We start from the raw sequence: 144,179 nt of genomic DNA on the forward strand, positions 1-144,179 counted from the left end.
TAGCTTGAATGGCCAAAGTTTGGGTTAATATTATTTTTTTATCTTTGAAACAGTACGCTGCACTTATAACTACACCATCCAGAAATCTTCTCCATTTGGGTACAAACTGCTCTGGCAAGTAGTGCCAACTCCTACTCTGCATCAGACAGAAAAAATCAGGGTTGATTTAAAATCATCACTGTAATTTTGTACCTCAGCCGCTCTCACTCAAAACCTGGTTGTGTCTCTCCATGAAAGAATATCAGCATTTTGCTGATATTTTATTATTACAAAACTGTGACTAGGAGCTCAGCTGGACAATGTTGATACAGTGGTCTCTCAGCCTCAGCAGCCTTTGGTTCTTGAGCATATTCTTCAGATTGTCTTTCCTATTTTCATCTCCAGGGTAGCTGATTTGCCTTTTGCTTGGAAGGTTTTTTCTTTTCCTGGTTCTGTTTCTGCACTGATTTGCCTCATTTTTCAGCAGTACAAACCCACTGATGTCAACTAAGTTGTGTTGGGGAAGAGACTGGAAGTATGTCATGGCATTTTAATCCCTGCTAGATACCTCTTTAAGGGCAGATACGAGGTCTCAGATAAATTCAAGGTTCATGTAAATAAGCCACTTTAAGGAATAAACAAGGAACAGTGATGCTGTACAAAGGGGATGAAGTACCCTGATGTCCACAAGACGTTCTGTCTGGGTGAGCTGAACTGACATTTCTTCCATTTCCATGGCCTTCTTGTGCACTCCAGAATTAAAAAGCTGAAAAAAGAAACAGTTCCAAAAAAGAAATGTGCATAAAAATGTAAAATCAAAATTATTTTAGGACTACAAGAAAATCAAAACTTGAACATTTCCTTCACTGATTTTTGTGTTGACCAGCTGTGTTTTGATTTCTTGGTTTTGAATATTCCTGTACCCATCAGAAAGATTGTCTGTGGGATTTTAGTCATCAGTAAAGCCTACCCAGATTATTTATACAAGAATATTCCATTGGAAAATGTTGATTTTCAGAGATGAAGGTCTGCAAATGCACCCGTTTTGAGGAAATTTTTGACCCTCAGCAACCACAGAAACTAGCCTGGATTTAGTTTTCTGGGGCAACCCTAGTGTATAGTTAAGAAATATTGGACTTTAGTAGTGTCTACAGCTCTCCACTGAATTGTAATTTTGGATCCTTGAGTCTTATGAATGCAGAGTTTTTATGAGATACATGACTTTTTAATGGAGAACCTTAAAGTTCTGCCTTATAGTCAAAGACTCCTCTACCACTTGTCTCTGGTTCATGAAACTGATTCAGGAAAACTGTTGTAAAGCAGTTTAGGGGACCAGCTAGAGTTAGGCACTGCTGTAGCCCTCAGACATCAGGTCAGTCTTCAAGCAGTGCCACCCTAGAGCTGTGGATCCGATAAGCCCTTGCAGCTACCCCACTGAGAGACAAGATTCTCCAAGAGCAGGGAAAATACTTGTTTAGAAACATAGCCCAGTGGAATTTGTGAAAAGAAACTTTGGAATTTCCTTTTCTGCCAAGGCAGAGATTTTTAAAATGTTGCTTTTGTGGTTTTTTTTTTTTTCTTTTCTTTTTGATGACATACACTCTGTCAAATCAGCTTCATAGCAGAGGCTCAGCAACCAAAGCAACACACAACTTGGTGCAAACTGATTTACTAATTTGCTAGATTTCTCTGCACTGTACTACATCACACAAAATTGATGCTCTCAAAGAGCAGCATTTTTTTATTTGTCACAGCAAAAAATGTAATGTAAAATATTCTAGCATGAGATCCCATTGAGCAAAATCAGGTGAGAGGAAGACAGAAAGTTAATGAAGATGCTACGTTAAAAACAGAGCAAAGCAGAAAGCGTGCACTGATGTTTCCTTTTCATGAGGCTGAGAGAGCCTGTGGCAGTGCAATAAGCAAGAGAGGCTTTCTATCAGTTCACAGACACACAGTGAAGAAATTAATTTCCTTTGCAGTTTATTAGGGCTCAGGCTGTGTGAGACTGGAAGTGTGGAAGATTTCCTGTGCATTATTTGTATATAAATTCAGAATTCTAGTGGCTGCTTCCCAAATGGCATGTTAGCTTCATGTTACCAGCCTAAAAGACATATCAAGACTTACCCTCTGTACCCATTAGTCATGCATAAATTGACAGTAGCTGCAAATGTTTCTCTGTGAAGTGAATTTTCATAGGCTAGCTTTGTCATGTTTACCTGACTATTATGAATTCTAATAATAATAGAATAATTACTTATAATTTAGAATATTTAACTTCATTGGCTCTTTTCAGTCCTTTAATATTAGGTTGTTTCTGCTTAAACTAGTCTGTGTGCTTGTGTGTACTAGATATTGTTTATTGGCAGCTATATCTAATTCTAGTCTTTTATTGACTTTATGCAAACATCCTTCTATTAAACTAGCCTGAGGCCAGAATCGGGCCCTTTCTCTCTTTGCTCAGCAAGTTTTTTGAGCGATAATTCATTTAAACCTGTCAGACAAAGCACTTGTGACAAGGAACTTCTGAACCTACAACCTGTCTGCAAACGCCCTGGAAATGGTTATGCAGGAGTAAATGCAGGTCTGATTCATTTTCATGCTAATACACTAATTAGAAGCATTTTCAGGCCAAGGAGCTTTAGTTCAGGCCTCAGAGTGGAGATGACTTCAGTAGAGAAGGTGGGTGTAATGACCTGATGCTGCAAGGTGGGTTACTTCAGTCACATCATCACTTTTAATTCTTGATCGTTATTGCAGCTTTTTGATGCTGTGAAGCATGGGGCTCTCCTGAAACCCTGGTAGTGTGCTGTGTGCCTGCTCCTGACGTGGCTCTCATTGCCACTTGCCTCTGCAATATCGCTTTTGTAAATATAAAACAGGTGTTTCCCAGAATGTTTTCGGTGTGCACTGGGGACGCTCCTGGCATTTTCCCTTGTCTGTAGGTATCTGCACGCAGGGTTGTGCCTATGGACCCTTAGCTTTACATCTTATATATTTCAGTACACTCGGTCCATTTCTGAGCTATTTAGTCTTAATTCAATGCTAAGGCTCTGTGTGCAATGCAGAGGAGGGGGAGCACTGTGATGCAGCTGCTTCCTGGTAAACGTGGGGTCCGTAACTCAGAGGCGATAAAGCCTGAAGCAGTTATAATGCCCTGAAGCATCATGAATGAACTGTGAAGATAAATGTATTCCACACTGTCATTTTCCATATTAGTAGGTAACCTTTCTGTCAGACATCATTAGCAGTACTAAGTTAGTGCTGTCTAGAGGCTTCCTTTAAAATAAATACAGTAATTATACTGAGCCCCCAGCTAATGTCACATCCACCCCTAGGTTTAAGGAACTTAACCTACTTTTACAGGTGCTCTTCTCTAATTTGCAAGTACTCAGGGGTCTTTAGAAATATGAAAGCAAAAATAATATTTTGTGGGAACAAATAATCCGTAAGTGTCACAAGTGTAATTATTTTGCATAATCATGACACCAATCATATAAAAATAGTTACACAAATAAAGAAAGTCCACATAATACATGAAGAGCATGGCCAGCTCCACATCACAGTTGTTAATCAGGTAGCTGGACTTTAAAGTCTTGAAATTAAATGCATGCTATTTAGGCTTTGGCCAGGACTCAGATCCCTACATCTGACCTTCCATAAATTAAACATCTTGTGCAAGCGACGTGCCCTCAGTGGTGTGGGAGAGACATCTCCAGACTGTGGTTCCTCTCATCTCCAGTTAGATATCCAAAAAGCACTCAGAAATAGTTGTCCTCCCTTGTTGTGAGGGTGAGCTCGAATGACCAGCACAAATTGGATATCTGACTTTAAGATGGTACAGGCTAGGAACTGGCTAGGACTGGTTCATCTATAGTCACACAATCCACAAAAGCTGGAAGGATCCTTTGGATGTTACCTGTTCCAACCCTCATGCAAGGCAGGGCCAGCTTAGGTCTGCCCTGAGTTGGTTTTTAAATATCTCTGCATCCTGACTATGGCCTCCTGTTGTATGATTTCAGGCTGTTTGAGGAGAGAGTTCAGAGGTGCTGACTTTCCTCCCCATCTCTAACAGTTAAACTTTGAATTATTTATTTTCAGGTAACAGGTAAGATTACTTAGTCTCTGAAAATGCAACAGTTAATATAAAATTGGATAAGCCTTGTGATAAAATAGCAAGATTCAACAACTCTTCCGCAAGTGACGTTAGGTTGTTCCAGTGCAACAGTCATCACTTCACTCTGCAGCAGGAGGAAGATCTCAGTTGGTTTTGCTAGTCTGAGCTGCAAGAAGGCTCCTTCCTGACCTGGCATAACCCTGAGCCCACGAGCAAAGCGTGCCAGTCCTGAGCTGAGCTTATCTGTTCAAAGACAGCAGGGAGCTGGAGCAGCTGCCCAGCTCCTGTGGCGATGGCATAGGATCGGAGGTTGCACTGCCAAAGAGCCTGGTCCCAGGTCCCTGGGTGCCTCTCTGCCTGCCAAAATCTGCATCAGTACCTGTCGTGAGATGCCTTCCTGGACCTGGGCTGGCTGTGTTGATCCGCTCGAGGTGTGAGCACAGCGAGATCCCATATGCCTGCGAAAAGATGGCTCAGGCACTCGCTGTGTTCCCTTTCCACAGCCTCCTTGGTCACTGTTCGTGACTCTCTGCTGACCTCTCTTCAGGTTTTCTCATCCTTTTGATAAAGTGAGGATGGGGCAGAGGATTGCAGTGCCAGTCTTACCAGTGCACGCACACAGCAAGGCCAGTCTGGCATTTAACTTTTATTGTATGTCAAGGATTGTGTTAGTTTCTCTGCCACTATATTTACCCCCAAATTTACATAAAGGGTGCTACCTTTGAAAACCTTAGTTTGTCCCCCTGTCCTCAGAGGGATTTTGTAGGAATTTTTCTTGGTTGCATTTGGTTTTATTAAAACACATTCTCTTAATTGTGACCTTGTAACATCATTATTCAAGCCATAGCTATTCTATAATTCATTGCCATAGCTGCGTACTGCTCTGTGAGTCTGTGTAGCACCAGCAGTCTACAGTGTCTGGTGTTAATAAAAATAGTGAATAGTTTTGGAACAAGAACTAGTCCATGGGGGATCTCATTAGGAAGGTCCATCTTTGATGTCTCCTTAACGATTGATCTCAAAATATGGAAGATGAGTTAGATTTTAATCTAAACAGGGTGAGCGGTGAGCTCCCTCAGTTTCAGTTAGTGCCCGTTTAAAAAATCCCCAAACATCATGCAACACAAAGTCTGGCATAAACTCTTGCATATTATAGGTTATACTATAGCAAAACTCTTTTATTGACTAGATATGTGATCATGCAAAAAATAAATCAAGAATTTTGTAACTTCCACCTGTCATGAAAGCATTCTTATGATTGTATTGTCTCTAATTCTAGACTTTAATTCTCTGGTTGATTCCTAGATTAGCTGTTTTCTTCAATGCAACTTCTGTGCAGCTCTACTTAATTACTCTAACCGATCTATAACTTTCTAGTTCAATCCAAGTTGAGTTTTACACCCTGTGTTGTAGACCTCCTTTGGAAATCCTCTGCCATTCATTAAAATCAGTGATTTATGATTCAGAGATATCCTTGCATAGTTCAGCTAGGATTCTAGGATTTTAGTTTATCGAGGCCTACTTATTGGAAATACTTAGGTTTAGCTGCTGTTGCCTTTCAGGTTTCTTTCTTTCTCTCTCTTTTTTTTACAAATTATAGACTTTCTATTGTCGCTTGTTCTTGGCTCTGTTCTAGGTGTAGAAATAAATTTCCACTGACAAATTTCTCCCTTTTTGACACTTTCATTTAAAATTATGACATCTCTAATATTCTATAATAACAGTAGAATTAAACCTCTGATCAATACAGAGCAAAGCACTGCACACAGCATCACTAGGCAGAAATACTTTTTTTAGAAATAAAGACTGCTAGAGCTATCAGACATCTTATTTTTCCTGTCTCTTCATCCTCTGGCTTTGCAACTTTTAAGTAATGTGAGATTTTAGAAGAATTTAGAAGGGGTTACAGATATATTCTAAATGCCCTGATTTTTATTTAACCTCACTTTCTAATCATCAAGATCGATTATGTCATGAAATAGGTATCTAGTTTGGAGATCCTGAACTCTTGCTTTGAAGTCATCAGAACGAGTTCACATCAGGGAAGGGGGAAGGAGGAGTATGTCCACACCATACAAATTTTGTAACTGGCAGCCTCTTGAAAAAGTAAACATAAACAAGGGCTCAGGCTCTGACCACAGTGGGTGCCTACCCCAGCATAAGAGCAGATATAAATGCAAGAAATTGAAACTGAGCTAAGGAAAATAACTTAGGTTACTCCTTTTTAGCTGTATTGGTCATTCAGGATTAAACGGATTAAATAAACTAAAATGTGTTAATCATTAAGACTGGCAGATAAGAGTGCTGAGTAGAATTGTAGTATTTTCATAATTTTTTTTGAAGCCTGAATGCACATAGTAAAGAAGATCACTTTATCAAAATAATCATGTAAATACATTCTGTGAGAACTGGAAGGAATATCTTTCATGACATAACTGCTAAGAAGGCAGTATGCTGCTCTGCATATTTACTATTTCGCCATGAGGCGTTTCCAGGTCTTTTGTTGTTTGTGTAGATGACATGTAAATTAGACACATGCTCATAATTTCACTTGTGCTTGTAGTTGCACAACTATTCTTTTAACTACCGTTATTGAGCTCTTTCAGCAATAATGTACAGTTTGTACAGGTCATTATTACTCTGTAAATTATGCACAAATTGCATGTAAAGTAGGTAACAGATATGGTAGTATGTAGTAGAGAAGTATAGAGAGCAGGAAGGATCAGCCTTACCCTGAGCTGATAAAACTTTGAGGAACCTTAAGGTGGAAGTGTCCAAACTGCAAGGCACCAGTCCACATGTACGCAGAACTCACATTAATCCAATAAATAACAAGTTTTACTTAAAAAAGCCTGCTAGAAATGAAGTAATCATGTGCTATTAACAGTAAGCATTTTAAGGGATTCAGCTCTGCTGTGCTGTGGCTAGTGCAAGAGCCTTATAACACAGCTGTGCTTTGAGAGAGGAATCAATGTTGGAAAATAAGCCAGTGCAGCTTGCTGTATCTGCAGCCCTCTGACCCTGGCATGAGGAAACTCACAAACGGCAAGAGTGCAAGCCCTTTCTTCAGGAATCACAGAGACACCTGTTTGATTTTTAGGATTTTTTTTCCTTTGATACCTGAAATATTTCAGACAGCTGAAGGCAAAACCCCCAAATCCTGCACTGCTTGTTATCATTTCCCAAAAGAAGTGCTATCAGAAAACCAACGTACCAAAACATATCTTTGGTACATTGATTCAATGTACAAAACATCGGCCTCACAAAGTCTGACACAAATACTTTAGAAAAGTGTTTGTTGGGATCACAATAACATTAAAAGTTCTTCAAATTACGATTTTCTTGTCATTTTCTAAAACCACTTTTTTGCCTTAAATAGATCAGGAATGATAAAAAAGACATATAAATGTCAAAAAGTCATCAGGCCATACTTTGAACTTTGTGCTGTTTCAAACATATGCCTTTGTCCATTTCTGTTGCCACTCTTTGATATTAAAATTGTTTTCTTGTTCTTATGGACATCCTTTAGCCAAATCCCTCTTTGCAGTGCACATTGTTAGTCATGTACTTCCCAGATACTCTACAAAGACAGATATTTACATATCTTAAAACTGAGGTGTTAAAAAGAAGAAAAGGATAGTGCAATCAAGTATTTCTTAAACCAGTTTCCAAAGAAAAAATCATTTTGACAGGCTCTGAAAAGTATGTCACTGGGTTTCCTCTGCCCAACTTTCTGATAATGTTATACAGTCAGCAGGAAGCTCATTTGATGAAGATAAGTAATCTGTCCTGGATTAGTTTTTCTCTTTCAAGTTTCAAGACATCCTTCTCATGATAACAACTTCTTGAATATGGGGGGGAAAAAAAAAGGTTAGTGAAATAAATATAAAAACTCCATCTGAAATGACAATCTGCTCTCATCCCAAATGAAATTAAACATGTTTTGAATTGGGGCTGGACCAGCTGCAGAGCAAATAAAGTCCCTTTGCCATGTTTTGAATCAATTAATATATTCAGATAAGAGCTAGTGAGTTGTGTTTGGCGAAATTTTCTCCTACAGGAGTGCTTGTTTAAACACACATAATTTAAAACACGGTAGAGTACTGAAGATGTAAGATTTTACATGCTATTTTGTTGTATGTGCCACAGTGCAATGACCCATGTAGAAAATGAGGCAATTACTGACTATTACTACTGTTAAATGATTTCTCTTTTTTTAATGAAGGGGTGAGCAAAGGCATGTGCAAACACTGTGAACACCATGGTTCCCCTAATGTGGAATTTTATGGTCTCCAATGGCCAGGAGGACCAGACCACTGATCTGTCCCACAGGCAGCTTCCCCACAAACATAACTTACGTAAATAAACACAGCTCACAGAATCACAGAATCACACAGAATTGTCTAGGTTGGAAAAGACCTTGAAGATCATCCAGTCCAACCATTAACCTAACATTGACAGTTCCCAACTACACCAAATCCCTCAGTGCTAAGTCAACCCTACTCTTAAACCCCTCCAGGGATGGGGACTCCACCACCCCCCTGGGCAGCCCATTCCAATGCCTGACTACCCATTCTGTGAAGAAATACTTCCTAATATCTAACCTAAACCTTCCCTGCTGCAACTTGAGGCCATTACCTCTTGTCCTATTGCTTGTTACTTGATTAAAGACACTCATCCCCAGCTCTCTGCAACCTCCTTTCAGGTAGTTGTAGAGGGCGATGAGGTCTCCCCTCAGCCTCCCCTTCTCCAGACTAAACCCCCCAGTTTCCTCAGCCTCTCCTCATACGACATGTGCTCCAGACCCTTCACCAGCTTCGTTGCCCTTCTCTGGACACGCTCGAGTAATTCAATGTCCTTTTTGTAGTGAGGGGCCCAAAACTGAACACAGTCATTGAGGTGCGGCCTCACCAGTGCCGAGTATAGGGGTAAGATCACTTCCCTGTCCCTGCTGGTCATGCTACTGCTGATACAAGCCAGGATGCCATTGGCCTTCTTGGCCACCTGGGCACAACGCTGGCTCATTATCAATCCCCATCCCCCCCCCCCCCCTCCCCCCGGTCCCTCTCTGACTGGCAGCTCTCCAGCCACTCCTCCCCAAGCCTGTAGCGCTGCTGGGGGTTGTTGTGGCCCAAGTGCAGCACCTGGCATTTGGCCTTATTGAAGCTCCTACAGTTGGCCTCAGCCCATCGCTCCAGCCTGTCCAGGTCTCTCTGCAGAGCCTCCCTACCCTCCAGCAGATCAACACTCCCACCCAACTTGGTGTCATCTGCAAACTTACTGAGGGTGCACTCGATCCCCTCGTCTAGATCATCAATAAAGGTGTTAAACAGGAGTGGCCCCAAAACTGAGCCCTGGGGGACACCACTCGTGACTGGCCGCCAACTGGATTTAACTCCATTCACCACAACTCTTTGGGCCCGGCCATCCAGCCAGTTTTTTACCCAGCAAAGCGTGTGCCCATCCAAGCTGCAAGCAGTCAGTTTCGCCAGGAGAATGCTGTGGGAAACGGTGTCAAAGGTCTTACTGAAGTCAAGGTAGACAACATCCACAGCCTTTCCCTCATCTACTAAGCGGGTCGCCCTGTCGTAGAAGGAGATCAGGTTTGTCAGGCAGGACCTGCCTTTCATAAACCCATGCTGACTGGGCCTGATCCCCTGGTTGTCCATTATATGACTTTTAATGGCACCTGAGATGACCTGCTCCATGACCTTCCCTGGCACCGAGGTCAGACTGACAGGTCTATAGTTTCCTGAATCATCCTTTCTGCCTTTCTTGTAGATGGGTGTCACATTTGCCACCCTACAGTCCAGTGGGACCTCCCCAGTAAGCCATGATTTCAGGTAAATCATGGAAAGCGGCTTGGCGAGCACATCTGCCAACTCTCTCAGCACCCTTGGGTGTAACCTGTCCGGTCCCACAGACTTGTGTGCATCCAAGTGGTGTAGTAGGTCTCTGACCACCTCCTCTTCAACTGTGCTGACCTCAGTCTGCTTCCCCTCCCCATCTCCCAGCTCATGAGGCTGGGTGTCCAGGGAACAGCCAGTTCCACTGCTAAAGACTGAGGCAAAGTAGGCGTTGAGCACCTCAGACTTTTCCTCATCCATGTTTCCCTCTGCACCCAGTAAAGGAGGGAGATTTTCCCTAATCCTCCTTTTGCTGTTAATGAATTTATAGAAACATTTTCTATTATCCTTAATAGCTATAGCCAAGTTGAGCTCTAGCTGTGCTTTGGCTCTCCTAATGTTCTCCCTGCATAACTTCACTAGATCTTTATAGTCTTCATGAGAGGCCTGGCCCCTCTTCCAAAGGCGATAGATTCTCCTTTTGTTCTTGAGATCCAGCCAAAGGTCCCTGCTTAACCATGCTGGTCTCCTTCCCCGCCTGCTTATTTTTTGGCACACGGGAACAGCCTCCTCCTGTGCCTTTAAGACTTCGCCTGCTCCTGTGCCTTTAAGCTCATTTGGGGAGGGTGGGACAAGAGGAGGTAAGAAAAAGAAAACTTACGCACAGTTTCTTCTTTCTGCTGCAGGGCTTCTTCCATCACACTGAAAACTCCTGGCAGTCAGAAAGCATTCCTACTCAAAACAGTAACCAGTCTACATCATTAGGGAGATATTTAACAAGTCTGCTGTGTTTTGATAGCGCTTAGGGATATAGTGTAGTTGGGGACTGTCAATGTTAGGTTAATGGTTGGACTAGATGATCTTCAAGGTCTTTTCCAACCTTGACAATTCTGTGATTCTGTGATAGATAAAGATAGCCTGGTGAAGGAAAAAGAATACTTATTTATCAGGGCAGCTAAGGCTGCCCAAGACTACAGTTGAAAGGTTTTAGGATCACCCCTCAACCATCAGTACTCTGATGAATTACAGATAAACTTAGGTCTGTTTGGACAAGGTTGACTTTACTTGCTCTTCCATTTGTTGCAAAGCAGTGGTGATTTTGCAGGACACCATGGGTGAAAGCTCATTTAAGGACGATAAGCATGAACCAGGAGTAGCAGTCATCCCATTATCGACATTAGTTGCTTTGGTACCACAGCAGCAGAGGGACCTTCCAGAGAAACAAGGAACCCACCAGGCTTCACTGCTCACAGTCATGCAGCTTAGTTTGGCCAAAGCTGCACAGAAAGGAGGAGGCTGTATGGTGACTCAACCACCCAACAGTTTGACTTGAAATCCTTAATTTTGCCTGGAGAACCTAAATACAGAAAAGGGGACCATTGTTAACAAGATTTTCTAAGGCAGACATACTTTGGAAAGTATAGGTGTGCCATGGATATACCACACATTAAATTACCATTTTGTAAATTTTCCCTTTTTACTAGTAGAGTTTAGCATTGTTTTTATTTGACTTTGCATGCAAAAAGGAGAAAGAAAGTAAAAACACATCAATTTTTTCTTTATATTGCAATATAATTCTTGTCTAAGTTACAAATAAGTTATACCATAGAAAATTATGCTTTGGAAAGGAGTGGTTTGAGGTTGTTTTGATGAGACAAGCAACATCAGTACGGAGATAATTATAGTCATTCTTTCATTTGATCTGTCTAGAAAACACCATAGTTTTATCAGACTTCATTCTGTCTTTTCTCCCATGGTAGTAAATGTAAATCTTTCTATTCAGCTATGTCAGACTGTTGGAATTTTTCTATTTTCTTACTGTTGTGACTGACAGGCCTATTTTTAGGCCATTCTGAAGATGCTTAGAGTGAGTGACAGTGATATCACAAGGAGATACACGTCAAGTGTGAACATTTCAGTACAAAGATCTGAAAGGTGTTTGCATCCAGGAAAACCAAGTGCCAAGCAAAAACTGAGTTCCCTGGGATCTCTGGGCAACTTCCTGTGCTGAGCAGGCTCTGAAGCTGTTTTCAACCCAGCTCCGATCTTTGTCCTTCGTCCTAGTGGCGCAGTCCCCCTTGATTCACTTGGCAGCTCACACCATGTCAAAGGCCACTGATCTTTCCACTTTGATGACAAAAAGACTGGAAACAGATTGTGCTTGGAGAATTGGTTCCTGGGATAACAAGAGTGATAAACTGGAAGACTAAACTCCCAGTATTGTCTAGGGCGTATTTTTAACCAACTCTCTTCTAAAGCATAATGAAGACACTCCCATGTACTCTAAAGTCCCTGGAATACAATCAGCTTTTAACAGATATTGATTTTTTTTTTCCTTTAAATTAAAATGAAATCCATAACTCTTGCAGACTGCTCCCTATATTGTGGAGTTTCTTGTAAGGCACGATTCACTAACAAGCTAAAATCCATATAGGCTGGTGTTCTGGGAAAATTACTTTAAGAATGCCAGAAATCACCCCACACCCAAAACAAAAACCCCAAGTGATGAGGAATGCATCAAATGGAAATGCATTTTCAAGTATCACACAGAAGCAGGAAAACAGATTGCTTGAGAGGGTGTTAAAAGTATTAACCAATACTTCTAGGGTGTGATTAGGTCACCTGCCTCTCTTATGCAGCTATGCAGCTTCAGCAACACCTACAGTTTCCCAATGGGAATGGCAAGCATCAGATCTTTGATTGCAAATCTGATTGCAAGTCAAGTGGCAGTTTAATATTTGCTGAAATATTAGAACACCCAGTGAGTGTAAAAACTTCCCAGATCCTCAATATTAGGTTAAAAATGAACTTAACCTGTCTGATACCTCATATATTACCTTAAATGGAAGTAGTCAGCTGTCATGGAATCATTAGCTATCAGAAGAAAGCTCTGTTTTGGCAGCGGTGTCTCTGACATGATATTCCTGTGCTTTTCTTTGTGGGTTTTTTGTTTGTTTTCTGTTTGTTTTTTGTTTTGTTTTGTTTTGTTTGTTTTTGTTTTTTGTTCCCCCGCCCCTCCCCAGAATATATGTAACTGATTACTTCCTTTTTTGAGTTCTGGAATAAAAAGCCATGGGCATTTTGCTAAAAGACTTCCTAGAAAAAAAGACAACATTTTGGCTTCCATTTTTTTAGAGGTTCTCTCTTCTGTACATCAGAAATTCACACTCTGTACCTGAAGATATGCTATGACAGTATCTATCCAAATCACCCGTTAAATCCATAGGAACTTCTTCCTTTGACCTCACAGCTGGAATGAAGGCATAAAACTCTGCCTTTGTTCCAGTCACTGGGTGACAAATTTAAGTGAGGCTCCAAATTCCTAACGGAAAAAACGTTATGCAGCAGAACTGTTACATGATGGCAATGGTAGTCCGCATGAAGAAACAGAAGTTAATACCCTATTCACCTGCTTGTCTCTCTTAATTTTAGATACTGATGCTGCCGCTGCAAAACCTCCAAGTCTATAAGTGTACTTATGCTTAGAGTACTGTCATGATATAGGGAAGTGTTGCTGCCCCTCTTGCACAGCCTAACAAATGAAACACTGTGTTTTCAGATGTTGTCTACAGGAAAAAAATTGAGCAGCATCTCTTTTGCAGAACAACAATTTAATAGTCATTACAGGGGAACTATCTATTTGGGATTAAACCTTGTTTTGGGGTAATTGTTTCATTCAAAAACCACAATAATTATTCCAGAATATGATAATTTTATTCAAAAATATTATCTATAAAAACGTTTATTCCCAAGCAATCAAAATATTCTGCACTAGAGATACCACACAGATTCAACTACTTGGGCAAAATCTAGGGACTTGCTCGTAGTCACATGAAATATCTCCTCAGCAAGGGATAGATTAATTTTGAAAAAAGAATTTATCTCTATTTCAAGTATTTTCCCTTGACTGAGCCAAAGAGAATGACTAAGATTATTTTGCAGAGAGTCAAGAGGCTAGTCATATTTTACAACAAAGATTTCAAGTATGTGTTTCATTTTGTTCTACACATACTCTCTCCATTCAGAAAAGGAGGTGCATATCTGCTGGTCAGCAGCTATGATGAGGAGAACATTTCTGGGTCTGCAATAAGGTGATCTGTGTATGTGGTTTTCAACTATGGATGTTATTTACATTAACATATTAAATTTTGAAAGTTTTGTACTCTTCTAAGCTTTTTGCCAATTTAATTGGGTAGCTCCCCCCAGCATGCACCTTGTTTGGAGAAGGAATCATAAAGTTAAGAGACTTCACTTTTCCTGCTTTGGACATGTCCTGGATTCATGGATCATCTCTGTGCCACTTCTACAATTTATGTAATTTGCTGACTTGCAGCCAAAGATTCAATGAGTATTCTATAGTCAAGAAGAAAATCTACACACAGTTCTGCCTCGGTAGATTGAAATTATTGAGTTTTTCTACTGACCTCATCTGATGACAGTTCTTACTCCTTATTTATGAAGGTCATGTGATAATTACATATTTTAGACTGACTGCATTAAAATCAATGCCTGTGTACTGAATTGTTAACATCCCGCTTCCATTTATTATCTCCATTTCGTCCACACATCATTCCCAACTCCTGAAGAAATGTTGTTAAGAAATAAAAGGGAAGCATCCTCTCCACAAATAACTCAGCAAAAACATGTTAGAAATAAATTAACAGTGTTTGCATTAGTGATGAACTAATGAAATATTTTACTCCTTGAAGTAAACAAAAATGCCATCCCTGTCCTAGAGTATAAATTCCTTACGTGTAAAACAAAACCATGAGTTAGAACCTGACCTGGATGGAAATTAATGAGACAATATTGATCCTATCACCACTACAAGCTTAGAACTATTTTAGTCTTTCTACACCTTTTTTGAGACTTCAAAACGTTAAACCAGCCAAGTTTTCCACTGACTCACACAAAAAAATACTTCACCATGGTTTGCCAACAAACTGATGAAATAATGAAATGTAAACCAGAAGTGTTACTTTTGGAGAAAAAATTTAAAATATATTAATTCTCTTCTCAAGATTCTACATTCATTTCCCTTTTAGACAACATGTAATATGCAGGGCCAGTGTACATGCAGACAAAACATGATCAATTGTGGTTATAACTCTTGTGTTAACAACTCTTGCAAATTCATCAAAACTGTGAGCAGAGAAAAGCTATTAATTAATGGACAGTATTACCATACATTAAAAGTTGTGAGAGTTTTCAAGGAGCTGTCAAAACAGAAGGGAAATACTAAAGAAATGTACTTAAATTTCTGACAAAAACATTTGTAAAAAATTCTTCAACAGATTTTCTTTCCACTTCTCATACTTCCACAGTTAAGTATAGCTGTTTATGGTAAATAAATGGAAATTATTTTCATGCTGAATAAAATGAAGGTTACATGAAACAAGATTTTAAAAGAATTATCATTTTCTTTGGAAAATTCATAGAAAGATTAGATTAATTTCAGTGAGAAGAAAGAAGTTTCCTCACTGAGTAGTTTATTAACTACAGGGTTTAGAAGAAGCCTGAAAAGAGAGTGTATGAGAACAGAAATGATTCATGACAAATATGAACCAAAGTCACACATGATATAAAGAAAACAGTTTTTATTAGGCTGGTAGACTTTCCTGCTTTCCTTTAAAATTACATAGAAATTGCTCTTCAGAGTTCGACCATCTTCTTTTATACTTCTGCAGGAGTCCTTTAGTGATATTTTAGCTTAAGCCAAAAAAAGAAAGAAATTTTAGTCCATCTGTGACTTCTAACAAGATCACAGATACTCCATCATTTAGCTACCAAGTTATAGAGATTATTTTGTGAGAATGTTCCACAGGGCATTGTGAGACAATATCAAATATCAAATAAAAGAAGAAAGACAGCAGGAATGACTTGGTTTTTCCAAACCTGTTATCTCAAGAATGAAGCCTATTAGGTACTAAATCTGCAGATCTGGAGTCTGAAGCTTTCTGTGCTGGAGGAAATCTGTAGTAATACATTTCTTTTCAATGAAATTATAGCAGTTCAAGGCTAACATGTGGGAGGAAAGAATTAGATCTGCTGTATGAAAGTGACATATCACATTTGCATTTGTATATATATATATTTATAAACTTCAGTCTTGGATATCAGGCACACTTTTGCATATGTTGGTATTGTTTTCTCTGTGCAAAGTACACAAATGTAGCATTATAAATCCATAAGATTGATTTGTAAAATATAAATGTTTGTAAAATGTCTATAAATTTATAGAGACACATGTATGTATAGCTGATATTTAATGCATAGCTGTAGGCATATGTTTTTGTTTACTTATGTGATACATCTATTACATACGGTTGATAAGCAGTATTGAAATGACAGACATTTATGTTCATGGCAGATACACAGAAATTATATACAGACATTTGTGGACATATGTACATGATGGTATAGCTGCCTTCCCTTGCCTTCTGAGGCAGTTTGGTAACTGCTGGAGAGAACCACGCAGGTCTTAATAGCTGAGGTAGAGCTTCATAACCTATATTATTGTAAATAATATCTATACCTTACTATATGCTGTACTGAATGGAGGACTGCTGTCGGATTTCAAGCAGCTATCTCTATGTTTTGTCCTCAGCTTGTAGGCTTTGACTGATAAACTTAAGCATATAAAATAAACAGCAAATGAGATCAAATATGTCGTTCCAGTGCACTCACAGTCACTCAGCTGTGCATTTCTAATGGCTTTGCATGCTGGTAAACTGTCATTTAGTTGCAGTAGTTTACAAGTGACTCAGCCAAAGATGCTTACACCCTGAAGGCTGTCAGTTTCTACATCAGTGGGCTCTAAAAGTCTATAAAGTAATTCTACATTCTATTCTTCAGTCTATAAAGTAATTCTTCAGAGAGCAACAGAGGGTCAACTTCAGCTTTCACAAATAATGGTAGAAAAAACTGCCCAGGGCCCACGCTATACAACCGAGACAGACAAAAATGCAAAGACTATTCCTATTACTAAGATAATAATCTAAAATGAAAATTCAGCTCACTGTGGAACTACAAAGGATATAATTTTGCAGTCTCATTCTGATGCTTTCTGTTAAAAAGCGTGAACTTAACAGGCATTTGTGCTAACATTACTTTACACTTAATGGAGGGCGGAAGTCCTTAATCTGGGACTAAATGACATTTCCACACATTTTGAAGTCCATTTACAGGCCTTACAGATATGAGGAGTGGTTTAAGGAAGCCTTAATATAAATGATCATTTGTGTCAGTACATTTCCAGGAAAGACTGTCTCATGGCTGTATTGATCCGTAAAAAGAAAATCAGTTTGCAAGTGCATTGTATTAAATATACAAAATTAGCTACAGAGAAGAGTATAAACTTTCATTCTTCCTATTCAGCTTTTTTTAAAATAAAGTTTTTCCTTGTACAAAGTGCATTCTTATACAAATATTGATCCAGTTCAGAGCACAGAAAACTTGCGGAAAATGTGTGAGAGAGTAGGAGCATTTTTCCAAGAGTTATATGTTCTGCTGTAGATTATTTCAGTATTTTCTTATCAATTTTACATGCTATTGTTTAGCTGAACACACTAGACACCCATGGACTGGTGACTTGTTAATCCCCCTCTGAAAGCTAAATTACCCAGGAGGAGGAGAAGTAGTGCTGGGAGTACTTTGTTTAGAACATCAGGAACTATCAAGGGAAATCACAGAGGTGATTTAGCAAAGAAAAGAAAAAAAAGAATTTCCAATGTTGCTTTGCAAAACAAGGGCCTCTAACCCATTAAGAATTTTTCAATGAGTATTTGTTTACCCAGTGCATCCTCAAGTAGGTCACTGGAAAATTCTGGCTTTCATAGTTTTCAGCATATTCTTAAAGTGGTTTGTAGCCAAAAAAATGCTGAAGAAATTATTATTTCAGTAGCAGTATAGTACTAATGGGTGTCTTCAGCTGCAGCAGACCAATAGTCCTTGTCCATCACACTGCCTCTCATCAGGGGACCTGATGTTTGCATCCAGGGACAGTCAAGCTGGTGCCAGTTGAGCTAGGAGGGGATGCACTCCCACTGATATGCACCATTTCTCAGAGAAGATGCTTTACACCTCTACACTGAGATCTTCAATAGCCTCCAGAAGAAAAGGGATTTTTTTTCACACTGTGGAAAGTCCTCGCTTCGTATCAGCCCCCTTCAGCCATACACAGGTATAAACAGAAGTGTGATTCAGGATGTGAGCTTTCCCAGTAATGCTGTTCCCTAAATTCCTTTCTGTGCCTTGTGAAAACCTGCCGACACTCACCTATGTCTCCTCGAGGTTTATACAGCTTTCAGAGAAGTGTGCAGCTTAATGAATCACACACAGCTCCTTACACAGCCCGTCTCCAGATGAAACTGAGGGGTTTAGTTTAATCAACAAAAAGGCGTTGGCTCAGCACTAAGGGGACTAAGAGATTATCTCAGGGTGTGAGGGACCTGGAGAGTTTCCCAGCTGCTGGGGACAGCTGCATGCTCCACAGCATGCTGACTGATGGAGCTGTATAGAAGCTCCCCTTTTAGCAATTTTTGCTCTGTTTGGGTGGGATTGAGGGGTGGGTGTAGGCTGCTGGGCAGACCAGCACCCATGTATGACCTGGACCCCCAGCCTCGTGTAGGGAGCACGTCTGACACCATCTCCTTGTAGTGACAAGATGACAGGTTTTCTATTTTTGACTTGTCCTCCTTTTGGAGCAGCTGAGGTCCATTCTCTGATGCAGATACGAAGCAGGAGCATTTCTCTGAAGCAGTCCTTGAGCTTGATGTCCTTTTACAGAATGAAAATGTTTCGGCTTCTAGCTTCAGCTGCAAGCCCAACGTGGTGTCAGGAGCCATCACAGGGCTTTGGAGGGAGGAAGCAGATCTAACCTGCTGCCTTATGCCTGGACTGCCAGCAGTGATGCATAGGGTAGCTGGACTCTGAAGTTTGACTGAGAGAGTTTTTAAGAAAATTAAAAGTAAGATATATGACAGTGGAGATGACTCCCAAATCTCCCTGTAGTTAACAACTAGCCTGAAACAAATGATCTAAGACAAAAGACCTGTGCTTGGTCTTCCTGGGCAATATTGAGGAATTAACTTTGCAGTCCTTCACATTGCAGGGATGAACACATTTTTATAATCATTAAAAACAAATAAATAAATGAGATGACCCTACTACCTAATCTGGTGGCAAACATGCACACATGCTCTCCTACAAGCATATTTCTTGGTCTTTGTTTCTATATGAAAAAAAAAAAAAAGAGAGGAGAATCAGATAAATACAAAGTTTGAGAAAGGGAATCCTCAGGACAATCATCTTTTTGCTCTTAGTGTGTCTCTGAAATGAACAGAAGCTGTCATTTCTTGCTTTCTGTTCCTCTACTTATAACCCACATATGTTATGTCAACTTCCCTTCTTACTGCTCTACTGCATAAGGTATCACTTTCCAAACCAGCAGCAGCCACTTGTTCCTTCTAGTTGGTACAGATGAATCTCTTTCCTTTATACTTAAAGAAGCTAAAAATATTCTCTTCCATTTTCCCACAAAGTAGATTTACTTAAGGCCAAGATCAATGTAAGCAGAAAATAGTTTCAAAATAAAAAAAACTTTATATCAGATTGTTTTCCTAAGTGAGGTTTCAGCAGGTGTTGTGCCTCATCATGGGAAGAGTGAGCTTTCGTTCTCGCAGATCATTAAAGCAGTCAAAAGCAGAGAATTTTAATCTATATATGCACATACTGAATGAGATATCATCTTAAATATAGAGTAGAACAAAAATAAGAGTACTTCCTGGAGACAGTTCAATTGGGTCCTACATCTGATGGAGTTAGAAGTGTAAAGAAATACATTTTGGGTACATAAACCACTTTGTTTCTAATCAAATCTGTAAAATTACTCTAATGAATATGCACTTCTGAAACCCTAAAATGTAATGCTGTAATTCTCTTGTCCAGCATTTTCCTATTTGTTGTGAGGTCCACTGTGCAGCAGACTCTGCCTAAATTTTAGTGCACAGGCTCAGAGGTGATCCATTCCTCCAAATCAAATGCCAAGTTCCCGAGGTAGTGTGTGGAACAGGGTTAACTTCAATTAATTAACTCTAGATGGACTGCTGAGAGAAAGAAGGGGAAATACCAGTGACCTGGGATTTGGTCTCCTACCTTGTTAAAGATGGGAAACAGTAGAAGAAATAACAGAAACTGGTGGTTTAAACACATTTTTTTTTGGAAGCTGTCTCTAGCAGAGGGCTGGAAATACAAAATCCTGCGTGTTGATAAGAAAGGGGACAAGAGGATAAGTGAAAGTCAAGTGAGATGTATCAGGGCTCTGGCCCCAGGCCTCCTAGTAGGGCTGCATAGGACGTAGATCAGGAAAATAAGGAGCTGGATCCCAGGGCATTCTGCTTGTGAAGAAGTGCACTCCAAAACAGGTCCATAAAATCATTGAGCTGTCTCTACTCACTTGTTATTTCTAGAAATTAAATGACCTGGTTTGGAGGAAAAGGTGTTTCACCCAGCATGTCTGGTGATCAGGAACCTCCCTTTGGATGTAGGCTGAGACTGTCCCCAAACCAGACCTATACTCTCTCAGTGAAGAATCTAGCAGCTACTCTAGTGGAGTACAAACTAGTTAGATTAAACAGTTAACTGTTTAATCATATATTATAACTGATATCAAGAAGTATGTGCCTGTTTTTCCAGTACAGGTTCTTCTAAGCATGTTGCTGTATCCAAAGCTTGGGCAGTCTTGGAAAAGTAGGCAGTCTGCATTACTGACAGGGAAAGAAGCAGGTCCTAGGCACCTACAGATGCAGTGTAGGCTTAATTTAGGAGGACTCTATGTGTATTAACAGATATATTTTCTCCAGGTTTGATGTTACTCTCCATCTCTTCTCCACCAATAGAAAAGGCACAGTGTATTCTGTGTTTTGGGAGTATCTTTTAGCTTCACATTAACTCACTGTAGATGCCTCATCTTGCAGCTTTCCTTAGCTTTTATCCACTTTTCACAAGCATCAGCAGGAGATGTAACTGACCCTTTTAGGCAATCTCTTTCTGGAAATAATTATTCTCTGTGACTTAATATACTACTCTTTTTTTTTAAATTTATTGTTGTTACTACATCTTACAGACAGCAGACATAAATTTATGGCCTCACTGAAGTCAATGGCTGAACATCCAATATCAGTTTTTTCCTTTAGGTTATAGCATAGAGTTTGTTGGCCACAAGTGGAGATTTGAAGAAAAACACTGAGATGAGGAAGGGTAAGGTGGCAAGAAAGGTTTAACCTTCCTTCTCAGGCATTCTCCTTTTCATCTATACCCTTGTTCAAATACGTGGTAGACAACTCTTTGGGTTTGAAGGCTCCAAGAGGTGCTTAGCAACAGGTATTCCCCTGTGAGCTCCTCCAACATCACTGTGCTCCTTCATTTTTTGGTTTTCTACCCAGTGGTGTTTTCTGGTTTGCTGTAATTTGGATCCATGCATGGATGAACAGAAAGATGTAGTCTGTATTTCAAGCATCCCATGGTAAAATTTTGACATCTGCTGTCAGGCACAGTCTGTTTTAAGTTGTGCTTCGAATCACTGCCAGCACCAAAACCAGTGAGGCAAATGTAGACTTTATTTCATCATAAATCCTGTGTACCTGTATAGAAGTTTCCAAAAGTAAAACACAGAGAGACAAACTCTAAATCATAATCAAAACAGAGTATAAATATCAGTCAGAGGCAACTGGAAATGCAGGAGTTATGTGCTGAGTCACCCCTGTACTCTGAAATTAGAAACACATCGTAAAGCTCAAAGTTGAGAAACACAGCCCGACACAATTAAAATGAGAAAGAAGAGACTGAAATCAAACACATCATACTCATACTTTAAAGGATGATAGGACATATTTACCTGGAATGACATTTACTGCTGTTTCCATAAAGCGGGGAGGGGGAAGCAGCGCTGGACCTTCAGCAATTGCAAAAGCCCACACAATATAAAGGCCCTATTTTAGTTAACATGTTGTCAGTCTTTAACGACTAGTGGTGTAACAGCTGGTTTTGATGTAATTTCTTTTGAGACCACTAGATTACAAGCCATTTATTGCATTCTTCTCCCCAGACTGCTCCCTGGATACAGACAGGGAGTCAAGAGGTCAGAGGTCTAAAGCCAGTAGCTAAAGGATTTGTCATCATTTAACAGGTCATTTGTTGCTATGTACTGTGCAAACTGGACAGTGCAGCCTAGCAGGACAGTATAATATGTTTTATTTTTCACATCTCCACAAGGAGAATCAAGTTTGATCCCACAGCAGAAACAACTTTCTTACCTGGGACCATCAGTTTGTGCCTGGGGGTTTGTGGGAGGAAGGCACGCGCAGTCACACACCGCAGAAAAATATCCTCAATGAACACCATGATTATGGTTTTCCAGGCCTGCACTCAATATTTGGACATAAACCCCCAAAACAGAATGATGGCTATGACATAAGCAGGTAGTTCACTAGCTGCTGTGGGCCATTATAGCCGCATCTCAAATTCCACTTTCCATTACATGAGTGTAACTGGAAGAGCAGAATTGTTCTTAATTCCTGCACAATCTCTGTCCTTTTCTACTGCTCCTTTTTACATGGGAAGTGGTTGCATTATGGTCTCTTTCTATGAGTATGAAAAACGTTTGGCTTAAATTGTCTATAATTAGCAGCCAATGAGATATTGTCTGTGAGGAGGACGTGAACATGAGAAGACTGATTTAAAGGGTTTGCAAAAACACAGCTGACTTCAAAAATACGGGAACTGTATGACTTATCCCCAGAGGAATAATCGAAAAACTTTTCCTACCATTGCAGCAAAGAATTTGAAGGTCCAGCAGTGTGGTTAGTTGTGAAGCTGATTCTTACAAAGAAACTCTTTCCTTTGAGGAGAATTATATTCAGCAAATAAAGAAGCAGAAATGTTCATATTTTTCTGTTCTTTGTACAAATCACATCTTTTAGATATCAGAAGAACTATTTGAGATTGCCTCTAGCCCCAATAATTGTGATTCTTTATGTATATAAGCCTAAAGATGTTCATGTTTCTCCTTTATAATATGCCCAAAGAACAGGAAACCAGCATTCAGATACCTTCTAAAGACAGATGGCAAATCAACCAAAGTTTGCTGTTGCCTTTGTTCCTTCGCAGTGTTGGTATTGTGGGCCTTGCAAGGTGGCGAAGCATAAGGTCAGGCACTTTCTGCAAACTTATTTTCATGTGAGGACTTTAAGAAAGCAAGAAATTATTGAAACTTTCAGGAAGGGCAGTTAGAGGGTTCACTCTGTCTTGAGACAATTGTGTAATTGCTTTTTTGAAGACAAAATCTCTCAGTATCAGGTCACTTAGTCTTTTTGATGTAGGTAAGCTCTCTGCCCAAATTCAGGTGGTCAGTTCCAAGCTCTGTCTAGAACTCCATCCCAGGGTCCTGCCCTGTGTGCCAGCAGCTGCAGGGATGAGGAAGAGATGCTGCTTGATGAGGAGTTACTGTGGTTTCCTTCTCCTGTGGAAGAGAGGGAAGAGCTCATGGGGGTAAAACTGGACCAGGTGAGTGATGTTCAGTCGCTCGATCCCGGAGCAGCATGCACTTGATGCTTCTGCTTGGTTTTAAGGATGAAAAGTGTAGATAAGTCCTTTACAGTCCTTGGGAGAGGACATCCATGGTACTTCAGGTCTGTATACAGCCTAGTTCTGAGAGGGGCTCCTGGGTAAGACTGGATCACAAACAAGGATGTGTTGGCAGTCTTTGGGATCTCAGTCTTCAAAGAACTGACCACAGCTGCATGAATTGAAGAACAAACTCTGGCAGATACCTGTGACTGGTGTCCCCTGTTCCCAACCCTGGTGACGGGGTTAGCATAACTAACGCCATTTTATGAGGCAAGCAGACATTCTCTGTGACCGAGCAGGTCGTGTATTCATTCCTCTCCCCTCATTATCAGGCCCTGAAGGTCCTGTGCAACAAGTAGGCAGAACAAACATTTCTTCTTCCCCTCGCTCAAGTTTGCTGGGTGACAGTTGGTTACTCCCTTCTTCACCAGCCTTGAAGGTCCCAGGCACCCGCCTGGCCCTCGGTGGTGGTGATGGTCCCAGCACAGGGAGGGAAGCGTGACAGCACAGAGCGCCATCCATAAAATCAATTTTATTACAAACTCTGCATTACTCTACTTATAAATTGTGCTGTCTTGATTCTGTTTGTAGAAATCCTGTGCCATTCTAATAATAAATTCTGTGATATACTAATCATAATGTTCTGTTAAGAAAGTAAAGCTTTAATTGTAACTACAATTTTGTGCAGCCGTCATTCTGCCAAGGATCCCTGAAAGAACCCATCTGTCCCCTCAGTGGTGGGTGGCACTTGTGACCTCAGGCATCTTCTCTGTAGGTCGTCCAGAGAGAGAAAAGTCTAGTGGGATTTCACAAAGAAATAGTGATGAGGGTGTCTCCAAGTACCCTGCCATTTTGCTGTGCTTGGGAATATTTGAAGTTAGTAAAAAAAGAAAAGTGGAAAAATAATCAGCACTGACAACCCAGAATATGGAATCTCTTGGATTTAAGCATTTAGAGTTTGTACCATCTTTTTATTTGAACTGAAGTCAGCAACGACCACTTCTACCCTGATACACTAACGCTGCTGTTTGGAGTGCAATCAGATGTACTCCTGGAGTTTATAAATAGCTTGAACTATTATATATCTTATGTGCTACACAGCTTAGCAAGCAGGGGCGGAGCGGAGAGCAGCATTAAACACTTTTATTTGGAGTGTTTGTTACCAGCAGTGTTGCAGGGAGTGCTGATGGGCTGAGAGCAATCATGAAGCAGCTTTTCCCTCCCCCTTGCACACTCTCCCCTGATGAATCTAGGTCAAGGAAGAGCAAGATGACTCTTGTGCCAGTCACTGTCCTTCCCCAGTGATGGTGCCATAAATTTTCAAACCACAACAACCTTCAGAAAAAGAGGATAATCATAAAGTACATCTTATTTTGTTGTAGCGGTGATTTTAAATGCTTTCCATATGAAGATATGTCTGTATTTCCATTAGAAAGCCAGCTTTGGAGAGTTTTGCAGACCTCAGCTACAAAATACTTGCTTTGAAAAGAAACTTTCTTTAAATTAACCTATCCTTTCAAATATTACATATTTTATGGAATATAATAGCATACATGTTATAAACATGCTTCTGGGATGCTTTATTTTTGGGATACTGAATTTTGATTCTGTTGATCAAAATGCTAGTGGTTACTACTTTAGGAATTTTGAGGGGTTTGTATATCAGCATTATTTTCCTTAAATATGAAATCATCTAATGAAAGAAACTTCATTAATATATTTTTTCCTATAAGTTTGAAAATAGAACCATTCCCAATACTAACATCTAAAAGCACTCTCTTTTGTCTTTCCCCCCAAAAGTTCCATCATTCACTTAAACATAAAGTCAGACCCTGCAAAGAGAATTTCCTGTTGTAGTTAATGTTACACTATCTATGACCCAATCCACTATGGGATTTAAAAGCACAGTTGCTAACAGGAAATCTTTTCTACTTCTTTTATGCATAAAATTAAGTGGGTCTAAAAAATGTTATTTTGACATTCTTTTCTTTAAAGGCAGCAGGGACAGAAAAGGGACATATATTCAGTTATGTGCACTTTCTTACATGTATTTTTCATACAAAACTTTACTTTCTGAGAAATTAAAGTTCAGGTGAAGAGATGCCCTTTTGCTGGATGAAGTGAGCTCATCCACGGTGCCTTTGTCTGCTCTACATCTTGAAAAAATCACATCTTACTTTTATATAATGCTGTGGAAGTTGGATATATTACAGCTTCCTCCTTTGGTTTTGAAGGTACTAACCACTGATGATTTCTGATTCATCCTAGAAGGTTCCTGAATGGTAGTTTTCTAAACTCTAGTTCTCACTTACTGCTGAAAGGAGACAAGACAAACTTTCATTAAAGTTTGGGAGAATTCAGGCAAAAACTCCTACGGGCAAGAGTGTCCTTCCAGGACCACTTTGTTAAAATGAATGAACAGGTTTTGGGGAAAGGGAAAGAGAGAGAGAAAGGGAAAAGGGGAAGAGAAGGGGAAGACACGTTTACCTTTTCCAGTTCTTTGGCTATCAGAATGATTTCTGCATACTGAGACGAATATCCAAAAGCAACATACCATAAAATTAACATCGTAACTCCAAAACAACTAAATTCGTAAGCCAATTGTCTATGACTTAACTCTTTCAGTTCAGATTTGAAGTATACGTCAGAGAGACTGTTTTTTTTATATAGTAGGTCATACTTATCCATCAACTTCAGTCCACAGATTTCAAAGGGGCTGAAATAAACAGCAAGTTGTTAAGATAAGTCCCACAACCTACATTAAAAATATGCTGTGGATATGAGACAGTGAAACCCTCTAACAAATATGGGTTTGTATTTGATCTGTACTACAATCCCACCTTTGGGAAACTGTACTTAATGCTGCATCACAGTTTTGAAATATGTATAATTCTGATATTTTGAAATATGTTATTTATTACACTTGTTAAAAAAAAGATGGGGTTTTTTTGTAAAATGAAAGAAGAATCTGCCACTTCTGTCGGAAACAAATCAGAAAGGCACTGGTTATTGAAAAGAAGCTTGATTAAAAAGAAAAGATTAAATGGGATTCTTTCTACATTTGAAGACTGATCTGAGTTTTATTACTTAAGTTTAAATGTAATCACCATGTTTTGAAATGATGTCTTCAAACATACTTGCAAAATCGAGGAATTTCAAGGTTAAAGCTAGAAAGTTATATATTCTGCAGCACCTAGGCACATCTGAGTGAGCTCTTACCTGATTCAGAGACATGGCCTGTTTGTGCCTTGTACTAAGTTGCCCTGCTCGTGAGGCTTTAAACACACTGATTTTATTTTTTGTTTGTTTGCTAGCCTACCATTTGATGTTTGGATTTTACAGAAGTGCCTGTCGGTGTTTGAACTGGTGGTACGGATCTTCTTCTGCTTTTCTCCCCCAGGACAATTAGTGACAGCACCTGGGCCGGGACACCTAAAGGAGCCTCACTGAAGGAAGCTGGTCCTCCCATTACCTCTGTCACTTAAAGTCGATACAGACTGCATATCCACCTACCAACAGCTTTAATCAATGTCCATCATGTACAGAGAAAATAACCTCCAGGATGGAGCAAGAAACTCGCCTGCTGCCAGCACCCTTTGTCTCCTCCATATGGGCAGGACATGATTCCCCGCGATTAGCCAACAATTATGAGCTCTGAACTGATCAATTCAGCCAATTTACCGTGCAAAGTAAATTGATCCTCCGGAACAAAGAGATCTGCCAGCAGGGAGGTACCTGAGAAAGCAGCATGCCTGTGTAAACAGTGCTGTCCTTGCCCCAGTGTGGAGTGGCCCAGCGCCATATGGTGCCACTATGAACTTATTAACTGACGGATTAACTCATCTCAGCATTTGGGATCCCCAGTTTCCAGCTGTGAGGATGATTGATAGGCTAACTACTGCTTCAGTCTTGGAAGTTATTTCCTCCATTTAACAGAGTCAAGAAGACAGAAAATTGCCCCCTTTGTAAATGCTAATCTCACCACTCCTTCGAACACCCAACATAGCAATTTATTCCAGGCAAAGTCTTAAAATTGGTATAGTACACATCAAATGCATACTAATTAGCAATTTCTTTTGAAGGCTCCATCTCTTAATAAGGGTCTCCTTTTCCATATGTTCATCATGCCCCACTTCACCCTTTAATTACAAAACACCACTTTCTACTAATTGTGAGAAGGTACATTGTACCCAGTATCTGTATTAAATACTACACCTTCTGAGGACTAATTTAGGGTCAGATAGAAAGCAGGCAGATAGGCAGAAAGTCTTAGGGACACTGTCCTCATCTTAGGGATATTAATTTTTATTCCCCCTGGTGATGCTTCTTAAGGGAACGCTCCATGAAAAGGGCATTTCTTTAGAAATGGCAAACCTCATGTCCACACAGCATTGTGCCAGCACTGGTAATGAGACCATGGTTTTCGCACTGCTGCTGAATAGGGTCTGACTACCAGCAATTTGTTTCTTGGTGCCTTCAGGTGGGAGGGTGTTGATAAATCTTAAAATGGGCAATCTGTGGTGGGTCAGAGGATTTGGTCTGTCCAATTCAGTCTGTGTTGACCCAGGTCATGATTATTTTCTTTTTACCCTATATGATTCTTTACTGATTATATAATGAGCCTTCAGTTCTTAAAAGCCTAGCACTACCTTACTTGTTCTTACCATCACTCACACCAGAATTACAGCATGAAGATGTACAAGAAGCTGAGAAGAAAAAGTACCCAAACTAAATCAGAGGTGTACAAAAAATTGACACCTTTTTCCTGTTGAAAACATTAAAATGTGCTCCTTCTTTTGCTTTCCTTATGCCAGGCAACTGCAACCATAACCTTGATAAGTAATTTGTGTTTATGCCTAGCATGGCATAAATATAACTGGAGATGGATAAATAAACAACCAGGTTTCAAAGCAGGTTTCACTACTATGGTGTTTATTTTAACATGATCCTTGTAGGCAACTTCAAGCTGGTTTAGTTCATTATCTTTTGCAAAAAGCAAAAGCCCCATTCAAAGCGAATACATTGTTATGAAATGAGGGAAAGTATGTCATGGAGATTAGAACAAGTAAAAGCTCCAGATGCTTGCTGAAATTTATGTTTTAATGGTGTCTCTATCATTGCTTAAAAGACGAATATGCCTTTTTTGTGTTAAGTTAAAAGAAGACGATAATTTCAGAGCATATATAAGGAAGATACTTTGAGGGTAAAAGAAACTCAGGTTCTCTTAGTCACTCCTGTTCAATGAAAGCAGAGCTTGTCTGAAGCCAGAAGAAAAATATTCACTCAAAGCTTTAATATTTTTCCTTGGTTTTGTTGAAACTGCATTTCAATCAAGATTTTCCCACCAGTTCTAAGTGAAAAAAAAGAAACTTCCTTATCTTTTAAAAGGAACATTAAAAGAAGCACTGCCGCATTTGATTTCATATTGCAGTTTTTAAGTAGTTAGGTCAAATATTAAAACTGAGGTTAAAGCAGATGTTAGCACATATGATTGCTGGCTGCCAGCAAGTTCCACGTTTGGGTTTGCCACCAACAGAAATCCACCGAACAGACATACTAGCCAAATTTGTTGTTGCTCCGAAAGCCTTAACTCATCTGTACTTTAGAAATTCTGCCATTTAAGAGCACGGACCAGTGCAGGAGATCCAGACGATGACTTTTAAATTGGGGTAGCCTTTACCTTGAGGTGGACCAGCAGCACCATCAGAGGAGGCTTGCACTGAACTCCACTGGCCACAGTGAGATCGTTGTTGCCAGACAACTTAGTCTAACCTGCGCATCTGTCCACTACATGAAAGACCCAACATGCCTTTAGTTTACACAGCCCTTACAAAATGTTGCCTTAACAGTAAGATTTACCTATGGGTAAGAGGCAAGATTTGTACCAGATATGTGTGACCTGTGGAGAAGGTGAGACCATGGCCAGGCATAGAGCTGCCCCATCCCAGTGGCTGTCGCCATCCAGCCTTTGGTCTCAGTCTCTGAAGCAACAACTGTACCCGCCCTGTGACAGCTGCACACGATGGACCTGGTCACACAGACATCTTCTGGGCAATGGAGGTTTTCACTGGACACCTACTTTAGAAGGAAGCTGGAAAATTATTTTTTATTTTGTTGAAACATCCCTTGCTAGCATTTTCAGAATAAATTGTTCTGATTTTGGCTAATTTCTTTTAACTGTGCTTTAACACACAGTCTTGGAAATAATTCTGAAAGATAATGAAATTATCTCCCACTCCTTTGAATTAATTTTTTTTTTAACCAAACCCAATAATCTATTAAGCCTACATTGCACTGAACTTCATTTTCAGCACTCAAGTCCTTACGAATGTGATGTGATGTCTGGAACAGTAAGTTCTAAAATTTCAGACTGTGTTAAAAAACCCAAAACCACAACAACAAACAAACAAACAAACAAACAAAAAAACCCCAAACCAAAATTGAAAGATTGGAAAACAAAGAAGAAAAAGCAATTTAGCTGGACAAGTGACTGAAGAAAAGAAGTCCTTCACTTGAGAAGCAGGTACCTAATAATAGCTTACAAATGAAGGGAGAAATAAAGAACTTCTTTTATCTGTGTGTGTATATGTATATACACACACGTATTTATATGTGTGTATATGTGTATATATATGTGTATGTCTATAAGTGTGTATATATGTATGTGTGTATATATAAATAAAGTTATGACTTAACACCTTGAATTTGGGAGGGGACAGTATAACGCAGCGTTTTTTTGAGCACTGAAGACTGACAGCGTGGCATTTTGTTCGAAGCTCAATCATGTTTGAAATGATTAAAGTATTTTTTACTTGTTAAAAAAAAAAATACATGCATCTCTTGGCTGGCACTTTGTATGATATGTCATGTCTGTGCTTGCTGTGTTTTGGGATGGGCCAACATTTTCAACCTCAAAAATCATGATTTAAATTGGGAACTGACAGACCCCTACAGTCCTGCGAGTGGCAATGTGATCGTGAAGAAATGTAATTAAATTGTCTCTGTCAGGGAGAGATTTGACCAATCACACAGTGTTCATCTTATGTGCAAACACTTCTTTCACTAGCTATTAGCTTCATTGTCTTTAGGTGTTTTAGTTTCATCTGGAGCATCATGCTGATCAAACTACACCTCTTATTCCTTTTAATTAGGAATGCAGCATCCTTCTGTTCTCAATTTAGGCATCTCAAAAGCATTCCTAAAATATCAGATCCTCTGTCAACTGGGTTGAACAGCATGAAAATAATTATATTTTTCTTTCTAACACAAGATCAAAGCTCCAGAAGAGGTGACATACATGTTGGATATTCAGTCTCAAGCACGGAGGTCAACTGAACCCAGAAATACTTTGTTGCTGATTTTATAGCATAAAAGCTGTTTTTAAAAGAAATGTTGATACATGGTAGTACTTAACTGCTGCCCTAAGTTCATGTATATTGAATGCTTTGCTAAGGTGTGTGGGTTTTTTCCCCTCGTGCACTGCTATTTGTTCTAATATAGAAAATGAGCATGGAGCCAAGGCTCAGATCTACAGAGACATCAGGAGAACTGATTGCAAACCCAGCCCTTTTAAGCCCTGCTTTGAAAATTTACAGGGAGGTATTCATATTTGCTTTCTTACTCCTCCCTAAATTTTACCTCTCCTGCATACATCTAGGAGATGCTCTAACTTCAGGTTATTAGCAGTCACTGAGTGCTTTCCCCCTTTATTTCTCCTCTCCCCCCCTCCACAAACACATTTTTTTTTTCCTATTGTAGTGCAAAAATCCCAGATGCAGAGTAGCTTCCTTGAGTGCGTGGGAAGGCTCTCAGAGTGGATGTAGGCTTCGAAATGTCGTGGGGGTCTGTCCTGGAACAACATACCATGCCCTGATGGTCACTGTGAGAAGAGCTTCTGCTCCCAACCCAATATTGTCAATTTGCTGATCATTTGTCCTCCCGAGATGCAGGACCTGTGATCGTTGAATCGCTGCCTCCCAGAAGGGCTGCAGACAAATGTAAAACTGGATCCTTTTCCTTATCAAAGAATTTCTCATCTCTTTTCAATACAGGAACTGCCAGAAGTGGCAAAAGAATCACATGAACCCTCCCTCTGAGGATTTTATGAGTACGGGAGACAATCTCTGAGTGGCCTTTGGAAGTAAGAGCTGTTTTAAATCACCAAAGCATCAAGCAGAAGAAAAAAGGAATCATGACAGAAGAACTGGCCGTGTTTCTTATGGTAAAATTCCCAATTGATGGAATGTGTAACTTTTCACTTGAATTAGTGCAAGAGCATTTCGAGGGCAATGGTCCAAAGAAATAAAGCATTTTTAATTGGGCTAGCAGGAGGGAGAAGGGAGGGCTTCTCACCATGCTAATTGAAAAAACAAACTCACTGGTTTTATACACTGGGTTGGTCAAGAGCTTTCTTTTATGCTTTAGTTTATTTAAACATGGCACATCTGTGGCTTCAGTGCCTTGCACACAGATGGCATCCCTTTTTGTTAAAGCACTTGACAACAGCATTGCTTGCTTGTCAGTCTGGATAACCTCAGATAACATGAAGAAACTTCTTATGTTATGCTTAATGACAGTGTCATTCATTACACCGCTTCATCCTTTCCCTTTATCTGACTTCTGTTAGAGTCCTAAAACTCCTCTCATTTACGGGAATGCCCTGGTCATGAAAAAGCTGCCTCAGATAAACAGCGCATCACCTTTCCTTCCCTGGTGCACAGCTCCCTGTGAAAACTCCTGTCACATACCAGGGGCTGCTGCCTGAAAAATGGGAGAAAGAAGCAGGTGGGCAGGAGGGAGTGACAGAAGCCGGTGTACATATTAAGTGCTACTCATTAAAGTGGGTCCCTGGAGAATATGGCCACTACACAGGGGTGAAAGGACAGAGAATTAATGACGACCGCCTCAGCCATGACAGAGAAGCAACAAGTCACCTTCTCACACTGGCCTTGATCTTGCCTGCGAGGGTCATTGCATCATGCACGGTGCCGTGCACGAAGCAGCCTGGCCCCAGCCCCTGCGGTGGGTGGGTGTGGGCGTAGTCAGGTTAAACACCAGACATCCTCATCCATAGGGCACGGTGGCAAGAGTCAAGTCCCTGTATCAGTTTTCTTACTCACAAGAGGAGAGCGGCCAGACCAGGTGAGAAAGGAGGTTGGACTCTGGAAATGGTGACTTGACTCCTACCAGGGGCTGGAGGAGCTTGGACATCTTCCAGCTGGACATCAGTTAAATGATAGGGTGATACGCACAGCCCAGGCCATTTCACACGACCGGGTTGTAGGAGCAGGCTGCAAGTTGCTCTTACCACCACTGTCCAAATGGACAATTTTACACTTGGAGATTAACAAACAACCCCTGGATGTTTTGGTCATATTTTTTATACATGCCTGCTCATCAGCTACCTCACTGGACAGAGCTGTAATGAGGCATTGCCAGGACTGTCATGGCCTCAGACAAATGGGAATGGAAAAGTGCCTCAAACAAAGAGCACATGGCCTTTCTGTCTCAGGGTGTTCAGTTGTCTATGAAATGGCCATGATATACTGGGGGTTGATGTCCAAGGAATGGGAGAATGCCATTTTCATGCCAGTTCCTTTCTTAAATTTTTCTATTTTTCCCTTGAGCTTGATTCAGCTGCTGTCACCACCAAGGTTCGGTACAGTGCCATGGTTTTTCAGCTCATCTTCCTGGGCGGCAGCAGGCACAAAAACAACCTGAACATGCAAACTCCTGTCTCCTGTTACTTCCAATCTGACAGCCAAGTAGCAGAGAGTAGTTACCTGCATGTGGGAAATGAAAGGGTGTTGCCATATTGCCCATCCCTTGAGCTGGCAATACATGGAAACATGACCTGACTTAAGCTCTGAGTTTACATCATCAGAGCAGTGTTTCAGGACTGATGTGCAAACAATTTAGATTAGAAAAGCAATCAGTATGGTCTGGTATGTAACTTCTGGATATGTTTGCCATGGAAAGAGATTGGCAATTTATTCTATTTTTGTGCTTTCTTGCATTTTGATCCCATCATAAAATGCTTTACGGACCATTTCACCTCACAGAGTAGATGGACATTCCCAGCCTCCTGTGACCCATCTCTTCTCTCCTTACTATACCAATGAATGCCCATCTTCTGATTAGGTATTCCACTCCCAGCCTATGCCACCAGAAGTAGTGATATTGGTAGTAACTGGGGACTTTGAGGCAAAAGATTTGTGGAAGTAAACCTTAATTAAATTTATCAACAGAATTTTGAACATAAATTGTATTTGGTATTTAGGAATGGGAAAACACTTTAAAATTACTCCTGAAATGAAGATGCCTGGGATGGAAAAAGTGCTTTGATGGAGGAAAGCACTTCTGGATAGTCAAAACGTAACAATCCTGCCCAACGTACCAGAGCAATGTGGTCTTCACTACCATTGCGTCGAGTTACTGACCAGCTCTTTAGGCTTGAAGACAGAACAAAGCCAGTTTTCAGAAGTCACAGTGGAAATGCGGACAAGATTTCCTTTTCTCTCTAAGCTCTAAGTCTATGAGAAGATGATACTACTTTAATTTCATTCTGAAACTTCAGAAACTGGATTATTCTGGCTCTGCACCCAGAACACGTGTCTCTGATGAAGAGGAGATTTCTGCTTCCCCAGCACAGGGATGTGTGGGGAAAGCAGGAGGATGGGAGGACTGTTTTGTAGCTGGTCCTTGTGGACTTCCAAGGGTGAATCCAGGCAGAGGAGAGTATTAATTCTAAAGAAAAGTAATAGAAAAGTAAATAAAAAATTGAGCATAGAATTGCCTCTGAATCCTAATGTCTTTATCCTTGGGGATTTTGATTCCATTACAAATATTAGCAAAGATCAAGGGCGTTTTATTTTAAGGGCAAGTCTAATTGGAAAGAAGTTAATTCTACCAAAGTGGAAGTCAGCTAAAGAAATTAAAATTGATGTGAGTTCTGCAGTGGAAGTGTCAGATCCTTCAGGATTCTTCCCACATGTGAGTCAAACTTCTCTTCAAGGGACCTCTTGTATTTTCCAAATCCCAGCCCACTCTTCCCTCTTGTCCTCCAGTCATCCCAGCCCTTCCCATGCACATTTTGCTTTGATGTTCTTGCAGATCTTTCTCTCCCCTTCCCAGCATGCTCTTTTGGAGGCACAAAATGCTCTCTGTCACCTATCTAGACCACCAAGAAAAGCAGGGGGGTGTCTTCCCCATTGGTTATTTTAGCTGACCCCCTCTGAACTCCATTTTGTCTAGTTTCACTGCCTCTGACAGTATGAAAACACACTGAGACAGATGGAAAATACCAGCTTTTTAATAAACAGTGAGTGTACATGGCAAACCAAATCTCACCTCAGAGTCACAGAGAGGCATCCAAGCAGATTTCCTTAAGAAAAGCCTTATCAGAGAGAAAAAAATGAGGAGGCTTGACTCATTTTTAAAGATTATTTTTACTCCTGCTCCTCTTCATCAGTTGAACTGATACATCTCAGGTGGGCAAAGGAACAAGAAAGGCAAGTTGGCCATGTAGATGAAGTAGAAAACAGACAAGAGAGAGACACAAGGAGATGAGATTAGCTTCAAATTTTTTTCTTGCCTGGTTCTCTAAAGAGACAAAGCTGACATTCTCACAGGGTGTGAGCATTCACTCTTATCTGCATCTGTGCATGTGTGTGTCTTCCTTCCTAACACCCTGTGGGCCAATTTCAGTGAAACTGCAAAGAGTGCATGGTCTGAAGCCATTATATTCCTACAAGTTTTATGAGAAAAACCAGGTATCGCCATCTGCTTGCCTTGATGTGACTCTGCTCCCTATCAGCCTCTGCTGAATTCCGCTGGCCACTTAGTGTAACTGTGCACAGCTGTGTTTACATTCATGATAAACAGCTGGGCGGATGAGCAAGGTCCTGCCAGTGTCTTTACCGAAGTACAGTCTGCACACAGTATGGGTATCAGATCTGCCTCTCAGTGCTGGGAGAAAATAGCTGCATGCACTGTAATTAAAATCAATAACAAAGGCAATTCCATGTTGTTGCCCTCAATAAAAAGCTCCATAATACTAAAACCATTTAGAGGTTATTTTGGGTATACAGAGATTTTACCATTATGTTAACAGTTCCTGTAATTGTGCTAGCAGGAACACAAAACTACAAGATATCATGGGATGGTATCTGCTGCATAAAAATTGAAAGGAATTACATCATAACGAATCAGTTGGAAAAGCAGCTAGTTGCAGAAATACACGAAATCTAAAGGTACAGCATAAGCAAAATCAAGGATCCACATCAATTGCATTTCAAAACATATGGCCTGGGTAAATGCAGGTTTATCAAAAAAATTAATGCAAAATAAAGACACTTTCAACAAAAAACATGCAGTAAGTTACAAAACCAAAGATAGCAAATTGCAAATTCAACTTGATCATCATTTGAATGTAAGACTGAAATGTTTCAAAATCATCTCTATAATGAGAAATAACTAAGAGTAGCAAAGAACTCAAGTCTTATTCACAGGCCACAATTACAATGATTTTATTGAACCTGGAGCAAACTGGTGGCTTGTGAACATGTAAGAGTCCTTCATTTTTAAGTCCACTCTTAAGACTTTGAATTGCAGAAAAAAGCAAAAAAACACAATTGGAAAATTGAAATAATAATTTCTAAAAACAAAGCATCTACATGGTAAGCCAAAATGTTGATATTAGTAGGATATGAATTTCTGGCAGAGTTAATGGTATAGAAGTTCATGGTCAAAATACATTTTTTTAACTGATGAAAAAGTCTTGGTCTTTCAAAAAGGATGACTTGATCTTTTGAATGGACTGAAGAAAAGGGGACACAGCTCTGAAATTTCACTTCGTAGATGTAACATTTATTCTGACTCAACAAAGGATTTCCAAGGCATAAACACATACTTACAGACGTGCTTATGTCACACAATAAACAGATTTTTTAAGAATGTGCTTAACTTTCATCATCAAAATCAAAATCAATGGCACTCTTTATATCCTTGAGATTTGTATTTGTTCAGGTACCTTATCACAAGACTGAACTCAAGAGATACATTAAACACACAGATCTATTACCCATTAAATGCTACTGCCACCACAGCATGGCCATTCTCCACCACCGGCATGCTGAGGGCCAGACATAACCAGGATGTTAGAGAAAGACCAAAGGATGGAAATAAAGCAGGAAGAGGAGGAGAGATCTCAGGCAGAATGGAAAGGTAAAAATAGTTACTGCTTTGGATGAGCAAACAGCCTGTGGGAACCGAAATTTTGTTGTGATGACTCTACCCATGGCTGGGTTAAACTTGATAGAAAAAGGACGGACTTTCAGAAGAATAAACATGATGAAAAGTACTCAGGTCTTGCTGGGAATAGAATATTTTAATTGTTGCTGTCATTTGTTAAAACTCTAGCATCTCCACTTAATTCCTTGAGCACACCTGAGGGTTTGAGGTATTACAGGCAGCTCTAAAACATGCAATGCTGCCGTTGTGAGCGTGTGCACTGGGGAGAGAAATATTGGGAGTGAATGTGTCCCCAGTGAAGGGGCAACTTCTGTAAGTTTGTTCTTACAGGTGTCTCCTAGAGGAAAAAACATTACAGCCAGCGTTTTCTATTTTAAAAGTATCTGTTCCGCAGTTTTTCATTTCAAGTAACACATTTCTAAGGAAGACAGCAAGGGAATGGTCTACCAGTTCAAAGGTAGAATTAGCACTGAGTGAAGTAGTTAAAATTTTGGTGCCACCAAAATAAGTAGGCTAGACCTCCACTCTCCATGACCACTAGACTTGAACCAGTCCTGTAGAAAACATGTCCAAAGTAAACTCCAGAGAAAAGGTAGTGGTCAGAAAGATTACCTGGGGAATTTTGCCAGGTCATATGGACTAACCTACATGCAAAATATCACAGGATACTTTAAATGTCTGTGAGGGTGGAGGATCTTAATTTTACTTTTTAAATGAATGCACTTTCAGCCCCGTGGCAGTCTCTACCAACTATTCACAACTGACTCAGCTGGAGGTTGTGCTAATTCTTGGCACACCATTTTTTTTTGGTCCTAATAGACTCTTTAAGACATTACTCTCTGTGTTGCAACCATGTTTATGGCATCTGACAGGACCACAGTCAACTGTGTTATATCTGTATAAAGAATCATACAGTTAAAACATATTTTTTATTACAATTTAGGAGTATGATTCAAACTTGGGAGTAAATTATTAATGTATCATTATTAATTAATCCGCCAGATGTTACAGTTTTTCATTGTGTATCTCAGGAGACTTAAGCCAAAAAGCAGAGTGCAATGGTAGCTTTAATAAGGAGTTTTTCCCATTGATACAGGGCATGAAAGCAGGAGGAGCATATGGAATTAAAAAAGCAGCAAAGTAAGGATTGAGGCTAGCAAGGTTAAAGGGGGATCAGGACTTTGACATGATAATGTGAAAGACAACTAGGGTAAGAGATCAGTTATGGTCTTTAGGGCAGGGCATTCCTGTTCATGGTGCTCTGGCAATACATCTTCAAATAACATTTCTCATCAGGATTGCTTTCATATTGAAGGAAATGCTAAAAAGGAGCCATTGTGCTCACACAAACGCATCTCAAGCATGTTCTTCTACATAATCTGTACCACTCCATACAGAACAAACTTTTATGTAGGTATGAAAAAAATGTTGACCTGGACCTATACTGGGTACCATAGCTGACTATGATTATAAAGGAGAAAGAAATCTGTGAGCTAGAAATGATCAAAACTAAGATAAGTGGTTATGATGGCACCTTCTGAAATTAAAGACCCAAGTGTTACAGGCACAGTAGCATTGTACATATGCTGTAAGACTGTACCATGATAAAATCCTTTGGGAAAATTTAAGTAATGGAACAAATTACTCTTAAGTTAAATGATACACTTTATAACCCACTTCTTATTTTAGAAACATTTAATAATATTAAATTACCTAAATGGCTAGGGAGGGCTATGCTTAGCGATTTACTAATTGCTGGCAGAGTCATTCCAAAAATGGAAACCCCAAATGAGCCCACCCCAGTTCTGGCCCACTCACTAATAGATTGTGACTACTCTGAAAAAGTTCACTTTCAAATATGTGAGAACTGATTGCATTTGACATTGCTTCTAGTTTGAATACATGAGGTGACCTCCAAGCCTCTCTCAAATTAATGTAAAAAATTTATTGTAACTTTAGTGAGATGAGGAAGCCACACACTTGGGCCTTCCCTGCTGCTGCTCATTCCAGTTTGTTCAGAAGGAACTCTAGTAGACCATTACAAAAAAATAAAATCAGTTTTGGTGGAAGGCTGCTTTTTTGAATTTGTATAGGATGCAAACCAGCAATGGGATTAACAACACATTCAGTCTGGTGAACTCTCTGTTATTCATCCTTTTTAGGCAGTTCATATGCTTCATCTGCGAATTCAGGTATATATCAACTTCTTCCTAATTTTTCTGAGATGTACCTCAAGTTTTTGAATTACTTCTAATGGAAGTATTGTAACATAGGCAGTGACTCTACTTCACTAGTAAGGCATAAAGCATATAGCTAATTAGCCATTTAAGTCATATAGAGCTCTTTATGGTATAATGCTAATTTTAAAACTTTCTCTGTGACTTATGTGTAATACATTTATTCTTCGTCTGACTTTTTAAAGAAAAATGGCAGAAAAGAGTGTATAATTGGAAAGAGCTCACAGGGATATTCTCACACTTTATACATTGTTTAAAACAAGTAACTCCCCTGGGAAGTTCCCTGAGATTCTTTTATTTTTCTTTTTTTTTCTTTTTTCTTTTTTTTTTTTTTTTAAACTGGGTTAGGACAGTTCTTGTAAAGTGCCTTTGAAAATATAAGTAGTGCTTAAATGGCAGAGCTGGGCCTGCAGAAGGGGAAGAGGGAACCTCTAGTGTGTCTGGGAGGGCTGATACACTTGTGGCAGTGAATTAAAATCAGGATGCTAAAGCTGTTACTGCCTTCAGCTGTTTGACCCATCTTTCAAACAGATGGATGGCCAACTCAGAATGAACTGATCTACTCACAAAACAGTTCCCAACTTGCCGGTTTTCAGCCTGTCACACTAATGTGAACTAATTCAGATTTTGTTTTTTCTTAATAAACCATGCTGAAACCAGTGTCAGTTCAGGAGCTGATTCATGAATGTACTGGATGGTTTTGCCTCAGGGTTAAAAATGTCATGGGAGAGACAGGGCAAATACCTGAGGGATGTAACTAATCCACTGCCCAATTTTCATTGGTTTCATCGACTCCTACATCCACTTTTGTAAGCAGTCTGTCTGCCTATGAATCTCAGCCTGAATTTTATTATGCCTTTTATATCATGTTTTCCACAGTGCTGCCCTGCAACGGATACCTGAAAGGTGTCATTCAGAGAAACACTTTGAAACATACTTTATGGCTTTTAACATTCATTTTGATAATTTGCCATATTCCCACCTATTTATCCAAGGTTTATCTAATTCATTCAACACCACAACATTTAACAGATTCACCATATGTAAAGCCAGACCCCTAGCTGATGCAGAAGCCAAAAGGATTTTTAAGAAGCTTTTGCTGTGCCATACTTTAAAACATACCTTGGCATTGAAAACCAACAAATTAAGAGAGGATTGAACCTCACTTGCATGGATGCCTTTGGCTCCTCTTCTCCCACTCACACACTGACACTGGGTCAAAGCAATCGCTCCATGTGTAGCTGCCAGCAGCATAAAAGGAAACAGTGGGACATATATCACCCACTTTGGGTTTCTTTATCATTATCATATGACAATAATAAGCAAATACTTTTCTTAACGCTTGCTTTCCTGAGTGCCTCCTCTCCTTTCTCCTCATCTTTCCCTGACTTCATGTCCATTTTGTCTGCTGCTGCAGAACTGCAGGAGTTGCTCTTTGTGCCTCAAGGAATGCAAAGATCATCTCATGTTCAACCTGGGAAGATGCCGTAAATGCGAAATCTGAAGCAGTCACAAAACCCTTCAGATATTTTTTATGGAAACAGACAGGTGGATATGATTGTTCCTCAAAGCCAGGAAAATATGAAGCACCATTTTTCTATCTGGCTGGATTAAGCGATGTTCTGCTCCAGCATTATTTTTAGTGGTGATGTAAAAGGAGCAGGGGCAAACTTTGTGTTGAGATCTCCCACTGCCGTTGGGTTGTGCATGTTCTTCAGAAAAAATTTCTATCACCATATTATGAAATATCAGGTACCTAAGGTGACAAGCTGTTTTCTCCACAAACCTGTGACATCATTTAGCATTAAAAAAATGTGGAAGGGATGATCAGATTAGTGCCCAGGAAGGGGGGAAAAAACCCCTCTAAAATCCAGAGTAGATTTTAATAAATTCAAAGGGAGACAATTTTCAACATTTCAGCTAAGATTTGTGAGGAATCCTGTGACAATCCACATTTGCACTTCAGCTGGCAGAATGGCAGAGCTGACACCTCCTGTCAGGACCAGTCAATGGAGCAGGTAGACCTTGGTGAGGAGTCATTGGCATAACAATGAAAACTGGTACTGCATGCCCTAAAAAAGATGTCAAAGAAATCTCAAAGATAGTGAAGTGCACAAACCCTGAGTCACAACCTTTTAAATCCATTTCCTTAGCCTGCTGACTTCTAGTATTTCCCTCCTATTGTATCTGTGTTTCTTAAACCTGCCTATAAGGCACATAACACCACCAAGTGAAAGAACTCTATTGGTGTAAAAGAATGAGGTTGCAGCTGGCATGTATCTCCATCACCTGATCAGACCCCTAGAAACTTACCACTGCCAGGGTAGCTCCCATCCCTCTTTCCCTGCCTCTTGTCTTACTGCCAGTACTTGGCAAGTAAGTGTCGAGGAGCTGAAGAGTATCTGTTAAAGTATTGACAGCCTTTAAAAAGGTCAGGCTGCCTCTTCTTCTTTTTATTTTTTTTTTTTTCTGATTTTCAGCTGTTCCTTGATAAAACTAGCAACACTTTATTTGCACAGAGTTGAAGCATCACGTATATTGGATGAAGGAGCCTAAGTAAACTGCAAAATAACAATTAAATTCCTGGAAGAGATAATGGAAAAATATTTGCTTTGTCACCGCTTAATGAGAAGAAGGGCCCGTCTCTTAATTTTGTCATAAAGTGTTTTGATGACTTGTTACTAGTTAACTGTGAATCTTTTGATCTCCTGATTTTGATAGACAATGACCCTGTCATCATATCAAAGCGCTTCCTATTACAGTAAATGGAGAAGCACAGCTCTCTAGAGATATCCTTAGGGCAAAGTGTGTATGCATACACAAGGAAGATGGAGAAAAAGGGAGAGATCTATAGCATCTAGCCTATTTAGGGGTTTTCTATACTAGAAATACAATTGTGTCATGGGACCCACTTACCACACAGTTTCATTGTAGAGTGCAGCTGGTAACCTTAACCTTTAAGCCTTGCTGTGGAACATAGTTATGGACCCATCAACACTACAAAATAGGATCATATTGTATTTGGGTCAGGGGATAACTATGTTGTAACTTCGTCCCTTGTCACGGCTGTGATTTTACCACAGACAAGGCCTTCTAAAGCCCAGTATTGTATTATATGTCTTGTTCACTACTAATAATTGCTGCAGCTACTGCTGTTGTAGGGGAACCACCTGCTGTGTCCCTTTCTTTTGTGTAGCAGCCCCTTTAACAGCAATAGTAGTAATTCTAGGAAACCCTAATGCAGACTATTAGTGTCATTTTATTAGGTACAGTAACTGACAATTTTTTGCATAGCAAATTTTTAACTTTGTACAGGAGGGTAAAGACCAAATCTGAAAGGAGAGTGGTTGCTCTCAGAAAATGTCTAATTCTGGGCTTTTCTGATGCCAGTAAAAGTCAAGGCTGTTAAAGAGCCTCCTTTCAGCTTTTGCTACTGACATAAACTTAATGGTGGCATGTGAAGGTGTGCACCATCCAGATTGCTACCTTAACATCATTGCCAGTGTTAGGTGATAAACCCAGCAAGAAACATGAAGTCTTTTCATATTCCTTGTAAAATCTATTAGTCCAATATTGGGGGTGGGGGTGTGGGGGGCAGGAAGGGGTTGTGTGTTTGTATTTTGGAGGGGAGCAGGTGGTGGACTCACCTAAATTCCCACCTTCATTTCCAAAGCTTGGGAGGGACATGGGAAAATGCCCTAAGAGCTGCAGTGTGTTCAGGTTTCCACTGAGATCCTACAAACAGGAGGCTCGGTGAAGGCAACGGGGAGGACAGCATGCCTTAGCACGATGTCCTCTCCATGGATGCTTAATGTTGCCCACTTTTGCTGCTGTAGTGATGCAGTGCAGGGCTCCTATAAGGGGCTAGTCCATCCTAGGCCCACTGGATACTCTCCAAGTAATGAGGCAGCCTGGGAGGAGCAGAGGGATCTGCAAGGTCATGGTTACAACAGGTCCCTTGTGCTTCCAGCTACCATACACCACCTACCCTATAGCTTATAGGGTGATCAGAGGTTGACTTATAGCTCTGCTGTCCAGTAGCCCTTTAGAGATTCGAACAGGTCTTGAGGCAGGGGTGATAATTTCCTGTTGCTAATCTCCTCATTGAAGTATCTTCTCAAAGGGCAAGCTGTTAGCTACCCCATCCCCCTGTGCCCTGTACCCAAACACGGCAAGGAGGGATGCATTAACTGCGCTCAGGGCAAAGCAGTCTGGGCTAGCTGAAGCTTTGAAATCTTTGCAGGAGAAAACTGAGAGGAGAACACATCTTTAGAGCACAGCACAACTGTCTGGAACAGCCCTTTCTTCAAGAAAGGCATCAGGCAGAGCGGCAGGACCTCCTTTCCCAAAGGACAGAGGAATGCAGCTGCCCTGATGGGGGAACTGTGAAGCCTTCAAAATTGTGTAGGGTTGCCCAAGCACCAGGGTGACTGGCATGCTAAACACAGAGAGGGATGTAAGCACCTGAAAGGGGAGAGCAGGGACACAGCAGCCCCTCTCAGCAGGGCTCCAACGCAGCTTCCCTGGAGGTACCTCACGGACAGAAAACAGACATTGCTGGGAATAAAGAAAGGAAGGACAGGTTGAATATCACAATAAACTTTATTACTGCAATGCTTTTATTTGCAGTTATTTCATAGTTTACAGGTGTCCTTATGTCACCTTCCACCGTTGTATCTCTGTGCCTCTCCAAGGCTGACAAAAAACCTGCAGTGTTCAATACCTCCTTAGTCTTGCCTTTTCATTGAAGAGCACAAGCAGCCACTTGGAAGTGTACCCCAAAACCCATGAATGTTGCCTGACATGGAAGAAAAGGTCTGTGGGGAGCAGGAGGACAGGGGAAGCACTGCACAGTGTTAGGCCCACATTCAGGTGGAAACACAGTCACCCTTCTACTGCTCTGCTTTCCCAAGGGCGGCAGAGCCAGGGCTGGGTGGGAAGCTGCACTGATTGTAGAGTGTCTGCCTGTAGCTGCCTTCCCTGCTTTCATCTGCAGGAAGGTGATACAGAGCCTGGGGCTGGAACCACGTCCTGCCCATCTCCCCCCTCCTCCAAATTTATGCACGAAGTATGGGTCTGCAGCATTATCCTAGTAAAGTCAGTCACAGTGATGGTAGAGCCTGAGGGGATACATAGCTCTGCCTGTAGCTACAGTCGTGCAGTTTTCAGGGAATTACTGCTGTCAGACGTGGTGCATACTCCTGCTGCCGACTGCCTTCTCACAGCTCCTTCTGCTAGAGAGCCAGGTGAGGAGGGAAGGGCTCACTGCAGAACGTAGTTACATTGGCCAGTTCATCCCAGTTCTTATAAGATTGCTTTCCCTTTTCCTTTCCTCACCTTTTACACCTTCTTACTAAAGTTTAAAGGCTCTCCCTGAAAGATAGTGAAATTCCATCTCCAAATGTTAAAACTTCCACTTGTGAAAAAGCCAAGTCTGTCCTGGTATGATTTATAAATTTCTTTTGTTCAGGAAAATAAATTTACCTTTTGCTAAAGGCAGAAAGTAGAGTGAATAGTTCTAAAATATTCAACATGTAGCCAGCTTGGCTTCTCAGCTAAAATTTCTGTTCTTGTGCAATTTTTCTTGCAAAAAGCAATACATAGTTTCCTTTTATATAGGTTCTCTCCTGACAGAAGTTTTCTCTTCTCAAACACTGCTAAAGAGCAACCTGCAAAGAAGTGTCATGGGAACTGGGGTTGGCTCTCTGAACTTCAGCTGTCTTTAGCCAACATAATGTGTAAATTTTGTTTTTACTGAGTACAAACCAGCTTCGCTGCTGAAAAATTGTCTTCACTCACGGTGAAAAAACCCCAGACATTCACATACATTTCATTTTGCTTTTTTCTGTTCAACCAACACAAAAAATTAAATTTGTCATTCTGCAATAAGTATTGTCAGGGAACTGTAATTAATACCTTCTGGAGATAGCCATTGCCCTCCATGAATGCCCATTGAATTTGTCTGTACAGGAACTACAGATTTCCACTATGCATCTCAAGCAGGACCAATTTTGAAAGGAAGTAACAAAGATTGGAGTTTTTTTCTGGGCAGAAAGTGCACTGGGCAGTTTCTGGGTTTTTTCTGGGGTTTTGGGGGTTTTTTGGGGTTTTTTGTTTGGTTGTGGTTTTTTTTTGTTTTGGTTTGTTTTTTTGGGGGGGGTTTTGTTTGTTTGTTTTTTTTTCTCTTTGGTTGTTATTCCTAACATAAGGTTGATGTTTAACATCCTCCTTTTGTCCCAATACCAGGGCTTCCTTCTGGTTGGCTGCTGAAAAAATTGCAGATGCTGAAGCAGGTAGTTGTGTGTCTGTATGGAGAGTACAGAAAGGAACTACCACCTCCTAAGGGTGCCCCCAGTGAGCATGGGGGAGAAGGGAGGAGGCAGAGGGACAACTCAAGGGCAGAAGGGGCATCATCTGCCTCTCCCTGTGATGGTCAAGAAAATGCCTCTGTTTGTTCATGTTCTCTCAATCCTGCTCTAAGCGGGTCCCTGGTTGAATCAGGAGCCTCAGGGTTTGGTAATGTCACTTATTAAAGCACTCAACCCCCTGAGCTTCTCCTAAAAGCTAGGTTTTGGCAAGCTGCTCCTGTGAGCAGGAGGTGCTGAAATGGGTTTCTAGTCTGAAATCTGCCTTATGTCTCCAATAAGCAGCTCTTGGGTCTGTTTTCACTCAGCGCTTGTCCATACTTACATATCAGTCAACAACACATGACATCTCTTTTATCTTGGCAATATCCAAGGAGTACTCACGGAGAAAATCCAATACAACAAAGAGAAAAGCACTGCTCTGAGTGTCTGAAGATGAACACTGAGAAAGCTCAAACATACTCGACATGCCCTAAATCACCAGCTGTGGGTGATGTTAAAATTTTCCATTCTGATTTTTTGCTTCCCTGACAAAGGCATCCATCGACCGAAAACTCTTTTATTGCGTTAGGGCACACTGCAGATGTCCTACAACGTGGGTGCTCCTGAAGGCATATTGATAAAAACCCTGTACGTCCCGACAGCCTGCAATTTCACCAAAGGCATCGCATGGAAGGGGCTCCACAAAGACAAAATTCAGCCTCCAGCAATTTCAGTGGAGGAGGTTGCAAATGCTGAAAACTGCTTCTTATGCACAGAGTTGTTGGAATCAGATTAATGCTACAGCATGAGCTACTATTGGGAAGTCAAAACACATAGTGTGCATGAAATAGCTTAAAATAAACAAATACACAATAAGCAATATAAAGACAATTATTTTTTTTCCAGGAAGCAGTCAAAAAACAATATCTTATAATACCTACATTTGGCAATGGTGTGTCCAGGAAGAACTCTGGTCTCTCAGCAAAAGAAAATTGTTTCAGAGATGAATCTCTCTCAGTCTCTTTTTTTTACAGAAAAAAAAGATGGACATTGTTAGGCAGTTGTAAATTCATTATTCAGGTTCATCCTTATAACTAAATACCTGGACTGCAATTCTCTACCCACCGAGTTATGTTTCATTACTTCTAGGTAAAACTGTCGCAATTATTTCTGCCTATGGATAACCATGGTAGCTACCCAGAAACTACTGCTTGTCCAACATATGGATAAGATGTCACCTTTAATAAAAAAAATAACCAAAAATATATCTCACTGGGGCTTTGTGCGTTATATTGTTTCCTCATGAAATACCATTTTAATTTCCTTCATAAGCCCTGCTCTTCCTCTTCAGAGCTCGGTTATGACTCTCCATCCTTCCCTGCATTGAAGGATGATGCAGTTGATAATAGTTAGAAAAAAGCTTCTCTTGTTAAGCCACGCTCTCAGCCTCTCTCTGTGTTGTATGTGTTAAAATGGAATATGTTCTTTGTGGCAAAGAAAAGGAGAATGAGAATATTTCTGTCTCCTTTGGCTACAAAACTTACTGGTGTTTTGTCTGTGTATTAATGATGTAGTGCTTGCAATACCTTGACTTTTTATGACCTGCAAAGCCCAAAGATTTCACAGTCCTTTTCACGCACTATGACTCCTTCCTGCCTCTCTCTGAGGAGGTTTGATGATATTTCTCCATTTTGGATGAGGAGACTGAGGCAGGAGTTACTAAGAGCCACACAGCATGATGGCAGAGAGAAAGAGACAAGACCCAGGGCTCTTGGTCTACATGCAGGTCACATCTGCCTTTGAATGAAGACAAAGCAGGAACTTATGTGTCAGCTTTATGGCTCATTTTTTTACCAGTTTTACCTATTTTGGGGGGACCAAAAAGTCACAGGTCAGATTCTCAATGGAAACAATGTCACCGCTTCTGCACCTACCTGTTAGCTGCAGTGAAAAGCTGGTACGCATGGCTGGTATGAAATTGCATCTACCAAAGAGATGTTATTGCTGGAAATCAGGCTCTGTTTCAGCTGAAGAAAGAGCAGGTAAGGACATTACTTTGCCAGACATTACAGATTAAGTAGTGTTGCTTCGGCAGTGGAAATATCTTTAGACTACTGAAAACTACCTTAAAGCCCAGAGGCACTGCCAAGGAAAAAAGAATGATTTTTTCAGTGGCCTTCATCCTGTTCCTACTTTCTCCAGTAGTATGCTCCTCTTGCAGAACTATATATTAAGGTGAAGGATCCTTTCTTGATACTCAGTGGAGCTCATTCCCCAAAACCCATAAAAATAGATTGCTCATATGATTCTATTAACTGCTATATTTCTAAAAGCCATTTTAATTCACCTCTGGCCCTCTGTAGCACTTCTTACTCAGGCCCAGAGGCAGGCTTGGTTGGGTTTTTTTCAAGAATAGGGGACACCTAACGATGACAAGGCAGGACCTGGATATGTTGACAGCATTTTCACACAGAGATCAGTTGTGTTTGTTAGCCAAAACAACAAAATAATGAATGGGAAAGAAATTTCTGCAGACAAAACCAGGCTTATCGCTGCTGTAAAATCTGTGTCACTGATGCTGCTGGGAGGAGAGGGGGAAGATGGAGAGTGGAGATAGCTGCAATAGCACAAACCCTCCCCACCACTGGTGCTGTGAACAGCTTGCCAGAATAACAAAAGGTTGAAAATTGCTATTGTCTCTGAGTTGTACGGCGTGCCTCCCCGCTCATCCCGGAGGAGAGTGACCTCCTGGTCTGGAAGCAGCAGAAGAAATACAGGCAACAACTGTACGTACAAGGATGGCCCTGCAACCCTTGTCAGGCTGTGATATACAGCTCAGCAGGAATTTATTTCAAACTGGTGGAGATTGGGGGCCCCATAAAACTGTACAGCCTCAACCCAGTGAAATAAGGTTAGTAAAATACATAAAGTCTGATACCGTGCAGTGAAGTATGCCTCCAGTCAACTGCAATTCACCAGTGGCATCATGATGGATACTCCAGCAGCTTGGTTTGTTTGCGGATGGATCTGACCAGTTCATGCCTTCAGCTCCTTTCCTCTCCCTCCTTTTTGCCTGCCCACTGCTGTGCTGTCCGTTAGGATGCAGGACTGAGGCTTTCTGCCTGCAGAGTCAATGTTAAGCAGTGACACTTCAGCAAAACCTGCTGCAGACCTCCTGGGTGATAACTCATCTCATCCAAGCTCCAGTGCAGGATAAAAGACCACGCTTGCAAAACAAAAAATACAACTGGAGACAAAGAGAAAAAAAGAGGCAATTTAAAAAAAAAAAATTAAAAAAAAATTGTCTGTGCTGATGACGACTGCTCTGTCTTATAGGAGAAAACACATTAGGCGGAAACACTACCAGTTTTTTTACACTTCATACTACTGTCAGTGTGATGTTGAACAAGTGCCATTAATCAAGAGCTCTGTAATTCATTAGGCACAGTGATGTACTTGAAATGTTATTTCAGTATCATTGTTCAAAGCCCCTGTAACAGATTTGAAAAAGTAAACTGGGAAGAATTAGCTGCTTGCATCTTAAAGCCAGGGTAGGATTTAATTGGAAATAACAACTTTCTCACTGTTAACCCAATTCTAAATAAAACAGGAAAGTCTATAGTGGCTTGGAGGATCACCGATGTTTCTCTGTTAGCATTCTAAGTGACACTGGTCCAGGCCAGATTATTCACAGGGAAGTGCAGACACTTATGGCTGTGCAGGATATTCCCCTTCCTGCATTTATTCTTTCTGCTGTGAGGTCAAAACTGTCTCGTACAGCCGAAGCAGTTGGGTGTTCAACCTTTAATTAATACAGGCCCTACCTAATACAGCTACAGATATCCTCAATATTTATGCCAGCACGCAAATCTGGTTTAATTGCATTAAATTCTAAACCTGTGTGGTATCTAACTGCAATGATTTTCACAGGTAGATTACACAGACTACAAAACAAGACTTTGCTCATTATCATTTTCAACTAACATCCTTGTCACATGTCGTGAGTATGATTAATCTTCTGCATGCAGCTTGTTTTATGTGCATCTATCATGCAATTTCTTATTGGACTCCCTTTTAAAAAGAAGATTATTGCCTTTTTAGTACCCTTTCAGACAGGACACATTTTACATATTTAATTATTTTCTTTACCTTCGCTGCTTTTCTTTTTACTCTTCTCTTGCAATATGGTGACAATATATCTGAGCAGACTATTCTGAGTGAGGGAATGATACGTTTTTAACAGTTGGCACAGTATTCTAGTACAGAGAAACTTTTGCTGTCCTACTTGCAATATTTTCTTGGCATTTTTTGCCCATGTGAATGCCTGCATTTTGATCAGAACCTGGTTGTGTTACAATGTTACCATCCTTGAGTTGTTTCCAGTGCATCTTCATTTATACATCCTGATACTGAATTCCACCTGGCTTTAACTTCTGTAGACACAAACTTTCTTAGCTCCTTCTGCAGATTCTTGCAGTCTTTCTTGTCTTGACTAACCTGAATCTTTTTTATTACTTGCAGACTTTGTTAGGCTTCTTTTGATCATTAGGAAATAGATCACATCATTTTAAAGCATTTAACTATTATATTTTGATAAAATAAAATTATGAGTATTTCTACTTCTCCCTTCTGCCTTTCAATCCACTGTCTATTTATAGATAATCTGTCTCACCTATTTCAGGACTTTGGTTTTTTACATCAAAATATATTTTCTTCCTTAACAGCTAATAGTGATTGATTTGTCAAAAGATTATGCTGCATTGACTAATTCTGGTTCATCTATTCTATTGATAAAACTTTAGTACCTGTGTGGTAGGTTGTAGAAATATGATTTTTTTTCCTTATAGAACCTATATAATACTTTTATGATCTATGTGCCTTTGATCTTGCATTGGATGGCGTGCAGCTAGGTTGCTATCTTTCCAACAGAAAGCTACACAGGCAGAAAAGTTTCACTACTTTGAAAAGTATAAAGAGCAGGGAACCTGTAAAAAATAGCTTTGTAACCCTATACCTGCATGGTAATGAAAAAGGTAACTTATAAATAAATAAGTATCTTATAAATAATGGTATATAAGTAATAAACCTGTGTACATCAAGTGATTCTACACTGAAATAAGCAACCTGTCTGAATTCCTCTTTCCTTGCAGAGAGCTTAGCTACAGCCACCGGTTATAAATACACTTAGGATTTTCTAATTATGTTAAAAAAATCATCCAGAAAACATTCTGAGATGGAAGTCTTGCAAGTAGAAAGATGATGCAGAAGCACATGCCAGGAAGCCTTGTCAATACTCCTGATGGCATCACCTGTGGTGCTGCTTCAAAAACTCTACAGACAGATTGATTACACAGGGGTTGGAGACCTGTAGTGATGTGACCTCCTTTCTGAGGGTGTGACACTGGATATTATAGCACAATTTAAAGGTCTTTGTCTCCCTCCAATGCTCGGCATGATGATGATGTTGCAGTGCCAGGAGTGACCCGCTCTCTCCCATTAGCACCCACAAACCACACACAACATGCACCAATGTTGTTCCCAACATGACCTCATGGCTGTTTTGCCCACTTCCACCTACATTCATTCTGCCAAGACTGGCTCAAATGCCTCTTCCAAACAACCAAGTTTGCAGTATTTTGAAATTATCAATATATATTTTTAAAGGGATCACTCACCACTGTGTTAGATGACCTGAAACTTTACTATGTAAATTTTAATGACCAGCAGGTCCACCCTTCACATGATTGTCTTCTTACTGTCTCACACTCACAAAACCTAGGATCTTCTCCTCAAGGCATAAGTGAAACACTTAACAAACAGAAATTGGTCAATGGTTTCAGTTTTGTCTTCATTAACTGCTGGTTGGTGCAAAAATACGCAGAGCTAATATGCCTTACTTTCCATGTGAAGAAGTGGTTGAGCTGATCACCCAAGGAGCCTGTTTCAAAGACCATATATTAATCAAACTATTGTAGTAACATGAATACTTCTGCTGAGATTTTTGCTTTATTTTCATTACAGGTAAGTAATTCTGTACTTTTATAGCACTACCCAGGTACTCTCTTGAAGTTTTCGAACCCTAATCTTCTAAAACATAGTTAAGTTCCCTTGCCATTATTTCATTTCCTTCAATTTAGCTGCCAGCCACAGAATATTTTCTTAATACAACTGATCAACTAATATTGTAGGCCAGTTTACCCAATAAATAGTTAAATGCACATTTTAAACATGATTCTGGCAAGAACTATGACATAGTTTTATGTTACTCACTAATTTAGTACTAAATAAATATATATATTATAAATCCTCTATAGACATCACGTGTGTGTGTGTGCCTGTCTGTTGCTTGCTTGTGGAAATATTCCAATAGTGAAAGCATTGGAAGTTTAGGAGAGTAATTTCCAACAATGCTTCCCCCTCACCCCTCAAACTGTTTCTGACTATAGGATAAGAAAGGAAATTAAACAAATGTTTGGTGACTCCAAAAATGAAACCAGCGTGTGCCACCAATAGTTCTGCAGGAAGCTAATACCATAGCTGGCATAAAATGTAATTTCTAGTAAAATCAAAATGATGCATATTATATATTTGGTTAAAATATGTCTTTTTTTTTCTAAAAGAGATGAGGAAATAGGTTGTGGTTTTTTGCCTTTTTTTTTTTTTTCTTTTTTTGCTTAGGCTTTTCATTTGCTTCTGAAAATGAGGTTTGGCTTTAAAGAACTTTCATTTTGATAAGAGTGATTCTAGATATTACTTCGGCGCCATTTACCCAGCACTTCTTTTTATTCAATTATTTAGCAATATATAAGTGAAACAACATTTAATTTACCAGGTTTTCTACAGTACCATTTGCTGAATCAGAAATGGTTTATAGTCGCCAAATAAAATTAAAATTATGTGTACTGGGATTAATTAATATTTACTGCAGACAGTAAATATTCTTGCCCATAATTATTATATTATAACTGTAAAAATAGATTAGTCTAAAAAGCAAATATACAAAGGCTGTCTTTAATAAATCAGGCTCACAAGGCTCACAAACTTGCTATTAGAAGTGGACAAAGTGCAGAAGTGGTTTTGAATGCATCTCTCTCCATCCATCTATCCTAGGTTATTTAAGGCATTATAATTTTGGCATCTACATCCCAATTAGTGACAAGAGTTACAGAATGAGCTCCCATTTCCATTACAACTTGTTGCTAATGGCAGAAATGAGTTTATTTAGCAACAATAAGCATAATGCTGTAAGTGTCCACTCCATAAAGTCCTTGCTTGTACCAATGCCTACGCACAAGTATCACATTTTTAGACCCATAGTTGGGGCATTCATTAAAACTTTTCTGCATGCAGATGCAGTGCTCAATCCCTGCCTTATAGTTTTGGGTAATCAACAACCTCAAGTGGCAGCCGTGTGGCTAAATGTATTGCTTCATGAAGAGGTTTCACCAGGCATCTGAAACATATTCGACATTAGGCCTATTGAGAAATCGTCTTTGTTAGCAGGGTGGGCTTAACTGTGGCTTTCTCACAGGTTTATGAGTTTAATGAGCTGGCAGAATGGAGGAAAGAGTTGGAACTGAATGCAGAGGAGGGCTTGATAAAGAAAATCGTGTGGAAGCATGGTGTAACTCTGAACATTATTAAAAAATTTAAAAAAAATAAAAAAGAGGAGGAACATCAAAAATAACTATATTTTCTCTGCATGAGAGAGGCTTAGTTGCCTTTTCACCTGACTTTTTATGCAGCACAAATTATTTGGGAAACTAGTAAACAATGAAATACACAGCAGACAATTTACATCAGTATGCTTGGCTTCAAGGAAGTGTCTTTATTTGAGCTACAGCTATAGATTCATTGGTAAAAGAAACGGCATCTTTTAAAATGTCAGCTGTTCCTCCTCCTGCAACTCACTGGTTACAGGTTCAAATGTCATGAGTCAGGGTGGGTAATAATGTCATTGAAGCTGGGTGAAACATTCATAGCACAACGTGTCTACTTCTGACCAAAGTGCATTCAAATAATTGAAACAAATGTGCCAAACAATAACTTCATTGTCATTTTATATACACAGGTAAATATAAGATTGTGTAAAAAAAGAAAATGAAATGAATTTTTTTTTATCGCTGCTCATTTTTATTTTGAAGTGCATTAGTTATAATTCGCATTGCAGTGGTTTTAAATTTCCTGAGGGTAGACAGCACTGAGAGAAGGTATTTGGACTCATTTTCATAGAAGGAATAGCCATATTAGACTGCTGTGTTACTCCTTGCTGGCCCTATTACTCCTTGCATGGTTGGAATAAAACTCCAACATCAGGAAGCAACAACCTATACAGTCAGACAAATGTAGTAGAGGAATTAGTTAGTTCACATTTGTTGTTGAAGTAGAGCTGTGAAAACAATTATTTTCCAGCCCAAAGCAACACCTTTTCTTTAACCAACTTTAGATCCTGGGTTTGGTTGACCCAAAATGACATTTCAGGGTTTTCTAAACTGTGAGAAGAGACATAGTGGCATCAGGCTGTCTAACATCTCCTTTTCAAACTTTTAAAATATTTTTTCAGTTTTCAAAAATAATACTTTATCATGAGGGATTAAAATAATTGTGATTTGGGAAGGATTTGTGGAAGGGGGAAAACAACTAAAACAAATACTCAATTTTTTTTTTTTACCAACCTCAACCATTCTGTGATTCGATGATGTTACAATCATCACCATGCTTCCAAACCCTTTTTTATTTTCACAACAGCTTACCTGCCCTCAAAAAAGTCAACATATAAAAAACTCTTTCATGATGTTCATCCTCAATTTTAGGAGGGCAGCACCCTCAGCCTAGAAATTTCTGCTGAAGTACTCTGGCAGGCAAGGCTCAATCAGGAAGGCATGGGCTCACTCTTCTCCTACGCAGTAAGACAGTTTGGGTTAAAAGACCTTGTGACAGAAGATGTGCCAAAAGATTTACTGATTTTTAGATGCACAACTTATTGTGTGCCTTGATGCAGACTGATTAATAATCCTCCATTAATTTTTCAGTTTTCTTTACAATAGATATGTTCTTTAGCTGAAACTCTTTGCATCAATCTTGGATGTGTGCTATTGATACCATTTCACACCAGGCACATAGAACTTAATTTTGTTAAACTTGGGCATTTATGTTTTATTTCTCTTTAGTCACAGGTATTGATTTCAAGGAGCACCAGTGCTGTAGTAGAAATAAGAGATATCACTGTGAGCTTACCTGTTACCCATACTGCAATAAAAACAATAATCCAATATAAAACCATATAGGCCATTATTTTTGTTGTATTTCTGCTCACCTAGCCACCTCACATCCACAGAAGCCCACGAACCGGTGCATGTCCAGTTCTAACCTCTCCGCATGCCGCACTGTAATTTTCAGCAGCCATCAGTCCATTTTCTCCAGCAATTAGCCATGAGCCAAGCAGGTTACACTCCTTTGAGCCTGAGCGTGAGGCTGCAGTCCCTGATGCAGATCACTAACAGCAAGATTTTGACAGCTTTACTCAATACCACAAAATATTTCCGTTCCACAGCTATCGACAGTGGAAGATGTTCCTGCTGTATGAAGCACAAGCTATTTTGGTCTTTTTTGATCAGACTGTGTATGTGGTTCAGTTGTTTTCATTCCTTAATTGACCTGCTTACTCATCACTTATGTAAATAAATTGTTTTAATCTGCTCCACATCTTTCCTGTGTATCATCATTTCTTTGGTGAATTATTGTGATATATTCAGGCAAAAATCTGAATGTCCACATTACCGAATGATCAAACATAAGAAATTTCAAAGAAAAAAAAAAAAATTAAAGGCTTTGAAAATGAAAGGCTTTTTTTAGGCAAAAAAAATTTCCTTTATTCTCAAATGTATTTTCCTTTGTCCAGAAATTATTTTTGAAATATAGACTGTAGCGTTTTTTGCAAGGACCTACTGCCAGCAATTCTGCATTCTGAACATGTTGGATATACTGGAAGAATAGTTTTCCGTTCTAAATATTCCTCATCTTCTCCTCCCATTTCTTAAACATGGGCCAAAATTAAGAAAGAAAAACCAAACCATAAATGACTGATATTAACCAGGTAACTTAACACACTGTTGGAAGGTTTTCTGCAAATGGAAAAAACTTGAACGGATGGAACTTCATAAAAAAAGACAAGAAAAACAGGAAAAATAAAATTAAATAGATCTTTTTAAAACTGAGAGTTTGAAATTGCTGTATATTAGATTTGATTTAAACCAATTCCTTGTTTACAGTTCATCCTTCCTAAAAATGATATTATATTTTTTGTCAGCTGAGAGTTTCTCCAAGCTTTCAAATCTCATTTGGAGTTTACAGTGATACAGTATTGCATTACTTCTGTTAATCAAATATGTAAATATACTTCAACACTTTTTAAAAGGAACCTTAGGTTGTCCCAAAATGTGTTTGTGCCTGAAAGTCTGTGTTTTAAAAGCTGTATTTTAAAAGCTGATATTTAGGGCTTCCCGTGCTCCTCAGCCTGTTATTAGGACTCTAAGTAGTCCCCTGCATCCTCAAGGTGCCCACAGAAGTCACTTAGGACAAGATGCAAAGACAGAAGGTCTCCTCAATCCCTGGATTCTCCCCCAAAATTCATAATTATGGCATTTTATAGCTGCTCCCTTTTTCCTTCTATTTCTCCCTTTTCTTTTCTTCATGTACGGCATTTGCAAGACAGATAAGCTGCTCATTGCATGGTTTTTATTATTTGTTTTCCCTCTTTTTTTCTTTCTTATTCTGAAGTGTAATGTCAGACAGTATGAACTGTCTCATAGAGGATTTCATAATATTGGCCTGACTAAGAAGGGAGATTTTCTGTAAGAAGTCAGAAGGGGCCTGCAATGAAATTACACTGATGAATTAGCACATTGAGACAATTGTTTGTGATAGTAACACATTGCCGTGGTGAAGCTGCCACCAGCTGGAGCGGCCTTTAACACCGGTGCTAAGAAAATTATAAAGGCAAGATTGGTGGGAGAAATAGAAAAGGATAGGTGTGGAAGAAAATAAATGGACAGAGGGAAAAAAAAAAACCCTTACACTAATTAGCTAAGAAATTAAGTACCTTTACAACCACTTTTCACATCCTTGGAGAAATAAGGACTTGAATTTAGCAAAGAATAAATTCATGTCAAAAAAAAAAAAATCAGATCAGCTGATTACCTAAGTAAATGTCATCAAGGCTCTGCTGTATTTTGAAATACCTGAATTAAGTTAATACATGCTTGCATGACATACCCCATATTTGCCCATAAAACAGCAGCAGATAAGGCTTCCTTCAGGTTTACAGCGAATGCAGTGCTTTGTCATTTTCAGTTATCATTTAAGCAGTGTGTGTGTTAGTAGCCGCTGTAAACAGAAAATCATAACAGATAGAGCAACTGCTTTAAATGGTACCCGTGATGTAATACTGCCTTGAAATATTTTATGCCTGACTTCTCCGCTCTTTTGCCGAGAATCAAACATAAGGTCTCGTGCAAACTTTATTTCAGAGACTTTGTATAGGGGATAAGGAGTAGTCTTTATGTAGCACTGTTACAAACGTTTATCACACAGCAAGATGAGGGAAAAAAAAGACATGGCAAGAGTTGCTCTTTTTTTCTTCCCCCAGATGATAACATCCCTAATTTTGTTGATAGCAGTTATAAATTGGTTGCTACAAGCTGAATGGGATGCAAAGCTGGTGGTCATGCTGTTTGCTTTCTGTCAAAAAATAAGCTTCTTGGAAGTGATTTTCCTTGTTATCCCAGAAATTAACCAGGTATTAATTAACCTAGGGAGGAACCAAGCTAAGTCTAGTAAGCTTTGTCTCCTAGATGACCTTCACTACATAACACCCAGCTAACTCTTTTATCACAAGAGCAAGAACAGTTTTGCAGTCGCATGTGAATCCCATTGTTCCCTTTCCACTCATGATTAAATGATATGCTTTTCCTCTTGGCACGCATCTATGATTTTAAACCTAATAATTTTAAAGGCATCGTGATAGTTTTAATTTCCAGGTGATATTTTAGTAATAGACAGCAGACCCTTTTTGTTACAAGAAAGTACATGGGAATAGTCCTCAAAACATAAACAACACCTTGTGAAACATATTCTGTAAACGTACTTAGAGAGAGACAAGCTAAGGTAGGGAAAAAAGAAATGGGAAGATTTTTTCTGCTACCTCTTAAGCATGATATAGAAAGAAGTACAAGCAAAAGACGCAACAACCTTACAGCTGAGTGGGCACGTGGCTTACTGAGAACTAGAAAGGTCCAGTAAGCTCCCAGGTATCACAATGGCCATGGGACTCCTTTCAAAACAGTTATTTTAGCATGCTTGCCTCTCCAATTTACCAGATCAGACCTCAGTAATGTTTGCTTCAAGAAGGAGGTCTTGTTCCACCTTCTGAACCGGTGTCACCGTCAGTCAGTGCGTGGAAATAGTAATAGCAATGTACCAGCCGTCCTTCCACTGCTGGTGTGCCGTAGAAAAGGCTGGTGTTTCTCTTGCTGAGTAAGCAAACTTTTACTTTTAGATGGTCAGAACTGAGTCTGCTGAGAAACAGGGTTTGTGTAGCAAGGGCTGAAAGTTGCTGTAGGAATATTTTTGGGTTTTTTCTCTTGATAGAAGGAAGCCGTGTTTTTTCATATATCAGTGGGCTGTTTTTTAAAATACATATATCTGAAAGTTTGAGCAGATCTTTCCTTCATGTCTTTTACTTGTGGAAGAAAATTACATCAAAATTGGTGATCAAATGAGTCACTCACCCCACCAACCAAAGCGTTCTCAGCTATTACAGTTGACTTTAACAGCATGTCATTACCAGACAACTTAATTCAACTTCCTGGAGGCATTATGCTATTTCTGCTCTTCTGTCCAGTCTCGTCGTGCTTTAATAAGCCTAGCCAAGAGATAGTTCTTAACTCTTTCTGTTTCTCTTTTAAGATATCAACTTCGGTTTCACAGAGATGAACTGACACTGAAAGTCTGCAAGAGGGTTGAAGTCCCTAACGGCTATGGATTTCAACAGGAATAAAAGATCGCACCACCTGGGAAATCCATACCCTGAAAATCTAGTTCTTTATCAGTTTAGTGCCATTTCAAACCAAAACACACCCCACCCCTCAAGTATTATCTCTGTATGTTAAAATCACTATTGTGCCTCTGACTTGTTTGTATTTAGTATGTTAGCTCTGTCTGACAGAGTATCACACCTGTAATCTTACAGACATTCAGTAAGGGGTTACGGTTAGTTAATAGTTAAAAACTATTCATTGACTAATTTTTCATGGATTACCACCTTGACATTGGAGACATTGAAGATTTTACTGTAACTTCTAGGTACAATGGTGATGGTATAAGTGCAGAAATTGAGATGTAGACAATCATACACACAAGCAAGCTAAACACACACATATATAGTACTTAGAAGAAATATAGAACAAGTGTGGAGATTTTTTTCATTCTTTAGAATTCAAATACTCAGCCAGGAATAGTTTTATGGAAAGTGAAGATATTGTAACTTAATGATATTAAATGACCCCTCCCAGGATATTGAACAAGTCTACACTTTCCTTACATTATCATACATTAGTAACAATCCTAAGTAATTGTAATGTATGAAAATTGAGTTCCTTGACTGAAACAACCATCTATTCAGCAAACAACAGTAGCTGATAAACACTTAATCGTCACCAATATTCATGGAAAGGGGATTCAAAGAAATTTAGAGGGGGAATAAAAAAAAAATAAATGTGAAAAACATTAATGCGATGCTAGAGATGAAAACTGAACAGGTACTTTTGAATTTGTGCTTATAGAAGTGTAATCAACTTCATATCATTCCTTTAATAGGGAAAATTAAATGCACAGATTATGCGAATAGGATGGTATAGTTCAGAATTTAAACACAGGAGTTGGAGATCAAAGATACACTTCCCACTGTAACAGAATATGGGGTCCTCAGGCTGCACAGATTGAAAGGATCTAAGCAAAAGAGTTGTTATACCTGAAAAGGCATATATTCATTATACAGGCTTTGTTCTTTTAATGCATCCAGGTTAAAGTTGATGTTGGTATTTTAGCATTTCATGTCTTTTACGTTAGCTTAAGTTTTGCATTCAGTTATCTAGGGAACTGTTAAAGAAGCCTGCCTTCTGAACCTGGATAAGATAAGCTGATTTATTCTTTTTTTTTTTTTTTTTTTTTTTTTTTTTACTTTGGGTTATACTAATTGAATTCCAGTGTGTTGTGTAGGAATGCAGGGATTGGCAGTACTATGTCCTGAGAGGACTATGACTATGGTGCCTGGAAAAAATGTCTGATAAACCTGTGATCGACCCAAAGCTATAGGAGGGTAAGGTATGAATCCATCACGTTTGTTAGATTGAACACCTAAGCTGATTTCAAAGAAAAACACCTTCTGGCTCCTGAGGGAGAAACTTCTGGCATGTGCTGGGTAGATGTCTGCTCCATGGAGGGTCTGGCATCCAAAACAGTGATGGGAGGCTGTCAGAGTGCCAGATGTGTGTTTTAGGAAGGTGAGATGGAGTGTCCTTCTTCCTGAAAAGTGGGAAGTGGAAAGGGAAAGGAAAGAGGAGAGGAACTCAACCACCAGCACTGGGTAACCAAGACTGTGAGATGTTTAGCCCTCTCCTAGAGCATATCCTGATTACCCTGCTTTGAATGGCTCTCTGGAGAGATGTATTTTCCTTCATGGGGTATACAGATTGCTTAAAAAATGCCTCAACAGATAAAAGAGCATGGTGAGCATTCCCCTAAAAGTTCATCCCTTCACCAGATCACCTCCCAAGAAAGCTACTGGATTAAACTTTGATCGGTAAACAATGCATAAGTCTTTGTGTACGTGTGTAGGTCTGCATGTATATGCTTCTGTAGATATACCTAAAAATCAGAATGATCATGTAAAGCAATTCTTGATAGTGAGAAAATGTGCAATAAAGTAATGAAAGCCAGCTTTAAAAATTAATACGAATTCTGTGAATGCCATTAGAACAATTCAGTGAATATATTTAAGATCGATAAATATACTTCCTATTTTGATTGCCTGCATTTTACTGTAACTTCAAATACATATTTAAACAACTTAAATACCTGAACTTATGAGCGTTTTCTCTCTTTTCAAGTTGGCTGAAACAGCATCATGACCTAATTGATAAATTCTGCTATTAAATAAAAATTGATATTATAGTAATGTAATAGGGCATGACAGTTCATGTATTTGTATAATTAGACAACAGACTCCAGCCCACTCTAGTCCCAGGTGACCTGAGAGCACTAAAACTTAGTGTTTGACATCAAAACACTGCTTTCATGATATTATTGCTACCTTAAATGTACAGCAAATTATTTAAAATGTAAAGTTAAAAAAGCAACAAAGGATTCAGCTTGGAAACTTTCAAGTGCAGCCTCTTCCTTAGAGCTAGACTATTTTAAATTTATCGTTTTTGAAAGACACTGTTAAAATGCAACACAAGAGGAAAATTTAACAGATAACTAAAAGTAATCCTTATGCTAAAAATTGTAATTGTTGCCAACAACTGCTAGAGGATAGATGGAAATACAATAATTTGATGCAGTTTACCATCAAGTAATTTGCAATCGTATTCTCGTGTGTATATATTGTTTTCTGAAACAGTTTGAAGAATTACTACAGCTCTATACCTAGAGAGCAGAGAATATAAAACAGGAAAAATCTTGCAACGTCTTGACCCATCACACTATATTTTCATAGGGCTCTTTAAGGAAAACAGGCTTTGGAAAGCAGTTGCTGATAGCTGAATTACCAGATTCCCTTGCAACCAAAAGAATGATGTTAGATGTTCTTCCTGGCAGCACAGGTCTGCCTAGAAAAGGGTAATCATTAACACAAAACTAGCATGTAACGTTTGCACTTGAAAAGTCAAATCAAATGAAAATACAATTAGCCATAGATTTCAGCCAGTTAATTATTAATCCTGAGCAGCATATAAAAATTTAAAGCTCTGTAACTGGCAAGCTGTATTTATAAAACCTGTTCAAGATATTGTGCTCCCAAGCTTAGTTGTAATTTTCACAATATAACTTGAAACTCTCTGGTTTAAATCTCGTCTCTGTGTTATATACAGATTTTACCATTACCGAATTTGCCATTACCAAATTGCATAACCCCTTCCTCCCCAGACAACAAAACAGATAGCTGTAAAACTCGATACTTTGGTTTAAATTTAAGTAGCAATTAGCCTTTGTAAATTTTAGACACAAGAATGTACAGTTAGCTTAATAGGGGAGGATCATAATAAGTATTTATTAATGTTTTAGATTAATGCAAGTTACAGTATGAAATCACAGTATAATCCTCATGGACTTGACATGGAGAAGGCAAACAAATGGAAAATATTAATAGCAGCAAGGCAGCTATTAGGATAAGGATAGTGTAAATCAATCAAAAATGAATATGAACATAAACATATTATTATAATATAATCAATGCATTTCTTTATATCCTTTTCAAAAGAATAACTCTTCCATTATTCTGTGCTATTTTATCTTTTTTTCCCAGATTTTCTTCAGATGTTTTCACAACATGAGTGAAATATACCAATTTTTCAGCAATGAAAGCTGTTTTATTTCCCATATTCATACTATGAACACATTATTTTTAATCCTCTAATTTTATTTGACAGTTATCAAAACAATTTTTAGCTCTGAACTATGGGTTCAGAAATTCTGTAACAATTTCAGCTATTCCAGAAATATGTTTTGTTACCAAAAGAGGCTTTTCAAACAGAATTGTGCAACTTCCTCAAACAAGACTATTAATAATAAACAGAAAAACTGCATTTCTTTTATAGTAAAGAATAATAACATTAGTATTTAGAACGTTATGATCTGGATGGTGATTTGATTCTTCAGCCAAAATTAATTAAAAAAAAAATTATTAAATTTAGGAATCGCCTGTTACATAGAACAGTGATGCTGTTTAAAAGCAGATTGTTTTCATCATTATTATATTTTTATTCCTTTAAGATGTGTCCTTGATTCAGGGATCTTCTGCCTATGACAAGGAACACCTGTAGGAAAAAAGGAAATTAAATCCCAAGGAAAATATTTAAAGCAAATAAGTTCTTCAGAGGCTGGCCCAAGATTCTCTGTTATCAGAAGAAAGATACTTGTAGAATTAAATGTGTACTTATTCATGTTTCATCATTTCCTACCGTGGTCTGAAATGCACCATGCTTTAAACATAAATAAATCACTGACAGTTAATTAACACACAGTCCTATTAAAGACGTCTCCTCAAAGCAGGCAGATTCAAGTCATACCAAGATGACTGCCATGAAGGGAATTTTTGTAGTGGGTTTCTTAAAGGCAAGCAATAAAAGTAGCCTCAAATAAGATATGATTTTAAAAAACAGAGAGTTTTTCTGTTGCTTTCCAGAATCAGCCTTTACCAAATGATTTCATTTGTTCCATTCACAAGGTTTGTTCAAAACCAGCCTTGTAAGGGCATCCTGAAGTTAGTGGCAGTTGCGATAATTGCTCAGAACAGTAAAAAAAACCCCAACCCAAAATGAAAAAAAATTAAAAAACCCAAGACTCTTAACTTCAATGTTATTTGTAATTTGGGATTTCTTGGGACAGTCTGAAAGATGAATCAGTAATACTACAGGGACAGCTACTGGCTATCTGTGATTGACAAAGCTGGTACAATTTTATGAGGGTTTTTTTTTTTTTTTTTTAAAAAAAACCCCAAAACAAACCCACACAGCAAAAGGACAGGAAACCTTAGCTGTGTTCTGTGCCCATTGATGAAAGCACTGTTCTCTGATCCATGCTGCTATTGTTGGTTTTAGTTTAGCTCCCTCTCAATCAATATCTAACGGGGCATGATTTAATAAGGTTTTATAATCTCAAAAAATGGGGGGAGGGCAGTTGTGGTATTGTCATTCATCAAAGGGGGCCTTTCAGGTTTCTTTGCTTTCACCTGCTGGGACCCATTTGGTCTCTTTCAAAGAGAATGCAGTGACAAAATGAATGAGAAATGCTAGAATAAGAGTCCCTTATTCTACCCAATAGTATGATCAATGAGCACTTGTAATCCCTATTGTACTTCACAGAGGTAGTTGTAAGACAATTAAATCTTGCTTCTCAGGCAAATGATTTTGGTAGTTAACCTGAAACAGCCAACAATATTGTAGAGGATGAATGCATCTGAAGCAATGATGTAATGGGATACTGCTTAGCTAGAAAAGCCTAGTGGTTTGGGGTTTTTTTGGTTTTGTTTTGGTTTTTTGGTAGCCTGAAACTACAGTACATGTGAGCTATAATTACAGAAAAATACTGGAAAAAAGCAAAAGAGATTTTAAATTTAATTCTCAAAGGGGTGAAAGAGGTGAATAATCCATATATATGCTCTTTTAAATGCAGAGTTTGCATCTTAAATGTACAACAAGACTTATATTTTTATCACAGTCTAAATTCTAAATGGTGGCTTAATAAATAGCAAACATTTACATAGTTAACATCATCTTGATGTGACAACCAATTTGGCTTTAATTTCATTTGCATCAGCTAAATTCAATTCTAGCTTTTTTCCTCCTTACTGAATTGCTTGCATGTCAAAAGAGAGCTTGTACTGTTTTGAAGAGACATGCATTCATTCTGTACTCTGCATTATTTGTCCGCTTTCTACTGCATGGACATTATTCTCGGAAAAGCACTTATCTCCTGCATCATGTCAGTTTATGTATTTTTCTCTTAAAAATTTCATTTTTGTTATTAGACTTAGTCTTGCATAATTTACATATTTCAGCAGAATTGTAAACATTTTGTGCTGTAATTAGAGTACTCCACAAAACAGAAATGGTCAAACAAGAATTGTTACGCTTCAAAGAGCACAGGCAGAAGATACTGGAGTCAACAGATATATTTGCACACCTACTTTTATATATTACATAATAGATGTAGGGAAATAAATGTTATTTGCCATTAATATTATGAAATGTTGCTAATGTAAGCATTTATTGTTTTAAACAGAAATTGTACCAATAGTTGAGATTAAACTGCCAGTTTTCACGTTTTTATTCAAGATTTTGAAGAAAAGAAAAAGACAAAACCGAGCCCTGACATCATATTGCACTCTCCTGTTGGCAAATAGAGTCATTCAGTCCTTTTTTTGGGTGTAAGAGTGTCTCTCTGGCAAAAGGTCTATGACACTCAGCTGCATGAGACGATGCTTTTTATTGGGTAAAGGACAGTGCTTTTTCAGAAGGCAATCCACCTTATGAAAATGATCAGATTTATAAATATCTTAAAAAATACCAACTTTTCTACACAGGTTTTTTTTTTTTTTTTTTTTTTAGAAGGTGATATTGGGAAGAACTTACAGAAATACAGCGAGACTCTTAAAACCCCTGAGCCACTGTCCATGAATGCCAGTGGAAAGACTTTAATCCTTGCCAGCTTTCCAGGTTCCACATGATCACTTTGTGATAAATCCCATGAATGTTGTTTTGCTCTTTGAATCATAAATACTTCCAATCTTGACCTAAAACTAAAGCTCTATTGTCAGGGAAGGTGACACAATGCATTTTAAAAATGTCATATGAGGTAGCTATTCTTGATAAATACTAGCCTGCAAAGCAGAGCTGGAGCAAGAAAGAACAAAGAAGTATTCAGCTGTGCCTCAACTGAAAGGGGCAAGTCTAATTTTGGTCACAGAATATCAAACTTTTTGATTGGTTTAGACTAGATATTATGCTAAGATTACTCAGCGTTGAGTAGGAAAAAGTGTTGCATGTGAGATACAGTGGGAAAGGACATAAAAGAAGAGGGATGCCATTTAGTAACTGCTCAGAGAAGGCGGCAGAGGGAAACCACGATGGGGGCTGCCAGTGAGAAAGACCCTTGCCCATATGCACACAACACTGCTGCTTACTACAGGTTCTGCGTGGAGGTGTCATGAGCCTTACTACCCAGCTGAAATGCAAGCATGTGTTTAAGCCAAGCTGTCCTCCCTCACTGCACATTAATTTGGCACCTACGTGGTGGCCTGATGGGCTTGTCAGTATCTTCCCCCTCTTCCTTTCTTAAGTGTCCTGAGTGAAACCCCCTCCTTTTGCACTGAACGTCCAATTTGCCATCACTGCTAGCAGAAGCATGATTTAGTCTCCTGAATCAAACAACCACTCACTGGCTCAGCATGACAGTAGGCACCAGTGGTAACAACACCAGTAATTGAGATTTAACACAAAACCAGTGTCTCTTGCTGGCAGACATGTTTTTATGTATAGGAGAAGCTCCTTCTACTTTTCTATACAGTAAGGATCACTATAACCTTAACATTTTACGCCCATGGTAGCTACATTAATTGCTGTATTTGTGTGTTTCCCATTCTAAGATAAGGAGTATGAGCGATACCATGCAGAAATCAAATGTCATTGCTTGACATTATAACTGCTGTCGAACCCCAAGGCTCCTATTTCTAAGTCTCCTCTATATGCAGAAGACTCTCTGATGACACTTCTGAGAATATCTGGCCGTACACACATGGCTGTAGTGCTGAGCCAGACTCACAAAAGCCTCACCTTCCTCACTCATCACCAGTCATGTGTGCAGGAGTACACTGGGCGGGGAGAGCAGCCAGCCGTGCTCTCCATGGCCTTCACCAGCAGCAACAGGAGAAAAAATTCCCCTAGTCTGGTCCTCTCTTCCCCATTTTTGAATTTCTTTTCTGTGTTTACTTTGCCTTTTGAAGAGGTGATGCTTTCCTTCTCAAGTTCCCAAGCCCTGGCTTAAGTGATGCTGTGAAGGAAGGGGTCTACCTCTACAGCTCTGACCCACTTCGTAAATAAAGGTTACACCAGTAAAGATGGGATGTTTGTAGCTTTATGGTGCTGCTGAACTCAGCTGGCTAACCAGCAGTGGCAACATTGCTGAAGTCATCTTCCCCTTGATTGCCTGGCATAAGAAATCCATCACAGGAAAAGCACCAAGAGATGTCCCACTCTTGTTTCTTTCAAAAAACAAAAGCTCAAGAAAGTCACTTAGTGGCAGCTAGCTCTATTATCTTATTTTTTCACCTGATGGCCAGGCTTTGCTGGAGGCCTTGGGCAGCTTGCAAGGTGGGTGGGACTTTATAAAAACACCAGGAAAGCTGCTAGGAGAAGACTCTTCAGGTAGCTGTGTGCTGTTTTTGAGGGCAGCATTACTGCGTTTGCTGAGTTCGGTTGCTGCAATGGCATGAAATGAAGGAAGAGCGAGTGCCCCTGTGCATAGAAAAAAGTTTAAAAGCATTAATTGTGTCCCTTAATTTTATTTTCTTCTTTATTTTTTGTGTTAAGGATATTAGATACTATATTTAAAAAAGCTGTCATGCTACTGTGAATTTAGTTTTTTCTTTAGCAAAAAAGACACATTCATCTCTGTTTTAATACCTGGGTTTCAACAGAGCTGTCTTCAGTTGTATTTGACACATGGTGGCTGGCTGGTAGCTGGCTGAATACTCTTTCTTTACCAGACTTTTTTGTTACTTTGCTTTTAATGGACTTTGAGATGTTTAAAAGAAATTGAAACAGAGTCTGTAACACTGATCCTATATTTCAAAATCATAAAAAATGTAGGGTTTTTTTCTTTTATTAAGAAAGTATTTTGTTCTGGGTTAATTTCTTTTTTTTTTTTCTTGGGGAGGAGCAGAAGGAGGTAATTATTTTTCTGTGGAGCTGCATCATCAAGAAGAGGAGTTCAGGCATTAATACAGCTGTATGCATTGATACACAGTGCAGTAGCATTTGATATATGCACTTGGTAGTTACAGAGTTAATTTTCAGCAGTCATTTAGCTAGATAAGCTAACCAAGATCAAACCACAAGGCCACAAAAAACCCAAAGGAAAAGAAAAACACCAGTCCTTATTTATGTCAGTGTGTCTGCTGTGCAAACATAAAAGGGAAAGTTCATAGATAGAAGAGAGATATTTTAAACAAACATGTCTCTTTTTATAAAAAGTATAATGCAGAGTAAAACATCAGCTAATGTAGTCAAAAGCTCTGGCAGATCTTGTGCTATTTGTGCACAGGTGCAACAGAAGAATTCCTTTATTTCCTTCTCATCGCCCTACCTTTAATCATCAGCTTAACTAGAGTCTCTGTTCTTTGTACTTTTCCCTGGCTATTCCCACAGCGGTAGGGTTAAGTGAGAGGGACAGATAACAATTGTTCTGTAGCCCTGCTAGGAAGCACTAATGTCTGTCAAAATCATAACATTGAAGTTATTAGGAATCATGCCCACTATGGCTTTCAACATGGTTTAAAAACCATTTCAATTCAAAAATTCAGATAAAAGTTTGCCGTTTTTAAATTGCTTTTTCTTGGCTCGTTTTTACGCACGCACACAGACCTGAAATGGCTGCTGGCTTTGCTAGAAATGCTTGCAGAGACCAGTCAGCTGAGCAGAGGAGCTCTGAGCACCAGGCAGCCCCTCTGCGTGCCAGCATCCCCCCGTACAGCCCCAGGGACAGGCACCGTGCACCGAGGAGGATTAAGACAAACTCTCTTGAAGCTGTCTCGGATGAACAGCCTGCGCTGCCCGGGTCCTTCGCAGGGAGCAGCTGCTTTGCTGGCAACAACTTACAGGCTGCAATCTGGGTGCTTCTATGGGAACGGGTACCTGCTTTTTTGTGCAGAAAATGAGTTGAGAGTCAGAGGAACAGATCTGCCACCTGCTTCTCTAGAGCTGGGTTATTGCAGGTGGTTCCCACTGCAGACTACCTTGCAGGGACACGTGGTTAAACCTCGCTGAACTGTTGCTTAGGAATGGTATTCACTGGTGAGGCTGAAAAGGTATAAATGATATTTGTATTTGTGGAAAAGACTTATATATTTCAAGAGCACCCAATGAGTTGTCATCATGGGGTTTTTTTAAGACTTACTGTGGTTTAGCCTGTTTTGGGAGGAGATGCTTCATCTGACAAAATTTAACCTCAAGTTCTTTCCCTTCATCTGACAAAATTTAACCTCAAATTCTTTCCCAAACAAAATTCTATGCAAGGATTTGCACGTTCAATACCATTTTCTATACTGGAGTCAGATTCCTAATACGCTTCAAAAGAACTGCACTCACTCACACTTACTGTGCCTTAGAGTTTTCTGCCATAGTTCACACACTTGTGATACAAACCAGGTCACCATATAGACCTATTCTATTCTATTCTATTCTATTCTATTCTATTCTATTCTATTCTATTCTATTCTATTCTATTCTATTCTATTCTATTCTATTCTATTCTATACCTTGCCCTTCAGAGAACCCAACTGAGCTGAACCCAACTCAGATCTGCAAGACTTTTTGATAAGATTCATCCCATTACTTGTAAAAATAGGGAATTTTAAATGGTAAGATACAAAAATTTTTAAAAAATAATCACCAAAGAAGACTGTTAGTTGACTAAAGTGTAAGCAAAGAGTGGTTTACACTGAAAGAAAAAAAAAAAAGTTAGAAGGCGCTTTCAGGGTCAGGGTTGTACAGTAACAAGCCTCACAAGCTTTCTGGTGCTGTGTTGTTTTGCCTATAATTTCGACATAAATTCAGAATTCTGGATCTGTTACAAGATGTGGCAATTTTACTTAAAACAACTTTAAAAGGAAATATCCTCCCCAAAAACCCAAGAGGTATATCAATCATCCATATTATAATTCAATTAATGAGGAAATTGTCCAGTTTCAGAATTTGCTGTGTCAGGCACAGCAGAAGTTTTACATAGGCCGTGAAAATCTCAGCGTTGTCTCTAGCCAGGTTAGAGCTGTCTGGGTTTTGAATACTTCTTTTTGTTGGAACCATTTGAAATTAATGATTTAGCAATTTCAAGCATTTCAACTTGTATTGAGAAAGAAAACAAAATCTTTGCTTGAGCCCAAGGCAAAAAACTTCTGTGTTTCACATACTTTAGAAAACAGAAATAAGTTTAAAAACATTTGTGGGTGATATGGATTTGTACAATAGCAAATCTATTGTGTCTGTATAAACTTAACTATATCAATAGCATATGAAATTAATCATGCTGCTCAGTTTCCTAGTGTTCAATACCTTTTTCTAGGAATATGTAATTTTTCAAGAGGTTTAAAAGAGTTTCTTAAAATACACTCCAAACTACAACAGATTTGTCATTCATGCACTGATGAGCACAGAGGCTTAATTTTACTTTTTTTTGGCTGTTATTTCAAATCAAGCCAGTTATCCAAATGATGAAAACAGCTTTTAAACAGACATTTTGTGATGGAGGAAATGATGGTGCGTGCTGGAATATGGTAATTTTTCATACAGTAAAGGTGCAGATAGTGCTAAAAAGCTTAATAGGTGTGTTGAAAAAGTATAGAGACGGTGGGCCAAATGTATCCTTAATGCAACCTCGCTGAAATCAACAAATCTGCACCAGGAAAAAGTAGGATGGTTGTAAATTGTCTCAGGAAAAAAAAAAAAAAAAGGGCTTTTTTTTTTTTTTTTTTTTTTGCTTTGTTCTTTTTCTTCTCCCCAAGGAGAACTCAAATTCCAGCAGTTTGTTTCCTGGGCGGGTCGGGCCGGCCCCCGCGGGACTGCGCGGTGCTGCGCGGCGCTGCGCGGTGCTCTCCTGCCATCTAGCGGCTGCCGCCGAGCACATCTGCCACCTACCGCACCGCGCCGCCCCGCGGAACTCCCGCCGCCGCCCCGCGGGGACCGGCGGGGCTTACACCGGGCGGCCGGGCCTATTGGTGAGTCATTTAAAAAAAAAAAAAAAAAAAAAAAAAGTCAAAAAAAAGGAAAAAAACCCTTTAGATTTCTCCTAGAGCATAGGTAACTCTATAAGAATGTCTCACCTTTTTGTGAGAAACTCCAGAATTTACAGGAGAAAGGGGAATGCACGCCCCACCTTCATGGGTAATCATTTCTGCTGATAGCCAATGCCCAGTTTACAGGTTTACCCATAACTGACAATTTTGGCATCGTTTTACAGCATACCCACTTTAAATACTCCGTACTTAATTCTAGACTAGACATACAATGCTGCATATCCCAGGTATTATTCATGAACCAGGATAATTATAAGTCAAATACCTGCTCCTCCTGAAACCAGAAGGTTCAGAGCCAGCTGGCACCCACGCTTTTCTAACATGTTTTTGTTTTGTGTTTTTTTTTTCCTCTCCATGTGTTGGCACAGGAATTTATGGGCTGGACCAAATTGCAAATCCCCATGTCAGCTGTGTATTTCAGCCTTTAATCAGTAACAAAGAAACATCCTCCCTCCGTACATAATGGCGAGGAATTGCTTGGTTTCACAGAATAATGTGGAATAATTAACTTTATAGCCTATTTGTGGATCTGCGATGTTGTTTCTGGATGCCCAGAGGTATTTAGTTTTTCCCTTCTTGTAGCTCCACCACTTTCCCCTTTACCCTCATCCTGCTGGGAGCTCCTGCTCTGACCCAACCTGGGACCTGTGTATTTTGTCACAGGTCTCTGAACTGGTGAATGACCTTTCTCTGCCCTTTGCCACACATCTGCACACTTTCCAGATCTTCTTATCTAGTCTTCATTGTCTAATAGTTGCAAAAGTCTCTTACACCATTATGAAAGGCTGTTGCAGGTGTTGATGAGGACTTTACAAGCAAAATAATTATGATCGAGCAAATGTATGGATCAACATTCACATTCCTCAAACACCGTAATGAGGAAATCCAGATAGTACTAATTATCTGTTAAATAAGCAACATAATAAAGGTTGTATATGAGTCCTGCTGTAAAACGTCAAAATCAGCCCAAACCTTCATCTTCAAGAGCCTCAAGCAGTATCTCAGTCTGAATACTAAGTGAGGCAAACAATATGGAATTTTTTTCTACCAGACACGTTCAAAACAGCAACAAGGAGATGGCAGAACATTGCAGGACCAAGTCGAAGAACAGAAGGAAGTATTTTGTTGTACTATCTGCATTGGAATAATTCTACAACAAATAACTGGCTAAAATATCCCCAAATTAATTCTTTCGCCTGGAAACCTCTGTACTGCCTTCCTTCATAAATTAATGCAATGACCATCTTGTTTGCAAATTTGCTTCACGTGATACCTTTTTTGCTCCCTTTTGGATTTCTACAAAGTCTCAGAACAATCCCGATGTTCAGTCTGGAGCACAAATGTAAACCCTGGATATGTTGAATAAGATTTTTTTGCATCAAGTCAGAAAGGACGCAAACACTGGTACTTTTATATGAAAATTATGTGCTGTATTTTGTATATCATTCCAGATAGAACACAACCCTACCATTGCTCTGCACATTTCCTGGCATGAAACAGAGAAAAATTAATAACTGTTCTGTATAATTCAGATATCCATATAATTCCTTATTTAAACATGGAAAACCATGTCTGATATAAATGACCTACTACTGATTTGAGTAGACTTTGGTTCCTCAATGAAATGGCAAAAATTATTTGTTAAAGGTCTGTGCTGCTCTCCTTAGATAAAAATCCTGTTCTGAAGCTTGCTTTTCCTCATTTTACGTCCTTGGCCTTCAGTATTTTTCTTAAGACTGTAGCTACTGCAAGATTTTTTTTTTTAAAGGCTAAAACCTAAAAGGTTGCTCCTATGAATGTTGTCATCTTAGGTTTATACAGTAAGGTCCCTGTTGTGCAGCCTGGTGTCTTCTGCTGTTCTGAACACCTCATCTGATTTTCACATACACTTTCTGCATCTCCTGGTGCTCCAGAGCACCTTTTATTTCAGTTCTTCCTTCTCCTTCCTCGGTTTCTTGTTAAAAAGAAACAGAAAACGCTTTTCATCCCCATTTGAGTAACTGCTTTCCCATCGCGGGTCCCTCACTTTGCATCTGGGCTGCCTTCCACCCCGCAGCACACACTGCCAGACAAGCTCTTCATTCAGTTAGTGGTTCAGAGCAGCATTGTGCAAATCAAAACAAGTTAAATGACAGATGGCTTGTGGCAATTTAATGAAATGTCTAGTCACCGAGCAGCCTCACTCTTGTAAACTACAGTAATGAACTAGCTATTGTACTGGCTACAGTAATGAGCAGGCGCAGGCAGAGTGGCTGAACCCCTGTTTTGCAGGCTGGGCACCAAGGAGACCTAAAGCAGAGGCACCTCCTTCAGCTCCTGAGCTGGCAGCTGCCCCACACAATCCAGTCACACATGGTAGTTGCTGTTTTTCTCCACTGTCATCACTATAAACTTATTGCCTTCTTTACTGCTTCATGTTATACATATTTTCCCCTGGTGTTCACGGTATCTCCCCATACCCTTCGTGGTTCAGAGTGAAAACAAACACTGTTAAGAGACCTGAGTAGTACACGTGCTACACAAGAGGGGTGTCATCGCTGTCATCATAGTAAAATGGGGGTGGCATTCTCACTTCCCGGTAATATTCTGCAGGAAAAAAGTTCTAACGAGGTTCGGTTGCTCATTTCCATCTGGGCTGTGTACAGTATCCGCATGCATCTCTGCATTTTCTGTACGTGTTACGGATTTGAATATTGCTGATGCAAGTTCACTAAATTTATATGGCCGTGAGTCAATCCTCAGATACCATGGTGATAACCAATTACAGCCATCAATCAAACTCCCACTACAGATGATAGAAGTGGCCCCAGTGACTTCAGCAGGGGAAAGATCCTTGCTGTTACATTTACAGAGGAGCTCAGAGACACAGTTCAGTGCCACGGTTTAAAGAAAAAAAAAAAAAAAAAAAAAGGCAGTAAACCTGAATACTTTCTGAAGCATCTTTGAAACTGGGGCCCTAGGTGACACAGGGAACACTTTTAAAATATGGCTTTGGGTTCTTTTTTGCCTGAGTTGAAACTGAATGCTGGCCCTGGTCTGTCCCCAGTGCTGAGCAACAGAAACACAGTTTTTATAAGAATTGTATGTGAGTGTGGTTTTGTATGAATATGCTGATCATATTTGATTTCTCATGGGAACCAGCATAATTTGGTTCATTCCAGTCAAATGGTATTATACTAAAAGCCAAGTTCTTGGTTCATTAAGACTTTTGCCATTGACTTCAATGCAAGCAGAAAATGCTACATTTTCAGTATTACTACCTATTACTACCTATTACTATTACTTCACATCCACATTGATTGTCTAGGATGAAAAAGACATAATGAAAAAAGTAAAAGGAAATGCAATTTTACAAATTATTTACCTAACTTAAAAAGAACTTAGAGAAAGTGAACTAACACTAGAAGAGTTTGAAAACATAGAAAGAGGATGGAAATCAGATAAGTTCAGGGATATCCGTCTAAAGTTAATCAGATCATAAATTATTTTCAGATTATACTTTTCAAATTAGCATGCTGCTTGCACAGATTAGTCTGTGCCTGTCACATGGCTGTATATGCTACTGCCTTCCAGAAATGTGCAGCATGAAGAGCTCATGGTGTTATTGATCAAGTCAGCTTGACAATTATTGATTTTTAATTTTTTTCCATCTCTTTTCTGACTGCAGCAATTTTTCAGAGTAACTTAGTGAGGGGACAAATCTCTACAGCCCTAACCCCTTCCATGTGCTTCTGACCAGAGGCTGTGCATCAGAGAAAGCATGCAATGCACCCCTGGGCACAAGGCATTAGTGAAGGCTTGTCCCAAGCGTGGGTCAAGCTGGGGGAGCTGCTCTTGGTGCCAGGACTGGAGATGGAGAAGTTGGAGAAGAAGGTGATGAAGAGTTTCAGGGCGTGTTGTCGCGGCAGTGTTCACTGCTCTGCCCAAACCAGCACTGATGCCTACCTTGCTCTCATTATCAGCAGCAAAACTGGCTTCCCAGAAACAGGCAAAACAGTATGTCTACAGTTGTTTTTCCCTCTGTAGTAGTCTGCTGTGCCTACCATGCCAGTGCACAGACCCCACGCCAATACATTACATACAGTGCTCAGCAAAACTTATCCAAAAACTTCCAACAGTAATGGAAAACCTCCTGTTTGCCAGCAAGATAAAACAACCAAGTGAGAAAAATAGTAGCCATCCCATTAAACAATAATCACCTTTTTAGATAATTGCCCTTTCATACCTTTGTATTTAGCTCCTAGGTGCAGTGATTGACAGCCAGCATCGGTGCTTTTCAACCCTTTGCACACCAGGATACTTCAGTACTTCACTTCACCAGAAAACAACCTCTCTGGTATCATGACACATAGAATGATCATAAATGATGACTTTTTAGTGATTCTTACTTCACTGTGTGGAGGGATGCTTTATAAAAGTCAGAGACTGACAGACATGACTACGGCTGTATTCATGGAATTGTTCCAGGCCACCTGGGTAAATGAGCCCTAAAAGTGAAGTCCAGACAAGTTATTTTAGCTTGAGGATTCCCCTTTTTTTCAGAGAAACCCTGTTTCAGCCACAGTGTTGTGTAGTGATTAACTACGCCATCCACTCACTGGCTATATTAATCATAGGTGAGCTCCTTATGGATATTGCGAAAGATTTATTCTCTGTGCTGTTCTATTTCAAAATGCCAGCTGAAATTCAGATAGGGTGAACAAAGCTGTGTCCTTGAATGTGTTACAGGCCCTAGTGCTTCCTTACAATTGATAGTCTTATTTCTGAAAGTGTATTAGCTAATTTGCTCACCCCTACTGAGAGCACAGGGAGAGACTAAGCAGCTAAGGAGACATATGAGCAAAGAGAGTTAAAAGAGGTTAGTTTTGTCATGGGATTGGCAGGAGCTGAGGACATCAGACCATGGTCTGTTGCTCTGTCAGGTCACTGAATCCAGTGGTGGCAGCACCTTCCACAACAGAAGGCCCTCCCCAGAAGAAGACACCTGTGGTACACATCATTTTCTGTCAGTTCAGCCCAGACTGATGCTGACTGGGGAACCTCATGAGTATTCAAATCAGTCCCTAAAAGAAATGCCCAAAGTCCAAGGTTTTATGGAAGTAAAGCAAAAGTAATTAAACAATTGGCAGTATGTCTCCCTTTACAGTACCAGTAAACTTCCCAGTGCTGAGAAGCAAAACAAAGTGTTAAACGACTCTAGAGAGGGAAGAATTAGAACCGGTTAAAAGGAGGAATTTGTTGACATGGAGAATAAATAAATATTGACCAGAAATTATTTTCCATTGGTCCACAATTTAAAGAAAAAAAAAAAAAAAAAAGGAGAGTTACTGAATTGGGTAACTACAAAAAATGAACAGTTAAAAAAAGTTTTTAAAAGTTAAAAAAAGTCTATTAAAGAGTAACCTATGATCATCTCCTCCTGTAGACTTCCCCAGCAAGCTGTTTTTCCAGTTTCAAGGGAAGAAGAGAGTTCACCCACAGGGACTCAAGACATGTCACACCACCTCTGACCTGTTGTGGTGGTTTGGCCTTGGCTAAATGCCAGGTACCCACCAAGTCGCTCTATCACTTCCCCCCCTTTCCCCTTTTTTTCTCAATAGGGCAAAGAAGGGAAAGAAAATAAGATAGGAAAACCAAACAACCCTTGTGGGTAAAACAACAGCAGTTTTAATATAAGCAAAGCGAAGCAAAGGTCCACGGACGGAAGCAAAAAAACCAGATTTATTCTCTACTTCCCATGAACAGGCGATGTCGGGCCTTCTCAGGAAGCAGAGCTCCAATACGCGTAGTGGTTGCCTCGGAGGACCAAGGGTGACCCCACCCCCTTCCTCCTTTCTCCCAGCTTCATACTGAGCAGACGTCATATGGTCTGGAATATCCCTTTGGTCAGTTGGGGTCAGCTGTCCTGGTTGTGTCCCCTCCCAAGATCTTGCCCACCCCATCCCACTGTGGGGTGGGAAATGTCAGAAAGAGCCTTTGTGAGAGACGAGAAACCAGGCCTGTGAGAAACTAAGAAAAACAGCCTGAGAAAGCAAAAGTTGAGGCTGATCGAAGAAATGCCTCAAACACTCGCAAGACAAAACTATGAGTCACAGGGTGCATTCTGTGGAGGTCGAAGCTGATAAGGCTGCCCGAATAACACAAGATGGGACTGGAGGAGGGAGCCCTGTGAAGACAGGACGGCTCTGCTCTGGTGCACCTGGCCAAAACTTCAAGGGCCATCTGTCCGGTGAATGACCTTTGCTTCATTATCCACGAAATGCATATTAAAGTTAACACCCCTCAATATGCTAACGAGGGCTAACATGATCATGCTAATTACATCATCCCATGAAACACCTCACCCCTCCCCGTACATGGGATACGTAGGTATGGGGGTCGACCTAGGGGATGGACCCAAGGAAAGCGGGTATAAATCAAGAAGGGGGGGTGGGGGGGGTGGCGCGGCCCCGAGGAGAGAAAGTGCAGTGAAGCGAAGAAGACGGATGCCAGCGAAAAAGACGGATGTCTCCCGTGCCTCCCGGAACCCTTGTCGGCAGGAGCTGCGCAGAAACCCAGACCGGTGATCTGTATTTCCCCATTCCCTCTATCTCCCTCTTTTCCCTTTCCTATTAAGCAATGCAAGGCATATTGTATTGCTTGCCACAACTTGCTATATACTTAGCCAACTATCGTGTGTTCAATTAGTACATTGTGAGTAGTTAATAAATGTTTAGACTTGGAGACTTGTTGTCCGCTCCATTGGGGATTTGCGAATCTGAGTCACTTGTCCCCCTCGTCTGAGCGGGACGTGACAGCCTTGGTGTTGTGTAAGCACCACTCAGGAGTAGCCACAACACCAGTGTGCTATCAACACCCTGCCAGCTCCCAACATAAAACACAGCACCATGAGGGCTGCTACAGGGGAAAACCAATTCTGGCTCAGCCAGACCCGGTACACCTGTGCTGGACCTTGATTCTTCACAGGTCTTGTATACCTGCAGCAACTCTCCTGAAGCAAATGGCAGAGCAGCTGGTAACGAGACCCAACCATACAGCTGTGCAGCTGCCCCTGCGAGGTGCTCTGACAACCGTCTTCCACTTGTCTGATCAAAACCAGACCACGTCTTCTCCCCGTGTCACTCACCTGAGTCCTGTCACCCTTCCACTGATGTCCTTTATGGACTTCCACTGCGGTGCAGCAATAAAACTATCCTTGGCATTTCTTGACTTACACCATGAGCAGCACTATATTTAAAAATTGGATGCCACTCTAAAATCTAAACAACACTTCTATATTGGCAGAAAAGTAGTCAGAGGGTCAGCACACTATTTTATTGCTACTGCGACAATTACTATCATTATTGTAAACTGAGCTTGTTCCTTAAAGCACACAACACATAAAATGGTGAGAATAACAAAAAAAGCAAGCAAGTGGCATTGCTTTAGTATCATCACCCCAGAAAAGAGAAAAAGATAACTCTCACTGATCATCATTTAAGATGAGATAACAGAGAAACCTCTCTCACTGCTAATTCAGACTTTATAGTAGGGCTCAGCTTGTCACAGTGCATAGCTTTCTTCCCTTTGATAAGGTCAGTTTGCCAAAAAGAACAAAGTGCACATGAGTAATACATTACTCAGCCACTTGTATATATACATCTATTTTTTTTTACCAGGTCTCACTATTCAGACAGGTATGGACATGACACCATGATAAAAAGGGTCATTTAAAAGACTTCTCAGAGGCTCTGTTCTGTGAAGGATTGAATTTTCACTTGAATGCCTACATTTTCACATCTTTTTCTTTACAGAAATATTGTGTTTGAATAGCAGGATGCAACTGGGTGTTTCCCTGTGATGTTCTCTAGGAATATATAAAATATTAGAGCACATTTGCCCTGGGGGAGGACCACAAGTAACTCAGAACTGCATGATTGTGATGATGGAGGTTATACATCCAGTCCTGCCCGGCGGCCTCCTCCAGGTCTGCTCAGATGGTGCTGCTACAGAATGGCCAAAGGAAGACAATTTCTGAAATCACTAGTTCCCAGACATATTCACAGGACTGACTCTCATAATCATCGGGCCTTCCACATGCTGGCAGAATGCTGAGTCTGATTTGTTTTTTTCCCTCTTCTCAGCAAATTTAAGTGTTAAAGGGCAACATTTAAAAGATATCTGCAAGCAAATTGCAGGAATAATTGTGGGCTTGCATTTGTGCACACTTAACAAGGTAAGGTGAAGTAGCTCCTTGGTCCTGTTGGAGTATCTACTTGATATCTGAAACTATAGGATGCTGCACACACACCAAAGCTGTCTAAAAAAGAGTGTATGGATAAATTTAGGAAAACTTGTGGTTTTTTTCAGGTATTGTAACTCCTCCAAACAACTTTTGGTGACTTTTACAAAGGTGAGTTCAGTTTCATCTAAAGGGGAGGGACGGTTCTGGTTTGATATGGGCATTGGTCAGCATATCTGATCAAACTGGTTGTGTTTTTACAACAAGTTGTACAATGTTTACTGGTTTCCTACTGAAAACCTGAAGCAGGATTCTGCACAGCAGAACAGATGAAAGTTTCAACCAATCCCATACAACAGCTTGTGGAACAACTCCCAGAGACCTCCCGCCCCTGTGTTAGCAGTGATGGTGACTTCACCTTCTCCTTCCTTGCAGAGTCCCCCTGTGCTGAGCACTGTACAGATCCACAGGAAAGAAAAACCTTGGCATTTCCTTCGCAGGACACTTACATGCCAGTTGAAAAGCTGGGCTGAGCTTCATCGTTACAAACCTCCATGACCTGATGGAAAGGCCGTTTAAAGGAATGAGCCTTTTTATTGCTTCTGCAATAACTTTTGTATAATGTTCAGTATCACCTTGAGTTAATGTTGCACCACAATATTTACTTTTATCAGGGTATTCTAAATACTTACACTGGGAAATTCTGCAACAAATTTAAGTATTGTGATAGTGAAAGCCCAGATTGTCATAGGGTTCATTTCATGTGTAAAATTCAGATCCATGCCTGCCTGTTTCCCAGTAAAAGAAATTTCTTCCACTAATCTCTTAGCCTTATATTTCCATACTCTATTTTAAAACACAGAAGTAAAAAGAAGGTGACAAGCAGGGTCAAGAAGAGAAGCAGATCCTAACAAACAATGAAATAGAAGCACTGTAGTTCTGGCAAAAAGGGAAATTAATATGCCACTGCTTTTCTGAAATGTGAATAGATATATGAGTTATTACTTTTTCTTTTATTTGTTCGGGCATTCTGAAACTTTTTTCTTCTAACAACGTTTCTCTTCATGAAATTCTTTCTAAGGTGCCTCTGTTTGCTGTATGGTAAGGTTTAGAATAACTGCAGAAGGGTGTCATAGATGGAAAAGGACTTGAAACTATCTTCTGCTCTAATATATGCCTTTCATCCCTCAAAGGAAGATGCCACCTTTAAATAAAATTACATAAATGTAATAATCCCTTACAACTGTCTTATACACAGGAGGCAGTACAGCTAAGTAGCAAAATATCTGATGTTATGAGCTTAAATACATGCTGTTGATTTGTCACATGTTAAAAAAGAGGCTTCCCTGGATCCTTTTATCTCAAGTTCTGATTCTCCGAGGCTTGACAAAATTCAGGAGTATTCCTGGTCAGTATGTTTTCTAATGGATTACCCTTCTTTGTATTTGTTGTAGGACATTTGTTGCCGTACAATTATTTTGAGCAACCACAGCCTGTTGCAGGACAGCTGGGAGGTAGAGTCTGAGTGGATGCAAATGGGATGAAGACCACAGGACCAAGCATGTTGTGTCAGGCTGAAGTTCACCTAACACTTCAGAGCATGGCTGGCAGCAGACTCTTGAGGGGCAAGACCATCAGTAGTGTGACCTTTTCCTCCTCACAGCCAAGCTGTCCCTTGTCACCTCCAGGCATCTGGCAGCCACTGGCTCTGATCCTCTTTTCCAAGTATTCTCTTCTTGTTTTCATACCCTTTTTAGAACAGAGTGCTCAGAATTGCAGTAGATGTTCAGGATCAGGGAGTACCTGTGAATTTACACAGTGGCATTAAAAAGCTTTTTTGTGGTTTTTAGTCATGTCCTAATTACTTGCATCCTAGCACTGAACACCCATGTCAGTGATAATGTAAAGAACAATGAGTACCTGATCCCAGAGGTAGCACAGACTCGTTCACACTCACTTCCTTCCTTCCTTCCTTTTTAATGACCTGCTCTGCTCATGTATGTGTAAGATAGCACAAGTGGTTTAAACCATGCAAAGGGGACGTTATACTACGGTGAACGGTGATTTTTCTACACATTCCACATAATCAGCTTTTGAGGAATGTTAAATTATTCTGTTACTGTATTTACTTTGGCAGGTTTTCTACAGTTTCGATTTTATTTTAACATGATGTTATATTGTACTTATTTGCGAATTCCTCTTATATTAATTATTGCTCCTTTATAATTCTGAGGCTATTTGGACTTCCTTTTCCTTCACAAGAACTAGCACTTTAAAGAGTTTCTTTATAAACTCAAGTGAACTGTCTGTTTATCCCCAATATCGCTTATTTATCCATAGCTCCTTGCATCCCCATTTTGCAGACGGGTCTGCACTTGACACCTGCTACATTCGAACCAGCTTTCAAGCTGTAGCTCATTTCAGTTCTTGCTTCTGTACACTGTACTTCCCCAATACATTCTTGTCCTTGACGTAATTAAAGTGGTTAGCCCTCCAACCCTGTGAAGTTGTCCTCCAGGGTGGTTACCAAGAAGGATGGTCTTACCAAGATAAGTGATTAATTTTATGCTATTTAATATCTTCATAAATGATCTGGAAAAACTGGGTGAGTGCTGACATGACAAAGGTTTTCAGCACTGAAAAATTTTTCAGCGTATTCAAATCCAATGCTGATTGCAAAAACTTCTGGTAGAAAGGTCGATGCAAATTATGGCAAAGTAATGCAAATCAGGCAAAAAAGAACTGCAATTGCGTGTGTACAGTGATGATGTTTTTGTTAAACATTATGACACAGGAGAGACAATTTGGAGTCAGTACAGAGTCAAAACCATAAAAAATATATTTAGAGGTACTACAAAAATAATACCTGAAGAAACCAGAAAATATAATCAAGTCATGGCTTAAGTTTTTGCTACTCCTAAGTCTTGAATATTCTGTGAAGTTCTGATTCTTCCATCTCAAAAAAGATGCAATAGAACTAGGAGAGATATAGAGAAAGGGAAAAAGTATGATCAGATATGAAACAGAATCTATATGAAAAGAGATTAGGCTGGGATTCTTGGCTTGGGAAAGAAGCCTCTGAAAGTATGAAAGATACAGAGAAAATGAACATGAGGCTGCAAACTGTGATTACTTGCAACGTAAAGAACAGATCAAGATAACTCTGAGATTCACTTCCGTGGGGAAGTGAAGCCAGTGTTCTGGGGACTAATTGTTAAAAAAGGGTTAAAAAAAGAGAAAGGATTGAACAAATTCATGGAGGGCAAGTTCACTGACAGCTATGAAACATAGCAGTCTAGATGCAACCTCTAAATCAGAATATTCCTAAATTATTGTTTGTGGAAACAGTATAGCAGGAAGAAGTTTGTGCACACATACATGACCCTATCTCTTATGCTTTAATAGTATCTTTAAGCATTGCTAGTAGGAGTGCCACTATCTGTGCTGATTAATCTATACAATGAGTTTGATACACTCCAGCCCGTGCTTTCTCCATGCAACCACAACGCAACTATGCAGCATTCTCTGTGATGCCATTCTATCTTGTAGTCTGTATGTTTGTGTTGGTTTTTTTTTCAGGTGAGAAGCCACTGCTACTGCCATTCTCCTCTTTCCTTGCTCTTTGTATGTGCTGCACCTCTATTTCCTTGTGGCAGTGCCAGGCTGATGAAGACAGAAGTTAATTAGCCGATGTTTACCAGCTTGAGCTCTGCACTGTGTCTCACCTTTAAGGTAATTTTTTGCGAGTAAAGAATCGATCATAGAAAAGTCTGTCTCTGTACAGTTTATGAATTCTGTTTGATTTCAGGGAACTCAGTGTATGCGTTTCAGACTGGAAACACTATTTTGAAAGTTGGACTTGCCTGCCTTTTCTGTTATTACCATGGTTTTTTACTTCCAGACTGATTTAGTAAGGGAATTTCAGTAAAACCAGACTGATCTTGTGCTGCCGATGAAGCTGGTTTTGGACAGAGCTACCACCCAGTCCAGAAAGAATTAGTTTCAAGGCTGAATAGCAGAAGTACCTGAATTAGTCATCTAGTGATGACAGGCTTAGTAATTCCTGTTGTTCCTGTGTTTCCTAAAAAATACACTCAACAATCAGGAAAAGGAGATCATAACAAAAAGAAACCAGAGATACCCCTTGTGAAAGACAGCAGGGCTCCCTAGATGATAGTGATAGCTATGCCAAAATTCAGTGTTTCAAAGGATGTTGCTGACAAGGCATACATATCTTGTTTTCACTACAGGTTTACATTTCTTGTGCCAACATAATTGTATTTAAAGTCTTCACAAAACAAAAGTGCTATGTAGTTATTACTATGAATCTCACAAGGTAGGTGACTGGAAATCAAATTGATCACAAAGGTCAAACTGATTACTGGGAAGGGTGTATTAGTCTAAAACCAGCAAGGGTCTTGCCATGTCTCTAAGAAGTTAAAAACACAATGCCTATCCAAGAAATGTATACCCAGACAGAAAAATTTTGAAGCCTACCTACACAACAAAGAGCTTTCCATTGTTTAGGATGACAAGTTTTGCCAAGTTTAATGATAGGGAAAATTTTGTTATTGGCAAAACAAAGAATCATGTTTAAACTACATATTGCCATGAAGATGAGACCCTCTGCAGCTGGCTGAGATTTCATGTTTTGCGGCTTCTAGCAACACTAATTCTAGTGATAAAAACTTCAGAAAAAAATTTCATGGAAAATTTTGAATGGAAGAAGTGGAAAAGTTTGGACAACTGAAAAATTGTGCTGACACTCTGAATATATTCTTGCAATGTTTTTTTTTTTTCCATGTCTATATACAAAGTGCATGCCTAAGTATCCTGCTCAATAGTTTATCTCTTAGGGGCAGTAGACTCCTAATTGTTTTGTCAAGTGTTATATAGATCCCTGTAAATTTTCTATTCTAAATTGATTCTATATTGTAACTCATGTCAAAGACACCTCAATTTGGGGATAAGTCTGTTTTAGGTCTCTTATAGTAAATATGAGCACATGTACACTACTGCATCTATACACACAATAAATATCATTAATAAATATTGTATCACACCACATAGCTGAAAAGATTCCTTGCAGCATTCTTGAGTTGTTGCTTCGCAGAAGTTGGGTCTTCCTGATTTCTTTCAAGCAATGGTGATGTCATGGGACGGTTTAATTTCAGAATTCTTTTAGATCGGTGAGAGTTAGCTGATTTGCTGTTTGAAATGGAGTCTGACTCAATGCTTGTGTATGTCTTGATGTAGTGGATTTCTACACTGGATTTCTATGGCAGTTTTATTTATCCTTTATGTTGACAAAGGGATGTGCCATTGTCATCCTTTTTTATTGCACTGTGGTGATTTAGCTCAGTGTTTTAGAATATTACACAGTAGCCTTTCACTGTGTAAAATGCCAGTATGAGGGCATTATGGTCACCTGGTGATTAAACAAGCAGTATGAAGAGACAGAAAGGACACTGTCAGGCTGCATTCTCCCAGTGATGTGCAAGAGGACTTAGAAGTTCCTCTTGCCTGGTACTAATAGAACATCCCTCAAATCCCCCAGGCTTAACTGGGAAAATACTGTCCATTACTTTTATTAAGGTCATATAGCATTGTATATACAGCCCTTATTTGCCCATAAACTGGGGAGAAGTTGAAGAACACAAACAAGGAGTCAAGTAAAACTCAAAACTCAAAAATCTTGGCTTGTGGTTGAGTTTAATTCCTATCTTTGCTAGACTTGATAGTATTTTTATCTAGCTCGGCATTAACTCATAACTCGTGTTTGTGCCTGGCAGACAGAACCATGTGGATTTATCACCAGAACTAAATTCTGTACAATACAGCCAAGAGGAAAAACATACTAATCCTGCAGTCACCCAACTTGTTTCAAGGTATCTCATGGGCATAATATGGAGACGGTAAATTTTCTCTGAATACTTAATGGTTATTTAGAGACATTCTGAAGGTATTTAGTCTCGTCTTGTTTGCATTACTTCTTATCAAGAATAACCTCTTTGAATCCATCTATACTGTACAGGCATAAAACTGCAAAATGTTTAGAAACTCAGTCTTCAGTCATCCTTAAAGACCACATGAATTTGTGCTTTTCTGAGCAGGAGCTATGCTCTGTACAAAGTCTGCACTGTACCACAGACATTATTTTTAGCCTAAGAAATATCTCAATCATCTATAATAGCCATTTCCCTCACACAGTCATGCTGTCACCGTCTGCATGAAGACCAGAGGAAAACGGGTACTGTTTGATTTGAGGAAGTGATGTCATTTGGACTTTTAGAAGACAGTCATTCCATTAAGTACTTGCTGTGTTAAAGTTACACACATTTTTTGACATTGCACTTAGTGACTCAGGAAAATTGTTGACCTAGGTACAAGTCTAAATGCACAAATCTTACTAGTTTTTTAGAGTGCTATAGATGTTTTTTCTTGTTTCTTGCAGAAGTGCTACAAAAATTTGACTGTTGACTGTCACAATGTTTGCAGAAGAAACATAATTTTCAGTGGGACACACAAATCTCTGGATTACATCATATAACGTGAAAAAAAAATCTTGATTTGAGTCTTACTAGCTTTCCTCGATGGATTTCAAACTTATGTTGGCATACATGTGAGGCTAAAATGCTTGAAGATGTGCAGATTGGCATAAAGTTTAGTTTTCTGTAACAGCTATTAAACATGGAAAAGGTGGAAGAATGTTGGGGGTTTTTTTTGGTGTTCCAGTGCACTCTCTTCTTTTCGTCTTGTGAGTTCAGCCCTGCTACTATCCATTTGTCTTGCCTATGAGCCAAATTCACCTCTTTTTATGGAGTTGAGTGGGATGCTCAGGTTTTGAGCCTTACTCATTCTAAGGTAAAATGGGCTCATTTCTGAAACATGTTCCAATGGGGAGTCCCAAGTAATAATGTAATTTGAAGCTATCAATAGCCAGAAGCACAGAACAAAAGTAAAACCTGTGATTCCTCCCACAATATTTTCAAAGACAGTGGACTTGGTGTGGCTGAAGAGGGAAAGGTTTGTCTGAAATGGGTTGAAAAGGATCTAAGTAAAATAGATGGAGTGATTGAGAAGAAAAAGAAAGAAAAAAGGAAGTTCTCACAATGTCCAGACTATTGGGTACATCATCTTATTTATCAGATATTTATGATGTAAAAGCATAACAAAACTCTCATTGGTTATTTCCTTCCATATTTCTGTGCTATAAATTATACTAACAAAAAGATACCAGCAATCCAATTGGAGATCTCTCCACTCCCTTGGTGTTGGGGTCATAGGTGAATAATAAAAGGAGATTGTTTAGGATTAAGATAAATGTGTTGTGGGTTTTTTTTAAGTGGTTGTTATTATTATTATTATTATTATTTATTAATATTGTTAATAATTGTGGTAATAACAACAACAAACAAGGAAATGGAAAGAGAGTTTGGTTTCCTTGGTGATAAAGGGAATGAGGTCTACCTGAAGACTAATTGAAATTTAATTTACATCTCTGATTTATTTGACTACTCACTGCTGGGTGGTAAAAGCTAGATACCAAATGACTTACAGTTTTTCTCCCTACACTCATGTAAGTTAGCAGATCAGCTTACTGTGACCCTGGGCTAACAGGGAGACTAATTCCACCATTCCCACTGGTACAACATTAAGGGAAATTAATCTCATTCTGTTCCTTTTTTTTTTGTAGTTTATCAGATGATTTATTTATAGAGTCGGCTGTATGGCAAGTAAACAAATATGTTATTTTTACCGTCTGCAGCCTGTAAATGCATTCTGAACATGAAAAAGAGACAGAATAAAAGTCTTTCCCGGGTGTGTGAAAAATTCAACAGCCCTGGAAAATGAAGGGAACTGTATTACTGGGTGTTTAGCAAGAGCTGATTTACATACTGGAGCAGATCTTTCATGAATTACACTGAAATGTAAAGGAGAAAGGGAAAAAAAAAAAAAAGCCTGCAATTGCTCTCTACCACCATGCATGTTGATGAATCCCTGGCACATGTTAATTAATGCCCTATTGTGTTTGGCAGCTTACCAAGGACTGGGACTGAAGACAGAGAGATCCTTTAGACTAAAAGTGGCTTACAACATATACTGAAAAGGAAAAGATTTGTATTTGTACAAGCTGTGAATATTCTGCTGTTAGTGCAATTAACTGAGATGAATTGCCATCTATCACAATATTTTATCATTAGTATAGTAAAATCTTAAACCCTATAGAGTGAGTAAAAAAACATTTCTAGTATTAATGTGCCAGTTGGTCAAAAAGAATATTCTAAAAAAATCCAGTAATCCTTCTCAGATTCCACACTAGGGGAGAGGGAATGATAATCACCATCAGAGTAAAGGAAATTCTTTAAAACACTCAGTGAGTATTTGTTCACATTTACAAATAAATGCATTTGACTGTATTTATATTCTTTTTGTTCAAGCTTCCTATGAGCAAATTTCTAGCTATTCTCAGAAATATCCAGTAAGTAAGATTTTTTGGCAAGAATATTGACAGAAAAACCCGACTTTTTTCAAATAGTCAATTAGAATTAAATTTACAACAGAAACCCAATTCAAAGCAAGATGTTAATTAAGTATACAACACAAACTGTTGGTGTGAACCCACTGTTCAGGCAAAACAGCACAACTTCTCGATATCAGAATTGCAAAGCAAACAGCTCGCAAACTAAGGATAATTCACAGAAATTATTGGTTGAATAACAGCAAATACATCTGTGAAAATTATGATCCAGTTTTTGGCAGCTTGAAAGGAAGAAAAAGACTGAACAGAGAATAAAAAAATCTGTGAAAAACATACCTATTGCAAACTATTCATCCACTCTGCTAATATCATATATATACAATAACTGTTATACACTGCAAAGATTACAGTACTGTGCACTCTATATGTCATAAAAACAGTTGTGTGTAGAGTAAGAAATGTGTGATTATCACAATAATCATACAATAATTACAATTTTGTCTTTTGCTCTAAGAGGTAGTGTGTGGCCACGATACCCAGGAACTGAGCAGAGCCTGAAGTGCTCAGGAGTTTAGCAGTATCTAGGTGCCAGAATTTCTTTGCTTGCCTTTTCTAGGGGGAAAAAAGTGAATTATTAGACGCCTATTTTTTCTAGAGTTGCTTAATATCCCTGTACATGTAATCACCAAGAATGGAGCCAGGCCTCCCCCTAGACTCCACCTCCTGCCCTGGGCATGAGACCAGTCTGCAGCCCCCATCACCTGGAGAAAGCCAATCAGAAGTACATCAAGAGATGCTTAGACAGCCAGAGAACAGCTGTGGTGGCCCAAGACCGTAACAATAGCTTGGGCACTCTTAGCAAAGATATTTCTCTCTTCTAGCTGCCAGCCTTTGAGAAAGCTGTCTCATCTAGGTTAGAAGTTCCATGTTAATTAAATGCATCTTAACATTAATTTATAGAGCCTAGTAGTGCTTTATTTCAACACTAACTTCATAGACTTTATGGAACTGGTAATATTTTTAGATAAGAGAGAAAATTGCCATTGAATTATTTCTTCTATGAAAATAAAAGCCATGCTTTCAGGTGTAATGAGACTTCCAGAAAGAAGAACCACAAAATCTTTCTGAAATCAGATTTAGTAGATGGTATTAGTTCCTAGCAAGAAGGGTCTGAGTCATATCCTGTCATCATTTACCTCATCAGAAAAAGAACAAGTCTTAAGTTTCAGTCAAGGAACCCCTTCCACAACAGATGAGACAAAAAGATCCATCTCCACATAGTCTTATCACTAGTTTACATTTTTATAAACTTAAATTCAGAGAACATGGAGGTCTGAAAGAACAGTCTAACTCTGCACCCAGGATCAAAATGAGAGCCCCAGGTGTCAAGGCATGGAGGTAGCTCACCGTAACTTTGGCAGACTATTTCAATGAGCACAGAAATCTAGATTTTGCTTTGTATATCTCTTCTCCCACTTGATCCAGGCATGGGTGCTGGAATAATGAATTATTTCTGCTACTGCATAGCACTTCTATTGCTGTGTTAGAATTAACAACAGTGTGATGCAGCTGGCACTAGGAAATAATGTTATCGTGTGTCTTGAATCAAAGCTCTAGGATATGAATAGCCCTGAGGAGAAGTTATTTCTTTTGTGTAAAGGTAGGATCCAGGCAAAAAAAAAAAAAAAAAAAAGTACGTGTGCACTCTTTAAAGTATACATCATGGGACTAACGCTTCTCAGAAGAACTAGACTTACACCACACGCTCTGTAGAGCTGGGATGCACATTTGCAGTGCGTCTAGTAAGTCTGGGGCACATTTTTTCATGTCCATTCTAGATTTGACATCCATGGAAGGGCTAGATTCTGCACAGACACCACTAAGGCAATCCACCTATGTAAAGTGCACATATCTAGATTTTCTGGTATGCAGTAGCTGGTGTCTCAGCTGAGTTGTTGGTCATCTGTAAGCACCGAGGAAATGTGCAAACTCCTGTAATTCCATCAGGATTGAAATACCATGAGGAGTTAAGGGACACCACCAGGAGTCCATGGAAAATGCTTCAAGAGACATTGGATGGACTTTCAGACACCATGGTCAGGAGCAGTGGTGTGAGGAGACAAACACCAGGGATGTTACCTTTCCTGTAGCACCAGACAAAGAGAAGAGGCTCAGGACCTTTGTCCACCTTTCTGTGCAGTCTGATTTCGTTTCCATGGAGATGTTACAGCTAGTTGCTGTAGTAAACTAACCAAAAAATAAACTAACCAGAAATAATTTTCTTCACAAAGCTAGAGAGAAGTAGGAAACCTTTTTCTCTTAAAGAGTATGTCACCATAGCTCCTGGGGCTACATTAGGATGACATAATGCCACCTTATAATGAGCATTATATATAAAAGTGAAAATCAGGCCCTGTATGACAAGAAAAATGTGATTTTTATTTGCTATTATGACATCAAGAAAATTGAGCTGCTTTTTTTGTAGATGAGATTATGTTAGAGCCCTGTTAGGACACACTATTAATAGTGCTATATATTTATAGAAGGACAAAGCTTGAAGTGAATGGTGTAAGGAGAAGAAACTTGTTCAGGTTTTAAAATCTTTTCAGCCAAGTATTCTTCTTTCTAATTTTTCAGTGAATGAAAAGGTACTAATACACAAGAGAAATGGATCTTCCTAAGGCACCTTTTAACAACTTCTTTCTCAATGCTTTAGGACAAATTCTGTCATTCTTGATAAGTAGGAACAGACTCTGAGATGGCAGAAGAAAGGAATCAGTTGTCCCATATTACTGGCATTTAAACTTACTCTGAATGGGTATCAGTGTTGTGGTGTTTAAATCACCCTTCTGTTCCATGTTATCTTCTGATAGAAAACCTTGTACTATTTATGGATGTCCGGCTTCTGATTAATGCATGAAATGAGCCAGAGGAAAGTCTGTAGAGTGCTGTGAGGACAGGAGCCACAAGACTTTGCACAGGTGTAGCAGGAGATATCACAGGAGAAATTAAGTGGATTAAGACTTGTTTTGTGTAATAACTCTGAAGAGTTCTCATTCTGGTGAGTGATAGGTTTCATAGAAGCACAGAATGGTTTGGGTTGGAAGGGACCTTAAAGATCATCTAGTTCCAACCCCCTGCCACGGGCAGGGACACCTTCCACTAGCACAGGTTGCCCAAAGCCCTCTCCAACCTGGCCTTGAACCCTTCCAGGGAGGGCGAAGCCACAGCTTCTCTGGGAAACTGTTCCAGTGTCTCACCACCCTCACAGGGAAGAATTTCTTCCTAACAGCTAATCTAAATCTATCCTCTTTCAGGTTAAAACCATTACCACTCATCCTATCCCTTCACCCCCTGATCAGGAGTCCCTCCCCACCTTTCCTGTAGCCCCTTTAAGTCCTGGGAGGCTGCTCTAAGTTCTCCCTGGAGCCTTCTCTTCTCAGTTGAACCCCCCCAAACTCTCTCAGCCTGTCCTCACAGGGGAGGTGCTCCAGCCCCCTGAGCATCTTCATGGCCTCCTCTGGCCCCGCTTGAGCAGGTCCGTGTCCTTCTGATGTTGGTGCCCCCAGAGCTGGACCCAGGACTGCAGGGGGGGTCTCACGTGAGCGGAGCAGAGGGGGAGAATCCCCTCCCTTGACCTGCTGGCCACACTGCTCTGGATGTAGCCCAGAACACGGTGGCTTTCTCAGCTGCAAGTGCACATTAGTGGCTCATAGTCAGTTTTCCATCCACTTATAACCCCAAGTCCTTCTCCTTGGGGCTGCTCTCCATCCACTCATCGCTCAGCCTGTATTTGTGTTTATAATTGTCTCAACGCATTTGCAGGACCTTGCCCTTGGCCTTGTTGAACTCCATGAGGTTTACATGTCCCAACTCTCCAGCCTGTCCAGGTCCCTCTTGATGGCACATCACTTCCTTCCAGCGTGTTGACACACAGCTTGCTGTCGTTGGTGACCTTGCTGAGGGTGCGCTCAATCCCACTGCCCATGTTGCCAACAAAGGCGTTAAAGAGCGCCGGTCCCAACCCCAACCCCTGAGGATGCCACTCGTCACTGGACATCGAGCTGTTTACCACATCTCTTTGAGTGTGACCGTTCAGCCAATTCCTTATCCACTGAGTGGTCCATCCATCAAATCCATGTCGCTCCCATTTAGAGACAAGGATGTTGTGTGAGATAGTGTCAAATGTTTTGCCCAAATCCACGTAGATGATGTCAGTTGCTCTTCCCTTACTCACCAACACTATAAGCCCATTGTAGACGGCCACCAAATTTGTCAGGTTTCGCACAAAATTAATACAGCAGGGCTGAAGAAGGGGTCAAAGATTCCTAAAGAGCAGTGGAAAGGGTGGGATCAATAGCCAGTTTAAAACAGTAATCAAGTTTTCCTTTCTTGGTGTCCTCAAGGTACCCTTGCTCATCAGCAGCTCAATATGTGTATATGTTTGAAGGGGGAAGACATCTCTTATGTCACTCAAGAGTTTTTTCTGCTTTGGTTTGGCAGCTTTCAACATCTTCTATTTTAACATAAATAAACACATTTAATCATCACAAGGGAAATCTGACCACTTCCCAAGAGACAGAAACTTTGGCAAGATTCATAGAGTGGAAACAGAATTAACACCACAAAAAAGAGTTTGTTCACATACATTAGAGACTTATTTAATCCAGCAGTTTATTGACTTTTTGTAGGATCTATCCCCAACCTGCTAGTGAAGATTTTCCAAACAGGATCAGTGAGATCAGTCAAAACATTGCAACTTCAAAGTGTGGGTCTGGTCTCGGTAAAAGTATGAAAATATGTCTAAGACTTCATTAAAAAGTGCCTACGTGACATCTCCCATGAGATATACAACTGTCTGGCAGCACTGCTCATTAAGAAAAAAAGCCCTAAATGGTCACTCCTTGAAGAACAGCTGTTGTGTCACATTATGGCTGGCCAGGGGGGCATTTTGCTCGTGCCTGTTGTTGCACTCCTAAGCCAGAAATTCTCCTGCACAGGAACCAGATTTGCTTAATGCAGTATTGCAGCTATGCCTAAGAGAGAGCCATCAATACTTTTGCTTATTCAGACCCTGCCATCCACCCAGCTGGCCACAATGGTATTTGATTATCTGGACTAAGCGTTAGAAAATCATACAACAGAACAAGGCAGTTGTCCCTGGGTGATGGGAGGAGGTCAACATGACTCAAGGGACCCTTTTTTTTAATATTTTCTGCCTCCTGTGACAGTCTTTTCTGGAAAGAAAAAGTAAAAAATTAGACTATTCTAAAGGTATTGAAATCAGACACTTTGGAAATAATTCCTTTGTTCTAATCTCTATCAGTAACATTCAGGTTAAATCTCCCCTACCTTTTATTTTAAAGCATCAGTGGAGTGGTCTTGTTATTTCCAATCACAGAGTATTCATAGCCTGCACTTGCACTTACATCCAGGGCATATAAAACACAGAATTACTGGAGGTGATCATGATCAGCAAAGGCCACGATGTCAAGAAAATATGAATGATACACAACTTTGTGGTTATTAAAGAAATTAAAAGAAATTATTAAAGAAATTATTAAAGAGATACTTCAAAAGAAGTCATGTTTGATATATTTATTTATTTATTTATTTATTATGCTGTAGTTTCTCTACTATACTTTAAAGTATTGTATCACAATATGTTCAGAGAAAGAGCATGACAAAGAAAGGAGAAAAAAAAACCTGACTTGAAGAAACTAAGGTTCATCTTCTTGCAGAGTGTGATTTACGAGTTTACACAATGGTTTTAAAAGTCACCCTATTAAGATGTAAATTGTAACATTCTGTATTTCTTAGGAAAATGTAATGATCAAGATAGGCATATTAGAAGAAGCCATAGTGCAGTTATGTGACCGCATTTTTTTTTTTTTAAAAAAAGATGAATAGATGTTTAGGAGCTGTGACATATAGCTCAAATTTAGTTTGAATGGTGATGAGATCACTGCATTGAACAGACTATTATATTACAGAATCACAGAATCATTCAGGCTGGAAAAGACCCTTGGGATCATCAAGTCCAACCATCAGCCCTACTCTACAAAGTTCTCCCCTACACCATATCCCCCAACATCTCATCTAAATGACCCTTAAACACATCCAGGGATGGGGACTCCACCCCCTCCCTGGGCAGCCTATTCCACTATCTGAACACTCTTTCTCTGAAAAATTTTTTCCTAATGTCCAGTCTGAACCTCCCCTGTTGCAGTTTAAAGCTGTTCCCTCTTGTTCTGTCACTAATCACCTGTGAGAAGAGACCAGCACCAACCTCTCTACAATGTCCTTTTAGGTAGGTGTAGAGAGTGATGAGGTCTCCCCTCAGCCTTCTCCTCCTCAAACTAAACAGTCCCAGCTCCTTCAATTACTCCTCATAAGATTTATTCTCCAGGCCCTTCACCAGCTTCGTTGACCTTTGTTCATGTTGACACAGTTTGACTCATCATGGCTGATAGTGCAGAAACAGGAGTATACTCATATCTGTGACACTTTGAATAGTCCCAAAATATAAATATGCAGTTAAACCTGGGATGAAATGTACAATGCTGGACCTAGACAAACATTTGTTCCCTGAAATGGTTGTATACACTGACTTTCCTTTCCTGTGGTCTGAAAGAAAGTTAGAAGCACAAACTTAGCAGTGAACATTTGCCTTTACAAAGTTCAGCTGCATTGGAAAAATTGCAGTCTTCAATATGTTGCTTTTTATTCCTGTGGAGCTCTACGATCATTTAACTGTTACTGGTAATGGTGACAATGTGGTTCAAAGGCTATCATAAACATGACAAAGCATTCAAGAAGGTTCAGCTCGATGGATTATTCAAATGGCTGAACTTTCTGATGTCTTCTTTATCTCTCTTTAGGAAAGAGGTATCAGGTGGACCCTTAAAAATCCCATGCATACATCTGTTTTCACCACTGAAGCAGGGAAATGAATGCATTTATATTTTTAATTTGGGTGTGAGGAAATTACAGTATAAGATATCAGTATGACCAGTTTCATAAGAGTGAGAACTTCTGCTGACATCTTTTTCAGAAGAGAGAGATGCAGTATTCTCTGTGGAGATGAGACTAGATTTGCTTCATAGGCCCCTAAAACTCCTATATGAAAAGAAATGTCATTATGAGCATTTATTACATATAATTAAATATCAGGCTACATCCATCTTGCTCATCATTTTCCCTTCATTTCAAGGTTTAATTTAGGTGGCTCAGAAAACAAGGAGTGGAGCTGTTTTCCACACAAAAGATAGAGATATCACAAGGCTTTTTTGATCTCTACTGGCAACGCTAGTCAGAGAATGAAACCCAAAATGTATTTTTCCTGAAGTTTTATTTACAAAGCTAGGCACAGTTTCCACCCAGAAAAGAAAATAAAAAAGAGGGAGAGAGAATGAAAGAAATCAGGACACTTAAATCAATTAGAAAACAGCATCTTGAAGTAGCTGATTTTCAGCAAGCAGAGCTATCCTGCTAGTGAAACAGGCATGCTGAAAATGGTGAAGATTTCTTGCACTGGATTCTCATCTGAGCTACAACCAAATAAATCACCGACACAGCTGGGACAAGGTGACCCCACTATTAAATTAATAGAGTGGGAAGGCTTCAGTAGTGTTTGTACTGGTTATCTGTACTGAGAATGAGCTTTCAAGACCATAGACAGGTCCCAGAGTGCAGTTTGGGCAGGTGGTTGCTCACCCAAGACAAACAGATTATTTGCAAAGTTCCCCCACCGATCACGGAAGAGTTATACTCACAGCTTGAAATACAGAAAATGTTTGTACAATGATGCAATAACATTTGTCTCCTGTGCTCCTAGGAAAAAGGGTTTAAAGACCAAAGACCAGAGGGATTTTTATTCAGACAGATAATCATCTTCTGTGCTCCAGTGAAAGCTCAGGACATCCCCTGCTTCATGAGCTGATGGAGGAAGGACAGCAGGGAAAGGGAAAATGGAGAAACATCGTCTTTCAGATGCTGCCATGGGGCCGTAGTGCCTGTCATTGCCTCTGTGATCTCTTCCCACCTGAACTGCCAGACACATGAAAGGAGATTCCATTCAGCAGGATATTTATGATTCACACTTTCATCTTTATAATTAGATATCAAAACACATAGCTTAATGAGCAGGGAAAGTAATGAAGCATCATTTCCAAAGAATCTTTCCCAAGTAGTCTCTTGGGACATTAACAGGATCCTTCACCTTTATCTAACAGTCAGAAACCTTATGGGAACTTAATATCTTTGATGCGTCAGCCTAGCTGTAGCAAGCTTGGTTGAAATTAGCCAGGAAATTCAAAAGTTATTTGTAGGGGACTAAAATGGACAACTGAACAGGCAATGACTAAAGAGAAATATGCATGTTCTCTTTGATAAGAATTAAATAAGCCTTTGTTCTTAAAGCAAACAGATTAAAATAATTAAAGTTTGAAAGCTACCACTTCCATCACCACTGGTATGTGGATCATGTTCTCCATAGGAAGCTGAAGAGAGGGTGACACAGTACTTCCAGATCAGATCGGGTGCATTAGAGCAATGCTGGTCACTGTTTCCCTACCCAAACTGTAAGTAGAGGAGTTCACCACTGCTGCTTGGAAGTTCAGCCTTGGTTTCCTTCTTCTCCTTGTTTTTTCTCTTTTCTCTTAATCTCCCTGCCTCTTAATCTCCCTCCCTCTTAATCCCTTTTACGTGCTGGATTTGCTACAATGCAAAATTTACTGCCACTGTAGCTGTGATGTATCAAACCTGGGTAACAGCTACTGGGAAGACAAGTATTTCATCAAAGCAGAAGGTGGAGAAACTTACTCACATACATACTTGCAACTGAGATGAACTACTTGTTTCAGCTGTGCAAACTAGGGAAAAGGTAATACTAATACACATGACCACTTTTAGATTTTTTTTTTTTTTTCATCCACAGATCCCAAGGCACTTTGTAGTTTATAATTATTCTTATTTACAGTGAGACTACAGAAAGAGAAGGTCAAATTATTTCTTAAAGATAATCTACCAGAAAGAAATAGGACTAGGCAGAGACCTTAGCACCCATCTCTTTGCCTTAAATCTGTCTCCTAGACCACAATAAAGAACTGACAATTTCTGTCGCTTTGCTGGAAGATTATCACGTTGTATGGGGGCAGTGGTTGAAGCCTGAATATCACTTTCATACAGAAAATGTTAATCAGAAATGTAAACTTTTATCTTGTCTTGTGTTTTTTTTTTTTTTTTTTTAAATTTAATAAACAATCCCCCTATATTTAAATATGATTTTTTAAAAAAAATTACACAACACAGGATGAAAAAGTCTCATGTCCATTCCAGATGTCATCTGCTTCAAAAGAAGCACTATGCTGGTAGTTATACTGATATCCAGATCATGAATAGATGAGCATTCATTTAAAATAGATCTGGCTGTGGTTTGCTCTGCTTTATCTGAGAGTGGAACCTGGCCTCATTCATTGGAGTACATTGGAGGAAAGTTAAAATAATCTTTTTTATTTCTGAGGACTGTGGGAGAGCATGGGCTTGGTTCTTGCTACAGCACCTGAGATGCTCAGCACTCAACTAGCAAATCAGAAAAGCACTAACACTTAAGAGTCCACATTGTACTGTTGACATCAGTAGGGCCTCTCACGCAGCTAAGTGAAGTATATGTGTCAGTGTTGCTGTATTAAGATCAAAGCACCTTGAATGACCATTTGGCAGAAGCTGTAAAATGACAGCAGAATGTGTGTTTTGCTTGGGATTGTTTTGGTTTTTTTTTTTTTTTATTGGTAGGTAGAATTTTAAGTAGTTCATATGTGAACTAGTGACTAGCTGATCAAAACATGAGTGCAGAACATCAGTGAAAAATCATTTATCTTTCTTTTTGCACAAATGCACATTTATACAGTGGTGTGCATATTTTGCAGTACAAGTTTGAATGTATATATAAAGGTTGATGAGTGTCTCACATTTTAACTTAAAGGAGGAAAAAAGAATCTTATTATTGACACATACAGACACATAGACTTTTTCCCCTAAATATTAAATATCTTGCTATCTATTTCATAGAATATATGCATATAAAATATACCTTATATGTCTATGGCTTTGTGTGCAATATGTAAATACACACTGCATTTATGTGCAGTATGTAAATACATACTGTACATAAATGATTTATTATAGAAATATCAGTGTTTCTAGATTACACTGCATAGTAGATGAGCTGTCATTAGCAAAAAAAAGGATATACAGCTTTTCAACAAAAGAAGAGAATAAGGTTGCCGGAGTGTTGCAGTGGTTTGGGTGTTTTTGTGTGCATGCATGTGTGTGTGTGTGTCTCTATGTGTGTGCCTCTGTGTGTGTGTGTGTGTGTGTGTGTGTGTGTGTCTTTTTTTTTTTTTTTTTAGCATTCATCCCTGCCAATCTTTGCACTGCCAGTAGGGAAAATCATATCCATGGCAACCAACTGCACCATTCCTACCCACATCAGTGACGCCTCCAATCTAAACTGTCAAATATTCTATGCACATCATGTAAAATAGGTCTCTTTTCCTTATACCTTTGTGCATCTAGTTTCCGTGGCTACATGTTTATGCAAATGAGAATTGTCCTTTTTCTCTCAGGTTGATTGAACACTGAATTTGTTTTTCACCTTGGCAATGCAAAGCCATGCTGTCTTGCCACCTAGTATATCCTATAATTGCAAAAGCTATATTATAATGATAACTCTTCTTAAATTAGTCTGATAATAGCAACTACCTGGCTTGTGAGGAAGACTTGGAGTGTGCTTTAAAAGAAGAACACTAATAGGGGGCTGAGACATGCGAATAATGTTTAATTGGCTCTCTAGAGTGTACTAATTTTCAGGACTGGAAAGCTAGTATTTGATTTGTTCTTTACAGGTAATGAAAATGAGAAAACCTCTTTCATAAATCCTGAATGACAAATTAGCCACCACTTTTTGTACAAAGACCTCTGATTCCAAGGATTGCCCTTTTCCTACCTGCCAGGAAAAAAAGAAAATCCCATTAAACTCTCTTGGTTTCTGCCCCACATTTAGTGGACATACAGTCAAATCATCTTTCTTTGGTCTCTGAATCATGATTCTTACAATAACTAACCCTACAAATCCCACAGGAATGCTGACCGGAGGTTCTGAGGTGCCCCAAACAAAACCAGCACACAGCGGTGCTGAGCCTCTCTGTCATGTCCTCACCCATGGTGCTGAGTTGGGAGCAGAAGATACTTCCAGTCTCAGCCACCAGAACCCACAGCACGCTCCAGAGAGGTGCAAGGCTTTGACTTTTGCTTTTTGTGCAAGGAAAATTCTGGATGTCAGGACCTTGGCAGTGTTACCTGGTAAATAAAAAGTGCTGGACAAAAAATACAGCATTCGAAAAGGGTGTTCTTTTGAAGCATTGGTGGCGTTTTTATTTGATTTGCAAAAATACTTCAGTGCCTGCGGCTTTCTTGTATGCTATGGGCTGTGGGAAGGGTGAAGCAGCTGCACAAGTCTCTGATTCAACAGTGCAATCATCAAAAGCAAAATTGTTCTTGTTGAGCAAAACAACCCCAAAAGGAAACTAATGGTGAATATCCAAAAGAAAGGGGATTCCTTTTGGCACAAATGCTCTCATTTGAACATTAGCGCATAAAAGTGCTTACCTTTCACAAAGTTTCAACTAATCAAAGACCAAAAAGTTATTTTTAAAAAGTGTGCTCACAAAGTAAAATATATCTTTTTGTGAATATCAGTCCCCTGTCAACTGATGTCACTTTATCATACCTTAACTAGTAAAGTGTAATACACACAGTGTTGTACATATAGCACATTACACCTATGAATCCAGTATAAATTGCACTGGTGAGACTCAGCACCAGTGCTGTATCCTCCTCTGTGGAACTAAGAAGCTTATGGAAATACCATTCCACTGACAGCATTGTGTCTGGGGTGGTTGTCTCTGGAAGCATTTGACAGGAGGACATTTTAGCACCAATTTCCAAAACACCAGCTTGCCTCTTCTAAAGGAGGCATGTGGAACCTGTGAAAGGTCACTACAAACATTAAAAATCAGGATTTCCTCCTGGCCCAGGGGGACTCTGAGATGCGAGATATGGGATGGCCCCACTGGAGCTGTCAGCTTCCTTCTGAAGTTTCCAGCCCATCTGCTGCTGAATGGAGATGTGGTGGAAACCCATACTCTGCTTCTGGCTGCTCCAGGAAACCTCCTCAGCCAGACATTGAGAAAGACAAGAGCACGATGGAGAGACAAACAACATTTAAAACACGAAAGACTTTCCATCACTACACTAATACTTTAGGAATAATTTCCTACTGTGCTTATCCAGAGTTTCACACAGAAATTCAGAATGAGTACATCTATGTAGTATTTTGAAGACATGTAGACCTAAGGCCACCCATTAGACCAGGCTCACCCTCTACACAGATAGCAAAATCCTTTCATATCTGCTTTTGTTTTTTCCCTCCTTTACTGACTTAAGACTTTAGACAACTGTGTCCAAAACAAACTTTTGAAAGAACATTCAGACATTCCACAGTGAAGATATTCCAGGAGCATCTTTAATGTGTGAATGCATTGCAATACTATTTAACTGCGTTAAACAGGGAGCTGAACTAACATCATGCAGTTTCACAAGGGTGAGTTTTGCAACTCAAATATTTCCATTACTTGGTTTTTGGGACGAAGAGGATTTATCAACAATCAAGTTCTATGAGAACACTTTAGTCTACTCCAGCACTTTCAAATACATCCTAAAATATGAAGAGCAAGATCCTTGTCCCAAGAACAATAAAGACTAAAGGCACTTAAGTATAAATACCCTACATGCAAATTCATTAAGTGGGTTGGAGCCACTGACATGCTTTGCAAAGCAGATGATAGGTTTTTCAGGGTCTTTCTAAAGAATTAGTTGGAAGGGTATTAACCTGCCAGTTTTTCCAGGTGTATGAAGAAAACAGATTTTTTTACCTGAAGTTACCATTTTGACAAGCATTTTTATCTTTTTTTTGCCATAAATGGTGCTACAGCATCCTTTTGCAGAGTTACTCATTCTGACATGCAAGGCAGCGAGCAGTGCAGATTCAAAGCGCAAATCAAAAGGATATACATAAGAATAAAACTGCAGCTGCTCTTGCTGTTACCCACCTGGCAATCCTCACAACCTTTCCTGAGCTACCATTCTCATCACCAAAGCCACACTTTCATACATCACTGTGCCTTACTACTTAGGTCTCTTTGATTATCACTTCTGTTCAAATGAGAGGTTTGGCTCAGTAAAAACAGCCTGCAGTAGGTTGAATGGAAAGGCAGTCTTTTTGCTTATAAATATATCATGTCTGTGTACACATTTGAAAACTCAGGCCAAATTAACAGGATCATATCATAGAATTGTAGACACAGAATGGTTTGGATTGGAAGGGACCTTAAAGATCATCTAGTTCCAACCCCCTGCCATGGGCAGGGACATCTTCCACTAGCCCAGGGTACCCAAAGACCCGTCCAACCTGTCCTTGAACCCTTCCAGGGAGGGGGCAGCCACAGCTTCTCTGGGCAACCTGTGCCAGGGCCTCACCACCTTCACAATAAAGAATTTATTCCTTATATCTAATCTAAATCTTCTCTTTTTCAGTTTAAAACTGTTACCCCTCGTCGTATCCCTACCCTCCCTGATCAAGAGTCCCTCCCCACCTTTCCTGTAGCCCCTTTAAGTCCTGGGAGGCTGCTCTAAGTTCTCCCCGGAGCCTTCTCTTCTCCAGCTGAACCCCCCCAACTCTCTCAGCCTGTCCTCACAGGGGAGGTGCTTCAGCCCCCCGAGCTTCTTCATGGCCTCCTCTGGCCCCGTTCGAGCAGGTCCGTGTCCTTCTGATGTTGGTGCCCCCAGAGCTGGACACAGCACTGCAGGGGGGGTCTCACGAGAGCGGAGCAGAGGGGGAGAATCCCCTCCCTCAACCTGCTTGCCACAATTCTCTGGATGCAGCCCAGGAGACAGTTGGCTTTCTGGACTGTGGGTGCAAATTGCTGGCTCACAGTCAGTTTTCCATCCACTAATACCCCTAAGTCCTCCTCCGCAGGGCTGGTCTCAATCCACTCATCGCTCAGCCTGTATTTGTGTTTATAATTGTCTCAACGCATTTGCAGGACCTTGCCCTTGGCCTTGTTGAACTCCATGAGGTTTGCATGTCCCACCTCTCCAGCCTGTCCAGGTCCCTCTGGATGGCACATCCCTTCCCTCAGCGTGTTGACACACAATTTGGCATCATCAGCAAACTTGCTGAGGGTGCCTCGATCCCGCTGTCCATGTTGCCAACAAAGATGATAAACAGCGCCAGTCCCAATCCCAACCCCTGAGGAATGGCACTCTCACTGCTCTCCACTTGGACATCGAGCTTTTGACCACAAGTCTTTGAGTGTGACCATCCAGTCAATTCCTTGTCCACCGAATGGTCCATCCATCAAATCCATATATATTTTATCCATATGTATTTTATCCATAAATATTTTATATAATTTATATATAAAAAAAAATCCTCTCGAAGCATGGACACAAGCTTCAGTCACTGGAATGTGGGAGAGGATATCAGAGTAGTGTTTTCTGCTGAAATGGATTTTTAAAAATATAAAGATAAACGGAAAAGAAGCTACATGATATTTTTATTGCTGTGACAGTCAGGATTGAGAAGGATATATTAATAAGATATGATAACTACTGAAATTAGAATTCCTGGTCTCAGTCTTTTGTCACCATCTGGAGTGTTCCTATGAATAGTGATGATGTCATACTGCTGTGAAAGTTATGAGGTCAGATGTGTTCATGCGTTTAGTAAGGCAAATGTAATCCTGCCAAACAGTGCAAAATCAGGAGGCAACTTTGTACATGATTATTCACTATAAGACCCAGATGTTAATATTAAAGAGAAAATGCTCAGGAGTATTTTTTCCACCTTTATCATCAGTACTCTCAGAATACAACAGGAAGGTCTTCTCCAACCATAACCATTCACAGATTAGCATTCAAATTATTATTTGAGCATGAGAAAAGTTTGCTTACTGCCTGGCCTGGGATTCTGTATATACTGAAACGTGCAAAATGCAGTCAGAGGTCTGACAAACAAGGTTCTCTTTCATGGAACAGACTCTTTTCAGATGCTGTTGCAGCACTGAAGCTTCACCAATAGTTTCTCTGACATCAAGAAATATTCTGGCATACAGCTAAAGATACCATCAGTCTGGCTTTAGAGAAGAGAGAAACAAAGTGTCACCACAGTGCAGAGGATCACACTGATATATTTCCCTTCAAATCGAATAAAAGAGTAATTATATTTCTTTAATGACAATATATAATTTGTGTCCAGGAAAGGGAAGATGAAAATGACATTAAAGTAAGTCTAAATCTGTGGTCTAAAGCTACACCTGTTATAAATCAAGACATCAATAAGTGTCAATTTTCTTGTTTTGAATGAACATTAATATCCCAATATCATCATCATCATCATCACCACCATCACCATCATCATAGCTTTTGACTGATTTTTGTCCTCCTCTGGATCTCAGACCATTCTTAATAAGCCTGTTCACTGAAAGCATGTTTGCATTCAAATAATGCAACAGGCAGAGTCAAGGCACTTTTCTATAAGAGCCTAAGGTCTTTATGGTGTCAAGAAACTGTCTGGGGTACACCTGACATAGTGGAGCAAGATCTCAAATGCATTTTCTTTCATAGTTTGAACAGAGTGCCTGCACTGGCTGAGTCCATATCAAAGAGATATGTCTTCCAACTCATGGACACAAACACTCCTCACTAATATGATAGGTTGTATGCTGAGGATGCAAAAAGCCAGATTCCTTGGTTACATCTTGCTGTTCTTTACATTGCCTGTTCCAGATCTGAAATTGCAAGGTTGCTTACAAGTGCAATAAATTTTTTCTCCTTTAGATAAAGCAGTTATAATGTCACCAACTCTAGATGATACCACTCATTTTCTTTATGTCAGTGGAAATTTATCAACATACAAACCAATTCTGTGCAGATTTGATCTAAATAGTCACATTAGCCTGGAAACACTTTTTTCTTTTAGGTTGTTATATGGTCTGGATTGCAGCACACAACCTGAGACAGAGGAACTAGGGACACCAAATCAAGAGGCAAAGCCCTAGCATAATCAATATCTAAACAAACACAAGATGAGATCAATCTATGGCACATTGTTCATTCATTTGATTTGGCAAGTATCTTCCAACCACCAGTAACATTTGTCAGTTTCTGCAGATCTGTTATTAATGTCTTTATTATTTGCTTAATTGAAGTTAGACTCTGTCATTAGCAGCTCCATCTTGTGTCATTCAGACCTTTCAAATGAATTTGTCTTTGGTGTGAATAATGATATTCCCACTCTTCAAGACAGACTGAATAGCAATCAAATGAACCTTTTAAAACAGTATAATGGTTTGAAGAATCAACCCTCCCCTTTCCACCATCAACTTTCTTATTATTTCTACTTCCAAGAGACTGCTGTTTTCTAGACCAACTCATAAAGTTCCTAGTATGGACAGTGGATAATCATGGTGCTTACGGAAATCTGATGAGATAAAACTGGGGTATGAAAGAGTCTGCAAAACCCACAAACCACAGAACTTCATGTTTTCTAACCAGCTAAGCTTGTTAATAGTTTTGGCACCTTAATGAAGGATGGTATAAATTCACAGCACCCTCCTTGATTATCAGTGAACGACTATTATTTCATCAACCTCATCCTTCAGCATTGACAAAACTTTGGCTACCAGTATAGTTTAAGCTCATATCCAGTAGGAATATTCATCAGTTAGCCACATGCTTTTATCCCAGGATGTGCATGTGTAGGTACAATATCTGAAGAATTGCAACACAGGCAACAACAATTCTTCAGCAGTCCATTTCTCATTTAAACAAATCAAACAAACAGTTGAGAGTAGTTCTTAATGACCAATGTCAGCAGTTTCTCTCTCATGATTGCAGAGATGCTAGCTCTTTTCACCATAACAGTCATCCATCTAAAGCATCACTGATATATCTTATTTTGTGTTCCCGATCCTAAATACTTTCAATTTTTCATACACTAATATGAAATCCTGAACACCTTCACAAATCAAACCTCTATTTTCTTCTTTCTCATGTTTAGTAAACAGTAAATTCAGTTCACCCTTACTCTCATCATGCCTATTTTACTTTTTCTTTTTTTTGTACATACAATGTTCCTTCTAAAACTAAGAGTATAGACAGCCCAAAAGTGTATGATTTATTGGTTCAAAACTGTGTATTTTTCTAAGCCTTCTTCCACCTATTATTTAATAATAGTTTAATTTGCAAGGTTTCCAGCTCTTCATGACTTTCAAATTAGCTATACCTCTTTTTCCTGTTCATCTAAGTTAGGACATATTTATAAATGCAGTTCATCTACTCAGCCATTTTACAATTCATCACTGATTTCCCTATTCTACCTCATTTATTAATGGGTCTATTTATCTAGTGTTTGCACTGATATATCTGAAACCTCTTTGTAATTCCCACAGAGTGTTGCATTATTCTGACAACTGACTTTGTAAGTGGAATATGGGCTTTATGTGCACACTCACTAATTCTATATCAAACCTTAAGCACAAAATCTACCCAGGCTTATGAATGAAAATTGCCAATGCTCTGCCACAACCTGCTGAGTTTTCAACACAAATTCAACATTTTTATTTCCCATCCAGGCAAATGAAACTTTGACGCTCAGCTCACACTGTCTTCCTCATCTTCATGCCGTATCATCAACGTAAATTTGCCTCATGTTGAGATGGAGACGGAATTCCCACTGACTGATGTACATGAAGGTGTAAATCTAGTTTATAACGTCTTAATTTTTGGAGACAGTGCAGGAGGAGAGGAGAATCCATTTTGACTTTCAGATCCTATGTTAGCTTCTGGAGGTTAGAAAACAATTGTTTCACTTGCATGAGAAACAAGCAAACCAGGAGTTACTGAAACACAATAAATAAATTTTTTCTTAAAGCACTTTTTCTGCATTGCAGAGAATGGCTTTTGACACACTAGGAGTTTATTTTGCTTGTCTATTTCTATTTTGTTGACTTTATGTTCACTTTTTGTACCTTATTAAGACTAGCTCTTATTCCCTACCATTTTGTTAATCTGTCTCAACACATTTAACCTAACTGACCCAAATACCAAAAACCTCGTCAGCTTTTCCAAAGAAATATATTCAGTGCACCCACATGCTCCAGAGATTTGCATGGTGTCACCTAATGACACACATTAAAACTCAGATTTTGCACTGAGCTGGGATCTTCAGGGAGCCATTTCTGATCTCCCTTATATCATTATAATTCCAATGAGGTTAAATTTATCCCAGTATAAGAGAAAGAGTGAATCTTGTCCTAACCTTCTAAAAACCCAATTTAGCAATATAGACAATTTCTGAAACACAGATTTTTTTTGGTCATGTAAAATACTGTTCTCCTGAATCAGAAGCCAAGTATTATACACTCCATTTAAATCATACAGAACAACTAGATATACTCTTAAAAATCTATTATGGTAACAGATTTTCTTAATGTTTGCATTGAAACCTTAAAATCCCAATATCCTACCTGATATTACATACCAGTCAGAAATAAAGTTTTAATTTGTTTTAAAGTCTGAGCTGCAAACCCAACAGCTTTGGCAATAGAAAATCTCATTAACCAGCCTCTCTTGCAAACTAGAAATGGATCTATGGGACAGTCTTATGTTGTTCTAGTTCTCATGAGGTTTCTTTACACATAATTTTTAAAATTAATGTAAATTCTAGGGGAATAAGAAGCTCTGAAACAAGTCTATTACCTTGTTACTGAAACCCAGTTGAATGTGAAACCTCACAGATTATGAAAGAGTTTTATGAAATGCTACAAATCAGAATTCAAACAACAGAAAAAATGGGATACTTAATTAGTGGTAGAGAAAATATACTTTCTCCTACTGATTTAACAGCTCCCCACATCAGCATACAACAGAACTAGTCAGTTTTGAAGATGCTCTTGATAAATTAAGACTTTAACAATATAGAAGGGTTCAGTAAGGTGAGACCTAGGGGTTCAGAAAAAGAGACAAATTGGTTGCTCCAGGTACTGCTTCACTCCTGTTTAAGGGATATTTCAGCTGGAACAACAGCATGGAATTGAGCTGCTGTGAATGCTGCACTGCAAAGGGAGTTGTGCCAGATTTATCCTTTTCATTCTGCAGAATTTTTCTGGGAAATGGTGAAATTTGAGCAAGATTGCACAATACAGCTGTGTCACCATATCTGCATTTTCTTAACACCCCACCCCCCCACACCTCCCCCCCAGTTTTTCATCACAAATTTTGCATATTTTGATGACCAATTAATTTCTATTCAGGAACTCATTTTGCTGGAAATATCTTGATGAACACTCAACAGAAACTATTATTTGTCAGAAAAAAACCCAGATGCAGAATAATTTAGAATGCTCAAATATAGAAGTAACTCCATCTCAAGACCCCAAAAAAAGATGGAAAAATATTTATTTGGCTCTGATGTGGACTGAAACAAAAAATAAAAATAAAAAGAGGAAGCAATTTCAAAACAAAATAATTTATTTTTCACACAACAAATATTTCCTTCATGGGGTACCATCAGGTGATAGAGGAACTTCTGAGAGGGAAGGGACAAAGTGAAACCATATAGTGTTGAATTTTTAAACAGGACAAACATTTTGAACTAGACCTGCCTTTCTAAACACTCACAGAAACACAATTCTGGGATTATTTGGTTGAGAAAGGAAGCTCAACTCTTGCTGGTATTAATTCGTGCGTTTCATGATGGGATTTGACTGTGGGTACAAGTAATGGCAATGAATTTTTGACAGAAGGTAGGTAAGAATTAAAAATAAATATATGCATTAAAATGTGCATGTCTTTGTCTTTAGCTTTCAGGAATGGGAACAGACAACCCCCGTCACTTTCATGGGAGGTGATCAGAGCTGCATTGTCTCCCGAGATTTCCTCTGTGGCTCATCACATGAGATGAAAAAGAACCCATAATCAGAAGGGTTTACATAAGAAACACATAGAATTTACAGTGTTTCTCCACAAATGTCCTAACCAGAAAAATGAGGCAAAAAGAAGTCCTATACTTTTTTGAAAGGGAAATCTTCCCATGATCATTGTAAAGCTTACTTGACATGTATTGTGACTGAATGATGTGTTTCGCCTTTGTTTTCCTGTGAACAGTATCCTCCTAACTGTCCATGGCAAATGAATTAACACATTTTTCTCCCCTCTTTTTTCACACAGCAGTGTGAATGTTTGCATTCCGGGAATGACCTTAAAAAGGAGGGACTCGTATGTACAGGCTAGTAATTATAATAGCAGTAAAGCTGTTACATTGCAAAGAACGGGGGTCAGACAATTTGTACAGATGCAAGAAAGCTGAACAAAGTGTTCCAGGAGAGCAGCTGCACTAAACCAATAATTGAACTCGTGATAAACATTCAAGAAGAGTTTTGATCTGAGAAACTTTCAAAAAGGGAGAAACCTGAGAAAGCCTGAGGAAGGTTCCTGAGATTATTCATGCAAATTGTTTGAAGAATTTGCTGCAGCCGTCATGAACTTCTGCATGTGTTTGTTTTTCAGAAACACTCATTCAATCACATTTTACTTGCATGAGTATCTGCAAAAAGTGAGTTTCACACCCGTGTGCACAAATATTTGAAGAAAATGAATGGCAGATCCATAGCTGTGTATTCATGCAAGAAAAGCCCATGCGCTAATCTAATCAGGCAACTTACACAATGCCATGAGACAAATCTGCCCAATCACAAAGCACCTAAACATTAAACCATGAGTATAAAGAACGATCCATTTTTTGAGCCGTTCAAGGGGACATGGCAATAAACTTTGCCAAAATGCTAGTGAGGATGTCACACCAAATCAAACTGAAAAAAATAAAATGAGGATATTCCACAAGCAGCAAAAGGAGCTAATTTCATTGAATAAAATATTAATTGTGAATTATTCACTAAGCATTAATATTTGGTTTATAATTGATACTGAATAATTTAGTTCTGCAACCATGGAGGAATCCATGAAATGCTTTATTTATATTTTTAAATATATCTTAACTCTTAGATTTATAACTGTTTCAGTAGCTTGAGAGTTTTAAATTATCTTCATTTTCCAGAAAATTTATCACAAGACTGCATCAGGAAGATTCCTCTCCTGCAACTGGGAGTCTCTCTCCAGAGAGTGGGATAAGTCTCAGCAGATTCAGAAAGGAACAATATCTCATCTTCTTATTCTCCTTATCCTCTGCTTTTCCTTTTCTACGTTGCATTATGCAATTAGTTGGGGGTTTTTTGTTTGGATTTCTTTTCAGCATTTGCATCTCCCATATATTTTTGTGTCTTTATACAAGCGATGCCGTATTTTTCATTATTTACCCTACTCTTTGGTAGCAAGTGTTTGCATTGAGATAAATAATAAGAGATGCATTGAAAAATATTTTTAGATTAAAAAAGAAAGCACAGTACATGTTCAGTAAAACACTCATGGCCGTGATGAAATCCCCAAAAAGCGAACGGAAATGAGCTTTTGTGTCATACAGACACTGCTCTTCTTTCATCCACATGCTTACCTCAGGACAGAACTGCTAAGGATGGTTCCTGTGTCTTTCTGGGCTTCTCCAAATTTCTGTTGTTTTTACTGTCATTTCAGGACATCTGTTTACTGGAACGAAAGTTGTGCAAACTCTGGGTGAGCACAGTCCAGCACATATGGTACAGATACTTTGGACGCATGATTCTGAGCAAAAACCCTTCGATTTTCTATTTAAATGCCAAATTTTTGTATTTTTTACCACGAACCCTGAATGGAAGGCAATCAATTAAAATCCACAGGCAATTATTTTGATTTTCAATGTTGGCCCCTTTTGGGTTTTCTCTTCAACAATTAAACACAGCAAATATCCAGAGACTGTCAAAGGGGTAGTCACACCTCTTTGCTGATTTCCTCACATACTTTCTGTGTGATTTTGAGATGAAAGAGTAGGGACCCATTTTATTAAAATAACATAGTATGTTCGGGGCATAACGTGATGAGGGAGGAAAATACACAGCAGTAAGACCTTTCCCTCTGAGATGACATTTTAATGCTTTGGTAGCTGAGACTCCCATCTCTTTTGTCTATATAAATACAACCTTTAAAATTAGCCAAGTTTATAGCAGAGGAAAAATTTTTGATTTCTTAATACAAATGACTGGGAGACAAATACCGTATTTCTCTGTCTGTTACAAAATACTCCATTTTCTTGGAGAGATCATTTCAATAATCTGTTTCTAGTTTTCCTTGAAGACAGGACAAGTAATACCTTCTTGATGCAAGTAATATCAGGTTCAATTCTTTGCTGTTCGTAACATGTTCAGATAAGACAGTGATAAACCACACACAAAGACTCTTTTTATCAGGTCAAGTTCCCACTGACTTCGATTGAAGTTTGCTGAGATAAAGGTGGAAAATGAATAAAAAATATGACCTGTTATAAATAACAATTCATTTAAACCTTTTATTTAGGTTTATTTAATGTAGATTCCTCACATCTATGTGGTATGATCTCAGGAATGTGGGCTGGTTTTTTTTTTCCTCTTCTTTTCTTTTCTCCTCCTCTTTTTTTCCATGCACAATGCCCAGATTAATGGAGCTCTGAGTTATAGAGGGGTTATTATAATGCACTGAAGTAATGAATAATCATTTATGAGCAAAAAAAAAAGACCAGGAATATCTGAGGGATGATGCTTGAAGTGGTCTGTCTAAATCACACACTTGGATTATTGAAATACAGGTTTATAATATTTAAAAACCCTTTTGAACTGAAGGACATTAATTTCCTACTGAAGCTTACTGTGCCACAGTTTCATATATCAGGTCAGGATTTCAGTCAAAAGTACAGTTTTTGGGAAAGACTGTGTACAGCTAGAAGACATTTGCCCCCATAAAAGAATAGGGAATTCTTTTGTAAAATGGATGCTGCTAAATATATTAGATCAAAACAGCTGTCCCCTCTCCCCACTACAAGCCTGAGCTTGACTAGGTTGAACAAGATGTGACACCATGCGTGTTAGAGATAAACGTCTGTTCCAGGGGCTTTTTCCCATCATCAGACTCCCTTTTTCATAAGCTAATGATCCTCCAAAGTGCATGAAAAGCTTTTTTGTCACAGAACTGAAAACACCATATTTCAACGTCCTCATTCCGAGCAGAGCAACTATTTCTGACGATGGCACGTGCAAAGTGAATGTGTCCCCTTCCCAGGGAGCAAGCTTTATCCTCTCAGCAGCATCCCAGGAACAATGTGGGTGAGACACAGACATCTGGAGTAACACCACCATAGCTGCTGGTGGTTTGCTAGAGGGAGAGCCCTTCAGCAGCAAGATATGCCTCAACCAAATGCGTTCTTTAGCAGCAGATGTTGCTCTGCTGAAGGACAATGAGGTGTTTCTGCTTAGTTACAATACAATAAGTCATCGCTGCACTTACATAACATCATTCACTTCATAGCTTGAGCCAATTTTAAGAATTTTCATGAAACAAACCTTGCTCACTGAACATATTTAAGTCAGAACTGAGAAAAGTTAAGGGTACCAATGGGCTACAGTTTAGGAGAAACTTCACTGCTGATTTCACTATTTTCCTCTCAAGATATCAATGTCAATGGCCATGTAGTAATTACTTTGTTTTATAAATAATCAGAAACTGTCTCAACAGTAACTTCACATATAAACATCTTCTGTGAATGTATTGCTCTCAAGATAAAGTGTATTCCTATGTATGACACAAGAAAGATCACATCACAGGATCTCTCCTTACTTTTTTCATCAGCCATTTTCTCCCTGTTGGTTTCTCCTCCTCTACATAGTTTCTCTTCTCCCAAATCAAATCACCTCTCATCCTTACCTCTCTTTTAGTTACCACATCTCTCTGCTCCCCTTTATCATCACATTTCTCAGTCAGGCAATTTAATCCCCAAAGAATAGGAAGGGGTAGGACCAAGACTTAGAGTTTTCTCTTCAAAGCCTCCTGGCACAAAACCTGTTCTCATTTGAAAAAAGGAAATAAAAGGCTCCACAGGAACTCTACCATTTTTTTAAATAAGTGGCACAAGCCAATTAGAGAAATGCCTAAATCACACTTCAGAATGACAGAAATATTCAAAATGTTTTATGTTTCCAGGATTTTCTAACAGCATTTGCCAATCCTTTGAAATGTAGCTGAATATTAGGGGAAACATTTTGAAAAATAGGTCCTCAACTTGAATGCAAAATTACATACAATGCACAGTATATTTTAAAAATATACTCATTTTTTAATACAAAAGCCACTCATGCAAACAGGGTGCATAAGTATGAACATGTAGGGACAGGGTCCCTTCCCCAGCTTATGCAAAGTGACAGCATCTCACTGAAAACCAGTCCTGCTACCACGGAAGGTGACAGGAGAAAGGCTAAAATTTTGTTGTCAGCAACAGTGGCAACATCAGTATAACACTACAAGACTGCCAAAGCTGCTGTACCTTATACAGGTTGAACACTTCCCATGCACCTTAAAACTATTCTCATTCTTTCAGACTTGTTAGGAGACACCTTGAACGTGAGCACTGAACTTGTTCTGGGGACCTGCATCAGGTGCCTCTGCCCTCCCCTTCCAGCTGCCAGGGACAGGACTTGGCCCTCGTTTCAGATCCCCCTGACCTGCCTCAGGTCACCATACATAGTCTCAAAGACACTCATTTGACCTCTAGTAACATGATCCTCCAGATTTTGAGGGACCCCCTGAAGGCTACTATTGCTGTAAAGCAGGAGGAAGAGATACCTTATCCAGCGGTCCACCCTTGAAATGGCCCTGATTTGACAGATGCAAGCACCAAACCCCAAGGACAAACATCTCGTAATATAAACATAACTTCCAAAATGTCAGCCAGCAATTTATTAAGTATTCAGAGATCATTCAGATAATTTTGAGGTTGCATTGCATTATCAGATGGGTTTTTTTCCTTTTTTTTTAATCACAGAGAGTATTTATGAACAGTTATTCCCATGCTGTTCTCTCTTCTGATGCTTCAATTTCCACAAGATACACAAAACAGTATAATACCATGAACTAAAAATAGCACCAATAGGATATGAAAATGTTAGCAGACCATACTCACAATTCCCTATTGATTTTCCCTCCAATAATATAAGATTAATAGGACAAAGGGCATTAATGCAATACGATGGAGATCTCACAGTTAAAATACCAGACTATTACAATGCAATAACAGCTAACACTGCTGTATCATATCTGACTAGTATGGCTTCTGTATAATATGATGCAATAGTATGGCATAGTACATAAAGAATACAAGATAAATAAAAGTCAGAGTTTTCTTCTGTTGAAGAAAATGCTATAGGCATGCAATTACTGACCAAGAAAGGAAAATATTAAGGATTAAAATAAAATAAAACACATTTACAATTAAGCACACTATGATGGCTAGGCATTAACCGAAGTCATTTACTGTGGTTCAGTTTTATTATTTCTGAAGATGAGTCATAGGTGCTGAGACTATTATTATCATTTATATGATTGGGGCTTATGCGATGTTTCATTGTAAATAGAGCACACTTTTCACATCGATGAACCAGAGTTCATTGCAAGAGGGTTTCTCTCCATTATGAAAATCCGTATTGACTTAGCTGCAGAGCTGTCACCAAAGTGAAGCCAAACACAACCTAAGTAGGACTTCACCCATAAATATGACACATGTCACTATTTTATGACACTGGAACAGAAGCATCCTGGCTTCCAGCAATGTGGCTAAAGTTACATCAACAGTTTTCACAGCTGGGCACAGAAAACTGAAAAACTTAACAACACTCAAAATGTAAATATTAGCACCTGTTAGTGGTTCTAAAATTTTTCAAATTTTTTACTCGTTAGGCCTGTTTAGGAAATTATTTTCACTTACTTGCCATAAGAAGTTCTGACATGGCCAGTATTTTCACAACACAAGGAAGTTTAAAAGCTGGTCAGCATGAACATGTTTTGTTGGATTTTCAGGTACCTATTTACAACTCAAACTCAGTGTGATTATATGCTTATGCTCCAAGTATGTGATACAAATACCTGCTAATGTTGGAAAATGGTCAAAGCCCAGGCACGAAAGATCATTGTCAGCGTACTACCAACAATTCCACTAAAAAAAGAGAAAATCCCATAAATTATTTTACTGGACACTTTTTCACAGTACAATTTTTAAAAGTCATCCAATACTATTACTCTGGCTTTCTGATCAGATAAAAACACTGCTGCCAACAAACTGTCCACAGGCTCCAGTAGTCAAAGAAATAAATCTAGATATAAAGATATGGTCTGGGATTGTATTTAGTGCTGTGCTTCTATATATGTTTGTATTTTGCTGAGGCAAATATTGCAAATTTTGAAGGTGGTGCTGGAGTCTGTTCTGTAAAATATTTTCATGAAATTCTCAGCTAAAGAGTAAACATTTTACTACACAACAAGGAAAAGATTTCTTAACTACTTTTAAATTTCAACAACATAGCATCCTGTCAAAAGTTAACCACTAGGTGTTTTTAAAGTGTCTATTGTGCAGGTGTTTGGGGAATGCTTGTTTAATTTCAATAAATGTCTTAACTGACTGTAAAATAATAATATAATACTATAGAGCTATTCACTGTAATAAGTGGTCTTGTGACAAGAACATCTCTGAGCTGCTATATCATACTGCTATTTGAAGAGAAAAAGAGACCCTGCTTATAACTCTCATTTTCAGTTTGGTCATTAGTTTCATAAACAGGATGTGTAAATTAAGCACTTTTAGGTATAATTGTAGGGCAAACCTAGCTTGGCTTGGGGAGGTGGAAATATTCCAGCAACTGTATCTAGTTTGGATTGAAAACACTGTCTTGTTAATTCTGCTCAAGAAGAATGAAGCAGGACAGCATATACATAGTGCAGGTTTATGCATGTGAAATGATTCAAAACTCGCTATTGTGGATTTGATCATATGAGTTTAACTTGTCATGAGCCAAAGTTCTTCCAGATATTCGAGATCATGAGTGGTGATACATGAGTCTTCTAAAGAGGATCCAAAGGGCAAGCAATCACAGGTAATTGCACTGATCAATAATTTCTTCTGCATAGCTATAGCCATATAGTTCTTAGGGGCCTGGGTTAAAGATATGAATAGAAAGCTTCCTACTCTGGTATGGACCTCAAATTATTATCTATTAGTGATTTTTCAGGTAGGCAGTGATGAAGGTGCAACAAGAAGTCTGAGGGCAACCAAGAGACTCCAGGGCCTTGGGGTGTCTGGTTAAGGGATCAGAAGTACAAGTAGTGTTCTCCTCTATCTTTCCAGTTTCAGGGAATTATGAGGGAAGAAACAGGAAGAGCCAGAAGATCAATACCTGGCTCTGACCTTGGTGTCACCAGCAAAATTTTGGGTTTTGGGTTGCTCTACATGACACCAGGCCTGCTGGCAATAGATGGGGTATGTCTGCCTCAAGGGGGAAAAGGATCTTTGCGCAGGAGTTAGAAGAGCTCATTGAAAGAGCTTTAAGTCAGATTTGAAGGGAAAAAGGGATAAAACCAAGCTTGCTAGAGATAAGCCTGGGGGCGGCACGCCAAAGTTTGCAGGATGGTGTGCTAGCGAGGTCCTTTGGTCTGCCATCTCTGTGGAGGTAGGGGATAGAGATCCATGCAGCAACAAAGACACAAGGGTTGTTGATGTGTTAGAAACCATGAAAGAACCTGAGAATGATCACGTAGGACTTAGGGTTTCTCCCCTCCAAAATGTGGCAGGATCAACAGCCCAACTGAAGTGCATCTACACCAATGCAGGCAGCATGGGCAATAAACAAGAGGAGCTGGAAGCTGTTTTGCAGCTGGAAGACTATGATATAGTTGCAATCACAGAAATATGGTGGGATGACTTGCTCAACTGGAGTGCTGCAATAAATGGTTATAAACTCTTCAGAAGTGATAGGGAAGAAAGGAGAGGTGGTGAAGTAGCCCTGTATGTGAGGGTGTGTTTTGACTGTCTAAAGCCTGACAGTGATGAAAGGGTCGAGTGTCTATGGGTAAGAATCAGGGCGAAGGCCAAGAAGGTACATATCATGGTGGGAGTCTGTAATAGATCACCCAACCAGAATGAAGAGACGGATGAAATATTCTATAAGCAGTTGGGAGAAGTCTCACAATTGCTAGCCCTTGTTCTTATGAGGGAGTTCAACTCGCCATATGTCTGCTGGAAATATAACACTGTGGAGAGGAAACAGTCTAGGAGGTTTCTGGAGTGTGTGGAAGATAACTTCCTGACACAGTTGGTGAGTAAGCCAACTAGAGAAGGCACCCTGCTGGACCTGTTCATGAACAGAGAAGAACTTGTGGGCAATGTGATGGTTGGAGGTCATCTTGGGCATAGTGATCACAAAATGGTAGGTTTTGATTCTTGGAGAAGTAAGGAGGGGGGTTAACAGAACTGCTACCTTAGACTTCCAGAGGGCAGACTTTGGCCTGTTTAGGAGCCTGGTCAACAGAGTCCCTTGGGAGGCAGTCCTGAAGGGCAAAGGAGTCCAGGAAGGCTGGCCATTCTTTGAGAAGGAAATCTTAAAGGAATAGGAGCAGGCCATCTCCATGTGCTGAAAGACAAGCCAGAGAGGAAGACCGGTCTGGCTGAACAGAGAGCTTTGGCTGGAACTAAGGAAAAAAAGGAGAGTTTATGACCTTTGGAAGAAGGGGCAGAAAGCTCAGGAGGACTACAAGGATGTCGGTTATGCAGGGAGAAAATTAGAAGGACCAAAACCAAATTAGAAATTAATCTGGCTACTGCCATAAAAGACAATAAAAATGTTTCTATAAATTTAAAAAACTGTTTCTATACTTTAACAGCAAAAGGAAGGCTAAGAAGAATCTCCATCCTTTATTGGGTGTGGCAGGAAACACAGTGACAAAGGCTGAGGAAAAGGGTGAGGTACTTAATGCCTTCTTTGTCTCAGTCTTTAACAGCAAGACCAATTGTTCTCAGGGTACCAGCCCCCTGAGCTGGAAGACAGGAATGGAGAGCAGAATGAAGCCCCCATAATCTGAGGGGAAATGGTTAGTGACCTGCCACACCACTGAGACACACACAAGTCTATGGGTCTGGATGGGACCCACTCAAGTGTATTGAGTGACCTGGCAGTACTGCTCACAAAGCCACTTTCAATCATTTATCAGCAGTCCTGGCTAACTGGGGAAGTCCCAGTTGATTGGAAGTTGGCAGATGTGATGCTCATCTACAAGAAGGTCTGGAAGGAGTATCCAGGGAACTACAATCCTGTCATTCTGACCTCTGTGCTGGGGAAGGTTATGAAGCAGATCATCTTGAGTGCCATCACATGGCACATACTGGACAACCAGACGATCAGTCCCAGTCAGCATGGGTTTATGAAAGGCAGGTCCTGCTCAACTAACCTGATCTCCTTCTATGACAAGGTGACCCACTTAGTAGATGAGGGAAAGGCTGTGGATGTTGTCTACCTGGACTTCAGTAAAGCCTTTGACACCGGTTCCCACAACATTCTTCTGGAGAAATTGGCTGCTCATGGCTTGGACAGACATACTTTTTGCTGGGTAAATAACTGGCTGAATGGCCGGGCCCAAAGAGTGGTGGCAAATTGAGTTCAATCCAATTGGCAGCCAGTCACAAGTGGTGTTCCCCAGGGCTCAGTGCTGGGGCCAGTTCTGTTTGATATCTTTACCAGTGACCTGGATGAGGGGATCGAGTGCATCCTCAGTAAGTTTGCAGATGACAGCAAGCTGAGCAGGAGTGTTGATCTGCTGGAGGGTAGGAAGGCTCTACAGAGGGATCTGGACAGGCTAGATCAATGGGCCAAGGCCAACTATATGAGGTTCAACTAGGCTCAGTGCCGGGTCTTGCACTTGGGTCACAACAACCCCATGCAATGCTACAGGCTTGGGGAGGAATGGCTGGAAAGGTGCCCGGAGGAAAAGGACCTGGGGGTGTTGGTTGACAGTCGGCTGAACAGGAGCCAGCAGTGTGCCCAGGTGGCCAAGAAGGCTAACAGCACCCTGGCATCAGAAATAGTATGGCCAGCAGGACTATGGAAGTGATTGTCCCCCTGTACTCAGCACTGGTGAGGCTGTGCCTTGAATACAGTTTTGGGCCCCTCACTGCAAGAAAGACATTGAGGTGCTGGAGTGCGTCCAGAGAAGAGCAATGAAGCTCATAGAGGGTCTAGAGAGCAAGTCTTATGGGGTGTTTTGCCTGGAGAAAAGGAGGCTGAGGGGAGACCTTATCACTCTACAACTACCCGAAAGGAGGTTGTAGTGAGGTGGGTGTCAAGTGTCTTTTCCCAAGTAACATGAAATAGGACAAGAGGAAATGGCCTCAAGTTGTGCCAGGGGAGGTTTAGGTTGGATATTAGGAAAAATGTCTTCACCAAAAGAGTTGTCAAGCTTTGGAACAGGCTGCCCAGGGTTCAGTCACAATCCCTGGAGATATTTAAAAGACATATAGCTATGGCACTTAGGGACATGGTTTAGTGGTGGACTTGACAGTGTTAGTTTATGACTGGATTCAATGATTTTAAGGGTCTTTTCCAACCTAAATGATTCTACATGATTCTATGACGCTATGATTCTATATGTAACCCATATTTTTATGTATATGCTACAACAGTTGTAACAACACCACAATAATCAGAAGTTATGGACATCAGTTTGGCTTTTCTCTGAGGAAAGGTAAGAAAATATTAAGCCAAAATGCCCACTGATTTACATTTGGGTAAAAGTACCTCTTTTCCCCCTCCCATATCGTGCTAAAAAGGGACATTGCAGTTGCTGATGTTATTACCAGCCTGCCCCACAACTCTTACTCTCCGTTTTTAGTATCCAAAGATGAAGGTCACCTTTCTGATGGATTTCAAGAGATCTCAGCAGTGTACAGGCCTTGTTTGAGTCTCGCTTGGGTGCTAGGACTCTTTTCCCCAGCAAACACAATTATTTCCAATCATACGGAATATGTACCAGTTCAGACATTAGATAAGCTGCTATCTTTTTCAGCAAAAGTACATCTATCCCACTCTCCTTCCACCCCCCACAATGTGGAATTAATGATACAAAAAAATAAGAGGAGAAGTTAAATGCTGAAAAATTACCGCAGCTGTGCTACGACTGGGCTAAGAGTGTGTCTGATCCCGTCCAACAGTAAGTGCACAGAGAAGAGCAATAGCAATAATTAGAGGGGCAGTGGTTCTTAACACAGAGATGGCTTATTTAACACTGAGAGGAGAAGGACAGGGTCAAGACTGAGTGAAATCAGAAGGGCATAGTGGAAAATTAATCAGTCACTTCTCTTTGCACCCCCTCCTAACAAAAGATCAATGAAAAAGAAAGAAAATCATACAAAATAAATTGAAAGGAAATCCCCCTCATGCAGTGCAATGCAAACTGCAAAATTCATGATGTCTTACAGTCGGATTGTGAGCGCTTAGCACAAAAAATAATTCAGCAGGATTTTTTCAAAGGACTGAATCATTTTATGGGCTTTTAGCATTCGGTGTTATGCAGGCAAAGTGCACGCAAGGAGAAAGATCAGAGCTGGTGTCTCAGGGTAGTAAGCTGATTGCCTGCAGGCATCAGTCATGTACTCATGTGCTTTACCCCCATAACATCACTAAGTTGAGTAGGTGCATTGTGGTAGGTGAGGTACATCAGTTCTTTAAGACCTCAAGTGTTACCATCCACTGTCAGAGCAAGTCACCCTAATTAATTGATTAATGGAACAAGGAACAATGAGCTTTGCCTCTTTGATGTTACATAATCCAAGAAGTGGGTCAGTGGTAGAAGCTCCTTCCAAAGAGACTTCATGCAAACCACAAGAGCCTCCAGTCCTGGTACCCAACGTGTCCTGTCTCCAGCCTCAAGCTTATCTGTCAGATACTCAAATGAGAAAGACAGAACACACCTCTTTAAGGCAGCTCTAACCAGCAAAATCGGAGGGTTGGTGCAGCCTGTGGAATCACCACAAAACCACCTTAACAGATCATTTCATTGACTGCAGGCTGATTGGGGTAAAATTAGTCAAACCTGATGAGGGAGTCACTAGAGATATGTGTTTATCTTTCCAGCATTACAGTGTCTGAATTTGAAATACCTCCAACCTCAGAGCATGCCTACTGTCAGAACCTATTGACAACACCCTTAATCACCAGGTTCTCTGTATTTCCGTGCATATATTTCTCTGGTATTTTTAATATATCTTGCTTCTGCTTTCAACTCATCCACAAAGCTGTCAATTTTCTGAAATGCTTCTCTCACTCTATCATTCTCCATGCACGTCTACGTTTCTGACAATAGTTACCTAACTCAAACTAAAGGCTGAGCATCCTGTTCCTGTTTTAAAAGTGAGAACATGCAGTATTGCCAGCCCATTTTGGTACATTTGAACCGCTTTAAAAAGTTGATCTATTTGTGTGCAGTGCTGTAATGAGGTCTCATGGACATCAGAAAACCTACCACACATACCTCTGAGGAGCCACTGACAGCCTTAGCTGAAGCCACATTTTAGGCTGGGGTCCTGGACTTTTTGTTCCTTTATTAAATTTAATTTATTTCCTTTTCACTGTGTTTGCGCTGATTTTTTAAAACATTTCTACTATAACTCCCCCAATCTTTGTCTTTTACATGCTGCCAAAAATACCTCCATGGTATTTAGAGGGAGCTGATTTACAGATGAATTATAGCAGATTAGATGAATAATAAATGAATTCTAGCAGATTGACACCTTTCCTTTGCTTTTGCTGAAAAGATGTTTCAGGTTTATCCCCAGCCTGCAGGAAACCTAAATATCTCTAAAAGGCAGAAGGACAACCAATGTGGTAAAATCTATATGGTTCAATGAATCTTTTTTCCTCACTGGGTCTGGGCACAGTGGGATGCTTCTGGTTTTTTTTATTTCTTTTCTTTTGCTTTCTTTTCATCCAAGAGGGGAAAACTACTGGTTGGCATCCCCTTCACAGGACATTAGACAAACCTGCAGGTATCAATTCACTCCCCGTCCTTGCCAACGTCCCTGCTGGTCTCTGTTTCTAGCCCTCCCTCAGACCAATGCTGCTGTGAGCAGAGCCTCCACAACCTGCAGGAAAATTCCTTGTTTATCATTTCACTGCCCAGGAAACCAGTCTGGGTGGTCCACATCATATGAAATCACATCTCTTTTCTATATCAGCACCCCAAAGTTCAGCACAATGTGTTTTTCCCTATTTATTTCTCTGCTCTCTGGAGACCTCCACATGGGGGGGGGGGAAAAAAATCACCTTAATTTTTAAGTTTACATCTTATCATGTTTCTTGGATTAGTCTGTTTGCTCAGGACATGTGGCTGGTGTTGGAATTGCTGTAATATTTCAGAAGATAGGTTATAATTTCATGTGGAAAATATAGGCTGAGCATAGATCAAATGCTGGAGAATCAGGGATTGTCTTACTAAGCAATTTAACTGAATAATTTAGGGCTGGATTCTGAAGGTGCTCGCATCTGTTTCAAGTATTTGCCAGTGTTTGGGACTCGGTCCATAAAGACAAAATAAATGGACTGTAGATAGGCAGAATTCTTTTTTAGAGCTAGCTCCCAAGCATCATCTGTCCTTTATAGAATTGAACAAGTTAAATAACAGTGTCAAAAGAAGGACAGGTTTTCTTTGCTAAACTAGGAGAAACTCCCCAGATTACTGACAAACATCAGTGAACATATTTTCTTCTCAGGTTTAACAATCTCTTCGTAAAATCTGTGAGAAAAACTACAAAATTATTTTGAAACTAATGTCCTTAGGCACATCTGTGAAAGCACCTCTTAATTAAGGCAAATGTGTTAAAAAGCTTGATATTGAATTATGGTTTTGTTAACTTGTCTTCCAAAGAGGCACACATACACGATTCTTCCTTCTCTCCCTAGGATTTTGAATTTTGTGCTTGGAAGTTGATCTCTTTGCCCTAACAGTCCATATTTCCCTGAAAACTTATTCCTGATTTTCTTCTCTCCCCAGATATCTATGTTGAAGACAGAAATGCTCTAGCTTTTCTTAGAACATTCATCCCTTGTACACAGAATTTTACCTGAATTCATCTGCAGCAAATAAACTGCAAATAATAATGCAATAATTAATGCTGACATTTAAATTATTCATTTTTTAGCCTTCAGGATGAATGCTGCAAGTAGGGCTATGGGGACTGCACAGAGGCCATGGGGAGGGGGAAATACTATTTGTTAGTGTTATTTTTTGGGTTTGGTTTGTTTCTTGTTGATCAACTTGGGACAAGAACATTTAAGTCACTTCTCTTGCTGAAAAATCAGAATGAGATTGTGTGAAAAACTTAGTATTCTGAAGTACACAGATTACCCTGAATTCTAAAGCAAAACCTTACAATAATGGTAAAGTGAGAATATTTCTAGTAAATATTTTTATGTTTTTTTTAATTTGTCTTCATTTGTGGTATTGTGAATAAAGAGATGGGGTAAAGCTGTATTCTATTTTACAAAATGTGGACTCCAACAACATTATACAAAGAGGAGTCAGTGCTATTGACATATTTCATTTTGTTAAAAAAGAAACCATATAAAGAAATATATAAACAAAATCACATGGTGGGAAGAAGGATTGTTAATTTTTTGTCAGTGCTTATGTACTGATTTAGAGCATGCCCCATCATGTTCTGTACATCTGCAAAGATACAGGGATATAAACATTTACACATAATTTTTAAATGTCATACAATAATACTACAAATCCAAGAAATAATAACACTTGGGAAAACTCTGTTACCATTTGGAAAACATAGCAAACGATGTCATAAACATAGAAGGCTATTTAGGAATCAGATTTTCTCAGGGTACCTTTGGTGAATAAATGCAATAGTGTATGTGCTGCACTTGGACTTTTTACTGTATGAGCGGATGTCTATTGTTGCTATGAATCCTAAATCCTTGGACAGTCCATGTTGCCTGCTGTTGACTCTCTTTCACACATCAGCCTAGGACCATATTTAAAATTTATTTGGTGCATTGTTCACTATGGAAATGTCTGGACTTTGTGCACTCGTATCAGAACAGGGCCCAATCCCCCTTTCAGAGAGATTAATTCTGCGAGATCTCCTGGGTCTGGCATCAGGCCCTATATAGTAGTAATAAAATCATTACTTATTACTGAGAAGTCATCACTCATTACTGAAGACATTACCAGCTTGCACTGAATACATTGTGGACCCTGGCAAAACTGGAAAATGATTCATGTAATCCTAAACTAAAATAATTATAAGAGTTAGCAATGATGCAGCTCTTCACATCCCCAAACTGATGAATGAAGATGAATTAATTACTCCTTCCAATGCCCTGCAAGAGGACACCTGTTTCTATTTAGATGAAAAAGCCACTGAAGGTTCATCAGAGTGGAGGAAAACTGGAAGATCCTCCTACAGAAATCCTCCTATGGGGACATCCTGAGATGGAAGGATCACATTTCTTCTTGCAGAGGGGCAAGGACAGTGCTCGAGGATGTGTGGGAGCCTCCTTTTCCACCCCCGTCCCATCTCCGTACCAGTGCCCACTGGTACCTGGGACCAAGTTATGACTTATTACCTTTTCTTAATAATTCTGTAAGGGCTAGAGAGCAACAGGCAGCCTATGGTGGTAACTGTTCTCAACACAGCTCCCTCTCCATCTCTTTTCCCAGGAAAATGGACTCAAGAGAACAATAGGATCCCTCTTCCATGATGTCAAGACACAACCACAAGTGCAATGAGGCCCCACCAGAGACTTTTAGTGACAAAAACTAAACAATGCACAGCTCCCCTCATCATGATCACTGGGGGAGGAGAGCACAGGCACTGAAATGACTTCTCCAAGACTTTTCAGGCAAACCATAGCCAAACTAAGAATGAAAAACTGCACTTGGTAAATTGAATTGAAAATTCTTTTGCTGCTTTGGCTCAGTCTCACCCTGGCAGATCTCTGTTTGACTAGCTGGTAAAACAGAAAGCTGACTCTAATGGTGTTTTTAAATGCTCTTTGAAAATTACACTTCAAAGACACCTCCTCCAGTATTTTCCCACTCCTCAATCTCCAAACCATAAAAAGACAAAAGCCATGAGGTAAAATCCCAAACTAAAACAGAATATGTGAGCTGAAAATATCTGTAGAGGCTTTTTAAAGTTCAAACAGTTCTCTTTTTCTACTGCAGAAAACATGCTTATTCCACAAGTGTAAAAATGCGTTTGGCAGAACCTAGGGCTGTTACCCTTTGTTCCTGTAGATTCATGCCAACACATATTTGAAATATTTTTTTTCCTAATATGTCCTGCTTTGCTCCTGAGAATAATAATAACTCAAGCAGCAAAGAAACAGAAATTCTATGGGTCTGATCCACCTTGCAGTTCTGGATAGGCTAAGTCATTCGTTATGTAAAAATATTTCCTTCCATTACAGTTATTTTTCTGTTGTTAATAATCTATCAGCACTTTCATTCTAAATCCTGTTTATCAGTGGTTTGCTGCAAAGCATCTTCAAAAGTACCAAGATTTTTGATGTTGATGGAAGAGAAGTGAGAAGAATTTGTGGAAGATTAACTGGGTACAAATATGTTAAGGCAGGCAGTGTAATGCGGGTAGATGGCTGGGCAAAAACCTGTTTGCTGGCTGTCAGTGCAGCGTTGCTTTTTTGGAATGCATAAAGGTGAAATACACTCGAGCTGCACACGTTGTAAGCATGTACTTTATACCAAGGGCTACAGTGACACATCCACAGTAAGTATCTGTGGGGGGTTTTTTGTCGCTAGGAAAGCTATAAAAATTCAAAGCTTGATTTTCTTCTTCCTTTCCTCAAGGTAAGCCAGCAATTCCACCACTAAAGTCAGTGGTGTTACAGTGGTGTAAAATTGGGGTGAGAGAGGCGAATCAGCATCCTAATTTATAGCTTCATGTCAAGCTATTATTTTTCTTTTTAAGGCTCAGTCCTACGGTTCTCCAACACAGCAGCCAAAAGCAGTGGTACTGTGACTGGCTAAAGGTTACTCACAATGAAAAATGAAAGAGTTTCTTTCTTTTTCTTTTTAAAAAATGTATACAGAAAGCCCACAAGCCTGTTTGCTCCCTTTTCCTCCACACAACTTTTTCCAGTACCAGAAATACAGGCTTTGTTTCATGCTGTGGTCAGCCTGGAGAAGCAGGAGTCCAATCACAAGGACCGCAGGAGTGAGATGGAACCAGGAACATTTATATTCAGATTCCCTTCTCATTTTTATGCCTGTTTAATTAAAAACCTACAAAACAGCTGAATTAAAAGACATACATTGCTGACCTACCTCGCTGGCCATTAAGGATGAATTAAGTTCAGAGTTCACTTTCCAATCATAGTTATTAAAGATATGTTTCCAGTAATTATTTACTTCCCCTAGGGAAACAAACAAAAAAAAAGAATAACAGCAAGACCTATATGGCCAAGCCCTGGTTTATTTCTGATCCTTCTTACACAAAACAGACGAGTCCCAGTCTCATCTGATAAGATGGCTTCATTTCAAAGGTGAAAAGGAAACTGCTGTATTTTTATGAGGACTGGTGGTGGGTAATTTGGAGATTCTCAGAAGTGCATTGAGGCAGGTTGCTCCATGAAGCCCAGGTGCATGCAGGAGGGGCAAGTTGGTCATGGTTATCTCCAAGCACCCAGCGTGGAGGGTTGGGTTTCCAACTTTTATAGTATCCTTGCTCAGGATGCTCATCCTATCTCATTATGGACAACTACGTTGTGCTTGTTGTTCCCTTTTTTTTTTTTTTCCAGAAGATGCCTAGGCCAGCATCTCCCTTCTCTTCTGCTGTGCCAACAAAGACATCATCTGCTCTTCAGAAATGACTGACAAAGACTCCGTCCTAAAGTCTTTCCTACATGTAAAATCCCCACACTGCATCTAGAAATTTCACCTAAGCAGCAATGATAGCAGTCACAGGTGAAAAACAGCATCATCAGGTTATTAACGTGCTATTGTCTTTTCACCGTGAAAAAAGTCAGACACCAAGAGAGGGCTTAGCACAGAATAAGGTCCTACATCCTGTAAGCACCTGGTAATAATATGTTCATTAATACAGATAGTCTTCCATTTCTAGGGTAAGTATATTCTTTTAAAACTACCAGCTCTGCAATCCCTTTAGTGCGTGAAAGATCGCTTGGTGTTTATTATAGTTGTAAACATTTAATGACTGATGATTAAATGCACAGTGAACTTATTAAAACCTGAAAGATTTAATTAAAGGTACTTGGAAAGAGATGTAAATTTAAAATTAGTTTTAATAATTCTGCACAGAATAGTTGCATTTAATCATGAGAGATATTTTTTCTTTGTTCCTATTTTTACATCTTAAGTTTTAATCCACTCTTCTGTTTCCCCTTCAAAACACCAGGCTCTGATTTAAATGGAAAAGGTAGAACTAAAATTGACAAACAGGTCAAATAATAAAACATGCTACTGGCAGGCCCCCTGCTAAGAATCCTAAAAATATTCCTTTAATGCCATTTAAGAAATAGAAGAAATATTTGTTTGAAGAATAACATATCCCAAATGAGGAAACTAGCAACTAAACCAAACAAGGCTTTTTTGCTTTTTTCTTTGTTCCCCCAGGTTTTGGTTTGCACTAGATTCACAGGAATAGTTGATACCAGCAGTGAAAATGCATTTTTTATTCAGTAACTTCTCATTAGAGATTACTACGTGGTAAAAAACACACCAACTTCCCATCATCTGCATTGCATTATTCCAGGTTTCCCAGTGTCAGTGTAATGTGTAATTTTAGTAATGTGGCATTGTTAAAATCCAGCCATTTCAGGTTTAAAGGTTCTACCTATAGTCCAAAGCCATGGACAACTCAGTACTCCTCATTATAATTTGTGAAATGCAGGCATTGCTGTATTTGATACAGTTTAATGGATAGATGCTCTGTTCACACATACCATTTAATATGACTTTTACCATAACTCATATTGTCTATCATGCTTCTGTTTTATTATTTTTCCTTCTCCATTTGGCCGTCTTTGGTGCTCACATATGCTATATTTTGCCTGGGACACTGAATCCCCCAAGGGCCAGCCTGCCTACGAGCTTGTGGATCAGAACCCTTTGAAATAGGCAAGTTTTAGATGTGATTATTTTATCCCCTAATGGCTCATTTCAAGATGCCAACAAAAGCTGAGTACTAAGCTAAGAAGAAAGAGAATGATGCTAATTATCTTCAGTAATTTAAATACATAAACTAGCTTTGATTCCCTATACCCTGTTTCCCAAGTGCTGAGTCCTCAATTAACTCTTGCCTTATCGTTCTTCCTTAGTTTATGAAAAGGTATCCCTCCCTCCAGTCCTCCTCCTCAAATGACATTTTAGACAGCAGAAAAATCAAACCAGCATTATATATAACTTATTTAGTGTGCAATTATTCCTTTTCCGGATCGCACCTCTGTTTAAATGGAGGGGAGTGGAGACATCTTCAGCATGTGAATGGGCGGGGGCACATTGCATACCAACGCCATGGTTTCTTATTTACATGTTGTTCATGTTTATGCAAGTTAAAGACAAATACAGCTGCTGCTGCCTTCCTCAGGAATCACAGGCACTGGTAAAGGCTACAAACAGTGTCCGCAATCAAGCCCATAACATATTTTTCATGGAAAGTGAGAAGCGCTAATAGCCAGGGAAGGGGTACAGGAAGATGTGTGCAATTATCTTTGAAAAGATAGCCGACATTTTTGAAAAACAAATACTGTACATTCAGTTCAGCTTCTTCAGTGGCTTTCATGTTATAGGAATATTTGCTGGTGATGAAAACGCCACAGAGCCAATCAAACCACAGTGCTATACAGCCTGCCGCGCTAGGAGACCAGTGTTTAAAATAACCCTTATGTATTATTCATTAAGAGTTGATGTTTATGCAAATTACAGAAGCATGTGCCCACCTGGCCATCATGGGTTAATAACAACAACAACAAAAACAACAACAATAATAATAATAACAAAAAAAATGCATGCGCAGCCTCTCCCCAAGCAAACTAGTAAGCTTTCAGCCATCCCCAGAATCTATATAATCAATGATAATTCTCCTTCATTAAATGCATCACAGAATTGCAATCCTTACCTGGTTAGCTTTGTAGGGCCCTCAGATTTTCTGGATGAAATAACGGACTGTGCATGCAACCAATAAAACTGAACTGAAAAGCTGATTAAGGGCACTTACTTAATGCAAAGCCCCTCACTGAATATTCATATGATGCCTGTGTTTATGCAAATTAAAGCAAAAGAAAACCCAAGGGGATTGGTTGCCATAGCCCACAAACACTGTGTACAGCAGAAAAACAGAGAATAGTGACAAATAAATCTTGAAAATCATGGCTAGGAATGAGAAAGAGGAGTACAGTAAAATATTAAGTCTTACACAAATTATAGTTTTTAAGAGTTTTATCTAATCATATCATTTTTAGGCCTATCAAGTATTTTTCTACAGGTACTAATCTGTAATTACCATCATTCTACAAGATAGTATCACTAATGTTTGTCAGCATTATTTATTCTGTAACTGTGTAAGCAGAGCCCTTAAGCATATCAAGTAGGTGAACAAATAATTACAACAAAACTCATAGTGTAATACATTAGGAACAAACCCCATAGACTTCTGTAAGTCTTTTAGGTGAGGATGTCTTCTCAGACAAAAGGACAGAGAAAAGCAGAGTGTGCCAGTGGGAGTCTGCTAGAAATTAAATTTAGCTACTTCGTACCTTGATTTTGTTGTGTGGCTGCTTCATTCCAATTGCAGGTTCATATGTGATACGGCTAATATTATTGTTGCATTGGGTTTTTTCTCAGACTAAAGTAATTTAGAAAAGACTATGCTTTTTTAGAATTAAACCCCAAAACATGTGTGAAATTTATATAAAATGCAATTTCTCAAATCAGGTTCAAATACAGCAACCCAAGTTTTTACAATGAGATATTTCAAAATCAGAATGATATACTATGATATAGTATGTCAGCATTGCCATTTCCCTGATAAGCAAGTATATTATATCTTAGTCTTTTCCATTTATTTCCATCAACATATTATACTTTAAAGAGAGGTTTCCATTTGTAGATAACCATTTCATAGTGCCATTGTAATTCAAGGTTTAAGAAGGATCAGATGAAACCACCTCATGCAAGATATTTGAATTACGGATCAACAGGTACATCTGGCTCTTAAGTTTTGTGGGGTTTCCACGGATATCTATTGACTGCTGTTAGCAGGTAACTCTTCAGCTGAAAAAAAGCAACGATCATCAAAACAAAACACAACAGAAACTGCTGCTCCATGGGCACACATGAACATGGTTTATAGGAATCTGACAGGCTCTCCTTTCTGGTAAGATGAGTTGAGAACAAATGTACCTTCTCAGAAAATGGAGTGATGGTCCCACTGTAGGAAATCGAAGTCTACCCTTGGCTTCATCACTGTGGAGACTCCACTGCTAGTTTTTCGTTTGAAGACCATCCCATTCCAACATGTTTCCACGAGGGGACTGATGAGTTTACTATACTAGCTTATGGCTTCTGAGTTGATGCCATTGCTTGTTGTGAGGTTCAGGACCATGCTGTAAGGCCACTGGCTGCAAGGTGCCAGCGAGTGTGCCATGTCGGTACCTGAACAAAGGCAAAGAGACTCTTTGGCCATGGGATACTGAAGCCGCATGTGAGTGGCAGAAGGAACAAAGTAGAGTCCCCATCATGCAGGGACAGGCTGCTCAAAGTGGGCAAGGGAACCAGGGTGACCTGCTTGGATGGACATGAATTTCTGCCTGTCTGAGGACCTCTAAGGGCAAGAAAGCTAAGCATCATGGGGAGAGAAAAAGTAAGGTACCACACAGCCTGAGAGAAAAGTTGTGTCCTGAAAGATGAACATTCCAAAATGTAAAAAAATTCTGGAGGAGTAGAAATGTGCTTGTTTATATTTATCAATTTGTCTTGACTTATGTGAAGGATAGTTGTGCTTAGAGATCAGCATCGACATCAGCACAGGTAGCCAAGCAGTTAAACAGAAAATGCAGAGTGCTGACATATTTATGAGAGGCTGTGACCTCAACTTAAGGGAAGAAAACGAATGTATTCGGGACAAGGGAAACCGGTTGCAAAGGCAGAAGACAGGGATGGAGATCAGAAGGCCAAGAGAAGAGGCAGTCCTGAATTCACTCTTGTAGAGGGGAGGTTTATGCCTGGAATGGGGGTCTCATCAGCAGCTGAGTAATAAATATCCAGCAGGAGACTAATCAACTGGTGAATATAACGATGTGTATTTAAAAAAAAAGACTAGTGGGGACACCAAACACATGCTGATGTCCTCTGCATCACCCACAGAAAAAAAATTTATGCAACACAAGGACTTTTCTGTTTTCAAGGCAGGCACACACTACTCAGGGGAAATTTCAAATTATTCTATCAAGGTTTTTGAAAAGTTCATGAAGATCTGATAAAACTCAAGTGCTTCCAAGTTTTTCCATTTCTTAAAAGAAGTCAAAAAAAATTCTTGTCTTCAGAGAAGAAATGTTTTCCCAGGCTGGACACAGTGCCAGCTGCGACATCACAATATTCAGCTACTGACTGAGCTGGATGTGCATGTGAATGTTGATACAATGATTTGTACATCCAATACATGGATGTGTAAACAAGCAGTCATATTTAGGAGGCAGAAATGAGAGCAGAATATGAAGAAATTGTGAGGGGCCTTAATCAACTTTATTTACTTCACATGGACCACAGTTAACATCATTCCTGGGTGCCCGCTGGAAGTTTCCCACTGGATTGAGTGGGGTGAGATCAGCTGTGGGTGAAGAAGGTTGAGCTGCTGTTGGCTTTTCCAGCAGTCTTTAGTCTGACTGTCATGTACTTACCTGCAATTATATCTAATACTTGGCACAATGTGATTCAGAACGTGCTAGGGAGCTAGCTGCTTCTTCTTTTTTTTTTTTTTTTTTTTTTTTTTTTCAAAAAAAGGGAATTTAAATTTAAATGCAAGTGGAAGCTGAGAAAATTCTACCTTTTCAACTCTAGCTTTAGCAAAGATGTATGTGTATGACCTGATTCTGTGAAGTGATATTTCTGTGCTGTAGTCCTGTCAATCCCTCACCTTTCAAATACACTAAGCCAATAAAGTAAATTATTTTAAAGAATAAAGAAAAGAGAAAATCTGATCCATAAATTGACTTCTTTGTTCTGCCAATTGACTAAATGACACTTAAGTCATCTCTAAGTGCCTGGAAAAAAATAAGAGGCATTTCCATTGTGAAGCTGATGAACAATTAGGCAATTGTAAAGCATGGAATGGCAAAGTGGAAAATGCATAGTAATAATGTTTTCCGTTTTCCTCTCCTCCATTTATTTATTTTTTTCCACAGCAAATGCCATAAATGGAGCAGCAAGGGAACTTCACTTTCTAACCTCTGGATTAGTGACAGTGCTGGAGATGTAGCTACTTTCCAGAAGCCCACATATGGAAATTACTATCCCACCACTGTTTCACCATCATTTAGATAAAGAGGGGATAGCTGTGCTGCTTTGCCCTTTCCTACAGAGGCCATGTACATCTGTTTGACCTCAGGCATTCACATCATTTTCAAAGCTGAATGACAGAAAGACGTGCAGAAGAAAACACTTCATACACTCACTGGAATAGTGTGTATCTCCTGGATCTCCAAAGTAACAAAAATAGTAACTCACACGGCAAAACCCTACTGATGTGTGACTCAAACCTTTTCAGACTCACCCTGCTCCCAAGGATTTCAACTCACATTTTGGAAAAGATGGTGTTGAAGATGTCACCATAACAACAGTTTTTCTGCTCCTTGTCAAGGCAGCAGGTCTACATGGGATTTATCTCCCTGCATCTGCTCATTTCTCACCATTTTTCCTTCCTTTAGTAATATTTGCTGCATACCTCTTTTCACATTTGTCCTTCTCTTGCCTCTCAGCTGCTGTCCCAATAATCAAGTATTTACTCCTAGTCAGTAACTTCCCTGTTCCTCCCACTGACACTGAAGTCCATTTGAAATCCTTCCTCTTCTGGGATTGTCATTCCATCAATAGCTATTAATGAGAGAAGGCTAGTATATATCGATGCCAATATAACTGCCCAGAAACATTGCATCAGGAAAGTTTGATCCCATGTGACATAAACATAGATTAAACATCACAGGACATTAGACCAAGGAACAGAGGAAACATAACTTTATGTCATATACTATTGAAGAGTGAATAGAGAAGTCTGAGAGGTGGCTGCTCAAAAATTACACAAAATATTCCAAGTCTGTTTTAAAGAAAGCCATTATGCTGTGAACTGTCACAGAAATGCTTGGAAGATTCATCCATACCAAGAAAAAACAAATGAACTTTTCTTGCTAGTGAAAAATACTGGCTTCTGACATTTAAAAAAGCATTACTTACAAACACAATACAGATTAAAACTGTGGAGTGGTGTGGGAGTGTGTGTGAGGGTGGAAACACCTTTTAGAGTGTTTGTGCCATTAGCTTGGATGAGACAAAAATAAATTTGCAGGACAAACCTGCTACGATGAATATAAGGGGGAATTTGCGCTGCAGTCAAAGATATTTTTTTTTTATGAAAACTGGCACAAGATGGAGGAGAAATGAAAGAGCAAACAGTTATTTTTATGACCTAATAGGATTTTAAAATTAAGCACAGTAGGTAGAAAAATCCTGCACAATTTCAAAAAAACATTGCATGTCCGTACATGAAAGCCTGCTCTCTTTTCAAAACACTCTGCTGTCACCTAGGTGTGGGAAATCAAAGCGTGGGGTAGCGATGGACGTACATCTCTTTCCACAGGCAAGTGGTGCAGCAAGGGTGTCTGGAGCCAGGACTAGAACCAAAATCCAGACAAGAAAGAGAAGAGACTGAAGGCCCTCCTTTCAAAAATCACCTCTGGATTCCAATTTCCTGATATGTTACTGCTCCAGGAGGTCTGCTAACAGCTGCTTTGAAAAGTACCTGGTCTAAGAGGAATTTTTTTTGTGATCACTACACCTGCAGGTGGCCCTTTGAATGGACACACAATCTAATACGAGTATAAAAATCTCACTTTCAAGCAACATAAAAGACAAGGTGCCACTGGTTAATCTGTTCGGGGGGAAAAAAAAAAAGAAAGAGAGAAAAATATAGATTATCTGATTCTAGTACTGAAACATTGTTCTGCAACATGAAGGTACAGATTATGTACTGTGAACAAAGTGCTGCAAGGTCTGGAACTGGCTACCTGGGTTGGAGCTGAGGTCCCCTGTGGAAGATGTAGTTTTGCATAGGAACTGAAAATAAAGTAATTGCCACGTTCTATATATGAAAGGTGTCAAGGCTGGCAGTCAGTGTTAATAATCTGATACACGTTTTATAACACTTTTTTAGTGAATGTGAGATATATGATATCCAGCAGCAGGAATAGAAAACTAAAGAATTTCAGTGTTTGCTTTTTTTTTTTTCTTTCCTCCTTCAAATGACAAGTATTCTGTATCTCCTGGTTGCTAAGAATGCGTGACCTAGTCAGGGAGGGCCTGGGCACCTGGTGAAGAGTTTCCAAGGGTTTGTATTGTCCCTTTAGATAAGGGAAAATTCAGAACAAAGAACTGCTCTTATTGGGGTACTCATTCTCAGACCACAAAAGAATGTTTCTCTCCCCTGCTTTACTTTGATAGAATTAATAATGACTAAAGACTCTTTGAGGAGTTTCAGCCTGACCTCATGAATTGCCTACATGACTTCTAGCAGAAATTAAAGTCTCGCAGGGTCATAAAGCTTTCTGTCCACCACTCTTCTGTCTCTGAAACCTTCAGTTTATGAACTCAAAATCAAGCACAAACAATAAACTTGAGCATGGGCTATATGCCACTGGGACAAAAGGTTCAGGTGTCTTTTCTTCTCCTGCCTTTCAGTCTTCCAAATATTTTTTTACAAATTATCTGAACTTTACAGATTGATGAGCACTGTCATCTGTGCATGTTATCAAAGTCAAGGTACTTCTTAATAGGGCAATAGAGGTTTTACAGAGCATGTGGGTTTATTTGCTTTTCTTTTCCTGAGAAGAGATGACGATTCCCATCAAGGTCTATAACACAGTTTGCTAACACAGTTAATAAACACTTTTTTTGTAAACTGAGAAAAACCCATTCATGAACGCTGGGTGTCCTTTTTCTTTGGAAATACAGGCCAGTTCTGTCCCTCTCCTGTGTACCATACACAGAGCATGGAAAGGTTGTTGTTTTGATGAACAGTCAGCATATAACAGCAAAACTAAGACATTTGATATCAAAAGCTATACCAAAGTATTCTCAGCATTTCAGATACTCCTCTTGTTTGGTTTCTCAAAGAAATTGTTTTCACAGCTGAAGCAAGGTGACAAAAAATATAGGTTTAACTTATGCAAAGGATGCAATAGAACAAAATTATATCTCTTTTCAGAATAATTTTTCAGAAAGGGATGTTCCCTAAAGGATGGAGCCATTCAGAAAAAGCATTCAGAAATCAGCACACTTATTATATTCTTCTTTTTTCATTTATTTATTGGGTTGTTCCTAAGGACAATTCTTACAGTGAAGAAATTTTAACAATGGAGGTGACCTGAGAACAGTTGTACCTCTCTCTCTTGACAGACAGATTAATGACAAGAAGAAAAATGTTTATAAATGGTGACTCAACAGCAGATGAACCTCACAGACAACCAGTCCCAGATACTGTATACACCATGAACAGGCTACAGAGGTGTTGGTGTCACAGGGCTCCCTGGATGCCCTGGCTGACGTAAGCAGATAGCTTTTGGTCCCTCAAGGAAACTTTCAGGGAGGGCAACACTTTGGCTAGAAGAAGCTCACCCAACTCGTGCTTTGATAATGGTGTGGTTAATGCATTACAGCTCGCTGTTTTAGTATGAATACACTTCTATAGATACAAGTCATAATGCAATATAGCAATTATACTTTTAAGAAAATCTTACAAAATAGAAATTGCCTAATGCTTGCCAATTAACGTGCCTTTGATGACAGTACAATGGAGAAAAACCATAAAAGCAATTTTTGTGTCTCAAAAGGCTGAGGAAAAAATAACATCTTGAGAAACCTAAGGCAGTGTTTGTAAGCAGAGGTGTTCTTTGCTCTCTGAAGGGTGCAGTAAGAGCTGTTTGGCTGTACATTGTTTAAATAAACTACCCTTGACCAGTGTTTGAAATTATCATTGCTAATAGAAACTACAGACCTATTGGACAGCTGTGAAGGTCTCAAACTCTGGTGCTCAGTCATCACAGCTATCAGTGTTATAGACCAAGTTCAATAAATATGCTGCTTTCATGACTTTGGTGATACAAACAGATAAGTGCAACTTTCATGACCATAAAATGAAAAAAAAAACCAACCTCAGAGGTGAACAAAGAGATCAGAGCCCTGTCAAGATTTTTGCAGTCTGTGAACACTACAGATTTCAACACTGTCTGTAGGTGTGTTGGGTGCTTTGCACCCATCAAAAATGAAGCTAAACATAATAACCATGTGTCAGAGTTCAGTGGGTAAAAATAACAGCATTATTAGTTGAAGGAATGAATTCATTACAATGTCTAATTTGTGAACTATTTGAACACTGGGAGTTTGCAAAGTACATTTGAACATTGTTGGGTTCTTATCCTCTGTAGGAAAGATTAAGAAAGAAAAGAGGAGGAGAGAATTTAAAACATGCAAAAGACCCTTTGAGAGAAAAGAAAGACCCTAGGTTATGTTTTTTCAAGTTTGGTCTTACTCCTATAAGTGATTTCATTCCCTGGGTCTGTGCAGAACCTCTATGTATGTGCAGAACAGACTTCATACTCACACTCCAAAGAGGCCCTAATGATCATTCATATTTAAATTCCTGAAATTCCATGGCTTCACTAAAAATCTGTGTAACCACTTTTGCAATCCTAAAGTTGCACTAAAAAATAAAATTGCTAATACAAATGAGAGCTAACTATTCTGACTTTCATAACAAAAGCTAGAAAGTCTCTGTAGGGGCACAGAACCTAGTACTTCAAATAAGCATACATAAATAAACTACACTGAGGTGCAAAAACTGAAAATCGGAACTTCAGTTTATAAGTGAAAAGGTACAAAAGAATTTCAGATTGCCCCAAACTTAAGTAAAAATACATTTTGCAAATTGTAGGACTAGTCCAGTAATGCAGCAACAAACATTAGAGCATGACAGCTGGTCGCCTCTATAGACTTTGCATAAACCTGATGTTCAAGATATCTACCTTAATAATTACAAAAAGATTCACAGGCAAAGCATGAACACCTTCTGATCCTTATAATCAGACTTCACAGCTGTAAAAGTCGGCAAAAAATACCTCTAAATTTTTCAGTGGTGGTTGGGAAAGGTGTATTTTTATTATTTTTCTTGTCTTCTGAAAAAAATCTGTTTTCACTGAAGTGAAGTAAACTGCTGGTGACAGAAAATTAGCAGTCCTTTGTGAGGAATATTTTCCAAAGAATACTGCATTTGTCAAAACTTCACTGAAAGATTATTGGAACACATTACTCCTATAAGGCCATGTATTTAATTTTTGACTTTATGTGACGTTTACATTGTATTATAAATCACAATATAGCACTTGTAAATATAAAAATTGAGTAGAAATAACCATCTGGAGAAAAACAGTTCAATAAAAGGTTATTTCCACATTAAGTAACAGTTTTATACTGTATATTAGTATTTTATATTTTTTAAGGCTATGTATATTTTTTTGGAATGTTAAAAACAATTTTGAGGAAGTTTGGCATTCTAACTGTTCTTCTCATCAGTGATGACAGAAAAAAAGTCAGAAATCTCTGCAGAGCTGGGGATCATTCACAGGGGAAGATGAAATTTCATAAAATAGTCTAAATGCCACAGAGCTGATGTGTCACATAACTATGGTGAAGAGGAAGATGGAGAAATTTCTCTCCTCTCCTGTTCAGAGGGTCTTTCATTCATTTTTCTAGGGACATAGGGTAAGAGGACAGCAGATTTGTTTAATTATCAGGGTTTCTGGAAGCTGATCAAATTAAATGAGCTATGAAGGTGAGGAGAAACAGCCTGCAGTTCACACGTCTGGTCAAATCTTGCAGTTTTTGGAGCAGCAGCTATAACTCTACAAGTTTATGAGAAGTCTCCTGCTATTTGGAGATTCCCTTGAAGAGTCGGTGTCTGGTATCAAGAGATTGCATATGAATTTCCACATCCATCCTTCTTCTAATGAGAAGCCAAGTTTCCATCCCTCCCGACTCCAGAGAGAAGCTTGCAGATATGAAGTCAGTGCAAACACAGAGCTTCTGCACAAAGACTTCAAAACCAGAAGGCAAATAAAAATAACCCCAGATGACTATATATATTTTTCAGCCACTCCTGTGATTTCAGGACTCAGATGCTGGATGGCCTGGGGTCAGCAGTATTGCTGTTCCAGGCTAGGTCTGAGACCCACACCTCGGCCCTGCTCCCATATGACTAATCCCATTTGTTCTTTTATCCAAGCTGTGCATTTTCCCTCTGATTTCCAGCGTTTAAAGATGCACTGCAGCAAGGGCAAAACTCAAAGGTGGAATTATGCTTGCTGTGACACTTTCACCATGCTATTAACCACGCGATTAACAAAATAACTCACATCAGGGGTAGCTTGAGTGGATGCTGCAGAGCTCGTGAGATGAGAGAAGAGAATATTCATTAAAATATTTCAAGAAAGAGAAAAAAAAGAGACCCTTGTTTTATGTCCCCGCATTAAACTATGAGAAACTCAAAAGCTTGAAAGAAGAAGTGGCACAGCCAAAGGGGATCACAAGCAGCCAGAGACACCGAAGCTCTGGCAGGAGTTTCTGCTATTTCTGCCAAAGCTACAAAATGGTCGTGGGGTTAATTTTCCTCCTTTTGTTGAGTACGCAGGGGAACAGAGTGCCTCAAGAGCAGCAACAGCAACAGAAGCACATCAAAACCAGATTACCTTTGATTTTATAGGATTTGGGTCTATGATTCAGTCTATCTGAGGGAGGTAAAGAACCATTTCCACACAGGGGTATATTCAGGTTGATTTTACTAGGTCCATACAAACTCCCCATCTATTCAGCAGTAACGGCAGGTGCTCATCACCCTGCATAATCCCGTTAAAATTAATGAGTCTTCTCCAGGGAGTAGACATCCTCACAGGAGCCAACGCTAAGAAGGTACCTGATAAGGAGCAAGAGATTTTACACTTGTCTTTTGGGTTCTTTATGAAGCAAGGTTTCCCTCCTAAGACCATGGAATCTTTGTTATTGCTCATCCCACCAAAAAGTAAAATTTTTTATAAAGTAATGCAATATTTGTAATATTCCTATGAGAAAACAGTATATTTGCCATATATATATATACACTCACAACATCAAAAAACCACACTTATCTTGGCCTAAGCTGACTACACTCTTAAGGTGATACAGGCACAGATAGCCATTGTCCTGGCAAGTCCCAAGGTCAGAGTGGAGCCTGCAAGCACAGGCAGATGAGACCTTGTAGCACAACCAGCATGGGAATAAACTGAAATAACTTCATTACCTTGGGCTGCTGAAGTGGAGCCATGGCAGGGAGGACTTCATAGAGACCAGGACATGCTGGGTGTCTGGGAGAATCTTCTTGGCAAAGTTCAGCGGTGGATAGCCCAGCAAAACCAAGGGCACCAAGCTGAGGACATTTCTGTCCAATCATCAAGCCTCAAATGACTATAATATTACAATGCTGTTATTAATTGCACTATGGTAGCAGCGATGGTCACAGTGACAGATCTAGGCTTTGTGCTGAGCAAAGAACAACCAAAAAAAAAAAAAAAATCTCTACTTAGCAGAGTGTATAGTAAGTCAGTGTAAGTCAGGGATACCACCTGAGCAGGGAAAGATAACATTTACCTATGCATGGTCATGCTTTCTGTAGATAGCTCCATAGTCATCTCAGGAAGCTATGACTTGGGACTGGGCTCATCAGATCCTTCTCCTTTCACAAAGTGAACCGGGGTTGTAACCAAAAAGAAGCTGCTGAGATGAATTGCCAGTGCTGGAAAAAGCCCTCTGGATTTCATTTTCCCTTTGCTGATTTTCCATTGATTGGTCGTCCCTTTCATGTCACCTCTTAGCCTGATGGGGAAACATGTCAGCTGGCAAACCTGCTTCTCCTCACCTGAGGGTCCTCTGACCCTCAGATCTTTCCACATATTTTGCTAACTTCACCACCTGCCACAATTTCTGACCTTGCACTAGCTCCTTACTTTTACCTGAACAGGATTTTTGCTCTGTCACCTTCACCTTCACAAAGTCCTCACCCTGCATTTACATACTACTGACACTACTTGCATTTTCCAGAATCCCTACAACATCATTTGTGTTGTGTAACTCTTTGGTCTGCAAGCTCTTCTTACCTTCTTATATAACGTGAAGCATAAGGAGGATGTTGAGCCTGCTGAGACCTTCAAACATTATTGCAGTAGCTAAGCAATATATCAGTCAAGCTCCTTTTGCATACTCCAAGCGGTGGGGTTTTTCCACTCGTTGTCTTCCACGTTATAAAACTAGAGAGCACTAGCACTGATTTGGTTCCTTTCTTGTAGCTTCAGCAACTTGCTCAATTTTATTACATGAACCAAACAAAACTGAACAATATAATGCAGTTCACGTGCTATAAGCAAGCTGTGAATTTAGAATGGCCAAAAGCAAAATTTGAATTGGATAGCTAAATATCTGAGCTTGAACCCTGCTCTTTCTGCATATCCTCACTAGTGAAGCCTGAGTGTTCAAATGTTATGAGAAGATGAAAGAATACAGAACCGAACTAAATCAAGGTTGATTTTCAAAGTCAAACAAGTATTTGTGAAACAGTTTTCTACTACTTGATCATTTCTATTAGCTGGCCAGTGATCAGGGACTTAAATCCTGAAAATGATCTTTTATCCCTTCGTTCCAATTCAGACCAGAGAACAAGGCACCTCTACATTTTTATTTTACTTCTGTGTTGTGGCCAGGGTGAGAGCAGAAACTCAATAACCTGTTTCAGACACCTTGACTTTTTGGAAGGTTTTCAAGCCCTTCACAGCAGAACTAGTTTTCCGCTCCCATTTCACATGGGTCACATTGCTCAGTATCTTCAGATTTATGGCGACAGTAAAACACTGCTGCAAACCTCATCTTCTGCCTTACTCTTTTGAGCACGTTATTCTTTTCTACAGCCTCCTGTTTTAGCTCCCCTTTTCAAACATTAGTTTTGCTTCCCACTTTCAAAGTCCTTCACAGACTTGGGAAGTTGGATCTCACTCTCAGTTCTTGAAGCCACTTCCCTGTGTACCACTCAAACAAATTATTTCACATTTTCTCCCATACCAGTCCTTACGCTTGCAAGGAGCTCCCAGCAGGATTTACGTTCCCGCTTTCAGCAATGAGGTGGGTGGAAGGAAGGGGAGTCCTTGTACTGGGTGCTGTTTTAAACAGTTGGAAATCCCCAGGCTGTAAGTAATTCTCATTTTTTTTTAATGAAAAGTAAAACAATGGGTTCCATAACTTGTTCATCCTTTTAAGAAAAGCAGTGCAACAGAGTCATTTGAAGGCCTCTGAGATTTCCAGAGCAGGAGACACTGGAGGAGACCAAGGCTGTAAGGAGATACTCCTGGCTTGCCAAAACAGACCAGGGCAGATTCATGTTCTTGGTAGTTGGGGTCCTCTTCCCGTGCATCTACTGCAGATAATAACCTTGGTTGAAAAAGGGAGATGGATGCACTCCCATCAATACATATGCCATATCTGTTTAGTTCAGGGATGTTAGGATAAGACCCAAAGGATCCTTTGGGATTGATGGGCTCACATATAAACTTATTTACTCTTTAAGATTAGCCATCTGATACTACAGCCATATAACACCCATCCATGCAGCTTAGCTTCGATGGCTAGTGACCTCTGTGGTAGTTTACCAGCTAGCTTGTTCAGACACTTCCAAAAACCCCACAGATACCGACACCCACAGCCGGTAGGCACCTAAACACATTTGACAGTCTGGCTCTGAGTTTAACCAGCTCAGTGGCAGCATTTGACACCTGCATCTTATATTTTACCACTTTTTACACATTGAAGAGCTGAATAATTACTGCCAAGCAGTTATTTATTCCTTTTTAACAAGACGGCTCTTGCATCAGAGGGCAGTATTAATCTTTCTGTCTCTTCTTTCTTGACATACTTTACTACCTACAATTGAAAAGTCCAGTAAACAGCCAGGCTTTGCTGGGGGAAAAGAGAAAAATAAAAGTGGTGTTAATGTAGAAGTGTTAAAAGAGGGGCGAATAAAATTGTGATGATAATTACCATGAACTATTTTAACCCATTTTTAAAAGGTAATATATAGGGCTATTCACACGTATCCCCAAGGACAGTATTCTTCTGTAATGATGAAAGGTAGGATATAAACCAGTGCTGCTAATGTTATTATGATAATCCTATGTACTTCAGCAGCTGCTTGCACTTAACTGTTTGTGGCATAAAACATTTTCTCTAATCAAGTTCCTTAATAGTGTTTTCTTTCAAGATTATTATTTTTTTTTTTTAGTTTAAAGCTCAACTAAACATTGCTATAAATAAACTGTATCAGTGTACATCCACGCAGCAATTTTTCTCCAAAATCTTTTCCACAAAGAAGCTCTGCCTCTAGCGCCTATCTATTACCAACCTCAGCAATTTACCACATCAGCAGAGGTTTTCTTTCTCAGAATCCGTCTGCTCTTTAGATGTCCCCCATTAGAAGAAAAAGCCTTTGCAGGCAAAACCACAGTTCACCTTGGTCCACTTTGCGGATGCTTGACATGTGACAGCGTTGTTCTCAGGCAGCTAATCTACAAATAGTCTAATGAAGCACTTTTATGGGGCTGCTTCCAAAGAGCTGACAGTACTCTGGTACTGCCAGCTGTTAAAGAGATGGATCAGATGTATTTTAAAGCTCCAATATATGCATCACAAAGGAGCCATGCACGTGAAAGTGCCTGTGTTGACCCTGCTATGCTGGAGCCGATGCTGAGCCAACACCGTGAGCCCTGGGTATCTCCTGCTGCATCTCCCACAGTGATCGCTGACCATAGGAGAAGCAGGGAAGGTGTTCCTCTGCTCCACTCCTGCCTGCCGCCGAGGAGAAGGGCATGGCACAATGGGGAGGAGATGGAGGCTGCTGGCCGTGACGCAGTGCGCGGGCTTGGAGCCAGCAGAACCGGGGGACAACACGCACCGCCACCGCAGCCATCAGCACTGATCTGCTCCCAGCCTGAGCCCTGGCAAATCAGCAGTATTCACGTTTTAAAGTCAAGTTGAATATTTTATTCTGGGCTAGATGACTGTTGTCTCAGGGATGATTAAATTAGTTGCAGAGATTGTGGTCCCAACGTGTAATTTGAAGCGCCTCCCTGTGCAAATTACCTGAGGGCCATGACTTTAGGTACTGCTGGGGACCCTTTGGGTACAGTAACGTTATCTGTGTCTAGTCATCCTGTAGTTACATTCATCTAATTTTTCATTCACCTACTCTGTGACTGAGCTGACAGGATTTTATCAAGCATCAGCACTGAAGCATGACACCATTAATCTCACAGATGTGCCAGCATCACTCAGCCCATTTTGCTAGCAAGTATTGTAAAAAAATATTTCCACAAAATATTTTAACACTCAATACCTGCAAAAACAGTTGGGCAGTTGGGACCACAGGGCTGCACTTGGCTGTGGCACAGCACAGGCCAGCGCCTCCGTGTCACTTGCTGCACCACCAAAGGAGTTAGAAACAGACAATTTTGAAGTTTTTTCCAAGCAATCTGAGGAATGTCATGTGCTGAATTCCTCCAAAAAAAAAATGCTTTGAAAGGTCTCAGCCTCTGTGTTTTGGGTTTGTGTATTGGGTCATGTCCCTGATGGAGTAGACAATATGCATTAGAGTAATATGAGGAAACATGAATGGTTATATTCTAATCTTTGTTGCAACATTTGGCACCTTTCAATCAAGAGCAAGGAGAAATGAATGAACGAGTGACATTAAAGTGTAGCCAAGCAAATGCAAGACAAACATAACAGCATGAAAAGCAGCAAGTAGTGGCACCACAAAGCACTGTCTGTTCATGGGGATGAAATGGCACACAAACCAGGAGAGAATAAATGAAATGCATATTAAATTATTGCTACACTTATACTGTTAATAATGATGCACAGAGACACTCATATCTGTCTAAATTTATCCTGTGGGCATAAGTAGTCCTTCTCCCACTACACAAATGTAGACTAATTAGTGATACAAATGCTTGATTTTCATTTCTTACACACACAAATGTAAATCAAGAGTGACTTCCCATACATAAACAGTTATGCTAATGCAAACTGATAAAAGAACAGAAATAAGATCTAAAAAAATGTTCTTTTAAAGTTTCTCTGTTATTTTTTATCTATTTAACTGTTTATTACAAATAAATGGGAAGAAACATGGATTGGAGATCTTGATTTTTTTGCTCAAAACAAGAACAGAAGGCAAGTTTGCACACGCAAAAGGTATACAGTGGTGAAAGCGGTCCGAGGCTGGACATGAGTGATAAAATGACTGTAAAGTTTTCATAAATAGTCTTGTTTGCTTCTGTTGTTTGTACCAGGGCTAGAGTCGCTGCATGGAAGATCTGGGAATTCAGGATTGGTCATCTATCATCTACTGGATAGTCTGAGGAAGATGAGAAACAGGCACAACCCTAAGTCAGATACTGCATCTCAGACAAGGATAAATTGATGGACTAGTTCAGTTCTTGTGCCAGAAGACTGATCCCAACCCAGAATCCAGACTCGTACCAACAAAGCTACATCCAGTGGATCCCTTGCCAACATGGTATCCCAATAAGATATATTAGCCCCAACTTTTCTCAGCCATGCCAGGCCAGCAAGAACACAAGTGGGCAATCACAACCAGGTCAATCATAGGCCAGTAATGACCTAAAGATGTCATGGACCTGTTCCTCTGCTCAACATCACAACCAGGCAGGTCATTCATGGAAGGTGTTTGTCCAATTTGTTTGTATCTCCAGTGATGCTGAATTCACAGACTCCTCATGCAAGCTGTCCCAGAATTTTTTTCTTAATGCACAACTTCAGCTATTAACTGCTGCAATTTAAGATTACTGTTTCTTATTCTTCCTCCCATAGACATGGAAAGATTGTGCCCTGCCGTTCTGTAGCAGCTTTCACAAACCTGAAAACTGCTATATCCTCCTTCAGCCTTCCTATGCAGATAATCCCACTTCGTTTAGTCCTTTCCACATGTGCCATGGTTTTGTAGATTTCTGCTCATTTTCATTTGTTTCTTGAAACTCTCCACAACTGGTCCATATTTTTCTTGACTTACAGTGGCTAAGACTGTGTATCCTACTGCAGCTGAGATCTTAGTGCTGAGCAGAAAAAAATAACTTCAGGGCCATACAGGTTGCATTTCTGTTTATATCTCCCATCACCATTTTGATCGTGGTATGGTACTGTCGACAAATAGTTCAGCATGTGAAACAGCCAGCACCGAAAGCTTTTCTCCAGTTATTCCCCATCGTATGTTGTTGTAGCTAATTAATTATGCCCACATGCAGTATGTAGTACATCTCCTTGTGAAGAATATAAGATCACATCTACAATTTCCCAACAGCACTTTGAATTGCAAGCCCAAGCTACAGCACACTGGCAATGCCTCCCAGCACAAAACAGGCTGCAAATGCAACAGGGATATTCTCTGTCCCATCATCAGGTTTCTAAGAACAATATTGATGACTTGGCTGATGGAATATCACATACCAACAGAGGTGCTGAAAGGTGAATATTGTTTCTGTAAGGAAATGATGACAACACCAAATGCAGAAGAGCTCCTCCTTTTTTTTTTTTTTTTTTGTTATATTCACACATTTGACACCTTTTCCGCTGTGACCGCCATAGTACTAACTTCACATAGCTATTCTTACAGAACCTGGTGTCATATCCAGTGGTGTGGTGTCATCAAGAGTTT

General features: G+C 39.6%; 1 long non-coding RNA gene across 1 annotated transcript; it reads right to left on the minus strand.

The window, feature by feature from the left end:
• Nucleotides 1-48,361: 48,361 nt before the first annotated feature.
• LOC141917900 (uncharacterized) lies at nt 48,362-113,224 on the minus strand. Its single transcript, XR_012621512.1, has 3 exons — nt 113,168-113,224; nt 108,642-108,733; nt 48,362-48,629 (listed from the first exon to the last, which is right to left on the minus strand). It is a non-coding gene; the product is annotated as an uncharacterized LOC141917900 (long non-coding RNA).
• Between the last annotated feature and the right edge of the window lie 30,955 nt (nt 113,225-144,179).

The sequence above is a fragment of the Strix aluco genome, chromosome Z (genome assembly GCF_031877795.1).
Source record: "Strix aluco isolate bStrAlu1 chromosome Z, bStrAlu1.hap1, whole genome shotgun sequence".
Lineage (NCBI taxonomy): Eukaryota > Metazoa > Chordata > Aves > Strigiformes > Strigidae > Strix > Strix aluco.